The 144,179-nt window shown below is 34.9% G+C and overlaps 10 protein-coding genes, 1 long non-coding RNA gene and 2 pseudogenes across 15 annotated transcripts in view; 9 read left to right on the forward strand and 4 right to left on the reverse strand.

Moving 5' to 3' along the window:
- The window catches only part of LOC105959687 (WRKY transcription factor 72B), a 3,741-nt gene extending 934 nt beyond the window's left edge, over positions 1 to 2,807 (forward strand). Inside the window, exons 3-6 of the mRNA XM_088823532.1 lie at positions 276 to 362; positions 505 to 1,086; positions 1,265 to 1,378; positions 1,498 to 2,807. Of these exons, the coding sequence (XP_088679658.1) occupies positions 276 to 362; positions 505 to 1,086; positions 1,265 to 1,378; positions 1,498 to 2,496 (1,782 nt within the window). The 3' untranslated portion in view covers positions 2,497 to 2,807. The remainder of the gene's footprint in view (positions 1 to 275; positions 363 to 504; positions 1,087 to 1,264; positions 1,379 to 1,497) is intronic.
- Positions 2,808 to 5,667: 2,860 nt separating this feature from the next.
- On the forward strand, positions 5,668 to 8,445 carry LOC105959790 (ubiquitin-conjugating enzyme E2 2). 3 transcript variants are annotated; one of them, XM_012983942.2, is made up of 6 exons: positions 5,668 to 5,745; positions 6,673 to 6,806; positions 6,963 to 6,988; positions 7,188 to 7,277; positions 7,375 to 7,463; positions 8,064 to 8,445. In XM_012983942.2, the coding sequence occupies exons 2-6, from the start codon at positions 6,682 to 6,684 to the stop codon at positions 8,190 to 8,192; spliced, it is 459 nt and encodes a 152-aa protein (XP_012839396.1). In that variant the 5' UTR covers positions 5,668 to 5,745; positions 6,673 to 6,681; the 3' UTR covers positions 8,193 to 8,445. The 3 variants fall into 3 exon arrangements, with proteins under 3 accessions (XP_012839396.1, XP_088679660.1, XP_088679659.1); XM_088823534.1 differs by having other exon boundaries at positions 5,673 to 5,745; positions 6,910 to 6,988; XM_088823533.1 differs by having other exon boundaries at positions 5,674 to 5,732; positions 6,671 to 6,806.
- A 2,113-nt stretch (positions 8,446 to 10,558) lies between these two features.
- LOC105959789 (ubiquitin-conjugating enzyme E2 2) lies at positions 10,559 to 13,281 on the forward strand. The gene is made up of 6 exons (XM_012983941.2): positions 10,559 to 10,819; positions 11,155 to 11,288; positions 11,435 to 11,460; positions 11,813 to 11,902; positions 11,985 to 12,073; positions 12,962 to 13,281. The coding sequence occupies exons 2-6, from the start codon at positions 11,164 to 11,166 to the stop codon at positions 13,088 to 13,090; spliced, it is 459 nt and encodes a 152-aa protein (XP_012839395.1). The 5' UTR covers positions 10,559 to 10,819; positions 11,155 to 11,163; the 3' UTR covers positions 13,091 to 13,281.
- Positions 13,282 to 14,608: 1,327 nt separating this feature from the next.
- LOC105959788 (microtubule-associated futsch-like protein) lies at positions 14,609 to 17,402 on the reverse strand. The gene is made up of 6 exons (XM_012983940.2): positions 17,245 to 17,402; positions 17,061 to 17,163; positions 16,194 to 16,557; positions 15,075 to 15,540; positions 14,926 to 14,978; positions 14,609 to 14,826 (listed from the first exon to the last, which is right to left on the reverse strand). The coding sequence occupies exons 1-6, from the start codon at positions 17,294 to 17,296 to the stop codon at positions 14,785 to 14,787; spliced, it is 1,080 nt and encodes a 359-aa protein (XP_012839394.2). The 5' UTR covers positions 17,297 to 17,402; the 3' UTR covers positions 14,609 to 14,784.
- Positions 17,403 to 24,111: 6,709 nt separating this feature from the next.
- LOC105959787 (ABC transporter A family member 2) lies at positions 24,112 to 30,461 on the reverse strand. Its single transcript, XM_012983939.2, has 16 exons — positions 29,850 to 30,461; positions 28,694 to 28,925; positions 28,421 to 28,590; positions 28,154 to 28,339; positions 27,974 to 28,069; positions 27,680 to 27,880; positions 27,429 to 27,588; positions 27,109 to 27,335; positions 26,886 to 27,003; positions 26,710 to 26,786; positions 26,514 to 26,603; positions 26,260 to 26,403; positions 25,841 to 26,149; positions 25,679 to 25,759; positions 25,177 to 25,353; positions 24,112 to 24,574 (listed from the first exon to the last, which is right to left on the reverse strand). The coding sequence occupies exons 1-16, from the start codon at positions 30,216 to 30,218 to the stop codon at positions 24,320 to 24,322; spliced, it is 2,892 nt and encodes a 963-aa protein (XP_012839393.2). The 5' UTR covers positions 30,219 to 30,461; the 3' UTR covers positions 24,112 to 24,319.
- A 2,452-nt stretch (positions 30,462 to 32,913) lies between these two features.
- LOC148767865 (uncharacterized) lies at positions 32,914 to 34,389 on the reverse strand (annotated as a pseudogene).
- A 5,503-nt stretch (positions 34,390 to 39,892) lies between these two features.
- On the forward strand, positions 39,893 to 46,141 carry LOC105959786 (ABC transporter A family member 7). 2 transcript variants are annotated; one of them, XM_012983938.2, is made up of 18 exons: positions 39,893 to 40,457; positions 41,156 to 41,534; positions 41,633 to 41,712; positions 41,872 to 42,016; positions 42,185 to 42,304; positions 42,389 to 42,513; positions 42,593 to 42,751; positions 42,929 to 43,091; positions 43,184 to 43,309; positions 43,403 to 43,486; positions 43,730 to 44,085; positions 44,197 to 44,397; positions 44,502 to 44,611; positions 44,719 to 44,803; positions 45,019 to 45,147; positions 45,246 to 45,351; positions 45,478 to 45,566; positions 45,655 to 46,141. In XM_012983938.2, the coding sequence occupies exons 1-18, from the start codon at positions 40,380 to 40,382 to the stop codon at positions 45,952 to 45,954; spliced, it is 2,835 nt and encodes a 944-aa protein (XP_012839392.2). In that variant the 5' UTR covers positions 39,893 to 40,379; the 3' UTR covers positions 45,955 to 46,141. The 2 variants fall into 2 exon arrangements, with proteins under 2 accessions (XP_012839392.2, XP_088679661.1); XM_088823535.1 differs by having other exon boundaries at positions 40,042 to 40,457; positions 42,185 to 42,513.
- Positions 46,142 to 46,526: 385 nt separating this feature from the next.
- Positions 46,527 to 53,516, forward strand: LOC105959783 (ABC transporter A family member 7). Its single transcript, XM_088823536.1, has 19 exons — positions 46,527 to 46,788; positions 48,052 to 48,430; positions 48,524 to 48,603; positions 48,701 to 48,845; positions 48,950 to 49,069; positions 49,154 to 49,278; positions 49,370 to 49,528; positions 49,623 to 49,785; positions 49,866 to 49,991; positions 50,086 to 50,169; positions 50,448 to 50,806; positions 50,918 to 51,118; positions 51,195 to 51,304; positions 51,390 to 51,474; positions 52,137 to 52,265; positions 52,380 to 52,485; positions 52,626 to 52,714; positions 52,938 to 53,280; positions 53,311 to 53,516. Exons 1-18 carry the CDS (start codon positions 46,711 to 46,713, stop codon positions 53,235 to 53,237), a joined length of 2,838 nt encoding a protein of 945 aa, XP_088679662.1. The 5' UTR covers positions 46,527 to 46,710; the 3' UTR covers positions 53,238 to 53,280; positions 53,311 to 53,516.
- A 26,927-nt stretch (positions 53,517 to 80,443) lies between these two features.
- LOC105967365 (uncharacterized) lies at positions 80,444 to 82,346 on the forward strand. Its single transcript, XM_088823397.1, has 3 exons — positions 80,444 to 81,643; positions 82,121 to 82,207; positions 82,323 to 82,346. The coding sequence occupies exons 1-3, from the start codon at positions 80,444 to 80,446 to the stop codon at positions 82,344 to 82,346; spliced, it is 1,311 nt and encodes a 436-aa protein (XP_088679523.1).
- A 3,100-nt stretch (positions 82,347 to 85,446) lies between these two features.
- LOC105959685 (ABC transporter A family member 7) lies at positions 85,447 to 99,283 on the forward strand. The gene is made up of 18 exons (XM_088823540.1): positions 85,447 to 85,621; positions 91,503 to 91,890; positions 92,436 to 92,518; positions 92,638 to 92,782; positions 92,890 to 93,009; positions 93,097 to 93,221; positions 93,384 to 93,542; positions 94,307 to 94,469; positions 94,551 to 94,676; positions 95,562 to 95,645; positions 96,163 to 96,518; positions 96,665 to 96,865; positions 96,973 to 97,082; positions 97,158 to 97,242; positions 97,806 to 97,934; positions 98,041 to 98,146; positions 98,277 to 98,365; positions 98,451 to 99,283. Exons 1-18 carry the CDS (start codon positions 85,541 to 85,543, stop codon positions 98,748 to 98,750), a joined length of 2,850 nt encoding a protein of 949 aa, XP_088679666.1. The 5' UTR covers positions 85,447 to 85,540; the 3' UTR covers positions 98,751 to 99,283.
- Positions 99,284 to 104,328: 5,045 nt separating this feature from the next.
- Positions 104,329 to 110,506, forward strand: LOC105959781 (ABC transporter A family member 7). Its single transcript, XM_012983931.2, has 18 exons — positions 104,329 to 104,570; positions 105,056 to 105,407; positions 105,504 to 105,583; positions 105,674 to 105,818; positions 106,014 to 106,133; positions 106,208 to 106,332; positions 107,017 to 107,175; positions 107,298 to 107,460; positions 107,537 to 107,662; positions 107,757 to 107,840; positions 107,945 to 108,300; positions 108,425 to 108,625; positions 108,723 to 108,832; positions 108,915 to 108,999; positions 109,317 to 109,445; positions 109,542 to 109,647; positions 109,764 to 109,852; positions 110,046 to 110,506. The coding sequence occupies exons 2-18, from the start codon at positions 105,065 to 105,067 to the stop codon at positions 110,343 to 110,345; spliced, it is 2,721 nt and encodes a 906-aa protein (XP_012839385.2). The 5' UTR covers positions 104,329 to 104,570; positions 105,056 to 105,064; the 3' UTR covers positions 110,346 to 110,506.
- A 23,966-nt stretch (positions 110,507 to 134,472) lies between these two features.
- On the forward strand, positions 134,473 to 135,421 carry LOC148767866 (ATP synthase subunit alpha, chloroplastic pseudogene; annotated as a pseudogene). The gene is made up of 2 exons (XR_016033583.1): positions 134,473 to 134,677; positions 134,871 to 135,421. The product of XR_016033583.1 is annotated as an ATP synthase subunit alpha, chloroplastic pseudogene (transcript).
- A 7,231-nt stretch (positions 135,422 to 142,652) lies between these two features.
- Positions 142,653 to 144,179, reverse strand: part of LOC148767867 (uncharacterized) — a 1,969-nt gene continuing 442 nt past the window's right edge. Inside the window, exons 2-4 of the long non-coding RNA XR_016033637.1 lie at positions 143,583 to 143,984; positions 143,234 to 143,327; positions 142,653 to 143,030 (exon numbers count right to left, since the gene is read on the reverse strand). This is a non-coding gene — a long non-coding RNA (uncharacterized LOC148767867). The remainder of the gene's footprint in view (positions 143,031 to 143,233; positions 143,328 to 143,582; positions 143,985 to 144,179) is intronic.

Genomic DNA, 144,179 nt, shown 5'->3' on the forward strand with positions numbered 1-144,179 from the left:
GACCAAGGAAATTTTCTATAGTAAAACAACGATTGGTTCAATTTGGTTCTTTCATGTAGACCACGTCAGCAATTATTAATTAGAATATCTATATAAATCAATGTTATTATTATTACTATTATTAATTTTATTTTAATTATTTTGTGGTTTTGATTTTATTGAATTCTTGAGTAGTAGTCAGTAGCTAGTTCAATAGATTTCTTACAATCTAATTAGTAGAATAAAATCTTAATTTCTGCAAAGTCAAACATAATTGATTTTGACTATAATTACAGGTTATGCCCTCAACAAAGAAAGAAAGATCCTCACCTGATAATCAATCTGAATCAAGATCTTCATCTTCAACTGCCAAAAGGGAACAGGTATTATTTTACAACTTCTATCTCTATTTCTAGAGAGAGAGAGAGAGAGAGAGAGAGAGAGAGAGAGAGAGAGAGAGAGAGAGAGAGAGAACTTACATGCATGCAATTTTATTTATATTTTATGGGATAATTAATTGTGCAGCTGGATCATCAACTTGGATCAACAAAAGCAGAAATGGAAGAAGTAATGGAAGAAAACCAAAGGCTGAAGATGTACTTGGACCAAATTCTCAAGGACTATAGAACCCTACAGATGCAATATCGAGACGTAATTCAACACGAGTCTAAACAAGAACACGAACAAGAACAAGAGCCGACCGATGACCTAATTTCCCTAACCCTAGGAAGAACGACTTCGGGTACAATTACCGAAAGAACAAAACCCGAGCGTCTTAAAACGCCAACTTTTAATAATAATAGTAATTTTGGAGGAGGAGTAGAGAGTCAAAGGTTGACACTAGGGCTTGATTCTAGATTCAACCAAGTGCCGCCTAACAAGTCGTCACCACCTCCGCCGCCTGAAACAGCTTCCCCTCCGGCAAACCCTAGCCCGGAAAATAGCTTGGAAGAAATCCGTCAAGAAGCCGGAGATGCATGGCCTCCTAAAAACACGAAACACGCGAGATCGGATAATATTAGTGGTGGAGATCATGAAGAGATCTCACAACAAAACCCTACCAAACGAGCTAGGGTTTCTGTGCGAGTCCGATGCGATACACCTACGGTAATTAATTACATCTTATATTTAATTTTAATTTGTTTCCATATCAATATATCTAGGTAACATTTTATAATATCTAATTGAATTGAATTTAATTTGTATTACGTGTAGCTATTAAATGTGTGTAGATATATATCTAAATGAACTTTATTTTTTTAATCTTAATTTCATATCAATGTAGATGAATGATGGATGCCAATGGAGGAAATATGGGCAAAAGATTGCCAAAGGGAATCCATGCCCTCGAGCTTACTATCGTTGCACCGTCGCACCTTCTTGCCCCGTCAGGAAACAGGTAATTAAAAAACAAATTACAATAATCTCTCGTTTTTTTTAGTACTATCGATTGCTTCGATTTTTATTTAAACTTAGAGACTTACAAAAATAATAATAATGTAATTTTCAACTTTGAAGGTGCAAAGATGCGCGGAGGACATGTCGATACTGATCACAACGTACGAAGGGACCCACAACCACCCGCTCCCAATGTCGGCCACGGCCATGGCTTCCACCACCTCAGCTGCCGCCTCCATGCTGCTCTCCGGCTCATCAACCTCCGGAACCGCCGCCACCACATCCACCACCTCCTCCTCCACAACCCTAAACGGGCTAAACTTCTATCTCTCCTCCGACAACTCGAGATCGAAACCCTACTACCTACCGAATCCATCAATCTCATCCACCCCTTCGTTTCCCACGATCACGCTCGACCTCACTTCCACCACCAACTCCTCCTCCACCTCCTCCTCCTCCCACCTAAGCCGACTGGCCGGCAATTTCCCGCCAAGATATTCCACCACAAACCTCAACTTCAGCTCATTGGAATCGAACCCTCTCCCGCTTTCTTGGAACAACGGTATGCTTAGCTACGGAACATCTCAGCCGTTGATCAACAAGAACCACCAAAACACACCGAATAACAATTCCCTAAGCTTCGGACAACAACAACAACAACAACAACAACAACAACAGCATCAACAACCGTACGAAACCCTATATCAATCCTACATGCAAAAGAATATACCAAACCCTAGCCAACAAACCCTACTACCACAAGACACTTTAGCAGCAGCAACTAAGGCAATTACATCGGATCCGAGTTTCCAATCTGCGTTAGCAGCTGCTCTTACATCAATCATTGGCTCAGGCGGTCCTAATAACAATATTTCGACCTCGTTAGCCAATCAAAACTTAGGCGCAAAATCGGCTCAAATTAGTGACCAGCCTTTTCCTATTCTGTCTAGCTTTCCATCAACTTCGAATGCGAATAAATGTGCGCCACCGCATTTAATGAACAAGTCGTCGTCGAGTACTAGCGCACAAACGCGCGATTTGATGTTGCTCTCGCCTCCGTTTTCGAACTCGAAGAGTAAGTCCAACTCACCAGGTGACAGTAGTAAAGATCAAGTATAGTTTTGATTCGTTTTCATTTGCCCGAATTCTTGTTCGATCGATAGATATACCATCATTTTTTTTTTTTCAATGTGTTTAATTAGCTGGTGGGACGACGACTTTTTTATCCCTTGCATGGATCGAACAATTTTTTAATTTTTTTTATTTTTATTTTTTGTGAGTGATGTAAGATGAAGAAAAATTGTGCATATAGATGGTGACATGGTGATGCTGGTGATCACCAGTTTTTTTTTTTTTTTTTTTTTTTTTTGTGTATTATTCTTTAATGTATTTTCAAGAAAACACATAAATGTGAATAAATTTGTGTATTCTTTTTGACAATGCCGTAAACAATTTGTTGACTCATCCAGTTCTTTTTTAATTTGTTTTTTTTCTTTCTTCTAAAATTGTAATTAATGAATGAAGTCTTTGACAGGGATACTTCTACTGTCGAAGCATGCACAAAATCGATAAATATCGATCATAATTTAATTATCTCTAATTAATGGTGATGGAGATTGGAGACTTTACGTACAAGTAGACTGTAGATATAACTGTTTAAAAAAACAAATTACAGGCCTTTTTTATGTCGATTTTTTTTTTTTTTTGTTATAATTTATAGTAATAAAATTGTAATAATATTATACAAAAAAAAAAAATGGGTTCAAGCTAGAGGTCGAGGTCGAGCCCAAAGAAAAAAACTCGAAAAGCTCGAGCTCGTCAAAATGAATTCGAGCTCGCCAAAACAGTCAAGCTCGGCTCGAGTTCAGCTCGTTTACACCCCTAACTAAAAATATAAATTACCTTCATTAACTTTAAAAATTCATTCGAGGTACATTATGCATGATTTATTGGTTTCGAGAATACAAATTAATTACTGTTTTTTTAGGGTACAAAGTGTCAAAAAACTATATTTCAAGGATGCAAAGTGCACTAAACCTAATAAACCTAATAGTAGTGATATTGATTAATAAAAGACTTCTACCTTAACAAAAGTAGATAAAAATTAAATTACTGCATGATGAATAGATAGGTTGAGCAAACAATAAATACCTTAATTTTTCAAAATATTTTTAATTCTCTAATATACGGTGGATATATTTGCAATAAATAGGTGAGGGCATCTTTATAAGTTATTATAACACATCACTCCTTATATAATAATGAAAAACAATTAATTGTTCATACTTGGGGTGCAAGTCGGAATGGAATTTTCAATTTCCGCTGATTACGATTCGAATATTTTCAATTTTCGAACAATATACTTTTTCTTATTTCGATTTCCAAATTTTCCAAATATATTTGGATTATAATTGAAAATACATGTTGACTTTTTGGAATTTTCAATTTTTCGATTCGATTTTAATTTCCAAAAAGCTAGCATTCCAAAATACATGCGATCCTCACAATCTCATTGTTTCATTTCGAAAATATGTTGTCGTGAATGTTGCGGTCAAGGCTACAATACTATATGGCCGAATTTATAGCTAGTTGGATAGAATAATGTAAGGTATCGTAGAAATATTGAATCAACGAATAAAGCTCGATTGTTCGACTGATAAAACGATCTCCTATTTTGGCTGTTTAGTGGACGTGGTGGTATTATCTATTAAAAAAAATTGATAGTTCGTACATTTTTGTTCTTACTTTATTTCGTGTTTCGTCTTTATATTTCGGAACCCAAATTTATTTAAACTAAGATTCTTTTAAATTTTCCGAAAAAAGAAAAGAAATTGGAAAATATGGATTCGAGTTACGGAACTCGAATCAACCCGGAGTGAAAGTCTGAGTTAGCGAGTTAGGCCAACTCGAACGCAAGACTCTTGAGATATTTGGCAAGGCCCACATAAAAAATATCGTGCCCACTTGCCAACTGGTAAACCAACGCCATTTGACCACTTTACCCCTTAAAACTGTGAATCGGTGATTATTTAACAATATTAATTCTTAAAAACAATATTTAATTTGACCAACTATATCATATACTAGTGTGGGGCAAGGTTGACTATGCATTTCAATGTAATATCCGAGTTAGATTAATTGAATCACACTTAATGATTCGAGTTTGACTCTCTCTATTATATTTTCTAAGTTGACCTTGTGCACATGGTTTTTCTAGTACAATTTAGATTCTTCAGTGTAATTTACGAGCCATTGGACAAGAATAATCGCAATAACGAAATTTATTCAATGCACATATATAATAATGGCAGTTATTTGTATTTGTTCGCGAACAACTCAACAAGGACACTTTTGTAAAAACTTCTCTTATCTTTATGAAGGACTAAAAGTTGTTAGAGAAATTCACGCACCTCAAATCGAAGATTTTGTAGATCCTACACTTAGTGGTGCATTTTGGACTCGTTCATTTACTTATGTCGCAATAGTTTGAATTAGATGAGATTAGATTATTTTTTACCGAAATTCGATTCACTGATTAGATTTTTTATTAAATATATTAAATTCTTATATTATATGAAATTTATTTATAAAGTCTCTTATTTAATAAAATTAGCATGTAGTTTGGATGATAAAATAGTCACTCATTTATTTAGCCACCCCCTATTAAATTTATGTCATGAGATGTATGGTTTTAATATAATAAAAACAATACTCCATCTATCCCTTATTATATGTCTTTTTTGGTATGTTTTTGTCCTAATTATTTGTCATTTAGAGTTTCAATAAAGTATTAATTGTATTTTTATCAATTTTGTCTCATCTAACTCTTAATTAGTTAATTAAAAAATAATTAATGACAAGGGTATTTTAGCATTTATTGTGTTAAATTTGGTATAATTTATGCATATTTATTGAATATCTTAATATACGCCTAACTACCTAAAACGACATATAATATGAGACGGAGTGAGTAACGTTTAATAGCAAACTTTAATTTTTGTGGCAGGTTTGAGTACACATAAATTTTGTCAGCCGAATATGTTACTGGTCCCTACTATTTATTTAGTCAGTAAAACCTTATAATTGTAACCGTAATTAAAAATTAATTTATTTATATACAATTATACACACACACGCACACAATAGAGTAATTGACAATATATCTACACATGTAAGAATGGAAGTGGTAATTACTAATTACTAATTAATTACCACATAGCGACAAGTTGGAGGGTTGAAAAATGGAATTTACCGTTATATATAAAAATATATTAAAAGAAATTATAGTTTTATTTGTTCATTCTGGTCCTCTTCTTCTTCTTCTTCTTCTCTTCAGCTCCATCCCTTCACGCAACGTCCTCTCAACAGGTAATTTGCGTATTCAACTTTCTATAATTTGATTTTTATTCGCATCTGGATTATTTATTTCTGAATTAATTTTGCTGATTAATTAGTTTCAATTCAATTGAGTTGAGTTTAGTCTTCATATGGAAAGAAATGATTAATCCGATTCAGAGTAATTATATATTGGTTTTGTTTTGGAGTAATTTGCTAATTAATTTAGCTGAATCTTTTCATTTTTCCTCAATGAAAAGCGATTCTTTCGAAACTCGACTGGGTAACCTAGAAATTGGGTGTATTAGTTTATACGGACGGATTAAGTTCAAGCTGCTTTGTGCTTGAGCTAGATTTGATTTAATTTGTATATTTGTTTTATTTTATTTTTCTAATTGAGCTCAAGCTCGATCCGAACTTTATGTACTGCCGAACGGAAATTTATATATGTTTGTGTTTGGTTCGGTATACTAACAAAACAATCTCAAAACATGGTTTTAACTATCGATCCTTATATTCAGTGGCGAGTCCACGAATTTTGTACAGTGTGGGCTTAAAATTTTGGGGGTCTGGGGGCAGTTCCCCCAAAAACAAAATCGAACCTTTTTTTGGGATAAATTAAGAAGAGAAAAAACTTGAGGTTTTTTTTTTTTTTTTTTTTTTGCATAATTTGAGTTTTGGGTGGGCTATATATATATATATATATATATATATATATATATATATATATATATATATATATATATATATATATATATATATATATATATATATATATATATAATATAATGTAAGAATTTGTAATATAGGGGGTGCTTGAGTATTAGGTATTCTAGTATTGAGTATTGGAAATGTTAATTTACCTTCGGGGAGTTGGTTTCGGGGACCGGAAATTCTTGTTACTATTGGTGCGAATTAATCGTTTTTTTTTTTTTTTTTTTTTTTGGTAATGATGATTAGGCAGTTGAGATGTCGACTTCAGCTAGGAAGAGGCTGATGAGGGACTTCAAGAGGTTGCAGCAGGATCCACCTGCCGGTATTAGCGGCGCTCCGCAAGACAATAACATTATGCTGTGGAATGCCGTTATTTTCGGGTGCGTAAATTAATTTTTTGATCAATTAAAAATTGAGCATGCTTTTTTTTTTTTAGTTCAATTCAATAATATCTCCGTTAATTTTCTTGTAAATTGTATATAGAGTTGCATAAGAAATTTTATGGTTTCCTTTCTCATGTGGTGTGGGGATTGCAGTCCAGACGAGACGCCTTGGGATGGAGGTGAGTCAGTCGTGAATCTAATTTTTTTTTTTTTTTTTGTTTATCATATTTGTATGCTTCGGTTTTGTTGGCAATAACTTCGTTATTTGCCACTTTATATAAACGAGGAATATTGTACTTCAATATTATCGACTTTTACCTTATTTGTTCTTAATATTTGGCAACTTCAACTTTATGGGATGTGCTTTGAGTGTAATAGGTACGTTTAAGTTGACTCTTCAGTTCAACGAAGATTATCCAAACAAGCCACCGACTGTTCGATTTGTTTCTCGAATGTTCCATCCAAATAGTAAGATGAAAAGTTCAATGTATATATATTTAATTTGATTTATAAGCTTAATTAGTATGAGTTCGGACTTTGAAATTTGAACCGTGTTTTTAATCAGTTTACGCGGATGGAAGTATATGTTTGGATATTCTGCAAAATCAGTGGAGTCCTATATACGACGTTGCTGCTATACTTACATCTGTCCAGGTAAAATTGCAATTTCAAGAATTGTAGATCAAAGTTGAGAAGCATGTTGCTAATTAAAAGGGAATAACTATGAGACCCTAAAAAATTGTTTTATAGCGTAAATTACGGCCACACCCCTGAGGTAAGGTGAAATTACGAAAAACCCCTCATGTTTGGGGTAATTACAACCACCCCTCAACTATGAGTCTTCTTACATGTCCACCCTTATGGTGTAAAATTCAACATAATCTTCTAGATTCCGTGTAATGTTCTTTTGTTTGTACTCGTTTTGTGTAAAAATGCAGTTCTAGATACACCACAATCTGATATTTACAAGCCAACAGATACATCTTATGATCATCTTGTTTCAAAAATATGGGCTCGAATGAGATAGAACGGGTACTAACATGAGGGTTTTTTTCGTAATTTGACATTACCTCAAGGGTGTGGCCGTAATTTATCCTTGTTTTATAATTGGTGGGGATATGTTTTTCTTGGTTAATAATTATTTAAAAAAAAAAAAAGCAACAGCTGTATTTATGAATGTGGTCCTCTCTCTATTGTTAAATTACGAAGTTGTCATAAACTATTATTTATTGCATTTTCGTTTACGTTACGCAGTCGTTGTTGTGCGATCCAAATCCGAATTCTCCAGCAAATTCGGAAGCTGCTAGAATGTACAACGAGAATAAGCGAGAGTACAATCGCAGAGTTAGGGAAGTTGTGGAGCAAAGCTGGACTGCCGATTAAACCGTGTTGGACGGATTATAAGTTGGTAAGTAAATGAATGCAGCTCATTTACAAGCTTAAAAAACATCGCCCCCCATCGGGAATTAAATTTTTGTGCCTTTCGAATGGATATTTGGCACTCTTATTGCGGTCCGATTTAAGATGTTAACGGGGTTTTGTAATATTGTTACACTGAAGACTTCTTTTATTGCTTTGTGTATTGTAAATAAGGATCTTACGCGTTGATTTGTATTGCGATTTCTAAACGAACTTATCTCTGGGTGCACTCGAGCTCGTTGAAAGACTGGGAATGTGTTTGTATTATTATTATGATTCAGTTGTTCCTGCTATAGTTCTTCATATAATTTAAGCACTCCTATAAATGTATTTAGCTCACCTCATTTTTATTAATTAGTCCACCCAAATTTCAAATCTATGAAAAAAAAAAGGTCTTAAAACCAATTCTCCTTTTTTTCTTTTCTTTACCTATTTCCTCATTTTGTCTATTTTATACAAAAAAAAAAAAAGGCAACTTTTTTTTCGGGGCAAAAAAATTAAGCTCATCCAGTAACAAATTCTTGAAATAGGGGCCTATGTTCTATCTACGAGTGAAAGTCGGATGGATCGGATTGGAATTAGTCTTTTCGGAAAATTTTCAAATATATTCGGAAGTATAAAATCAGTTCCAATTACAAAATCCTTTTCGGAATTTCGGAAAAAAATCGCAATCATATAAGTTCCAAAATTTCAAAATTTAGCGAAAATTTTCTGAAAAATTCATAATTTTTCAAAAATAAGAACATTTATGTCGATAAAAGTAAGACTAATAACTACTAAATTTCAGTTTTAAAGGAAATAAATAATAAATAACAACATTATACTATTCAATAAAACTTCTAACAACAATTCAACATGTCAATATTCTAAAATAAAACTTAAATCAAATCCATGTTTCAGAAAACAAAATAAAAACTTAAAATAAGTATTATATATTATATCATATTTATAGGTGTATTTTTCGGATTTTTTTGGATTTAATTTCGGAAATTAAATCGGATCAGAAATCGGAGATTCCAACTTTTTTATATAATTTCAATTTCAATCCAAAAAATTTGGAAAATTTTGGAAATTGAATTTTTGAAAGTCGGAACTTTTCATACCAAAACGACGGAAATTGAAATTTCCGTTCCAACTTGCAACCCTAGTTCTATCATTCTTACAACATTCTCTACCTACTTGAGTTTGAGAATATTTGAACTACCCAACCTACTTTTAGCATCATGAAATAAGAACTTTCCTAATAAGGTTGTATTTCCGTCCTAACTACATCATAGTTATTATAATAGTTATTAAACACATTAGTATTTTGCCTTGTGCGTTGAGCGGACGGATATTGAAAAGAATATAATGTAAGCAAAATTAGAAATTAGTAAACATATATGATATGTACAATAGCAAAACAATGGAAAACCGAAAATGTAAAAATTTTACTAATTGCAATCTTAATCTGTATATCTATTTTAACAATTAAATACACATACATGTGCTATAAAAAAGGAGAGAAAAGTTAGTGCTGGAAGGGTAAAAAAAGAAGAAAAAAGAAAAAGAAACAAACGTGAAAAAATATTCAAAGTTGATCGTGTTTAGTGGGGAAGGGAAAAATGAAGAAAAAACGAAAAAACAAAATAAAAAAATGTGTCCTATAAAAAATGAGAGAAAATTTAGTGCTTGAAGAGAAGAAAAAAAAGAAGAAAAAAAGAAAAAGAAAATATTTGAAAATAAAAAATGTGAAAAAAAATTGACCGTGTTTAGTTGGGAAGGGAAAAAAGGAAGAAGAAAAAAAGAAAACAATGAAAAAGGGGAAAAAAATATTTTGAATGTGCTATAAAAAAAGAGAAAATAAAGAAAATAAATATTTCACAAAAGTATTTATAAGAAAAACTGCTTTTAAGATTTAGGAGCAAACTTTTCTTTTATATAAGCATAACATTGGAAAATAAGGCAATGTTTGGGAGCGTTTTGGATCTTATTTTGATTTCATTTTGAGGAAATATGTTTTGGGGGAATAATTTGAGAATGAAAGTAATGTTTGTTTGTATTTTGGAAGGAGACAAAATACACTGTTGCAGTCAAATCATGTTTAAAGGTGTTAGAAAAAAGTATTTTTGAGGAAAAAAATTGAAAGATGAAGTGATGTTTATTTGTTTTTTAGTGAAGACATTTTTTACTGTAGCAGTCAAATCATTTTACTGTAGCAGTCACATCATGTCTGAAGGAGAGAGAAACTTTTGAAATTGTTTTGAGAAAATGATTTGAAAAGTGTAATAAATCCCATTTTGTTTTGGGGAAACAATGAAAACAAAATAAAAATGCTTCCAAACATAGCCTAAAAAATTGAAAATCAAATTTTTGGAATTGGGGATAAAATCGAAAATTCGAAACCGACAGCGAAAATTGATAAAATCCTATTCCGATTTTCAATCCAATGTGGGCCCATATGAGTGTGGGCATCCATATAATAAATTCATAATCATATAAAAGAAACTTTCTTTCTCCTTCATTTCATTTCACAAGGGCTCCACCACCACCGCACCACCACCCATTCTCCGGCGAGGAGGAGGACTTCACACACAAAAGCTCCGTTACAGGTAAAATTGATTACTAATCTTACTGTATTGTTTCAATTACCGATAAATTATATTAGGGTTTTTAATTGAATGTATAAATTTGGGTAGATCTTGACAGGGAAAAGAAATTGTTTATTCTCTTTAGATTAGGGTTTCAAGTAATTGAATTTTATTGAGCTTTTCTTGTTTGAATTATTGGATTGTAGATCAAGCGTCGGACTGTAGGAAGAAAATCAAAATCATTTTTTAATTATTATTATTATTTTTTCTACTTGGTGAATTCAGTAATGTTATTTCCTAATTTTGATAATTAATTTTGTAAAAAAAAAAATTTAATTATGGGCATATATATATAGGCATCTACAATGTCAACTCCAGCTAGGAAAAGATTGATGAGAGATTTCAAGAGGTTGCAGCAGGACCCGCCTGCCGGTATAAGCGGTGCACCGCAAGACAATAATATTACGCTATGGAATGCTGTTATATTCGGGTGAGTGGATTTTCGTTTCGTCGAAATGAATTAAGCGTCTCGTTTTCAATTTCATTTTTTTAATCATTTCTTTTTCATTCGATAATAATGTTTACATAGAGCTAGATTAGATATTTTTCTGATATATTTTCTTCTGTTGATTGCAGTCCCGATGATACACCTTGGGATGGAGGTGAGAAAAATCGGTGCTTATTCCCGATTGATTAGTTTCTTGAATTTATTCTGATTTTTTTCATACTTTCACGGGCGATGTGCGACATGATTTAGACATTAAGTTCCTAAATAAATTTTTTGATAATTTCATAAACAACTGTTTCTAAAAGTATAAGGTTATTTCTTTGCTTAATACATGATTTGTTTTTCCCTCGTATCGTTGATTTCTTTCATGCAATATTTGGCTTATTAAAACGAGAGGTATGACCGATGAAGTATTCATTCATCTTTATGTGTATACAAATTAATAATTTCTCATGTGGTACAATAACGGCATCTTATGCATTACTAATCGGTTATGAGTGTGATAGGTACGTTCAAACTGTCACTTCAGTTCACGGAAGATTATCCAAACAAGCCACCAACTGTTCGGTTTGTTTCTCGAATGTTCCATCCAAATAGTAAGTCGGTGAAAAAAATATATGTAGTTATTGTATTTGTTATCTTAATCGGAGAATGAAATTTAACCGTGTCACTAATCAGTTTACGCGGATGGAAGTATATGTTTGGATATCCTTCAAAATCAATGGAGTCCTATATATGATGTTGCTGCTATACTTACATCTATCCAGGTACACTATTTTCTTTTCTTTTTTTACTTAAGAATGCAACTTTACCGTTTTTTATGCTGTGCTATTTAAAGTCAAAACGGCGGACGACTATTTAAGCAAAATCTAACGAGTCTGAGTTAAAGTTGAAAAGACCCGATTATTCATTCACTTTAGAAAAATCAAAGTTTCTTCATTTATATAGTCTTCTTGAAACCATAGTGAACATATACTTGTTGGGTAAAGGGTATTTAAGGAATTTACTGACAGCTTTTAACATAAAAGAATACGTCTTTCTTGGTTTTTGAATTCTTCTGGCGGTGTGAAATATACGTCTGTGTAATTTCATATTAGTGGGCGTTCTGTATCTTACCCTATCATTTATAATTTCGTATTCATAAAAATGATTTTGTTCAATGGAAAATGCATGCATATATATCTTCCAAGAATAATCTCATTTAATTATTCGACGAGTTCCAACTAAGTTATTGACATATAAATTATAATAAATTTACGAGCTACCAGTTAGTAGGTACCGTCTTTTAATGTAGTAAACACGTGTTCCGTACTATGTTGTGAAGAGTGTCAGTTCATCTGTTACAGAAATCTCCCACACCAAATTCAGTAGTGGCATGTTTTGATTAGGCTGCAACTACTGTGAAAATGCTTTTGTTTCTCGAATTGCACTAGATTTCGAGCTTGCTTAATTTTAATGGTCATTTAATTAGTTTATTTCTGTCACGAGAAAGTGTAAAGTATGTTCTGAAGAAAAAATAATGTATTTTGATTCAAAGGGGATAGAATACGAGACCCATTAAACGTGATTGTTCACTACGTGGGCTATCTCTATTTTCGACTAATAAATTGTTATTAAAAAACGGAATCATAGTTACATTCATGTCATTGCTACAGTCATTGCTTTGCGACCCAAATCCGAACTCTCCGGCAAATTCAGAAGCTGCTAGAATGTTCAGTGAGAATAAGCGAGAATACAATCGCAGAGTTAGGGAAGTTGTCGAGCAAAGCTGGACTGCCGATTAACCATGTCACCTCTTAGGCTAGAAGGCCTAAATATTATGCTGCAAGATTCTTGTTTTTTTTTTTTTTGAATATTGTAAAATAGAATTCTATGCACTGATTTGTGTTTGGGATTGTAATGAAATTAATATTGCTGAAAACTGTGATGGTTGGTTATGAGATATTTTTCAATGTTATATGTATTAGTGTCAAAATCTCATCTTGTTCTTGATTGAGGCTTTGATATCTTCTTGTAGGGATTGAAAAAGTCAAATGTTTGACCACCTTTTTTTCTTCATGGGATTTATGATATACTAAAGATGAGATAGTACATTGATGCTCAGTTTGATGATGTTCAAATGGTTTCACTAGTTTTTCATGTAAAACTAAGGTGGAAAATTGGAACGGAATTTTTCGATTTCCGCCGATTCGGGTTTGGAAATTTTCTAGTTTTGGAACAATAGTTTTTCAATCCGAATTCCGAAATTTTGAGTTCTGATTTTTGCCGAAATTATTTGGTGGAATTGAAATATATATGGGATTCTGATTTTTGATCCTATTTTAAGTTCTGATAATAATCCAGAAATTCGGATTTTTTTTTCCAAATATTACACTACCAATATTATTATGTATTCTATATTTTAGGTGACAGAAAATTGGAAATTTCAAATTCCACCGATTTTGATCTGAAATTTTTCGATTTTGGAACCTTACCCTACGCCCAAGCTCCGCCGCCGACCGCCACTCTTGATGCGACGTTCTTGATTTTTTGTACATATTTTTGAAACCTTGGATGAATTTGGTCAATAAACTGCGTCTTAGTATTCGCCTTTTGGTATAAAAATAAATGAATATTGAAATAAAAAGTAATTGGAAAATAGAAAGTTAAAAAAAAATATGTAACAACTAAATTTCGACATTAAGGTGTCGAATATATGTCCATAAATTCGACACCTTAATGTCGAAATTTAGTATATTTGGACTAATTTGCTAACAGTTAAATTTCGACACCAAGGTGTCGACAATGTCGATTTTTACCTATAAAATTCGACATGTACATGTCGACCGCGTCTGCTCGGAATTGTTTTTTTGAGAAAACGATATTCTAGCTAAAAAACACATAAATGGATACTTTATTGGGTTCTTCCTCCGTAGATACTTCTATTTTGATGTTTTCTGACTCCATACTTGTTATCTTTGTAAGATTTGTTGAGTTTTGATGATATTGAATGTTTAGGTTTTGTGGGTTTATGGAGGAGGAAGGAGAAAGGTTTTGTGGGTTTTGTAAGATGGAGAAGATGAGAGTTTGTCTTGTAGTTTTGTGATAGGGTCTTTTTTGTTTTTAAGTTTTTGGTATTGCACATTTAGAATTTTCTATTTCTTTAACAAGTAAAGATATTATAACATTTATACATTAAAAATTTTAATTTAGTCTTGAATATAGTAGCAGGCTTCAAAATATCATTGACCACTTCCCATTCTTTCTTTTAAGTAGAATTTAAAAATAAATTGATTCAAAATAATAAAAAATACATAAGTGTGTAAAATGTAAAAATAGGCTCATAGTAAAGAAAAGACAATCAAGAACAGGAGACCAAACAATTACAAACTTCACACACAAAACCAGACTCAAAAAAGGAAGTCCCACCTTAGTATTCAGTATCATATACAATTGGAAAGAAACCCAACCAAAAACTCATTATTAATAAGATATTCGTTTAAACTTCAGACTCGATGATCTCTTCTGTTTGCTGCGCAACCTAAAACATAAAGGCAAAAACCATCAAAACCGGTAACAATTAAAAGTTTGGGATAAGCATAAACATAACGAAAAATTGCATTGAATCACAATCACTTACCATATTTTCTTTGTTTTCCTGCAGATTTCCCTCCGCTGGAGGGTCGAGCGGACCTGCAATAGTAAACATGAGAACGTATAAATGTATACAAATCAGCAATTTCGGAAAAAAAATAATATTATATTCTGTAAAGGAATCGCTGACGTCACCTTCCTCGGGAGCAGATTTACTTCCCTGCTTCTTCTTCACCTTGTCCTTATCTTGCTTCATCGATTTTTGAGGTTTCTTTTGGATACTGCGGCCCTTAACTTCAGGAGCAGCCTTCGAGATTGCAGCATTCTTGCGTACTGGTCTTGTGGTTTTCTTCACTGGACCATCATTCTGAGTGGTTTCATTGTTTGCTTGGCGAATTTCACCGGCATTTATGTCCAACGACTTTGGCTTCAGCTTCTCAGCATCAGTTATAGAAGACGAAGAGCTATTAACATCGTCATCGTTGTCAGATAACTGATTACCCTCAGCAGGCACTTGTGGACAGGTTTCAGAGCCCTGTGATGGTTCAATGTTTTCAGATATCTTATAGCTGTCGAACACTTCTTTCACCGTTTCTCCAAGTTCCGAAAGGTTGTGATTGCGCGCGTACATTTTTAGTTCGTCGCTCATCCTCTGTATAGGCTGCACTCACAGTTCATATCATTAGTGAACAGATCAATGTGACCGTTACAAGAGTCTACAATTAGGGAACCCCCATCACAAAATTCGAGAATTTGGTTACTAATTCGAAAACACAGTCCGTTCCCAGTTAACAACTTTAGCCCATTTGACCCGAAAGAAAAGAAGAAAGAAACAAGAAATTCACTAGCTTGCCTTAAAAGTTCGGAACACATCCATAAACTAATTAGTGCTAGCATGTATTGTGCCATTCAAATTTTCAAATTAGAGTGCATATATATCAGTATATCACCATCAATAAGTGAAAGCATTAAAGAAATTGAAGGTCATAAGAGTCCACAATTAGGGAACCCCCGTCACCGAAACACAAATTTGGGAGGTAATTCAGAAACACGGTACCTTCACAAGTGACAAAACTAGCCCATTTGGCAAGATTATGATATGCACAAAACCAATCTAAGCATTTAACAACTGCAGTAGATGTGTAGAAAGAAAAGAAATTCACTAGCTTGCCAAACACATCCACAAAGTAACCAATGCTAGAATGTATCATACCATGCTTCATCAAATGAAATATTCAAATTTTCAAATTAGAGTGCATATATATAATCATTATAAACCTTGACTAGTGAGTAGATTATATAATTTTCTTATACCTCACATCCAGCCTCCAAAGCAAGCTTGAAGAAACCAAGAGAGATTGAGTGCTTAGCAGCAGATTCAGAGAGCTTAATCTGAGAGAGCCAATAAGAGGCTGACGATAGAACGCTGAACTTTTTCCGATTGCTAGATGACCTCGAAACATCAGATAGAGGTGTGTCACTGCTTTTTCCATGGTTGACACCATTCCTCTTTGCCCTAGCCTCGGAAATCGGAGTGATCGTTCCAAAAGATTTTGCAGCAGGGCTTGCATTTGACTTCGAAGGAACCGAGAGACGTCTAGGAGGTTTTGCAGACTTCTCCTTGACAGAGAGATCAAGAACATTCACACTCTTACTTACAGATGATGCAGCTCTTCCCCTACAAAAAACATACGTCATCGAAATAAGTAATTATACTATTTTAAAAGCATCGTAAAATGGGTAATATATATACTGCAGAAAGAATATAATATCATTTCGATACTTTTACGGATTGAATTCGTGAATTGAGGGCATTATAGATAAATGATTTCCATTTTTTTCATCTTTCCCCCTACACTCTAGTTCATACATCGATTTTTCGAATCTGACACTTCGATTTTTTTTCTATTTGTTCTCAAAATTTCATGTAGTTACCCCAATCGGAAACATATTTTACAATTAAATCCTTAATGTTCAGAACTGAAACCCTAAATTTTATTTTTCACAGATGAAACTGTCATATTAACCCCCGATCCAAAAACCCCCATCGAAGAAACTTATGAGTTCATAATTCAATTAAATTCACAAAAACAATTAAGGATAACACATAACTAACAAGTGATTAAATCACGATATTTAATTAAGAAGACAAAATTGATACAAATACAAACACCGACGGACCTTTTAGCGGCGGAGTTGGTGGAGTCGGCGAGCGGCGGCTTCTCCTCCTTGGCTCTAGTCGCAGATCGGAGCGGGTATCTGAGAAGCTTCGAGGTCGATCTTCCTACTCCCAAATTCAAACGGAAAATTAGGGAAATTAAAAAAAAAAATCCATAAAAATTGATGATTCTCAACAAAAAATTACCAGAGGCAGACGATTGCTCTTTGGCGGAAGGATCCTCCATAGAGAGAGACATTTCTTCTGCACGAAAACAGAGGAGAGAGAATATTGCTGAATTGCGGTGATGGGAGATTGAGAAATGTATACAGAGGAGCGTTCTACTTTGTATCTATATATATATAGTGGTAATGGGCGGGAAAAAGAAAGGGGCTTTAAGGAAAGAGAAGAAGAAACCTCTGTCAAAGAACGGCTCTTGCGGGACCCGCTATTTTTTGAAATTTCGAATTTCAAATTACTTTGGTAAAAAATAAGTAAATTAATAAAGGAAATAAATGTATATTTGTCCGGCTTAATCCCACTTTGCACCCTTGAAATATGGTATTTTGGCACTTCGCACCCTTGAAACAAATTAATAGCATTTTACTCCTTTGAAATACAATAAATCATTACAATGAACCCTGAATTGAATATTTAAAACTTAATGAGGGTAATTTAATTTTTTATTGGGTTTTTTTTTTTTTTTTTTCAAGATGCAAATAACAAATTAAATTATTATTTTCTTCCATCCCCAACATAATTTCGAGCGTACGAAATACGGAAAAACAAAAATGACAAAGAATAACTGAAAAAACTATATTTTCTTACAAAAAAAAAAAAACAAAATTCACCAAATTATTCGATTGGTGGATTTTTATGTTGTAATTAGTGAAAATATTTAGTAGAATATTTGGAAGAAAATATAATGTTCAAATAATTTGATACATAAATAGATGAAGGATATTTTTTTTTTTTAATATTTCTTTGTGAAAAAAATAATAATTTAATATGTTGATTAAATGTGTTTTTTTTATTTTTTTCACTTTGTAGTTTAGAAATGATTGATTTGACATTTGACATCCTAAAAAAACCACTAAAAATATTAAATTACATTCATTAGCTTTAAAAATTTATCCGGGGTGCATTATGCATGATTTATTGTGTTTTGAAGGACAAAGTGCTATAAAAAAAAATTCTAGGGTGCAAAGTGCCAAAGGCTATATTTCAAGGGAGCAAAGTGGAATTAAGCCATATTTGCCCCAAACTGATTTTCGTTTCATTTGGACTTATCCAAAATGAAGCATAAAAATAAGGGTTAATTGTGTTTTGCACCTTGAAATAATATGGATTGGCGAACTGCACCCTTAAAATCTAGAATTGAAAAGTTCACCCGTCAATTATATATCTCACGGAAAAATAAGCCAATTATTATAATATATGTTTGCTTAAGGACTAAGGAATTGAAGCTGACATGGTGAAACGTGTCACTTATTTGTAATAGCTATCCTACATTCAAGCATGACAATGCTTGTATCTACTCATGTATATATATATGTACTACGCAATGGATATTCACAATTCTCTCAAGTCAGAATAAACTTGCAGAAGCTTTCTTATGCTTACAAATAATATGCGTATATATACTTGATACTTAAATAGCTAGTGGGTTATTCTATAACACGTTATCAGCACGAGATTTTGTTTGATAGGGATTTGTTATTTTCGTATTCTTTTTTCTATTTATTTTTACGAAAATCCAGATCCTCGATTATGTTGTCGTAAAGACAAACGAGAATGATTAGCGAATACTTCGGTATTTTATACGCTATCATTTCTCAAAGGATATGATGGATTCGTGTATATTAATCTATTGCTTATTTATTTGTTGAATTGCTGCTGAAATTTATATTTGCAAGCTTGTGGATCCCAAGCAGTGTTATAAGCACGTGCTATATATCAACAGATCTGTGGGCCGACTTAGAGGCCAAGATATAAACTCCGAGCCTGATGCTCGTGGAGTTGGAGAAATAATAATCTCCGTTTAAAGCCGATTTAGAGGCTATCGTTTTAACTCCGGGCATAGTACCCGTAGAGCTTAACAGAGACCGTATAGAGGTCATACTATATCTCCGAGCCTGAAGCTCGTTGAGTCAAGACGTGATAATATCCGTCAAAAGCCGATTTAAAGGCCATATATCTGAATATATCTCCGAGCATGAAGCTCGTTGAGTCAAGACGTGATAATATCCGTCAAAAGCCGATTTAAAGGCCACATATCAGAATATATCTCCGAGCCTGAAGCTCGTTGAGTCAAGACGTGATAATCCGTCAAAAGCCGATTTAAATGCCAAATATCTGAAAACAACTCCGAGCCTGAAGCTCGTAGAGTCATTAGACGAGGTAAAACCCGTCAAGAGCCAACTTAGAGGCTATTGATCACAAGTCCAAATTGAAAGGGTTTTGGGTTATTTTGTACCCACTGTATATAAATCTCTCTTGGAAGGTGTGATTCCCAAGATTGAGTTGTTTTGAATAAACCCACATGTACATATCTCCCTTGGAGGATAAATACCCGAGGTCGAGCTGATTTTGATACACGTACATGAAAAATATGGACAAATATGATTATTGCCTACTCGATAGTGCAACTACACACTCAATATTCAATAATAAAATATATTTCTCGAGTGTGACTTTGTGCAAGGCACAAGTTAAAACCATTGCAGGTTCCGCGGAAATAATAGATGGCTCCGGGAACGCAACAATTGTGTTGCCTAATGGTACCACTTTGCATATTGAAAATGCACTGATATCCGGTAGATCGAACAAGAATCTACTGAGTTTTAAAGATGTGAGACGCAATGGGTATCATTTAGAGACACTGGTTGAAAATACCGTGGAGTGTCTATGCGTCACATCATATGTCATGGACAAAAGAATTGTTCATGAGAAGTTCGAAGCGACAGCTTCTGGACTGTATTGTGTCCAAATTCGAGCTTTCGAATCCTACGCCACTATGCCATGGAAACTTGTTAATCCCGATATACACGGGTTATGGCATGATCGACTGGGTCACCCAGGAACGACTATGATGCGTAGGATTGCACAACATACTAAAGGACATCCATTAAAAGATACAAAAATCTTGATGTCCAATGAATATTTCTGTGAATCATGTTCACAAGGAAAGCTCATTATAAAACCTTCCATTGAAAAGGTCGGTTATGAATCACCATCGTTTTTACAACGTATTCATGGTGATATTTGTGGACCAATACACCCTGCAAGTGGGCCATTTAGATATTTTATGGTTTTGGTGGACGCATCTTGTAGATGGTCCCACGTATGCTTATTATCTACGCGAAATGTTGCATTTGCGCGTTTGCTAGCACAAATTATTAAACTCCGAGCACATTTCCCTGATTATCCCATTAAAAACATAAGAATGGATAATGCCGGAGAATTTACATCAAAAACTTTTGATGAGTATTGTGCAGCACTGGGAATAAATGTCGAGCACCCAGTAGCATACGTTCACACTCAAAATGGACTGGCGGAATCTCTGATTAAACGCGTCCAAATAATTGCTCGTACTTTGCTGATGAGATCTAAACTCACTAGTGCAGCATGGGGCCATGCAGTATTGCATGCATCAGCACTGATTAAATTACGCCCAACTGCTTATCATATGCATTCCCCAATGCAATTGGCATTAGGCTTTGAGCCCGATATTTCGCACCTTCGCACATTTGGTTGCGCTGTGCATGTGCCAATTCCTCCTTCTCAGAGGACTAAAATGGGTCCCCAACGCCGACTTGGCATATACGTTGGGTTTGATTCACCGTCGATTATTAGGTTCTTGGAACCAATGACGGGTGATTTATTTACCGCTAGATTTGCGGATTGTCATTTTAATGAGACATTATTTATACCGATTGGTAAGGATATTCAGAATATCCGTGATAATGATAAACAAAAACCAATCGAGAATCTCACTTGGTGTGAGCAACATTTATCTCATCTCGACCCACGTACCTCTGAATGTGAAAATGAGATCCATAGAATCATTCATTTACAAAATATTGCCAATAGACTTCCTGATGCATTTAATGATGCCAATAAAGTTACGAAGTCTTATATTCCAGCTGTGAATGTTCCAGCTAGGATCGCTGTTCCTGAAGAACATGTGAAAATGAATGATGATCCCCCACGACAAAAACGGGGTAGACCAATTGGATCAAAGGACGTTGTTCCTAGAAAAAGAAAGGGGAAAATTGATGAACCTTCGAACCAAGTGGTTCCTAGTGAGAATGCTCCAGATGAATCTGTTGAGCCTGATATCGAAAAAGCGATATCAAATCCCGGGAATACCGAGAATCCCATAAGTTTTTGCAATGAAATATGGGATAGAAATGAGATAATCATCGATAACATTTTTGCATTCTCGGTTGCACAAGAAATAATGTACGATGATTATGATAGTGAACCGCGTTCCATAATGGAATGCCGCCAAAGAAATGATTGGCCTAAATGGGAGGAAGCAATAAAATCTGAATTGGCTTCCCTAGAAAAACGGAAAGTATTTGGGCAAATCGTTCAAACTCCGGATAATGTAAAGCCCGTTGGGTATAAATGGGTATTTGTCCGTAAGAGGAACGAGAACAATGAAATTGTAAGATATAAAGCCCGCCTTGTAGCTCAAGGTTTCTCCCAGCGGCCTGGGATTGATTATGATGAGACGTATTCACCAGTGATGGATACGATCACTTTCCGTTTTCTTATCAATATGGTCGTCCAAGAGGGACTGGACTTGCGTCTAATGGACGTTGTAACGGCCTATCTATATGGTTCACTAGATTCTGATATTTATATGAAAATTCCCGATGGATTTAAAATGCCAAACTCTGGCGCTCCTCGTGAGCTGCACTCAATCAAATTACAAAGATCATTGTATGGTCTAAAGCAATCCGGTCGCATGTGGTATCATAGATTGAGTGAATACCTTATCAGGGAAGGTTATAAAAATGATCCTATTTGCCCATGCGTTTTTATTAAAAGATCAGAAACCGGATTTGCTATTATTGCCGTTTATGTAGATGACATGAACCTCATTGGCACTCCTGAAGAGTTGGCCAATGCTGCTGAATATTTAAAGAAAGAGTTTGAGGTCAAGGACCTTGGAAAAACCAAACTCTGTCTTGGTATTGAGCTTGAGCATAAAAATAACGGCATACTTATACACCAATCTGCATATACTAAACGAGTGCTCAGAAAGTTTAATATGGAAAATTCCAATTCATTGAGCACCCCTATGGTTGTGCGCAATTTAGATCCTGAAAAGGATCCGTTCCGACCTAAGGAATTTAATGAAGAGATACTTGGCCCTGAAGTGCCGTATCTAAATGCTATCGGAGCGTTAATGTATTTAGCACAATGCACTCGACCTGATATCGCTTTTGCGGTAAATGTGCTTGCGCGATACAGTTCTGAGCCTACCCGGAGACACTGGAATGGTGTTAAACATATTTTTAGATATCTCCGTGGTACTGCAGATTTGGGATTATTTTATTCAAAGAATGCAACTAACCAAGGGTTAGTTGGTTATGCCGATGCGGGATATAGATCTGATCCCCATAAAGCTCGCTCACAAACTGGATATTTGTTTTGTTATAATGGTGCAGGTATATCTTGGCGATCTACCAAACAGACATTGGTGGCCACCTCCTCAAATCATTCTGAAATAATAGCTCTTTATGAGGCAGGGAGAGAATGTGTTTGGCTACGATCCGTTATTTCGCATGTACGAAATTCCTGCCAATTACATCCAGTTACAGACACGCCCACAGTCATTTACGAAGATAATGCTGCTTGTATAGCGCAAACAAGGGGCGGATACATAAAAGGTGATAGGACCAAACATATATCACCAAAGTTCTTCCATACACATGAGCTTCAGAAGAATGGAGAGATCGATGTTCGACAAGTTCGCTCATGCGACAATCTTGCTGATTTATTTACAAAGTCCTTACCGACTTCTACTTTTGAGAAGTTGGTATACGCCATTGGAATGAGAAGAGCCAATATGAAGCAAGATTGACGCCCCATTCCGGAACCTATATTGCTCATTTCAGGGGGAGCAATAGTGCGCTGCACTCTTTTTCCCTTTTGACTGGTTTTGGTCCCATTGGGTTTTCCAGCAAAGGTTTTTAACGAGGCAGCTTATGCACGCGGCTTGGATTGAGTTATGCACTCTTTTTCCCTTATGTTCGGTTTTGTCCCACTGGGTTTTCCGACTTGAGGTTTTTAACGAGGCATATATTTTCACTCGTCCAATTTGCAACCGTTACCAATAATTCTTAGTCCAGGGGGAGTATTATAATATATGTTTGCTTAAGGACTAAGGAATTGAAGCTGACATGGTGAAACGTGTCACTTATTTGTAATAGCTATCCTACATTCAAGCATGACAATGCTTGTATCTACTCATGTATATATATATGTACTAGGCAATGGATATTCACAATTCTCTCAAGTCAGAATAAACTTGCAGAAGCTTTCTTATGCTTACAAATAATATGCGTATATATACTTGATACTTAAATAGCTAGTGGGTTATTCTATAACACCAATTATTTCTTAGTGATATTTTAAGTTTTTAACTAAATGATCAGTATACGAGGATTTAGATCGTAAGTCCATTTTGACACATAGAGTCGAGTACTATACGTGGGACACTGCATTTTATTTTTTTAAGTTTGCTTATAATTATCTCTCTATCTGCTCTAAAATGTCTGGAATATTCCTCACTTTCTATTAGAATTACAACTACACTTCATTTCCACTTAAACAAACGTTACTTCTCATAAAAATGTGTTTTGAACAAAATCATTTTTAATACATACTTATTTTTTGATTTTTTAAGATCTTTACTTTCATTTAAACCAAACATTATAGAAGAACTTATAAGTTCTTAAACACCTTATAAGCTCATCTTAACAACTCATAAGCTTATACAAACACTCTCTTAATCAAAATAATACACAATGATTTCTTGAGAATGCAGTAAGAACAAGGTAAGCAAAATACATTCACTTTTATTCTCTGAACCCAAAATTCACAGCTATAGAACAAAAAAATAAAAATGTACACAAATCCATTTCTTTCTACACAAGACACAAAAAATGATTTGTAAACCCAAGAATTCTTCAATTGACAAAAAAATCACAGCAATATTAAATTTAACAAATTTACACAATTTTTGTAGTAGCTTCCAAGAATCGAATCATCGCAAATCGGAATCAAGAATCTGCGAAGGATCAATCACGATTCCACGAAGCTGTCGATTTCTTCCATGAGGAGTGGAAGATGTAGGTGGTGGCAGGTCAACATGTGGTGGTATAGGAATCGACTCTGAATAACCGGAGATGCAAAGCGAACCGGAATCATCTTGCTGCCAATATACTTCCACCATTATGCCTCTACCATTTTCTGACGATTCTGTCCCTGGTATTCCAACATACCTTGCTCCAATAGGTATCTGCACATTTGGTTTTTAGAGGAATATCACCACTTGTTGACCGACAAATCCATTGAAGTTTGTTCGACTGGATTTTTGAGTTATCGTGGTGGATTTAAAATTCTCTAAATCAATTAATTTTAAATATCGGAACCTTCTAGAAGATCGAAGAGTTGATAGGGTTAGTTAATTAGCCGTTAGTTGAACTAACTATCGGTTTATGTTTAGGGTTTATTGCATCCAACACCCCTGTGTTAAGTCTAATTGCTAAAAAAACTCGCCGTGCTATAAATATTAGCAAAAACCCCTATAATGTAATTTTTATAGCAAACTACCCCTAAAAGCTCACGATTCAAGGGGTTATGAGCTAAAAAAAGGCATCATAGGGGGGTTTTAGCTAAAAAAATTATAACACGGGGAGTTTTTGAGCAATTCGATATAACACAGGGGTAGTAAATGCAATGCATCTATTGATCTCTTTCCTATATAAAGAGGATCAAGCTCTCACTGTAAACCACTTTTCAGTTTCTACAAGTTCAATATCGGATATCAGTTTATGCATTTCAATATTAAATATTGCAATCCAAACGAAGCCCAAGAGTTTAGCGTAGAAAAGCACTTACTTCAACTGAAGCTCCAGAGTTGAGAACAAGGGTTGCAAAAACTCCCTCAGCCGCTGCACTTTCCAACTCTGCCTTTTTCGCTATATTCAGAAAAACTTCTTCTAAAGTTGTTAGGCCAAGTTGGATATCTGCTATACCAAATTCCTTCTCTCTCTCTTGAAGCTCGGCAAAGAAGTTCTGAATACAGAAGAGCAATTTAACATTAATAAAATGATAATTATCTTGTGCTATAAAACTATCAATTTACATTAATGCCTCGTTCGGTTGTTAAGATTAGCCATGATTAACTTAATAATTGGACTTTGTTTGATGTTTGGTAGACCCAATAGTTTTCCGGGTCGGCATGCAAATATTATTTTATCACGGCCAATCTTGCCTTTTGGGGAGATTATTCATTGGACCTCCTATGGTCCAATTATACGATTGGGCTTTTCATTAGATTATCTAATCTTATCTTAGGAACCAAACGAGGACTAAGAAAATGATAATAGCTTGTGTTTACCTTCAATAGCTTCTCCTTTTCATGGGGGATAACAAAGGTGAGGAACGACTTGCTCTCTTCTTTAGGTACAACATCCAAATGCTGCAACAATCGAATTAGAAAAAAATAAATATTCCGATTTCAAATCTTTTTATTTATAATGTCGGTGACAATTTTACTTACCGATTTAAAGAAATCTTTGACAACTACGTGTTGAGCTGTAGTCGAGGAAGTATTATCTCCTCTTTCGGGGGTACCATTAACATCTCCAGCAAAGCTTATATTAGCGATAAAACCTGTTCCGAATCTTGATTTCAGCCTTATTGAAGTTCCAATACAGCGAAGCCTGCCTTTTGCCATGATTGCGATTCTGTCACTTAAGATGTCGGCCTCTTCCATAGAATGAGTTGTTAGAATAATTGCACGCCCCTTTTTAGCACCTTCGATAACATCCCATACATGTCTTCGAGTTATTGGATCCATACCTGTGGTCTGTCAGTTCAAAATGAACTTGCTGTCAATTTGTTACCAGAGAATCTAAATTCTAATGGAGCATATAAAGAATATATTATTTAAAAAAATTAAAAAAATTGTCGACTAACCGGCTCATCCAAAATAACTAATTTCGGTTCACCAATTAAGGCAATAGCAACACTGAGGCGACGTTTCATTCCCCCACTATAGCTACACGATCTCACTCTGGCTGCCTCGGTGAGTTTTACTTCTGTTAATAATTTCTCTACAACCTATTTTTCAGAAAGAAACAATTATTTGGGATTACTTTCGATAGTTAAACGATGTCATTGCTTTGTTTTTTATATACCGAAAAAAAGGTTTAGGATTGTAGAGTACATACTGAATTAACCGAAGCAGGGTTTAGGCCCTTAATGCTGGCGAACAGGTAGAGGTGCTCTTGACCAGATAATGCATCCCACAGGACATCAAACTGTCATATCAACATTAAAATTATTAAAAGCCATATTAAAATAGTAAATCAAAATCTACATATAACTTCGAAAGATAGTGAAGAAAAGCTAAGACGGAAGAATTACCTGAGGACAAACACCTATCATTTTGCGAATGTTCGACATTCCAGTAGAGCTTCGGATGGAATATCCATGAATTAAAGCTGTCAACATACAATCAATAGCAGAGTTAGGAATTATGAGTCTTCATAACACTAAAAAAAATTGTGAAAACTTGATAGTCGAAATAAAAACTCTCTCACCATCTCCACCAGTTACGGGTGTAATCCCAGTCAAACAACTAATAGCAGTAGTTTTCCCAGCTCCGTTGGGTCCAAGAAGGCAAAAGAGCTGATCCTTTGGAAAGTTCAGCCATATGCCCTGCATGTACAATATCCCTCATGCGCATCAAACATGTGTTGCATCTATCTTAACTATTGCTCAATAATAGGAAAAGAAGAAAAAATTAAATATATATATATATACCTTGAGAGCATGGTAAGGTGGGGTCCGCTTGCATTTGCAGCAACCAATATTTGTTGCACCAGCATAGGTTTTAACAAGACCACGTATTTGAACTGCAATATTTGAATCGACAGTGCCTTCTGTGGCTTGCTGTTTCACTTTGCTTTCCTCTTCTTGTACGTCCTCATCATCGGGAACTATACTTTCCAGAGTTGGAATTGAACTCAAACAACTGCAAATGCTTCCCTCTGAAACCCGGAAAAAAAAAATAACATTTTCGTAAAGTCTCAATAACCACCAAAATTTAAGCAACTGAAAAAATCATAGAACATCGTTTATACCTTTCAACTTGTTTCCACCTTTGCCAGTCCAGTAGCCAGGATTCAAAAAGTAGAACACCGATTTTCTCACACCAGATGTATTCGCCAAAATATTGTCAAAGTAGATGGCCAAAATAAACCACACAATGGCTGTCGAGATAAGCCATATGTAAATATCATTCTGGCAATTATGAAAAACAAGAAAAATCAGTGGCAGCAGAAGAATCATTTCATATTTTTGAACGATGAATAAATTGAAAAAATTGACATACAATTTTTATGACGCACTCTACATCATTTGGCGCACATTTCATTCTTCCGCTCCAACTAATACCAGGATCTTGAGGAGTTGAAGTTGCATCGGAAAGCAAGTTCAAACCTGCAGCAAGAAGATTAGGCGGAAAGAGCGACCACACACTTCGGTACGTCTTTGAGAAGCTCTGACTGTAAGGAAATCCAAATAATGTAACAAGCTGGAAAAAGAACGAACAAAGATCTGTTATTAGCAGTGGTGGGAGTGTGTTTAGTAATTATTGAGTGAAGACATTTGATCACAAGACACAAACCTGAGTAATGAAACCAATGATAAAGATCGAGTATCCCACAGTGGTGGACGAGGAAGACTTGTTAATGAAGGCAGACAGCATAAACGCGAACCCAGTCTGGAAAAATGAAGGAGTCATCATATAAATAAATCATAAACTAAGATGTTAATAAGGTGATAATGGGGTGAACAAAAATCGTACCATATTCAATTGGAAAAGGAAAAACAAGAGGAAGACAACTGCAAAATTGTTGTGCAGAAAGAAATCGAATTGGAACATCATTCCGAAAAGTACTGTGAGAAGCGATGAAAGAAACGTCATTATTCCCTCCCAAGTGAACCATGATAGCCAATATGCTGTGTCGTAAAGACCCATCATCGTCATAGCCTGTTCATGAAAAAAAATTGTTGATTTTAATCTCCAACAGATTTAATTTAATTTAATTCTAAAATGCAAATTAGTTAATACCTGTCGAAGTTTAAGTTCTTTCTCTGTTATCAAAGCACTGATTTGGAAGACAAAAGAAAACATGGCAATAGCCAGGAAAAATGTCGGTCCTGCTGTTTGTACAGCAGAAAAGATTTCAAGTGCAGGGTGGGCAAATTCCTTTAGACTTACAACCCAACTAAAGCTGGGATCTGAAATATACACAGACACAAAAACGAATATTAGAGAGAAAAAAAAATGACGTACTTTGTCCAATAAGTTCGAAGATTTGTATTGAATATTTAAATGATATACCGCCAATTAAAGTTCTTGCAATTTCACGCTCTGCAGCAAGTTGAAGAGGAATTTGAAATGTTAAAGTTGGATCTTGAAAATTTCCTCGCTTAGCAACTGGAGTAGAATTAGTCTGTACCCCATAGCTTATTACGGTAGCGTTTCTGTCTATGAAATGGAGAGCACCAGGACAATACATAGGATTGCTTGCAAGCCAATCGTCTGTTTCATTTCTTGTTTTGAACGATATAACCTGCCCAAGCATGATACAGCAGCACATTCATGATACCGGCTAAATTTCTAAAAAAAAAACGGCAGAATTGAATCTTATCTTTTACGAGATTAAATAATAAAATTATTACCAAGGTTATCGCAAAAGATTTTTGACTACTTATTTGCCACTCTCTCTCGAGGACAACATCAGTTAAGGAAGTTGTAGTTTTGGAAGTACTCAATGAATAAAAGACACAATTTAGAGTCTCGAAAAGATATTGCACGCGCACTGAAAATTATGGAGATTATTTCCACACGTTTAACAAAACTACCAATTGAACAACAGTGATACTGTACTATAGGCAGTTTCTATAGTTCAATATCTATTATCCTAAAATCTATTCCGATAAGATTTACTTAATCAGAACTGGGCAGACGAGTATGATTCACTTAATATTTTACTGTACATTGTCAAATATTCTAATATATTTGAAGGCTATTATTTTAAGAGTATTGTAAATAAGCATCTCGAGCACAAAACTCAATTCAGATAAGCAAAAAAAAAAAAAAAACATCTGAATGAAGGAACAACATCTGCTTTCCTATTTCTAGCATTGAGCTTCGAAAATCGAATAAATTAAAAGCAAGAATAGTTTACTCTAGTGATGAACAAATAAAATAAAATAAAATAAGTTAAATTACACCTTTATTTAACAACTAAATCATACACAAATACCCAAATTCACCAAGATTGCAGCATATTTAATATCCGAAACGCATAAATACAAGACAAAAATCAAATAAACATAAACGATCTACACGAAAATTATAACTCGAAAACCAATGCAAAAAAAAAAACCCCAGCAAAGATTCCAACAATTAATCAAACAGTATAACTGCATAAAAATAGAGGCCTGAAAATAAATCAGAGAAAATTCAAACAAAAAAAAAAAAAAGTAATTACCCTGTCAACAGGAATGGGCCTGCCGGGATTGTTAACCCTAATCCTCCGCACAATTTCCTCAATTCTCGCATTGCCACTCCCGCTCCACACAAAGTCAAAGCACGGCAATTTGGTGTAGTACTTATCCTCGCACGGCGGAATCGGCGGCGCCACCAGCGGCGACGGGTCGGCGTCGTTCTGGAAGGAAGAAGACGATCCGTAGCGAGACTCGACCGCTTTCTGGATGAAGAAGAGGAGCAGGATGAAGAAGATCGAGGAGAAGAGCTGGAGGAACGTGGACCGCTTGTTCCGCCATGAGAGCAGCAGATTCTTAAAAAACAGAGCTTTGTACTGTTGCGCCAAGAGAGGAAATCCTCTCTGCAACTCCATTTTCAGGGACAATTGTGCAAAAAAAAAGAAAATTCTCTGTGATTTGGGGAAGATATTTTTATGTATACTTGGAATCGTTGGAGACTTTTTTTTGCAGTTAAAAAGGCGCGGGGATTTATGAAATTATATTTACGATTTTACCCCTTGTGTTTGGTCAACGGAGAAGGAGAAGGAAAAGGGGGGGTTTTTGAGTTTTTTAATTTGATTGGTTAAATTACAGGGAAATTTCATTTGCAGATTTGTAGACTCTGGTTCATTGAAGTATGATCTTATACCAGATTTTATTATTTTTTATTTTTTTATTTTTCCTTTTCGTAAAATAAGATTTAGGGATTTGTGTGTATTAAAAGTTATGTACACTGTATTAAAGTAGATGATCTAGTTAATAGAGTAAGAGAGCGGATAGTCAAATAACTTGAGTCCTTATACGCCTGATGTAACTATTGAGGGGGAGGGGGCAGCCGCCCCCAAAAAAGAAAAGTCCAATTCTTTTTTTAAAAAATTTAACATAATATTTTGAGAATGAGTGATTTCGACCCGAAATTTTGTTTTTTCCCTATTCTCTTTTGTGTGTTTTTGATATTTTTTCTTTCTATTTATTTACAATATAAATTAATACTAGTAAAATTTGTGAATAACAATAAAAAAATGTGGGTTGTTCTGTCTCCGAATATAAAATAATACTAGTAAAAATTGTGAATAACAATAAAAAATTTTGGGTGATTCTGTCTCCGAACCCTCGAAAATTTTAACCGTCCTCCCCCATATATTGTTTGGAACCTCTCCTACCAATACACATATTTTGCTGGATGCAATTTCCTTCATTCGAAAAGTGAAAAACAGAAAACCATGCACAATATTAAAAAATATGTAAAAACTTGATCGAGCTCGAGTCATTAACATAACTAATCAAGTTTGAAGATATATTTTTGTACGAAACACTACGAAACTTGTCTAAAGTTCGATTGAAATTTATTAGAAACAATTCAAATAAACTTGAACAATCGGACATGTGACTTGAATCAGTTCGTCTACGCTCCTAATTGTAATAGACAAAAATTGGAAGTGCACAAGTACATACGTGAATATCACTATCCGGTCAACAAACGTGAATCAACACACATTTAGAACCACAAATATTATTCTACTAAAATATAAAAAGAAATATTCTGAGATTGAGTGAACAAACAGCAAAGATCGTTCCTTTTTTCTTTTTCTTCTTTCCTTTTTTTTATAATAAATATTTAAGTTACATTCAAATGGCAATTTGGTCAATTTAGTTGGAATTTGATGAAGGGCATTTTGGAGATGGGCTAAATGTGGGGCCCCACTAGTTAATTTAATTTAGTGACGTCGTGCTTGGCTCAAAATATATATAGTCAACGCCAAATATTCAAATTAATGGTGAAATAATGCTAATTGGTTATTTTTTAATTCATGTAATGGTACATGTACTTGCTAAACACTCAAAAAGTTTGGGGATATTTTTCAACCACGTAACGAACTTTGAAATTTTATTTGGGACCTTGTCATTTTTTGGTCGGAAACTTCTTCATCTAAATTTATTTGGGCAAGTGGAAACATCAAACATGAATCAATTATATAATGATGTTATTTTAATCAATATGTGTGTCGAGTTTGGGTATACTCAAACTCAGATATGGTCGGAGTTTAAGATTAGAAGGTCAAACTCATATATTACCAGATTTTGTAATTATAGACTCAAACTCCGCTCATGTAAAATTTCGGGCTTCCATCTTAAATATAACTCTAACTGAACTTATAAATATCATGTTTAAAATTTCATGCATATAGTCATGTACTACAAATATTCTTAAACTAAATAAAAATGAGTTTTTTTTTATGGTTTTTATTTTATTTTATTTTATAATCATTTGCAAATAAGAGAGATTTTAAATAATCCAGATCAATGAAAAACCTAAATACTTTTGAATTCGGTGAATTATTTTTTATATAAGTTTGAAAACAACTATAATGAGCGAATGTAAGTTTAAATATTCATTTATCAACCAAGTATTTTCGTTAATTAGTGTTAATTGTATACAATAAATGCCAATAAATATGCATGTCAAATAGTAAATTTAATAAATATTAAAATTTATTATCTGATCAGCTACATAAACTTTTCGAATTTAATAAAATGACCCAAACTCGTCCCTATTCATAATTAGCTAAGTTCAACTCAAATAAAATCGCGCCGAATAATCGAGCTTCGGGTAGACACGACGCAATTGTGGATCCTACTTATTGGAAGGAATAAATTGAGCCTATATGTGGATTCTTATAACAAATTAGTTACATTGTACGCTTTTAAGTTGTTAAAACTAGTAACTTGACCCGTGCGATGCACGGGATTGAACAAACAAACATAACAATCATTAAAAAAAACAGAAATAAAAATGTATTGAATATTTAACTCAGAAATCTAATAAAAACTATATATTGAATATTTTACTGGAAAATCTAATAAAACTCTATCCACCAAAGAATTAATCCGGCCACCAACAGAGTAGTTGTTTTCAACTCTTGAGCCTATGTCACCTGCACCGTAGGACAAAATGAAAGAAAAAAGAACTTTTTTATAAATTGAAAATAAATGTTACAAAGCTCATTTATAAAACTTTGAAGACAAAAAATCCATAAATTAATTTAACCAAATATATAAATAACTTACTTAGTTCAGATTTTGGAAAACTTCTTTATAAACGACGTTTGTAGTAGAGGTGTTCCCGTCGTTGTTACAAATAAGTATCTTCAAGCCTCTTCGACTCGTAACTCTTGAGATAGCAACATATAATTGTCCATGTGCAAACACCGGTTTCTGAAGATATATACCCACGTGTTGAAGAGATTGGCCTTGACTTTTATTTACCGTCATTGCAAACGAAAGAGTGATAGGAAATTGTCGACGCTGGAATTTAAAAGGTATCCTGTTATCGGATGGCGTTAGAGTCAATCGTGGAATAAACACCTTATGACCAATGTTGGTTTCTGATATAATTTTCGCTTCCACGACTCGATTTCCTAATCTTGTAATTGACAGTCGGGTGCCATTGCACAAACCTGAAGATTGGTCTATATTTCTCAACAACATTACCGGAACACCTTCTTTTAGTTTTAATTCGTGATTTGGAAGACCAGAAGAATTAACGGTATTCAAAAACTCGGGCGTATAAATATCATCAGGTCTGTCAATGCTTCCGTTTGCTGAACATGTACTATCAAAACTGAGATATGTCTTCATTTCCTTAGGAACCAACGATAGCATGTAATCGTTTACCACGTCAACAATCTCATTAGTCGGAGCCAGTATGGCAGTATGGCCCTGTGTTGCGAATAACTGATATCATCCATATTCTCTAAAAATGATGGGTATGTCTCATTTACAATTGAAGCAAGTGGATCAGCTGACTCTTTTATGAGTAAGTCATCAGGGATTTCAATGCTGACCACCCCGTCATTGGGATCACCTATGGTGCCATCCCCAATACTTAATATTTCGGGAACTGATTTCTATTTGGAATAGAATTTCCTTATCAATCAAAGCATTAATTTCCGCAGGACATCCGTAATTATGGTTTCCCTACAAAAAAATAAAATGGTTATTAGCCTAATGTGGATTTAAATTAAACGTACATAACTTATTACATCAACAATACCTTGTTTGATGCACCACCTAGGAGTTCTGAAGCACTTTTTCCAATTAATTGCATGACAATACGATCAAACATTACGAATGAATTCGATCCAGTACTATCAATGGCACTCACTTGAACTCTGAACCTGTACAAAAATATATATTTTATATACAAATTTCAAATACCAAGAGGAATGATGGTTTTCGTAAAATATTACCAAATCAAAGTATAATTACCTTGGTACAGCAGAAACAAACCCGTCACACTCTTCGCACCAATATTTCTTTGAGACAGGTTCGACCTTCCTCACACAATTTTTACATGAAGCATACCACCAATTAGCTGCCGACTCGATTCCCAGAATTTTCGCCAGTACGGATCCAACACATACCTACACTATATATACAACAATCGATTCTTAAGCATTATATTTGTTTAATTAAAAATATATCAGATATATGTTCGACAAATAAATGTACCTTTGTACTCTCAACGCACTCATCTATGGTCATTCTATCTGCCTAGAGTGGATCGTACGATCGAGGCAAAGAAAGTTGAGACGATAATTGACTAACTGATGGGACATAGACTTCTTCGCTCAATATAAGCCTGTAAAATTTACAGGTATTAAAATATATAACGAATGATTATACTCAAGGTTATATATATATATTAAAAGTTGAATGATGAAATGGTAGTACATATACCTGTAGTCTAAAACTTCTTTCAAATTCGGTTCGATCAGTAGTTGATCCATGTCGAACATTTGACAAAGTCGTGCTTCCTAAGTATGATTTTAGGTGAAATAATATACAAAAATATGCATCAATATTTTAAAAAATTCCTAAATATGCATCAATATTAGGGTATGTAAATATTAACACGCACCACAATAAGTTTTAGCACTGAAACACTGAAGTATGACCACAGTAGGTCCATTTTGGTCAGCATTCGTTACATATGCATCAATTTGTTCAGCAAATGCTTCCCATAAAGTACATTTAATTGTATTTTTCCTGTAATGTAAAATAAATTACTAAAAATTTTATAAGAATAAATCCATATAAAAATTGTAAAAAACAAAATATAATATTTAAATTACTCTAAATCTTGGAGAATAACATCCAAAAGTTTGCTTTTCTCTCCTTTTGTAGTGATCTCCTTTATATGCCCCTTCTCTACCACATGGCCAATTACATCTGTACAAATAAATAAATTAAATCAAATGTACCAGAGTTATATACTGAATCAAATTGCAACATTATTTTGATTACTGAGGATTTCTACATAACCCTTGTGATACAGACGACACAAATATATTAGTGATTAACGGTAAGACAGAACAAACATTTACCATACTAAGTTATATGAAACAATTGCGTACCAAATAGTAAATATTCATCCACATTCTTCTTTATTGTGTCGAAAGAAACGAACTTGAAGTTGGTTGTCGGAATATATTCGGCTACTAAATTAGTAACTACACTCATTCCGACAAAATTGAGCTTAAATTTGTACGTAGATACTCTAAATGGTAAATTTGAATCACCCACCAAGAAATTTTGAAACATATAAGTTTCGCCTTCTTTCACCAATTCCTTAAATTTCATAATGAGATTTTTTTTTATGGTAGCATGAATACGCATACCCTGTTACAAAATCAATAAAATAGTAAGCTCCTAAATATTGGGAATATAAAACAAAAATAAAAATAAATAAATAGAAAAGAATCCGAAAAAATAAAAACATCACCTTCTCATCCAAAAAAACCATTTGAATGCTACCCGTTTCTGTTTTTCTCCACCTATCTGGCGCTAACCATAGACGAATTACCCGTACAATTATCTTCCAATTAATAGTGCTTGTATCAATTTCATGAAGCAATGAAACCTGTGTAGTTGAATTTCGTGGAGCCATAACTGCTTCAATGAATAAAAATCCTTCAATCCTTCAATCCTTCAATGAAACAAAAATCAGTATATTTAAGATTTGGGTGAAATTGGGCAGACGAACTGAGACCGAAGCAAGTGAAAACAGATTAAATAACAGGGACCAAAGCAAGGGAACGTTAAAAAGAACATGGCTTTTTTTACCTGAGGTGTTGGAGCAGCAAATACATGGAGAGATGGAGAGAGATACAGAGAGAAATATACTTATAAAGAGTGCTTATAAAGAGTTTGTTGGGAAAACCTAAAAGATATCCACGGATCTATTAAGATATACATATATATTATATTATTGTTCCCGATAAGTCTTTGGGGAAACGTGTGATAAAAAAATAGAGGAATCGTGTCATTGAAAAGGTGTGGATTTATGCCAATATTTAGGAGATTAGTTGAAGGAATAGTAGAAATTAATATTTAATTACGTGTTTAAATATCAAATTATATGAAATTTAATAAAATCGCGCCGAATAATCGAGCTTCGGGTAGACACGACGCAATTGCGGATCCTACTTATTGGAAGGAATAAATTGAGCCTATATGTGGATTCTTATAACAAATTAGTTACATTGTACGCTTTTAAGTTGTTAAGATGTCCATGTATTTTCACTTAATTTTATTAGGTGGAGTTTTTTAAAATAAATTATAATTGTTCTTTTTTACATTTCTTTCTTTATTTTTCCTTTAGGTGGTGTTTGTCGTTGCAACTTTTACTTTTATCTTATATCTTATATATAAAAGAAAGAAACGTTGGGCAACCCTAATGGTATTTATGTAATTAATTATTTTTAATATTTTTTTTTCTCTACTAATTTCTAACTGTAATTTTTAACAATTATCAAAATTGAAACTAAACCGTGAAGAATCCTACATATTTGGATTATAAATCTTAATATGTAAGATTTTAAAAAACTAATGTTATATAAAATATGAATAATATTACATTGTTAAATTTTACTATATTAGTGTACTATATTTTATTATTATGTATTAAATTGATTATTTTTTTCACTTTTGAAATAATATCCCGTGCATCGCACGGGGAAAAAATGCTAGTTTATTTTAAAATAAATTCATTTAGATGGTGTTAGCAAAAACTTATTTAATAGCAAAAGTTGGTAATTGTAGGTTAAGTTGGAATTAAGTGTTTATTTTTAAAAGTTGAGGGTGTTTGCAAATTAGCTGAAAAATCAACCGAAATAGAAAAAACATGTAAATCGATGCTTTTAAAAGTATAACTTAAATCAATTTATTTTAAGAGAAGCAAAAGCAAAAGCTTGTTTTGCAAACAAATAAAAATGGATTATGTCCAGAAAAAATCCTAAATGATGGACTCAAGTTTCCACTATATTATACTCCCTCCGTTCCTAAATAAGTGTCTCTTTTCACTTTTCACAAAGATTAAAAAACTCAATAAATATATCTTGATTTTAGAAAAATCATATAGAAATGACTAAAATAACCTTTATTATTTAATAATTTATAAGAGAAAAATAATAATTAGAGTTTTATTAATAAGGTTAAAACAGGAAAAATGCATTTAATGCAGTATTGTAAATCTAAAGTGATAGATAATATGGAACAAAAATATTTTTAAAAAGAGACAGTTATTATGGAACAGAGAGAGTACCTATTTATGAGGCTCCACCCAAATTTTATTATTTAATGCACCCAAACTTCAAATTAATGAAAAAAAGAGAAGTTTTTCTTTTCATATCTTCTGATTTTGTCAAAGATAACAAATCCTATAAAAAAAATTATCTACACTCATCAATATTGAAACAATCATTATTACCATTAATTTCTTTACAATGTTTTTTAATGCATATTCGGTCACCTAGTGAAGAAGAAATCACTGGTACAAACATCAACATTGTTGACGAAAACCAATTCATATTTTCATAGTTTTAAAATTTCATATTCAATGTTTTAAGAAGTTTAAAACTACAAAGTCAAGAATTTATAAAATTTAGAATTAACACATTCAAAGTTGTTTGACATATAAATTATTACACACGATTTTATGAATTTTATAGTACACGTTCAAAATTATGAGATCACATTGAAGGCTATTTAAAGCAAAACAAGAGATTAAAATAGTAATTTCATTAATATATGAATTATAAGATCTCTTAGCGCTCAAGGAACATATATTAAGAACAATAAACATTTTTTTAATAGATGCCCCTAAAGTACCAATAAATAATATTTTTTATTAATGGTTTTATTTCACTTTGCACCCTTGAAATATAGGTTTTTGGCATTTTGCCCCATTGACAAAAAATAATAGTATTTTGCACCATAAAAGACAATAAATCATTCGCAATGCACAATGAACTGAATAATTAAAAAATAATTAGGGAATTTTCAATTTTTTATTGGTTTTATTTATTTATTTATTTATATGGTGCAAAATAATAACTGAAATTGTTATTTTCTTCTACTTTCAATCTAATTTCGAGCGTGAAAATTGCGTAAAAACAAAATCACACTGAATTGTATATATCTCATTCAATTATGCGATTGATGAATCTTTTTATTGTATTTGGTGAAAATATTTGGTAGAAATAGTTATAAGAAAATATAATTTTCAAATAATTTGATAAGAAAATAGCTGAATTTTTGGTTTTTTTGTTTTCTTTTCGTAAATTACTTTTGTGTGATAAAAATAATAATTTAAATATGTTGATGAATGATGATATATATGTTTTCTCTTTTTTTTTTCACTCTGTAGTTTTGAAATAATTAGATGAATATAAAATTTTTAATTTGACATTTGGCATCCTAAAAACATACCATTAGAAAGATGAAATTATCTTCATTAACTTTAAAAATTCATTTATGTTGCATTATGCATGATTTATTTTGTTTCAATGGTGCAAAATGATATTAATTTTTTTTTCAAAGGTGTAAAGTGCCAAAACATTTTATTTGAATGGTGTAGAGTGGAATTAAGCCCCCTATTAATCGTTATACTTATGACATTTAGCTAATTATAATACTATTCAAATATGCCGGGTCGAGACCTGCATTATCGGGAAATTCATGTGACATTGACTAAATTAAATAATTAAATTAAATTAAGAACCAATACTGCAACACAAGTTTCTATGAAAGTTCATAGAATCTGATTTATGAATAAAAATATTTAGTACAAGTTCTAACTTCTTTCAATTTATTTATAGTTTGTAGTAGTTGGTCAGTTGATTGTATCATTAAGTTATCCATAGGGAATGGTGTAATTACATGACATGTTCATGTGTTGAATGTGTATTTAAATTACTAAGTGATTTGATTTCCATTTTTTTGTTTGGTAGCAACTATAAGAAATTGTGATTTTATATGTTATATTTGTTAACCACAAATTACTGAGTCTGCAAAATATAAATACGAGACAAGAAAAACAAGAACAAATATAATTTATTAATCAAACAAAAGTGTGGATTACAATTTTTGGGAATTCATCAAATTCTTCTCTCCTAAATCGATTTAAGGGCTCATAAGCTTTTTCTTGAATCGAATAAATATAAAAGCATTGAATTCAAATATGTTATGAATTCGCGGCGGATACTCGAGACTTAAGTTTGAGAGTCCGTTATGTGTCTCTGAAGTTCCTTTTTATAGATACGAGTTAAATTTTTGACTTGTAGCATGGGTCGGTGGACTTGGACATCTGCCATTTGATTTGTCGGATTCGATTTGTGTACAATTAGATAATCTATAAAATAAGAATTTATTATTTAATTAAATCCATTTGTAAAACACAAATAAGTCGTGAACTTCGGTTCGAGACCCAAATTAATAACCGACTAAATTGGCTATTAATCACTGATTTATTCTGAAATTCAAGTGTCAACAATATTAAATAAACTAGTATTATTCCGACCGTATTATTTTCATATGTGATGCACACGATAATATTTCAAAAACATAAACATTATTAGTTTTAAAACATGAAATAAAATAAATTTTATTAGTAATATTTACAAAACATAAATGTTCATACAAATATGATATATAATACAAAGGAGTTCGTCAAAAGATTATATAACATGAATAAAGTTCAATGTCTACCACTAGTGTGTGATGCATTGTCTAAGCCGTGATGCCATCATACTTTCGTTGACTTTTTTAATTTTATTTTTTGGAGAAATAAATTTTCGTTGACTGTTATTTAATTCTTATCAAGATTATTAAGGCAATTAAGATATGCATTATTGTAATCTTTGTCCCAATTACTCACCTTTGAAAAAAAAAAACAAAAGAAAGTAAAGAATAACTAAAAACGCGTGAGGGGCAATTTAGTCATTTAAGCACGACAAATTCCGCGAAATTCGATAGCAGTGAAGGGTAGTAACGTCAATTTACAATCTTACTTTCAAATCGAGAATTGATATATAACGGTGTAAAAAGAGTGCGCAAATTGAAACACACTGAAACCAACAACACATCTTCTAAAATGGAACGAAGTGCAAAATCTGTATAATAATTCGTACCAAAAGGGGGAAAAAAAGTGAGCTATTGCAATTTGCAACGGTCGAATTTTGGAAGAAAAAAAAATGGCGGATTCGACCAATGAGCAGTCGAGTTTTTGGACTCAGGCCAACGCTTTGCTGAGGAAGAATCTGATTTTTCAGGCGAGTACATTTGAGTTCGTTTTTGACTCAGTTTTTTTGGATTGTTTGTTTGTTTATTTTCCCTTTTGGTGTATTTCCGTCGAAAAATTATGAATTATTTGAGGATTGAAGGTTTGATTTACCGTGGGAATGGCATTTGTAAATGATTTCTGGGATGCACTTAATTAAATTCTATGTAATTTGAACTTTTGTTGATTTTTTGATTAGGTTATTTATAATTTCATTTTTAAATCTGGTGAAAGTCAATTAACTCTCTCTTTTCTTGGGTCAAACTGTGTAAACGCACAATTTCATGATCACTGTAAATGCATGATGGATTGGATATTTTGTGCATCTGCTGCGTCAATGCGCGATGCCTCAATCTGTATTTTAGGCTATTTTTCGGGATAATTTATGGGATTTTCAGTGATTTTTTTGGAAAATGTGTGTTTTTTTTTTCCTTTCAAAATGGATGATATGATCTATGGAATCGAAAGTGTTCCGTTAACAGAAAATATATTTCAAAATTTAGATGTCATTTCATCGAAGCTGTTATGAATTAGATACATGTTAGTATTGGAGTGGGGTAATAACGATTGTAAAATGCTGTTTTATATATAGGAATGAATAATTGGATGATGTAAATATTTATTGTATTTAGTCTATAATAATGTCGTTCTAAATTGGGTTTTTGTTTTCATGCTTTTCTTTTGATGCAGAAACGTAATATGAAGACAAATGTTCGACTCGTTCTATTCCCACTTGTCCTCTGTTTGTTGCTTGTTCTTATCCAAGTATTGGTGAACACTCAATTGGATAAGCCCTCAAACAGGTGTGGCTGCATTTGTGTTGATACAGGGAAAGGCCCGTGTGAAAAAAAGTGTGGGATCGAATACTCAACTTTGGACCAAGCGTTTAGCTGTCCCATTCCTCATCCTCCGGAGTGGCTTCCGTTATTACAAGTACCAGCACCGCAATTTCGTGCAGTTAGAACTGATTTTACATCATATGGAGATCTGCCTGGAGATTCATGTAGGAAAACAGGTTCCTGTCCTGTAACTACACTTGTTACAGGGAATAATCAAACATTTGGTCAAAGTACGTACTTCATCTTTTTTTTTTTTTTTTTTTTTTAACTATCTCGTTTATATGGAGAGCATGGGGCGGTGTTTAATGCTTCTCTTTTGACTTTATAGCTGTGGCTGGAAACATGTTCTCGAGGCCAGTAAATATAGATTCCTCAGATCTTCTTTACAGCTTAGCAGATAATGCTTTGGTTAGTAGTATCTTTTTTTACATATCTTATTGCCGTGGTAAATTTTTATTATGTTTTTTCAATTCTGTAATGATGATGCTACACACTTCATAGCTTAAACTATGTATGTTTTTAGTAATTTATTTTATGGTAATGACTTACGGAGTTCTGGTTTTTCAGGGTTCGGAAACAGATACTCGGTTTACTAATTTTCTGGATACTGCTTTTCTTTCAAATGTTCCGATTGATATTCTTCAGCCTCAATGCTCATCAAATTCTCAAATTTCTGTTACTATCCAATTAGGTGCTACTGCATTAGAAAAAGGTAACTTTCATTGAATTATTTCTCTTTCCAAAGTGTCATTAACTTTGGGAAACAGCAGCATTACATGGATTATTTGATCTTCATTTGGGATTTCAAATTCAAATTCGCATACTGGTTCACAAAATAAGTCCATTTAACTTTTCTGAGAACCTATTGTATAAATTCCAGATATACGTTGTGCTCAAGCCTTACAGTTGTGGCGCAATAGTTCTTCTGAGATCAACAGTGAGTTATACAAGGGTTACCTTAAGGGGAATCCGGAGTCAAAGATCAACGAGATTTTAGCAGGTTTGAGAATAAGAATGCATTGTGCAAAAAATGTTTACCTGTTTTATGTGAATGATCTAATTTTTTGTTTCTTTTGTTTCACAGCTTACGATTTTGTGAACTCAAAAGACAATCTGTTCAATGTTACTATATGGTACAATTCCACATATAGGAGTGACACAGGCAATCAGCCTCTAAACTTGATACGGGTGGCTCGTTCAATAAACTTGGTATCTAAATCCTTACCTTCTCTTACTGTATGCATATACAGGCTTCAAATTTAGTGTCTAATTTAGTGTATATGTACAGGCTTCAAATGCCTATCTCCAATCTCTGCTTGGACCAACTGCGGAAATGCTTTTCGAGTTTGTGAAAGAAATGCCAAAGCCCGAAACGAAACTTAGGCTGGATTTTTCTTCTCTCCTTGGGCCACTCTTCTTCACATGGGTCATTGTACAACTGTTTCCTGTACGTTCAATTAATATTTTCCATTGTGAAGAGATATACTTTAAGTTAATGTTTTCCTGTACGTGCATGTATTTCATTTGAACTTTCAACATTTTATTCTATCTGTTTTCCTCAGCATTCCCTATTTATCTCGATATTTATGTAGGATTAATACGAATCCTTATTATTTTCTTGCAGGTTGTTCTGATATCTTTGGTTTACGAGAAAGAGCACAAACTAAGAATTATGATGAAAATGCACGGGCTTGGAGATGGTCCTTATTGGATGATATCTTATGCTTATTTTTTAGCAATATCTTCAATCTACATGCTATGCTTCGTGCTATTTGGCTCAGCCGTTGGTAAAAATTACATCTACTGAATTAATCATAATTATTTAATCTTTTTCGGGTTCCGTACAAGTTGCTTAATCACTGATATCATTGGCTTTCAGGGTTGAACTTCTTCAGACTAAATGATTACAGCATCCAGTTTGTGTTTTACTTCCTCTATATAAACTTGCAAATCTGTTTGGCCTTTCTTGTTGCTGATTGGTTTTCTTCCGTGAAGACTGCTACAGGTGTGTCCTCAACATAACAATTTATTAACTTCCATGTTCATTTTTTTTTCAACAGTATCTCTTGATCTCTAACTAAAACCCTAAAATTCTCAGTCGTGGGATATATGATGGTATTTGGAACTGGTCTCTTGGGTGGATTCCTCTTTCAATTCTTTCTCGAAGATTCTTCATTCTCAAGTAAGTAAAAATAATTATCAGGAACTAGTTTGAGAGTAGGAAGTAGCAATTTCACATCCTTTTAATTTATATTATCAAACCTGAAATGTTCACCATTCTTCTTGCAAAATAACAGAAAATAAGATTACATGATAGTAACACGAAGAATAGTTTCATTTTATTCAACAGTGTTAGACCAGATATGAGGTCATTCTGTTTGTAGATATAGATAAAGGTTAACACTTGGTTCTCTTGACAATGCAGAAGCAGGTGTAATCGCTATGGAGTTATTTCCAGGGTTTTCCCTATACCGTGGTTTATACGAGTTTTCACAATACGCGTTCAATGGAAATTATATGGGTACTGGTGGAATGGAATGGAAAGATTTAAATGACAGCAATAACGGAATGAGAGAGGTCTTGATCATTCTTGCAGTGGAATGGCTGGTTGTTTTCGGTGTTGCATATTATGCAGATCAAGTCGTGTCGTCTGGAAAAAATCCCCTATCTTTCTTGCGGAAGAAGCAAAAGAATCTTCAATCATCTTTCCGTAAACCTAGCTTGCGAAGACAGGGCTCTAAAGTTTTTGTTCAGATGGAGAAGATTGATGTTGACCAAGAGGTAACTTATTGTTTATTGTCATTTTTCTTCATGATTTTCAATTTGATTAATGAGATCGTGCATATTCCTCGTCGTATTATCTCAATTTCTCTTTTTTTGTATTTAATTTAGAGGGAGAAAGTTGAGCAGTTACTACTAGAATCAAGTACAAGTCATTCAATCATATGCAATAGTCTCAAAAAGATATATCCAAGTAGGGACGGAAATCCCGAGAAATTTGCAGTAAGAGAGCTCTCACTTGCTTTGCCGCAAGGAGAATGCTTTGGCATGCTTGGTCCTAACGGTGCTGGCAAAACTTCATTCATCAACATGGTTAGTTCACGGCCTTGGTTCTTTTATTGGATAATATTCTCCCATTATCTGTTCTAGTTCGTTTTTATTATCCATATGATTTAATCGTATTTTTGTTTTGTCAGATGATTGGGCTCATAAAGCCGAGCTCTGGAACTGCATATGTTCAAGGACTAGATATACGCACCGATATGGATAGAATATATACCAGCATGGGTGTGTGTCCGCAACACGAGTAAGCATCAATTTGAAGTATATGGTTATAGCCGATTTGGAGTTTTAAAGTCATGATTTTAGGAGTACATTTGTGTTAATTTTTATCCAATTTAAAACAATTTGCAGCTTACTGTGGGAAACTTTAACGGGACGAGAGCATCTACTTTTCTATGGAAGGCTTAAAAATCTCAAAGGTGCTGCCCTAACACAAGTAAGTCTACTTTTCGGGTGGGGCCAATGGCTGGTGCGAAAAGTTATTGGACTAACCAAATATCAAACAAAGCTCCCATTTATTTAATTAACCATGGATTATTTTGCCAACCTAACGAGACTGTATTATGTATTTACGATCATGCAAGTTGGCATGTGAGTGATGCAGGTTTTGTAGATTTATAATTTCATCTACATTTCTACATATTTACGCAGGCAGTAGAAGAATCTCTTAAGAGTGTGAACTTATTCCATGGTGGCGTGGCGGACAGAAAAGCGGGGAAATATAGCGGAGGCATGAAGAGAAGACTTAGTGTCGCCATTTCACTTATCGGAGATCCAAAAGTACGTACATCCATATCCTTATCTTGATTTCAACTCAAGTTTAGTTATACGTTTCGTTAATGTTAACTTTTTATACTCATAAAATTGGTTATTCGAAGGTGGTGTATATGGATGAGCCGAGTACTGGATTAGATCCTGCTTCAAGAAACATGTTGTGGAACGTAGTGAAACGTGCCAAGCAAAACAGAGCTATAATTCTCACCAGTAAGACTTTCATTTTCTTTCGGTTTTCCACACTCATGCGCAGACGCTAAATTATGTGTACGTGCATGCATGGAAAATTTTCGATTTACTATGGTAGTAATTCCAGCAACTTATTTGATAATTCAGCGCATTCAATGGAAGAGGCAGAACATCTATGCGACCGTCTCGGAATTTTTGTGGACGGAAGCTTGCAATGTGTCGGAAACCCGAAAGAGGTAATTTTCAAAATGTCTTCCATCAATTCACATTTTATATTTCCCGAGTTATCCTAGAACTTAGGCATTCACGGTTCGAAAATGACAGCTCAAGGGTAGATACGGAGGATCGTACGTATTCACGATGACTACATCACCGACTCACGAGGAAGAAGTAGAGAACTTGGTACAACAACTCTCACCAAATGCAACAAAGGTATACCAAATCTCGGGTACACAAAAGTTCGAGTTGCCGAAAAACGAGATAAGAATAGCAGATGTGTTTGAAGCAGTTGGCAATGCAAAGAGTAGATTCACTGTTCAGGCGTGGGGTTTGGCAGACACTACATTAGAGGATGTCTTTATTAAGGTTGCAAAAGGGGCTCAAGCAGACAGTACTCTCTCGTGAGTCGATTTCGTATAGCTTCGTATATTGTTGTGTATTATGGCTTGAGAGATGATTCTGCGTAAATTATTATTACAGTTTTGTTTGTACATTTTGATGTATTAATTAGTTGAACTGATGCTTGTGTTGATGTAAAGGTTTTCTTGAAGTGCAAATATGAAAATAGTCAAATACATTTATTGTAACAAAACCCCAATATTTCTCTTTTTATCCTCCAAATTACCTCCAATATTTATCTTTTTATTTAACAAAACCCCCCCTCGACTTTTTATCCTCCAAATTTCCCCCAATATTTCTCTTTTTATTCGACAAAACCCCCACCCCCTCCTTCAAATTTTTATTCTCCAATTACCTCCAATTTTTCTACTTGGACTACGATAAATTAATACAGTTTTGGACTAACAAAATTCTATAAATTATCGAAATATTAAATTATTGAAAAAATAATTAAGTACATTTTTACCGAGTATGAATTGGAAAAACAATATTATTTAAACGAGGTTACTAATTTATCGAACTACCTTTTTGAAGGAAACCTAGTTCAGACCAGGAGCGATATGCGCGTGAGGGGCATTATAGTCATTTAAACTCGATAAATTCCGCGAAATTCCCCAGCAAACGTCATTATAGTCTTACTTTGAATCGTAGATTAGTCTAACAGTGTTAATGGGAACACTGAAACCCAAAATATCTTCTATGGAACGAAATTCAAACTCTGCAGAATAAAAAGAGAGAAAAATTCTGCTGATATCGAAAAGCATGGCGGATTCTTCAAACGCGCCGTCGAGTTTCTGGACTCAAGCCAACGCTTTGCTGAGGAAGAACCTGATTTTTCAGGCGAGTTCATTATCGAGTTCCTTTTTCCCTCGAATTTCGGATTTTTTTTTTAGGTTTATTTGATGGTATTTGATTTCAGTTCAAATTCATTTCATTGCTTTTGCTGATATTTTCTACTGTGTTAGTTTTATTTACCTCGCATGCATATTTCAGAATTTTATTTATCGGTGTACTAGTGGGGATGTAGATGGCTTTAATGATCGAAGAATTATGAATTTTTGTGGAGAAATCACTGTTGAAGGCTGTTGTTGTGGTTGTTCCACGGATTTTTTTTCGTCCTTCTAATTTTTTTTTGGGTAAATTACGGCCTTCCAGGTCAAATTACAAAAAACCCCCTCTTGTTTGGATAATTACAACCACCCGTTCACCCTTGCAGTGTCAAATTTAGTGGAATCTTCTAAATTATGTGGAGTATTCTCCGATTTGTACCCGTTTTATCACATTCGAGCTCCATATTTTGAAACAAGATGATCATAAGACGTGTCTATTGGGCCATTGGCTTGTAAATATTAGATTGTGGTGCATCTGAAAACTGCCTTTTTGCACAGAACGAGTACAAATTAGTGAACAGTCCATGGAATCTAAGGAGATTTTTTTGAATTTGACACCATAAAAGTGGACGTGTAAAAAGATTCATAGTTGAGTTGTAGTTTCCCAAACATGAGGGATTTATCCGTAATTTGACCTTACCTCTGGGGGGTCCCCGTAATTTACCCATTTTTTTTCTTTCTATGGTGCACTTAGATTCTATTTAATTTGAATTTATGTTGAATCTTGTGATTATAGTTTTATATTGCGACCACGTAGTAGTCAATTCAACTCTGCTGTAACTTTATATGCCTCAGTCTGAAAGTTTATGCTATGTTTGGAATCAGTTTGGGGAGTTTCAGTGAAATGTTTTTGGAAAATGCGTGTTGGGATTGTACTTGTACCGCGTATTTCCGGGAGAATGAATATGTGTTGTTTTTGTTTTTCAAAATGGATAATGTCATCTATGAATAAAATTGTGTTTCGTTTCAATGAACAGATAATATATTCCTCAGCGTAGAGGTCATTTTATCTAAGCTTTTGTCTGTTAGTGTTACATCAAGCTTTTATATATGCATTTTTGTATTGGATTAATATTATGATTGCAAAATGTTTATTAATATCAATGCGGAAGGGAAAAGAAAGCATTTGGTATTATAAACTTCACTAGCATTTAATCTATGATAATGTTATTCTAAACTGGTTTCATGTTCATTTTTTTCCCTTTTCATGCAGAAACGTAATATCAAGACAAATATTCGACTCGTTCTATTCCCACTTTTCCTCTGTTTGTTGCTTGTTCTCATCCAAATGTTGGTGAACAGTGAATTAGATAAGCCCTCAAGAAGGTGTGGCTGCACTTGTGTTGATACAGGGAATGGCCAATGCGAAACAAGGTGTGGGATCGAATACTCGACTTTGGACCAAGCGTTCAGCTGTCCCATTCCCCATCCTCCGGAATGGCCTCCGTTATTACAAGTGCCAGCTCAGCAATATCGTGCTGTTAGAACTGATGTTACATCATATGGAGACCTGCCTGGAGATTCATGCAAGCAAACAGGTTCCTGTCCCGTAACTACGCTTATTACAGGGAATAACCAAACATTTGGTCAAAGTATGTCCATTTCATCTTTTATTTTATTTTATTAATATCTTGTTTTTAAGGAGAGCATGAGGTGATGCTTAACCTCTTCCTTTGACTTTATAGCGGTGGCTGGAAACATGTTATCGAGGCCATTAAATATAAATTTCTCAGATATTCTGCACAGCTTAGCAGATTATGCCTTGGTCAGTGGTATTTCTTTTTATACTCCTATTCTTTGGTAATTGTTTCTTTTTTCCTTCATATCTTAAACTGAGTGTTTTAATAATTCTGGTTTTTCAGGGTTCGGAATCAAAAACCCGGGTTGTCAGTTTTATTGATTCTGCTTTTCTTTCAAGTTTTCCCGTTGACCTTCTTCAACCTCAATGCCTATCAACATCTCGATTTTCTGTTGCTATCAAATTAGGTTCTGCTACATTACAACAAGGTAGGATTAATATTGTTTTCAAAATGTTGTTAGAAAAAAGGTAGTCTAGTAACTATTAAGATCTTCAGTTTAACATTTCCTTGAACTTACTGTATAAAATCCAGATGTACGTTGCGCACAAGGCTTACAATTGTGGCGCAATAGTTCTACCGAGATCAATGATGAGCTGTACAAGGGTTACCGTAAGGGGAATCCGGAGAGAAAGATTAATGAGATATTAGCAGGTTTGCGAATAAGACGGCATTGTGATAAAAATTAACCAGTTTAATGTGAAAATGACATAATTAATTGTCTCCTTCGTTTCGCAGCTTATGATTTCGAGAATTCAAACGAGAATCTATTCAATGTTACCGTATGGTACAATTCTACGTATAAGAACGACACAGGCAATCAGCCTCTTTCCTTGATACGGGTGCCTCGTTCAATAAATTTGGTTAGTAAAATCATTACCTTCTCTTATTGAATTCAATTTTCTCACTTTATTTTCTTTACATGGTACACTTGATTTTTAAAACAATACACAGGCGTCAAATGCCTATCTTCAATTTCTGCTTGGACCAACCACAAAAATGCTTTTCGAGTTTGTGAAAGAAATGCCAAAGTCTGGAACAAAACTCAGGCTAGATTTCTCATCTCTCCTCGGGCCACTCTTCTTTACATGGGTTATTGTACAGCTGTTTCCTGTGAGTTCCAATTAATATTTTCCTTCGTAAAATTATTGATACAGTACATTAGCATTAGTGTCATTAATGCTATTATCTTCGTATTTTGTTGCAGGTTGTACTAACATCTTTGGTTTACGAGAAAGAGCACAGACTAAGAATTATGATGAAAATGCACGGGCTTGGAGATGGACCTTATTGGATGATATCTTACGCTTATTTTCTAGCAATATCTTCAATCTACATGCTATGCTTTGTCATATTTGGCTCTGCCATCGGTAAAATAAATTATATATTAAATCCTTTTCGGGTTCCGTAGAAGTTGCTTAACTTAATCCCTGATATATTTGGTTTTCAGGATTAAACTTCTTCAGACTAAACGATTATAGCATCCAGTTTGTGTTTTATTTCCTCTTCATAAATTTGCAAATTTGTTTGGCTTTTCTTGTTGCTGATTGGTTTTCTACCGTGAAGACTGCTACAGGTACGACCTCAGTGTTTATTATATAGTTAATTCATGACATGTTTATTATATAATTTTTTAATGACATTTCGTCGAAAACCGTAAAAAATCTCAGTTGTGGGGTATATGATGGTATTTGGAACTGGGCTCTTGGGTGGCTTCCTTTTTCAGTTCTTTCTCCAAGATTCGTCGTTCCCAAGTACGTCACTTCTTATTTTTCTTTTTATATAATGCTATACGTTATCAAATTCTTTGTTTAACTGTTCACTGTTATGAACAAGGCGAAAGTTCTTTTTTTTTTTCTTTAATTGATTAATATAGACTGAAAAGTAATGGCAAATAGATCTGCTTAGTTTATTAATTATGAATCTTTTGTCAACCTTCTCATTTACAATAACACTGTTCTTTCTTGTACTACATTACTTGTGTGTATAATTTTTATCTAGCCCCGTAACTATTCTTTTAATCAATCTGCAGAAGCAGGGATAATCGCTATGGAGTTATTTCCAGGATTTTCCCTTTATCGTGGGTTATATGAGTTTTCACAATACGCGTTCAATGGAAATTATATGGGAACTGGTGGAATGCAATGGAAAGATTTAAATGATAGCAATAACGGAATGAGAGATGTCTTGATCATCATTGCAGTCGAATGGTTAGTCGTTCTTTGTACTGCTTATTATGCAGATCAAGTTGTGTCATCTGGAAAAAATCCTCTATTTTTCTTGCGGAAGAAGCAAAAAAACCTCTCGTCATCCTCCTTCCGTAAACCGAGCTTGCAAAGGCAGGGCTCTAAAGTTTTTGTTCAGATGGAGAAGCTTGATGTTGACCAAGAGGTAACCTATATCGGAAATTATTTTTCTTCTCGATTTATTGTTTTAATTCAATAGTTGCATCATATTTGTTTATCTATTTTTTATTATTTTTTTTTGGTGTATTTAATTTAGAGGGAGAAGGTTGAACAGTTACTACTGGAATCAAGTACAAGTCATTCAATCATATGCAATAATCTCAAAAAGATATATCCAAGTAGGGACGGAAACCCCGAGAAATTTGCAGTAAGAGAGCTCTCACTTGCTTTGGCAGAGGGAGAATGCTTTGGTATGCTTGGTCCTAATGGGGCTGGTAAAACTTCATTCATCAACATGGTTAGTTCTCGGCCTTGGTTCTTTTATTGATTTTTATTTTATGACATTTAATTTAATCATATTTTTGTTTTTTCAGATGATTGGGCTCATAAAGCCAAGCTCTGGAACTGCATACGTTCAAGGACTAGATATACGCACTGATATGGATAGAATTTATACCAGCATGGGTGTGTGTCCGCAACACGAGTAAGCATCAACTTGAACCATATGGAGTTTTAAATTCACGATTTCAGAAGGGCATTCGTGTAAACTTTTTAAAAACAATTTGCAGCTTACTGTGGGAAACTTTAACGGGAAGAGAGCACCTATTTTTCTATGGAAGGCTTAAAAATCTCCAAGGTGCTGCCCTAACACAAGTAAGTCTATATAGTGAGAAACTTCAAGAAATTGAAAGTACATGCACAAACGCAGGTTGAAAGCATTAATAATACTCTGTAACTATCATATGTATAAACTGTGTACGTCGCTGCTATTTACAGTACATATTAGGAAACAAATTTTCCTAAATCTAAAAGCAGATTCGAAGGGATAATAAATTCAGGATTTCAGCACTTCCCCTCAAGTGGGATCATAGATGTTAATCATGTCCAACTCGTTTAAGAAATTATCGATATTCAGTTTGATATTGAGTAGGAACATATGTACAAACTGTGTGCATGTCTGCTATTTATAACACAATTAGGAAAATCAAATCTCTTAAAACAAAACAAATTAGAAAACAAATTATCCTAATCTAAAAGCAGATTCGAAGGAAAAAAATAGGGATTTCTACACATATGTACAATTTCCGTCAACTAAAGACTACAAATATGAATATCTCAGTTCTACCGTCATTAGTTCATCACCATATACGAGAAAAGATTGCTCCATTAGATTGTAGTTAGTTATTACTTTTTTATCTGGCTAAATGTGTCACAACGAGATGAGTTATGAATGGAATGGCCATACAATTTGCCATGTGATTAATGCAGGTTTTGTAGATTTATAATTTCATCTACATTTCTATATATTTACGCAGGCAGTGGAAGAATCTCTTAAGAGTGTAAACTTATTTCATGGTGGCGTGGCAGACAAAAAAGCGGGGAAATATAGTGGAGGCATGAAGAGGAGACTTAGTGTCGCCATTTCACTTATCGGAGATCCAAAAGTACGTACATCCATATCCTTAATATTTAGTTTCGATTCGTGTTTAGTTCGACATTAAGTTATTAGTTTTGTTAAAGTTGTTACCTTATTCTACTAAAAAATTGGTTATTCGAAGGTGGTGTATATGGATGAGCCAAGTACTGGATTAGATCCTGCTTCAAGAAACATGTTGTGGAACGTAGTGAAACGTGCTAAGCAAAACAGAGCTATAATTCTCACCAGTAATACTTTCCTTCTCTTTTGCTTTTCCACGCCAATTCACACACTAAATTATCTAAGAGTGCATGCATGGAATATTTTAGATTTACAAGCGTTGCACGTAAAAAAACATCTTAGTGAGACATCTTATTTGATAATTCAGCGCATTCAATGGAAGAGGCAGAACATTTATGTGACCGTCTTGGAATTTTTGTCGATGGAAGCTTGCAATGTGTCGGAAACCCTAAAGAGGTAACGTTACTACAGTGTTGGTCGTCAATGCACGTTTTATTTTTCACGAGTTATCATCTTTACATTGTATATATTGAAACTCATATTTGTACCTTCTTCCAATCTTGTTACCTTATCATATAACTTTTGTATTTACGGTTCTATAGTTTGTACGTGTTGCGTTACATGAACTATTTTGCATTGCATCTTAGCCGTTTATTTACAATATTTTCCAAAATGACAGCTCAAGGGTAGATACGGGGGATCGTATGTATTCACGATGACAACATCTCCGACTCACGAGGAAGAAGTAGAGAAGTTAGTACAACAACTCTCACCAAATGCAACAAAGGTATACCAAATCTCAGGTACACAAAAATTCGAGTTGCCAAAAAACGAGATAAGAATAGCAGATGTGTTTGAAGCAGTAGAGAATGCAAAGAGTAGATTCACCGTTCAGGCGTGGGGTCTGGCAGACACAACATTAGAGGACGTCTTTATTAAGGTTGCAAGAGGGGCTCAAGAAATCAGCACTCTTTCGTAATAACACGATTGAAAGGATGTGAGTTGGTCGATTCTATAGCTTCATATATATATATATATATATATATATATATATATATATATATTATTGCTTGAGAGATGCTTCTGCATAATTTTACGGTTTTGTGTTTTGTACATTTGAAGTATATGATTACTTGAACTAATACTTGTGTAGATGTGAATTCTTAGAGTCGAGATATGGTAAATTTGTTGTAAGTAGAAGCATATGTTCACTATGAATTTGAATATAGCCAACAAGAAATTGGGTACGATCTAAGCATCTCATTTTGTGCAGTTAGCTGCGAGGTATTTGGTTTCTGATTTTGAACTGATAGTCCGTTTAATGTGTTTCAAGTTGGTGTGGTTCGGGAGTGTGTATCAACAGTTCATTGATGTGAAAATTATAAGTCAAGAGTCCAATTTGCCTTGGTCCTTTTGTTGTTTGTTTGTTCCCGGCCCCAAATTTTCTGTTTTTGGATGTCAAAGTTTCATTCCGATTTCAGAAATTTCGATTTTTGATTTTTTTTCCCCAATTTTTTAGATCTATAGGAAAGATGATGAGCGAAACTCGATAACACCCCCTGTATTATGATTCGTATTATGATTCGTATATGGGTTATGAAGACCCATTTTACAGTTTCACTTGGGCTCCTCATGACATCACATCATGTCACCATCACCACTTGCGATCTTCATTTTACACTTGTTTCCTCTACTAACATACCTCAATCCATAGATTCACCGAGTAATAACGGGGCAGATGAGGGTGAACAAGTTGGTCGCTCTTCTGGGTCTCTGTTTTAATATACATTTTCCATTCGTTTAATTCATCTTCTCCGGCGACAAGACGGTCATTAGGTGGGCTTTTCGGCGGCTACGGGAGTAGGGTTTGGAAGGAGGTCTTGAAGTATAGATCTTACATCATCAAAGAATATCTATGTTTCAATAATATTTTTGGTCGAATACATGATGACATAATGAAAAAGGACTCCCGGTGCCATCTAGATCATTACATTTGCTTATATATGGAGCTTTTCAAATGGATATTTCCTATTTTAGAATCCTTAATTTGTTCGAGATTCATAACATGATTTCCGCGTTAGGTTCTCTGATTTCCTTATTTATTTACGGAAAAAATCCACGAATCAAGCCTTCCAACAGTCAGGAGATCAGCTCGCCATATACCGCACCTTCTCCTCATCCATTGTACGGCACGCTGGAAGTGGAGCAAAGCTCTTTAGCTCAACCATGCGAAGCCTAGGTCAGCGAATCCTTCTCTGGGCGAACTGTTGATCTACTAAGCGAACTGACGGCCCATTTCGGTTCTTATAATTCGTTGGGCTTTTGGCCCAATAGTCTTGAATATGGGGAGTTCGGCCCAATGGTACCAAACTAACCCCCATCATTTATCAACCACTATTCTCTAATGAACCTTATGAAGTGGTTCGATAGGAAATAAAAGGACGAAGTAAAGATATTCGTTCATTTTTTCTCGAAACCAAGCAAATTTATTACACGCCATAATGGTTGCAATCTCCGCTTCGACTGTCGTGCATGTCGTATGTGCCGTCGAACTTTATTTCTATCCCTTTGATCCTGTTTTAGAACCAACGGCCCAAATTCCAACCCTCCCCAAGTGGCCACCTGACCCTAAATTTGAATGTTCCGGATGATCAGGGTGGAAGAGGCACGCATGCCTTGATGCGGTATTTCTTTGCCTTTCAAGCGACCGCCTACAATGCTCGGCTTTTTTGTCTTCCCCGCCCATCCGCTACTATATATACTGTCTCCCTTCTTTCTCATTCACTTTTCCGATTCCCCTCTTTTCGTAATTATTTACGACGCCGCATACCTATTTTACACCTTCGTCTTGCTGCCGCAATTGGGCCCCACTCAATCGTAATGACGATCATCCTTCTTGGAGTTTCTTAGAAAACAATTCTAGGTACTACCCTTTTCTCCTCCTGTGCTCTTGAGTCTTACCCACTTAACTTATTTGAGTATGTCGGATATAAAATCCATTCGATCGAGTTTTTGACATAAACAAAACTCATAAGCTACTAAGGGCTCGTTTGGTTTGAGTGATAAGGGGTTATTGACTAATTAATCCAACTGAATCAGACGTTTGGTTAGAGTGATTAAAGCCCATGATTGATGGCTGGCCTGGTTTTTAATCCCCTACTTGAGTGATAACTTGTCCACCCAATATTGGGTGGATTACACAATCCCAAACAAATGAATACAGCTGGCATAGGGTAGTTTACAGTAATACCCTCATCAATAAATTCAATTAAGCAAAATATCTGCTTTTCCCACCCACTTCACACACAATCTTACCAATAACAGCAGATCCCCATTCGAACCAATTTTCTTTTTTCCATTTTTTGCTTCACAGGTGTTCTTCAACAGAGAAAGAACAATCACTGGGTAAATTAAATCGTATACATATTTTTTCGTGGATTCATTACATCTTCATCCCGCATTCTCTATTTTTTTGAATTCGTTGAAGAATCGAACACAAGAAGGTGTTCGTTCCGGCGTCGGTGCTCCTACTAACTCATACGCAGGATCGGTGAGCTAAATCTTCCTTTTTAATTAACATTTTTTCTACATTTTTTTTACTTATTATTATGATATTGTGGTTCTAATGTGTTGGGTATGGTATTTTAAATTATATTATATGTGTAAACTTGTTATTAATTTTGTTATTGCAGTTTCGTACAATTTTTGTTTGAAATGGATATTAGAGAGGAGCATGAAGAGATCTTGTTGGTTTTGGAAGAAATAATTAACATTTCCAAGTTATTCCTTATGGCATGTTATGGGGCTTATCGTAAGTTAAAAGAACGTCGTGCAATTCGTAATCGTTTAGTGCGTTCTTATATGTCTTATAGTTTGAATGCTCGAGTGCCCGACCAATTAGAAAAAAATAATAGATTGATACACGGTACTGATGTACATTGTTTTGATAATTTGCGTATGTCTAAAAATGCATTTGTCCGGCTGTGTTTTCTAATTCAGAATTTTGGTGGCTTAGTTGATACACGAAATGTAAAAGTGAATGAACAATTGGCCATTTTCTTGCATATATTGGGACATCATACAAAAAATAGAATTGTAGGGTATAATTTCAATAGATCGGGGTATACGGTTAGTAAGCACTTCAATATTGTTCTAAATGCTGTAATTAAGCTATACCCGTTGTTGATTGTGAAGCCAACACCTATTGATGAGGGGTGTACAGACGTTCGGTGGAAACCGTTTAAGGTAATAAAGACATGTAGTTTACCTATATATATGTTTAGTAATCTGCAAACGAAGTGTTGTGAAACTTGTTGGTTTCAATGTGTAGGGATGTTTAGGAGCATTAGATGGTACTTATATAAAAGTTAGGGTTGCTTAACTAGAAAATGCGCGCTATAGAAATCGCAAAGGAGATATCTCAGTCAATGTGCTAGGTGTATGTGATGCAACCTTGTGTTATAGTTATATTTTGACTGGATGGGAGGGTTCCGCTGCTGATAGTAGAGTCCTTCGAGATGTCGTTTGTAGACCTCATGGTTTGAGAATTCCCGATGGTACTGATCCTTTCCAAACCTCTTTCAATATTTTTTAACATATCTGTGATTTAAAAATATTTTTCATTTTGTGGATTTCAGGAAATTACCCTTTGCGATAATGGCTACACAAATGGAGAGGGGTTTTTAGCCCCGTATAGAGGTGTTAGGTATCACTTGGATGCATGGGATGGTAATAATGCTCCTAAAGATTATAAGGAATATTTTAATATGAAGCATGCCAAGGCTCGAAATGTAATAGAAAGATCGTTTGGGTTATTGAAGTCACGTAGGGGCATATTGCGTACTAGTTCCCATTACCCTATCAAAGTCCACAACCGTATTATTATAGCTTGTTGCTTGTTACAAAATTTCATTCGTAAAGAGATGCCCGTAGACCCATTGGAAGCAAGTCTCCGGCCAATCCATAACCCCAGCAACGATCCCGCACTTAGGTTTATTGAAAGTGTGGAAACCTCACAACAATGGGTGTCGTGGAGGGACGATATAGCTAGAGCTATGTACGATGAGTGGAGGGCCAGACGATAATTTTAGTTACTGTGTTATTTGCATCACTATGTATTTGTTGGGGATCGTGCATGTATACGCAGCGGAATTTAAAAATTTTATATCGAACTAGTTTCGATTACATGCAATACTAATCACATAGTCAACGTACCTTAACGCTTCCGCCATACATATGGTAATTTTCGATTTAATTGAAAAATACATAAAACCGAAAAATCACGAAACATGCTTATTCATCATTCAATAAGATCGAAACATGTAATCACGTATTACTCATGCTTGCAAATTAATAATCATACAAACATGTTCGAATCGAATTACGAAAGTTCCGATTTGATTACCTCTTGTAGCGTGAGATTTCGACGAATCGAAATCCTAGAACGAGTCACGTACAAGCTGCTAATTACCAATCCACGGGGCTGCACCTCACGGCTGGACCGAGCTGATCCAGCAAGCAACGAGCGGCGACGAACGGCAGCAGCAGCGGCGGCGCGTGGCAGCGGCAGCGGCGGCGCGTGAGCGGCGGTGCGGCGCGTGCGGTGGTGCACGGATTCGTCGGGGCAGCAGCTCCTCTCCAATTAGGTTTCACCTCGTATTTTCGACCCACTCGAACTATAGCACTAGATATAAACGAGTTAGATAACAACACGAATAAAATGAAGGAGAAAGAGGAGAAAACCGGCGGTGTTTCCGGCGGTGGTCGGCGGTGGCGCGGCGGAGATGCAACGGCCGAGAGGTGTTGAGCGGCTAGGGTTTTTGTGCTGAAAAATCTGATCTCAAAACTCCTTTTGAGGTCTATTTATACCTAGGGTTTTCAACCCTAGCGGGCTTAAGTCATTGGGCTTGACCCACTGATGCATTAAGCCCATCCCCTTGTCGGCCTCGTTTCTAACAAACGATCGTCCACAAAATTATAACAAAATTATATTTGTGACGAGCTCAAAGTCCTCGTCGATACGAGTGCCTCTTCGAAATTTCCAATTTCCAAAATTGGAAACTTCCACTTCAGTGGACTTGCTAAATCGGGAAGCTTCCCAATTTAGAAAGTTCACTAAATTCCGCATGTCTCTCTTTCTCTACGTTTATTCCAATTCGCAATTCACAATTGCGAATCTTGGATTCAATCATATCGACATCCAATCGTTCAAAGATTAACACATTAATCTATGCTTGTTGTTATCAAGGATCTATATTACACGAGAAGTGTGACCCTCAATGGTTCAGGTGTATGCTAGCCGTGGGCTCACAACTCTTTGTGATTCGAACAACACATTGTTCTTATACGAACTCCTCCCAAGAGTCCCGATTAGAGTAAAACTCATTTTACCTAATCCCGATCAAATCGGTGCCCAACGAATCAAGATTGGCGTCTAGCAACTACGCATCATGATTCCCTAGATACAAATGAAGTGCCTGCAAGAACCTTATGATATAGTTAGCGTACAGTACGATCCCTTCGTAGCACATGTCCCGATTGAACTAGAGGCATTGGTTCACCGAGACCTCTTATAAAGTTCAATAACCGTGCGCACGTTCTAGGTATTATAAATCCGTTCGTGTGCGACTTAGGGAAACACATTTCCCTAATCACCCCACTATCAACTCTGGCCAGAGATTCCATGGATTATAAACCGTCAGAACACACAGGACATCCATGACTACTCAAGCGCTCGAATCCCCTACTACAATGCACAGACTTCACACTAGATTTCGGATTGCACGAACGTTGGCCCTTGGAGCGGTCCGCGGTGGGACTCAGGGACAGGTCACGATACAATCGGTCCTCTAGTGAAGTCACGGTGATGTCTGGGTCTTAAGGACTAATGGTGTACAACTATATCTTAGAAACCTATTACTCGATGAATGAGAACCACTTATAGATTTCTAGGGCGAGGGAGTTCAGTGAACTCATCTAATATGAGCACCCACTCAAGTATGCCGATGTCACAACACCGATGACTGATGAGACGCAGTACACATACACTAAGTGCTAGTCTCAAAAGGGAAAGGCCGGTATCCTCATTATTGGCGTAACCCATCGACTAGGAACAAGGTTTAACAGTTACATTACATTGCTGAGTTATCTCACGATTCTACTAGATCAACTCACAGTAATAGAGTAACTCGTTAGGACTATATCTATGCTGCTTGCATGGGATAACATATATAGAATGCCAAATAAGATATTTTATTATTACGAACGAAAAACGATTGTTTTATTACAAAGAAAAGAGAAAGACCACAGCCACAAGTTGGCTTGCCGGTCACCTACTCTAACAATCTCCCACTTGACCTAAAGCCAACTACTCATAAATCTAAGTCCCATCGACTCTCGATGTTTCTCGTGGACTGATCCTGACAATGGCTTGGTGAAGGGATCTGCAATATTGTCCTCCGAGGTGACTCTGTCTAGCTTGACTTCACCTCTCTCTATGATCTCTCGGATCACATGGTATTTTCTCAACACGTGCTTCGACTTCTGATGAGCTCTTGGTTCCTTAGCTTGCGCTACGGCTCCGTTGTTATCGCAGTACAGCCGTACTGGATCGCTAGCGTTCGGAAATACACCCAACTCTTGGATGAATTTCCTAATCCATGACCCTTCCTTTGAAGCATCTGATGCTGCAATATATTCAGCCTCGGTGGTGGAATCAGCCGTCGTGCCTTGTTTGGAACTCTTCCAACACACGGCACCTCCGTTGACTTTGAATATATACCCCGAGTTTGACTTTGAGTCATCCACGTCCGATTGAAAACTAGAATCCGTGAAGCCTTCTAATTTCAACTCGGTATCCCCATAGACCAAAAAAAAATCTCGAGTTCTTCGCAAGTACTTGAGAATGTCCTTCACAGCCTTCCAATGGGCTGGGCCGGGGTCGGACTGATATCTGCTTGTGACGCTCACAGCATACGCAATATCAGGTCGTGTACATAGCATGCCATACATTATGCTTCCTATAGCGGATGCATAAGGTGTCCTTTTCATCTCCTCGATTTCCATTTGCGTTTGAGGACGCATGGATTTCGAGAGACGAACCCCATGGGACATTGGCAAGAATCCCTTCTTGGATTCTTCCATGCTAAACCGTTTGAGAACGGTGTCTATGTACATGGATTGGGACAAGCCAAGCAATCTCCTCGATCTATCTCTATAGATCCGTATTCCCAATACGTAGGATGCTTCTCCCAAATCCTTCATCGAGAAACGTGTGGATAACCATACTTTAGTCGACTGCAACATCCCTACATCATTCCCAATGAGTAGTATGTCATCAACATAAAGTACAAGAAAAGTCACTGCACTCCCACTAACCTTCTTGTAGACACAAGGTTCCTCCGGGTTTTTCACAAATTCAAACTCTTTGATAGTTGTGTCGAACCTTTTGTTCCAACTACGGGATGCTTGTTTCAATCCATAAATGGATCGCTGGAGTTTGCAAACCTTTTGCTCATCTCCAGAAGATATGAAGCCTTCCGGCTGCGCCATGTAAATTTCTTCCTCAATGTCCCCATTAAGGAAAGCGGTCTTCACATCCATTTGCCATATCTCGTAGTCATACCACGCAGAGATGGCCAGCAAAATCCTAATGGACTTAAGCATAGCAACTGGAGAGAAGGTTTCCTCATAGTCAACTCCTTGCTTTTGAGTATAACCCTTCGCTACCAATCTAGCCTTGTAGGTCGATACCTTTCCATCTACTCCAATTTTCTTCTTATAGATCCACTTGCAGCCTATGGGAACAATTCCCTCGGGTGGATCTACCAAGGTCCATACCTTGTTGGAGTACATAGAGTCCATTTCGGATTTCATGGCATTAAGCCAATGTCCCTTGTCTGTATCCGATACAGCTTCGTTGAAAGTTCTAGGATCACATCCTTGGTCAACTTCATCAACGAGGAATAACCTATCGGGCGCTCTCCGAACTCTTTCGGATCTACGCAGCGACGGTTCAGGAGGTATGTTAGTGGTTTGTTGAATTGGTTCATTATCTGATTGTTGTGCTTGAACTTCAGATTGTGGTTCTCGAACTTCTTCGAGATCAACTACACTGCCCTTTCTATCCGATAGAAATTCCTTCTCAAGGAACACGGCATTTCTCGAGACGAACACCTTTGCCTCGGAAACATAGTAGAATTCGTACCCCATGGAATCCTCGGGATACCCCACAAAATAGCATAGGTCGGATTTTCCATCCAACTTATCTCCCACTAGCCGCTTCACGTAAGCGGGACAACCCCATATCCTAATATGTTTAAACGTGGGTTTCTTGGAGTGCCAAAGTTCATAAGGTGTGGAGTTAACTGCTTTGGTATTAACCCTATTCAGCAAATACACGGCAGTTAGGAGTGCATGACCCCACAGGTATGCCGGTAGCTCGGTGAACCCCATCATAGATCGAACCATGTCTAACAGTGTTCGATTCCGACGTTCGGAAACTCCATTAAGTTGAGGAGTTCCAGGAGGAGTCCATTGAGACAGAATCCCATTCTCTTTAAGATAGTCTATAAACTCAGTACTTAAGTATTCGCCACCACGATCGGATCGCAGTTTCTTAATACGTCTACCGAGTTGGTTTTCTACTTGGTGTCTAAAATCTTTGAACTTTTCAAAAGTTTCAGACTTATACTTCATTAAGTACACGAAACCATACCTAGAATAATCATCGGTAAAGGTAACGAAGTAGTTAAAACCACCCCTAGCACTAACGCTTAGTGGACCACACACGTCTGAATGGATCAAATCCAAAAGACCCTCGGCCCGTTCCATCTTCCCTTTGAAGGGAGTCTTGGTCATCTTTCCTTTAAGGCAGGATTCACAAGTTTGAAGTGATTTAACGTCCTCCAAGGAGAACATTCCTTCACTAACAAACTTGTTCATCCTTCTCAAGGAAATGTGACCAAGTCGAGCGTGCCAAAGTTGTGCGGGGTTAAGACTTATATCTTTTCGTTTTGCTGATATAATGTTAATAGGTATTTCACTTGGATTCAGTTCATATAAGTTGTTTATAAGTTGTCCCTTACAAATCATATTTTGTTCCTTTTGTATAATGCAAATCGAATTTCCAAAAACAAAAGTAAAACCTTCATTATCCAAAACAGGAATTGAAATAAGGTTTCGAATAAGTGACGGAACAAATAAACAATTGTTCAAAACAATGGAAAAACTAGAATCCAAAACAGAAAGATAAATTGTCCCAATGGCTTCAGCAGCAACCCTTGCTCCGTTGCCCATTCTTAGGTAGGTCTCACCCACATTAAGCTTCCTACTTCTTGTCATGAGCTGCAAATCATTACAAAGATGTGAGCCACAACCAGTATCCAATACCCAAGCAGAAGATTTAACGGACAAGTTAACTTCAACTAAATACGTACCCTTTTCAGAACGTTTCTGATCGAGGTAAGCCTTGCAGTTGCGTCGCCAATGGCCCTTCTTTCCACAATGATGGCAAGCGTCATCAACTTGCTTGGTGACCTTGTCATTCTTCACTCCGCTCGACTCGCCCTTCTCAAATTTCTTGCTCGGGCCGAAACTTCTTTCTTTCCTTTTCTTCTGCAAAGAACCTTTCTTCACAGAAGGAGCAACTAGGAGAACAGATTTCTCCTTCTTGATTGTGGACTCATAGCTGACCAACATGTTCAACAACTCATCCAATGGTGGATCGAGCTTGTTCATGTTGAAGTTCACTATGAACGATTCATAAGAACTAGGAAGGGACAGTAGGATCAAATCCACCGAGAGCTCGGCCGGGAGGGTGACATCAAGGCTCACCAGCTTCTCAAGGAGAGTGATCATCTTGAGACCGTGCTCGTGGACCGAAGCCCCTTCACGCAGCCTCATGGTGATCAACTCCTTGGTAGCTGAGTACCTCGATGCCCTAGTATTCTCACTGTACATGCTTTCAAGATGATGCTTGATATCATAAGCATGCACGTGAGACTCATACTTCCTCGCGAGCTCTGGCACCATGGATGCTAGCATGTAGCACCTCGCATGGAGGTCGTCCTTCTTCCATGCCTCGAAAGTGGCAGTCTCGTCAGCAGTAGCAGTCGCAGGAAGAGCAGCGGGGGGACGTTCATTGAGCACATAGAGACGCTCCTCGACTTGGAGCACAAGTTTCAGATTGCGAAGCCAATCCAAATAGTTTGGACCGGTGAGTTTGTTTTGGTCGAGGATTGAGGAAAGGGGATGTTTGGACATTGTTGCTGAGAAAATTTTAAGAAGACAATAATTAGAGTTTAGTTCGTAATAATCGTTACAATTAAAATTTTGGACTTGTATGTTTTAATTGTTCTCCCACTAATTTTATCGAATTCCACCACCCTCTAGCAGACAATCGAGAAAACTTGTTTTTCTTTAATGGGCTTTAGGTCCAATAGCGCTAATGTAACCCGTAGTTAATCTATCCCGATTACATAAGCCTAAAGGTAGAGTACTATCAATCACATCACTATGTGACCCTAAAGATCGATTTACCTCACACTTGATAATGACCTAAGTTAATCTAGCGAATATCAAAATCTTCGTGTGTCAAGTCTAGCCTACCAATATGAGATGTCATAGATCCAACTATATCAAACTAATGCAATCCCTAGTTAATCTAGCCGACCACATTAATCCAACATAATTTTATCTATGACCGTATCTCCATCTAATGTCAATTAAATTACAGCTTATCCCACAATAGCACTCCCCGCTAACACGGCTTACTGCACTATTATGAGAGGCTACACATAATTTAATTGTTGGTAGAAGGAAAGAAAAATTCAACAATTTGGTTTTCCTTTATAGCTTGATAATTATTCTTGATTAAGAATGAGGGATTTTATTTTTAAATCTTATTAGCTCATCGGAAGTTTTAGGTTATGATCGTTTGTGATTCCTACAACTATGTTCTCTAGGTATGTGGAAACGCATATTGATCCTAAGAGAGACATACGATCATCATCGTACTTAATCACAATTATTCATCTCATGAATTAATTAATAAATACGATTAATTGCAAATATAATTAACGGGCTTCTTTCATTCATAAATCATTCAAATAAGAATGAAGTCCATTAATTATTTGCCATCTAATTTGTGTTCCATTAATTAAACTAATTTAACAATTAAATTAAATAATTAATCCAACACTATCCTTTGAATTCAAATTAAATTAATGGATCAATTATCTGATTGGGTTTAATTGATAAATAATTTCAAAAATTAAAAATCAATTAATTTTAATATTAATTCTCAGAAAATCAAATAATTTTTTTTTTTTTTTTTTTTTTTGTTTGAGCTGACCGGACCGGTCGGACCGGTCCGACCGGACCGGTTCGGTCAGCTGGAAAAACAGCAGAAAAACGAATTTTAAAAATTTTATATTTTCTGAAATATTCAAAATATTAATTAATATTAAACCACCCAATTTGATAACACCAAAAATTCAACAATTCAACAAATCGAAGCATGCTTTCGAAAACGATAAACACGTTGACAAATAAACGATTAACCCGTGGCTCTGATACCACTGTTGGGGATCGTGCATGTATACGCAGCGGAATTTAAAAATTTTATATCGAACTAGTTTCGATTACATGCAATACTAATCACATAGTCAACGTACCTTAACGCTTCCGCCATACATATGGTAATTTTCGATTTAATTGAAAAATACATAAAACCGAAAAATCACGAAACATGCTTATTCATCATTCAATAAGATCGAAACATGTAATCACGTATTACTCATGCTTGCAAATTAATAATCATACAAACATGTTCGAATCGAATTACGAAAGTTCCGATTTGATTACCTCTTGTAGCGTGAGATTTCGACGAATCGAAATCCTAGAACGAGTCACGTACAAGCTGCTAATTACCAATCCACGGGGCTGCACCTCACGGCTGGACCGAGCTGATCCAGCAAGCAACGAGCGGCGACGAACGGCAGCAGCAGCGGCGGCGCGTGGCAGCGGCAGCGGCGGCGCGTGAGCGGCGGTGCGGCGCGTGCGGTGGTGCACGGATTCGTCGGGGCAGCAGCTCCTCTCCAATTAGGTTTCACCTCGTATTTTCGACCCACTCGAACTATAGCACTAGATATAAACGAGTTAGATAACAACACGAATAAAATGAAGGAGAAAGAGGAGAAAACCGGCGGTGTTTCCGGCGGTGGTCGGCGGTGGCGCGGCGGAGATGCAACGGCCGAGAGGTGTTGAGCGGCTAGGGTTTTTGTGCTGAAAAATCTGATCTCAAAACTCCTTTTGAGGTCTATTTATACCTAGGGTTTTCAACCCTAGCGGGCTTAAGTCATTGGGCTTGACCCACTGATGCATTAAGCCCATCCCCTTGTCGGCCTCGTTTCTAACAAACGATCGTCCACAAAATTATAACAAAATTATATTTGTGACGAGCTCAAAGTCCTCGTCGATACGAGTGCCTCTTCGAAATTTCCAATTTCCAAAATTGGAAACTTCCACTTCAGTGGACTTGCTAAATCGGGAAGCTTCCCAATTTAGAAAGTTCACTAAATTCCGCATGTCTCTCTTTCTCTACGTTTATTCCAATTCGCAATTCACAATTGCGAATCTTGGATTCAATCATATCGACATCCAATCGTTCAAAGATTAACACATTAATCTATGCTTGTTGTTATCAAGGATCTATATTACACGAGAAGTGTGACCCTCAATGGTTCAGGTGTATGCTAGCCGTGGGCTCACAACTCTTTGTGATTCGAACAACACATTGTTCTTATACGAACTCCTCCCAAGAGTCCCGATTAGAGTAAAACTCATTTTACCTAATCCCGATCAAATCGGTGCCCAACGAATCAAGATTGGCGTCTAGCAACTACGCATCATGATTCCCTAGATACAAATGAAGTGCCTGCAAGAACCTTATGATATAGTTAGCGTACAGTACGATCCCTTCGTAGCACATGTCCCGATTGAACTAGAGGCATTGGTTCACCGAGACCTCTTATAAAGTTCAATAACCGTGCGCACGTTCTAGGTATTATAAATCCGTTCGTGTGCGACTTAGGGAAACACATTTCCCTAATCACCCCACTATCAACTCTGGCCAGAGATTCCATGGATTATAAACCGTCAGAACACACAGGACATCCATGACTACTCAAGCGCTCGAATCCCCTACTACAATGCACAGACTTCACACTAGATTTCGGATTGCACGAACGTTGGCCCTTGGAGCGGTCCGCGGTGGGACTCAGGGACAGGTCACGATACAATCGGTCCTCTAGTGAAGTCACGGTGATGTCTGGGTCTTAAGGACTAATGGTGTACAACTATATCTTAGAAACCTATTACTCGATGAATGAGAACCACTTATAGATTTCTAGGGCGAGGGAGTTCAGTGAACTCATCTAATATGAGCACCCACTCAAGTATGCCGATGTCACAACACCGATGACTGATGAGACGCAGTACACATACACTAAGTGCTAGTCTCAAAAGGGAAAGGCCGGTATCCTCATTATTGGCGTAACCCATCGACTAGGAACAAGGTTTAACAGTTACATTACATTGCTGAGTTATCTCACGATTCTACTAGATCAACTCACAGTAATAGAGTAACTCGTTAGGACTATATCTATGCTGCTTGCATGGGATAACAGATATAGAATGCCAAATAAGATATTTTATTATTACGAACGAAAAACGATTGTTTTATTACAAAGAAAAGAGAAAGACCACAGCCACAAGTTGGCTTGCCGGTCACCTACTCTAACAATCTCCCACTTGACCTAAAGCCAACTACTCATAAATCTAAGTCCCATCGACTCTCGATGTTTCTCGTGGACTGATCCTGACAATGGCTTGGTGAAGGGATCTGCAATATTGTCCTCCGAGGTGACTCTGTCTAGCTTGACTTCACCTCTCTCTATGATCTCTCGGATCACATGGTATTTTCTCAACACGTGCTTCGACTTCTGATGAGCTCTTGGTTCCTTAGCTTGCGCTACGGCTCCGTTGTTATCGCAGTACAGCCGTACTGGATCGCTAGCGTTCGGAAATACACCCAACTCTTGGATGAATTTCCTAATCCATGACCCTTCCTTTGAAGCATCTGATGCTGCAATATATTCAGCCTCGGTGGTGGAATCAGCCGTCGTGCCTTGTTTGGAACTCTTCCAACACACGGCACCTCCGTTGACTTTGAATATATACCCCGAGTTTGACTTTGAGTCATCCACGTCCGATTGAAAACTAGAATCCGTGAAGCCTTCTAATTTCAACTCGGTATCCCCATAGACCAAAAACAAATCTCGAGTTCTTCGCAAGTACTTGAGAATGTCCTTCACAGCCTTCCAATGGGCTGGGCCGGGGTCGGACTGATATCTGCTTGTGACGCTCACAGCATACGCAATATCAGGTCGTGTACATAGCATGCCATACATTATGCTTCCTATAGCGGATGCATAAGGTGTCCTTTTCATCTCCTCGATTTCCATTTGCGTTTGAGGACGCATGGATTTCGAGAGACGAACCCCATGGGACATTGGCAAGAATCCCTTCTTGGATTCTTCCATGCTAAACCGTTTGAGAACGGTGTCTATGTACATGGATTGGGACAAGCCAAGCAATCTCCTCGATCTATCTCTATAGATCCGTATTCCCAATACGTAGGATGCTTCTCCCAAATCCTTCATCGAGAAACGTGTGGATAACCATACTTTAGTCGACTGCAACATCCCTACATCATTCCCAATGAGTAGTATGTCATCAACATAAAGTACAAGAAAAGTCACTGCACTCCCACTAACCTTCTTGTAGACACAAGGTTCCTCCGGGTTTTTCACAAATTCAAACTCTTTGATAGTTGTGTCGAACCTTTTGTTCCAACTACGGGATGCTTGTTTCAATCCATAAATGGATCGCTGGAGTTTGCAAACCTTTTGCTCATCTCCAGAAGATATGAAGCCTTCCGGCTGCGCCATGTAAATTTCTTCCTCAATGTCCCCATTAAGGAAAGCGGTCTTCACATCCATTTGCCATATCTCGTAGTCATACCACGCAGAGATGGCCAGCAAAATCCTAATGGACTTAAGCATAGCAACTGGAGAGAAGGTTTCCTCATAGTCAACTCCTTGCTTTTGAGTATAACCCTTCGCTACCAATCTAGCCTTGTAGGTCGATACCTTTCCATCTACTCCAATTTTCTTCTTATAGATCCACTTGCAGCCTATGGGAACAATTCCCTCGGGTGGATCTACCAAGGTCCATACCTTGTTGGAGTACATAGAGTCCATTTCGGATTTCATGGCATTAAGCCAATGTCCCTTGTCTGTATCCGATACAGCTTCGTTGAAAGTTCTAGGATCACATCCTTGGTCAACTTCATCAACGAGGAATAACCTATCGGGCGCTCTCCGAACTCTTTCGGATCTACGCAGCGACGGTTCAGGAGGTATGTTAGTGGTTTGTTGAATTGGTTCATTATCTGATTGTTGTGCTTGAACTTCAGATTGTGGTTCTCGAACTTCTTCGAGATCAACTACACTGCCCTTTCTATCCGATAGAAATTCCTTCTCAAGGAACACGGCATTTCTCGAGACGAACACCTTTGCCTCGGAAACATAGTAGAATTCGTACCCCATGGAATCCTCGGGATACCCCACAAAATAGCATAGGTCGGATTTTCCATCCAACTTATCTCCCACTAGCCGCTTCACGTAAGCGGGACAACCCCATATCCTAATATGTTTAAACGTGGGTTTCTTGGAGTGCCAAAGTTCATAAGGTGTGGAGTTAACTGCTTTGGTATTAACCCTATTCAGCAAATACACGGCAGTTAGGAGTGCATGACCCCACAGGTATGCCGGTAGCTCGGTGAACCCCATCATAGATCGAACCATGTCTAACAGTGTTCGATTCCGACGTTCGGAAACTCCATTAAGTTGAGGAGTTCCAGGAGGAGTCCATTGAGACAGAATCCCATTCTCTTTAAGATAGTCTATAAACTCAGTACTTAAGTATTCGCCACCACGATCGGATCGCAGTTTCTTAATACGTCTACCGAGTTGGTTTTCTACTTGGTGTCTAAAATCTTTGAACTTTTCAAAAGTTTCAGACTTATACTTCATTAAGTACACGAAACCATACCTAGAATAATCATCGGTAAAGGTAACGAAGTAGTTAAAACCACCCCTAGCACTAACGCTTAGTGGACCACACACGTCTGAATGGATCAAATCCAAAAGACCCTCGGCCCGTTCCATCTTCCCTTTGAAGGGAGTCTTGGTCATCTTTCCTTTAAGGCAGGATTCACAAGTTTGAAGTGATTTAACGTCCTCCAAGGAGAACATTCCTTCACTAACAAACTTGTTCATCCTTCTCAAGGAAATGTGACCAAGTCGAGCGTGCCAAAGTTGTGCGGGGTTAAGACTTATATCTTTTCGTTTTGCTGATATAATGTTAATAGGTATTTCACTTGGATTCAGTTCATATAAGTTGTTTATAAGTTGTCCCTTACAAATCATATTTTGTTCCTTTTGTATAATGCAAATCGAATTTCCAAAAACAAAAGTAAAACCTTCATTATCCAAAACAGGAATTGAAATAAGGTTTCGAATAAGTGACGGAACAAATAAACAATTGTTCAAAACAATGGAAAAACTAGAATCCAAAACAGAAAGATAAATTGTCCCAATGGCTTCAGCAGCAACCCTTGCTCCGTTGCCCATTCTTAGGTAGGTCTCACCCACATTAAGCTTCCTACTTCTTGTCATGAGCTGCAAATCATTACAAAGATGTGAGCCACAACCAGTATCCAATACCCAAGCAGAAGATTTAACGGACAAGTTAACTTCAACTAAATACGTACCCTTTTCAGAACGTTTCTGATCGAGGTAAGCCTTGCAGTTGCGTCGCCAATGGCCCTTCTTTCCACAATGATGGCAAGCGTCATCAACTTGCTTGGTGACCTTGTCATTCTTCACTCCGCTCGACTCGCCCTTCTCAAATTTCTTGCTCGGGCCGAAACTTCTTTCTTTCCTTTTCTTCTGCAAAGAACCTTTCTTCACAGAAGGAGCAACTAGGAGAACAGATTTCTCCTTCTTGATTGTGGACTCATAGCTGACCAACATGTTCAACAACTCATCCAATGGTGGATCGAGCTTGTTCATGTTGAAGTTCACTATGAACGATTCATAAGAACTAGGAAGGGACAGTAGGATCAAATCCACCGAGAGCTCGGCCGGGAGGGTGACATCAAGGCTCACCAGCTTCTCAAGGAGAGTGATCATCTTGAGACCGTGCTCGTGGACCGAAGCCCCTTCACGCAGCCTCATGGTGATCAACTCCTTGGTAGCTGAGTACCTCGATGCCCTAGTATTCTCACTGTACATGCTTTCAAGATGATGCTTGATATCATAAGCATGCACGTGAGACTCATACTTCCTCGCGAGCTCTGGCACCATGGATGCTAGCATGTAGCACCTCGCATGGAGGTCGTCCTTCTTCCATGCCTCGAAAGTGGCAGTCTCGTCAGCAGTAGCAGTCGCAGGAAGAGCAGCGGGGGGACGTTCATTGAGCACATAGAGACGCTCCTCGACTTGGAGCACAAGTTTCAGATTGCGAAGCCAATCCAAATAGTTTGGACCGGTGAGTTTGTTTTGGTCGAGGATTGAGGAAAGGGGATGTTTGGACATTGTTGCTGAGAAAATTTTAAGAAGACAATAATTAGAGTTTAGTTCGTAATAATCGTTACAATTAAAATTTTGGACTTGTATGTTTTAATTGTTCTCCCACTAATTTTATCGAATTCCACCACCCTCTAGCAGACAATCGAGAAAACTTGTTTTTCTTTAATGGGCTTTAGGTCCAATAGCGCTAATGTAACCCGTAGTTAATCTATCCCGATTACATAAGCCTAAAGGTAGAGTACTATCAATCACATCACTATGTGACCCTAAAGATCGATTTACCTCACACTTGATAATGACCTAAGTTAATCTAGCGAATATCAAAATCTTCGTGTGTCAAGTCTAGCCTACCAATATGAGATGTCATAGATCCAACTATATCAAACTAATGCAATCCCTAGTTAATCTAGCCGACCACATTAATCCAACATAATTTTATCTATGACCGTATCTCCATCTAATGTCAATTAAATTACAGCTTATCCCACAATAGCACTCCCCGCTAACACGGCTTACTGCACTATTATGAGAGGCTACACATAATTTAATTGTTGGTAGAAGGAAAGAAAAATTCAACAATTTGGTTTTCCTTTATAGCTTGATAATTATTCTTGATTAAGAATGAGGGATTTTATTTTTAAATCTTATTAGCTCATCGGAAGTTTTAGGTTATGATCGTTTGTGATTCCTACAACTATGTTCTCTAGGTATGTGGAAACGCATATTGATCCTAAGAGAGACATACGATCATCATCGTACTTAATCACAATTATTCATCTCATGAATTAATTAATAAATACGATTAATTGCAAATATAATTAACGGGCTTCTTTCATTCATAAATCATTCAAATAAGAATGAAGTCCATTAATTATTTGCCATCTAATTTGTGTTCCATTAATTAAACTAATTTAACGATTAAATTAAATAATTAATCCAACACTATCCTTTGAATTCAAATTAAATTAATGGATCAATTATCTGATTGGGTTTAATTGATAAATAATTTCAAAAATTAAAAATCAATTAATTTTAATATTAATTCTCAGAAAATCAAATAAATTTTTTTTTTTTTTTTTTTTTTTTTTGTTTGCGCTGACCGGACCGGTCGGACCGGTCCGACCGGACCGGTTCGGTCAGCTGGAAAAACAGCAGAAAAACGAATTTTAAAAATTTTATATTTTCTGAAATATTCAAAATATTAATTAATATTAAACCACCCAATTTGATAACACCAAAAATTCAACAATTCAACAAATCGAAGCATGCTTTCGAAAACGATAAACACGTTGACAAATAAACGATTAACCCGTGGCTCTGATACCACTGTTGGGGATCGTGCATGTATACGCAGCGGAATTTAAAAATTTTATATCGAACTAGTTTCGATTACATGCAATACTAATCACATAGTCAACGTACCTTAACGCTTCCGCCATACATATGGTAATTTTCGATTTAATTGAAAAATACATAAAACCGAAAAATCACGAAACATGCTTATTCATCATTCAATAAGATCGAAACATGTAATCACGTATTACTCATGCTTGCAAATTAATAATCATACAAACATGTTCGAATCGAATTACGAAAGTTCCGATTTGATTACCTCTTGTAGCGTGAGATTTCGACGAATCGAAATCCTAGAACGAGTCACGTACAAGCTGCTAATTACCAATCCACGGGGCTGCACCTCACGGCTGGACCGAGCTGATCCAGCAAGCAACGAGCGGCGACGAACGGCAGCAGCAGCGGCGGCGCGTGGCAGCGGCAGCGGCGGCGCGTGAGCGGCGGTGCGGCGCGTGCGGTGGTGCACGGATTCGTCGGGGCAGCAGCTCCTCTCCAATTAGGTTTCACCTCGTATTTTCGACCCACTCGAACTATAGCACTAGATATAAACGAGTTAGATAACAACACGAATAAAATGAAGGAGAAAGAGGAGAAAACCGGCGGTGTTTCCGGCGGTGGTCGGCGGTGGCGCGGCGGAGATGCAACGGCCGAGAGGTGTTGAGCGGCTAGGGTTTTTGTGCTGAAAAATCTGATCTCAAAACTCCTTTTGAGGTCTATTTATACCTAGGGTTTTCAACCCTAGCGGGCTTAAGTCATTGGGCTTGACCCACTGATGCATTAAGCCCATCCCCTTGTCGGCCTCGTTTCTAACAAACGATCGTCCACAAAATTATAACAAAATTATATTTGTGATGAGCTCAAAGTCCTCGTCGATACGAGTGCCTCTTCGAAATTTCCAATTTCCAAAATTGGAAACTTCCACTTCAGTGGACTTGCTAAATCGGGAAGCTTCCCAATTTAGAAAGTTCACTAAATTCCGCATGTCTCTCTTTCTCTACGTTTATTCCAATTCGCAATTCACAATTGCGAATCTTGGATTCAATCATATCGACATCCAATCGTTCAAAGATTAACACATTAATCTATGCTTGTTGTTATCAAGGATCTATATTACACGAGAAGTGTGACCCTCAATGGTTCAGGTGTATGCTAGCCGTGGGCTCACAACTCTTTGTGATTCGAACAACACATTGTTCTTATACGAACTCCTCCCAAGAGTCCCGATTAGAGTAAAACTCATTTTACCTAATCCCGATCAAATCGGTGCCCAACGAATCAAGATTGGCGTCTAGCAACTACGCATCATGATTCCCTAGATACAAATGAAGTGCCTGCAAGAACCTTATGATATAGTTAGCGTACAGTACGATCCCTTCGTAGCACATGTCCCGATTGAACTAGAGGCATTGGTTCACCGAGACCTCTTATAAAGTTCAATAACCGTGCGCACGTTCTAGGTATTATAAATCCGTTCGTGTGCGACTTAGGGAAACACATTTCCCTAATCACCCCACTATCAACTCTGGCCAGAGATTCCATGGATTATAAACCGTCAGAACACACAGGACATCCATGACTACTCAAGCGCTCGAATCCCCTACTACAATGCACAGACTTCACACTAGATTTCGGATTGCACGAACGTTGGCCCTTGGAGCGGTCCGCGGTGGGACTCAGGGACAGGTCACGATACAATCGGTCCTCTAGTGAAGTCACGGTGATGTCTGGGTCTTAAGGACTAATGGTGTACAACTATATCTTAGAAACCTATTACTCGATGAATGAGAACCACTTATAGATTTCTAGGGCGAGGGAGTTCAGTGAACTCATCTAATATGAGCACCCACTCAAGTATGCCGATGTCACAACACCGATGACTGATGAGACGCAGTACACATACACTAAGTGCTAGTCTCAAAAGGGAAAGGCCGGTATCCTCATTATTGGCGTAACCCATCGACTAGGAACAAGGTTTAACAGTTACATTACATTGCTGAGTTATCTCACGATTCTACTAGATCAACTCACAGTAATAGAGTAACTCGTTAGGACTATATCTATGCTGCTTGCATGGGATAACAGATATAGAATGCCAAATAAGATATTTTATTATTACGAACGAAAAACGATTGTTTTATTACAAAGAAAAGAGAAAGACCACAGCCACAAGTTGGCTTGCCGGTCACCTACTCTAACAGTATTCAATTATTATTGAACTTAATTTATAGGTTAATGTTATTTGTGACCTGTTATAATTTAGTGACCTGTTTAGTGACCTGTTTAGTGACCTGTTTATTATAATTTAGTGACCTATTTGGGCCATGATTATTATAATTTAGTGACCTGTTTTTTACCTCATTGGATTTATTTAATATAATATAATATTTGGGGTTCTAGTATAGGTTAAGATGAATTCAAGTGGGAACAAAAAAACTTTGGGTGTTCGGAAGACCGACAAAACTAGAAGATCATGGTCCGTTGCCGAGGAACAAGCTTTGATTAACGGTTTGAAGGACCTCGTTCTCACGGGTTGGAAGTGCGACAATGGATTTAAGTCGGGGTTTCTTGGGATCCTACAACATCATATGTTGAGCGCATTTTCGGGCACTGATATTAGAGCGGATCCTCATATTAACTCCAAGATACACGTTTGGAAGAAGACCTATGGCTCTTTGTTAACTATGATGACCCGTAGTGGTTTTGGATGGTGGGATGCTACTAATACCATCGACGTTGAGAGTGATGATGTTTGGGATACCTATGTGAAGGTAAATTCGAACTGTTTTGTCATGTTGTTGCATATAATTTAGTGAGTTGGGATCAATAATATTGGATTAATATGTATTCTTAATTATTACAGACATACACAAATGCTCGTACCATGCGTCATAAGTCGTTTCCTTTTTATAAGGATTGGCTGGAGATCTTTGGTAAGGACAGAGCAACTGGAGAAAACGCGGAAGATTTTGTTGATATGGTACAAACCATGGGAGATAAAGTGGGCATAGATAACGAGGGTGGTGGTGATTATGTGCCAGAGATGCCATTCAATTTACAAGAAGAAGCTACCGAGTTTCATCCAACAACTTGGGTCAAAGTTCCACTGGCACTAAAACGAAGTCCTCGAACAAGCGCAAATTTGAAGATGACAACTTTGATGAAAAATTCTTCGCAGTAATGTCTAATTTCTCCGAACAAACCGAAGGGCGTTTGGGGGAAATTGCGAAGAGGATAGGTTTCGAGCAGGACCGTACGGCAAAAGCTCGCAAAGAAGTTTACGATTCAGTGAAAAACATGAATTTTCTTGGGGTTGAGGAAAAAATACGTGTTGCGAAATTGCTTGTGAAGAACACGGAAGAGCTAGACTTGTTCTTTAGTTTACGTGATGCAGAAAGAAGCATATATGCTCGCATGATTGCTGACCAGGAAATTTAAAATTTGTTGTTTATCATACTGTTCCAGTGACTCGGTCTCACTAACTTCCAGTGGCTCCTCATACTGTTCACCGTCATTGTCCTCTAGCTCCTCGTCTATCTGCATCACGGCAGGCTGGTACCCTTCAAGCAGATAGGTCCACATCTCACTGTCAATAGAATCATCACGGTCGCTTGAGATGTTGATGTAATCGGGAGGCACTAGTGGTGGCGCATTATCGGGCTTAACAGATGGCTTTTCTTCAAATATGTCCTGGGATGCGGAGTCAATGTCAATGACCTCGTTATTCTTCCAACCGAAAGTGTGTTTGTCGCTGAAGATGAATGATAATTTTTTCCATTCTGGATCACCCCACGGGTTGTAGGCACGGCCTAGTTTGAAACGCTATGACAAAAAAAAAACAGCAAGTTAACTTAACAATTACAAAACAAGTTATAAAAATAATAAATAAAATAGTGGACTTACATAGAAGATGGCATCCCATGTGGTCTCGTGTGCATGCACGAAATTAGTTTCTTCATCATACTGAACACCCGTAGATGAAATAATGGCTTTGAACGTGTAATACCTCATTTCCATTAACTTCAGCTTGTTTTGACACTGCTCGTAGGTAAATGAAGTTCCAAACTCTTTGTTGACGGTTCCAAGTCCGCGAAGAATCGTAGTACTGTTGTTTGAACCCCACCAAAAGTTACCTTTCTTTGCATCATCCACCACAACTTCAATGAAACGCCGATCAACACGCCAAGTCCATTCTCCATTATAGAAGAAGGCATCTTGTTTGATTCTTGGGACAGGGGCCATTTTTTAGGTTTTTATTTGAATAGAGAAAATTTAAATGTAACTGGTGTTCTTTGAAGAATAAACGGGGGTCAATTTATAGAACAGATGGGAGGGGTGGTAGGTTATTTTTCACTTTAATGCTTGCATAAGTGAAATGATTAGTATTCTTCTTGGAAAAGCAAGAAAATTAATACACAACAAAAGTTCATACGCATAAGTTCTGCAAAACGTCTACTTGCCAACTACATTACATTAATTACCTATTAATGTGTTTATAAAAACATTAATTACTTATGAGTGCATTTAAAAATTCGCCCTTTGACATGACAAGTCAGAATAAAGTTATTTACCACAATGAATAATTATGGAGATCTTGCAAAGAACAATACTACTGAAAATCAAATATCATACAATTAATTTCAGAACCTAAATTAATAGTTAAAGGCTACACAACAACATTTGAAAAAAAATCTTCTGATTCAGACATACACCATGTAACACATAATGAACAACATACCAATTATAGCAGACCAACAAAGTACCTTCATCGTTTGGAATTTACGTTTATACAATAATACTTGGGCTTTTAAGTTAGAATTCTCTTGTTCGTAAAGATTAAGCTTGGTCAATAGCCCAGATATAACCTCAACCGACGGTTCGCGAGTTGACTCGTCACACCATCTAAAGAAATTACAACGATGTTCCTACAAATATTTTTTTAAATAAAAAATAATTAGATAATTTCATTAGCAATAATATCTTCTTCGTGGATTTTTTTCCGAAAGAACAACTCAAAATCAGTAAAATAGTTAACGAAATAATTAGATAATTTAAAATATAAATTACTTACCTCTTTCAATGAACAACAATAAAATCGTCTTCCTGGATTTCTTTCCGTTCTCGAGGTTTTAATTTTCGTTTCCAAACCGCGATGACAATGAAAACGTAACCCAGAACAATATGAATTAGACTCACCACTGTCATTGGAACGACAATTTGCCCTATTTCGCATATAGTTCGAATTCGAACTCATACTGGAAAACTAATATATAAAAAACTCATGAGCAATGTGCGAAGTATATGAATCAAAAGTATAATTGAATGGGTGATTCTAAAGTAATTTTACTTTACCTTCGGAACTTCAAATTCGTGCAGCTCTGTTGTAGAAGTTGAAGAGTCCGAACCCTAGACGAAATTGGGAGAGAGAGAGAGAGAGTCAATTTTGAAATGTTTGGGTTTAATTTTTTAAATGTTTAATATCCCTTTTTTTTAAAGTTAGGTGTATTTTCGAATTTTTCATATAAATTTCATCCACAAGAAAAAAAAATGAACAGTACAATCCTTGGATTAATTATCAATCCATGTAATCCCATCACCCAAACCAAACGAGCCCTAAAGGGTTATTAATCAATTTCATATTTCAAAGATGCGGATTCCTTTCGATAATTAATTTCTACCTATTAATTCTTAGCGTCTATACTCAACACAATAGATTCATTTGACTCAATATATGAATCTCTCCCATTGTGAATCAAATTAAGAGATTAATTAATATGTTGTAAACTAGAAAAATATAGTTTAATATTTAATCAGTGATGAAACAATTTATTTCACTTTGTCTTGTTCAATACATGTCGGATGTGCTAGCACGATAAGTCAGAACAATGACTACGAAAGTTATTCTCCGTCTACCGTTATCAAGATCAATCACTTAAAAATCATGGTACAACATTTTACCATTGGCTAGTCCAATCAATCCAGATTGTGAACGTTGAACTTCATATTCCAAATGAACTTTCGAAATGATCTTCTGTGTGTTGTAGGACATCATTTCGAATACTATTTAGAATATTGGACCTGTGCATTTAATTATTGACAATAATCAACATCTAATTAAAAACACTTGAAACACACATATACAGATTCTCATAAATGACTAAATAAATAAACTTTATTAAAACTTAGATCGCTTGCATGGACAAAACGAGTCATTTAGTCTACTATCCTAACACTTCTTTCGACATAGCCTCTTCCAAATTCGTGTTGACAACCTCCTTTGGTCTTTCAGAGGTGTTTTTGTCCCTAGTTGCGGTTCCAAGTTCTTATTAATTCCTTCGATTCCCATCATTTGTTCTTTCCTAACAACGGAGTAACAAAATCACTCTTTTAAACATGCGTCTTTATTTATTATTATTATTATTATCCTATTTTTTTTTTTAAAGATTGATATATAAAATATGATAAATTTGTACTATTTTAAAGGAAAAAAGAGAGAAGGTTAAGAAACTTCCCTTGACAATATTAGGAGATTTGAGCTCTTTTACATCTAGGAACTCAACTTCTTACCTCCGTTTATTTTCCCACAGATGGTGCCACTTGATGATGTAAGATCTACACTTCAAGACCACCTTTCAAACCCTATTCCCTTAGCTGTCGGGAAGCCCACCTAACACCAGTCTTGTCTCCGAAGAAGAGGAATTAAACATTACATTTGCTTATATAGGGAGCTTTTCAAATGGACATTTCCTATTTTAGAATCCTTAGTTTGTTTGAGATTCGATTCTCATTACATTATTTCCACGTGAGATTCTCTGATTTCCTTATTTATTTACGGAAAAGATTCACGGATCAAGCCTTCTAACGGTCTGGAGATCAGCTTGCCATCTATCGTATACCTCCTCCTCATCCATTGTACGGCATGTTGAGCGAGCTCTTTAGCTCAACGATGTGAAGCCTAGGTCAGCGAATCCTTCTCTGGGCGAACTGTCGATCTACTAAGCGAACGCACAACCCATTTCGGTTCTTATGTTTCGTTGGGCTTCTGGCCCAATAGTCTCGAGTATGGGAAGTCCGGGGCAATGGTTCCTAGCTGACCCCCATCATTCTTATTATTGGGTTTATTTATAATTGTTGGCGCCAGATTTCCGAGTATTGAAGATCGAGGAAATCCGCGGAGTTTTGGAATTAAAAGATTGGCAAAGATTTGTTTTCCATGTTTATTTTGGAATTTATTAGAGTCCTATTTTATAATACTTCTATTAGGACTTATATTTATTTCCATGTATTTTATTCTAGTTAGGTATCTTTTGTACTTATCTAGAATAGAAGTAGAGATCAACTAGGATTCTATTACCTAGTTAAATAGATTTCTTGGGGTTCAAGTTAGGTCTTAGGGCTTATTTTCGTGGCTATATAAGCCTCCAAGACATACAAGAACCGTGCGCATTATTTGGAAGAAAAACCACTTCATAGCGTCGAAGGTTTGCTAAGGCGTTCTGCGGAGCAGGACTGTGCCATCGTTGCACTGTGCCATCGTTGTGTGTGCCAATATATACAGATCTGCTGTATAGATCTCAAGGGAGATCAGCCGCGTTTCTGAAGGGAGTTCAGGCCTGAAGGGAGTTCGAGGCACGCGGTGTGGAGCTGCTGCTGGAAGAGACACGGAGTTCAAGTTGTGTACAAGAACGGCATATTACATAAAGAGGGAGTCTTTAGTGTTTTTAATAAGTCCTATTAATGTACACTGTAAATCTGAACTAGTGAAATCGTGTTTGCAGGTCCACGTGGATGTAGGGCACATTTGTGTCTGAACCACATTAAATTCTTGTGTTTGTTTACTCGCTTTCAGTAGTTTATAACTGTGTTAACACAAGAATTGTAGTTGTAACTGCATACTGTTCCCACAACAACTGTTACAACTTCGGTTAACAGATTTTCATAGGCATTTAAAATCAACAATTGGCATCAAGAGCCGGTCACTAGATATACTTAGTGTCTGATTTTGGGAATTTGATTTATTTGCTTTACTTTTTGTAGGATGAGTATTCACAAGGAAGGCAGTTCAACTACACGACCCCCGTTGCTAGATGGAACGAACTATACGTATTGGAAAACCAAGATGAAGATGTTCATCAAATCAATGGATGAAGATTCATGGCGTACAGTTCTAACAGGGTGGACGAGACCAGTGGCCAAAACCAGAGAAGGTGTTGAGTATGAAAAACACGAAGAAAACTGGAGCAAGAAAGAACAGGCAGTGGCAAATACCAATTCAAAGGCTTTAAATGCTATATTTAATGCGGTTGACACCAACCAATTTAAATTGATATCTGGTTGTGAATGTGCCAAAAGGGCATGGGATATTCTTCAAACTGCGTATGAAGGAACAACCTCAGTAAGACTGTCAAAACTCCAGATGCTTGCCACTCGCTTCGAAGATCTTAGAATGAAAGAAGATGAGACTGTAGCTGACTTCAATTCGAAGTTGTGCGACATTGCTAATGAAGCTCATGGCCTTGGAGAAACATATTCTGAAGAGAAACTTGTGCGCAAAGTTCTAAGATCTCTTCCGGATCGATTTGCATACAAGATAACTGCAATTGAAGAGGCTAATAATGTTGATGAACTCCATCTTGACGAGCTCATAGGAAACTTGCAAACATTTGAGAACAAGCTGAGTATGAGTAGAATGGACAAAGAAAGAAATTTAGCTCTGCAGTCAACCGATGTTCCAACTTCTGTTGTACCGACTACTGTTGTTTCCACTCCTGATGTACCAACAGTGTCTGCTGTTGAAGCAGAACTTATCAAATTAATGGCACGTATTGCTGAAAATTTTGATAAGATGGTCAAAGTAAATGAGAATCCCTCAAAGGCTGACACACGCCTCAAGAAAAGAAGAATTCAGTGTAAAGAATGTCAAGGATTTGGTCATACTCATTACGAGTGTACCAATAGACTAAAGAAGCGGGGAAAATCTGTTACTACTGCCAAGAGTGATGACATGAAGGACTCCAATGAGGAGGAAGACAAAAAGGATGCAAACCTTTTCTGTGGAACTAGCACGATTATTCAGCCAATAGCTGAGGCCACAGTGCCTGTGCAGACATCCATCAGGTATGAACATTCTTTGTCTGATCACCTTGTTAGTCTAAACTCTTCTTTTAATACAGGTGAAACCAGCTCAGATGATGAAGAGGAGATTACTGCAGAAATGATTCAACAACAACAAGATGAATTGCTCAAAACATGTCTTGCTGTAGATGAAATGAATAAGGCCTTGAAGACACAAGTTGCTGAGCTCGAGAAAGATAAAGAGGTACTTTTGTTCAAATTGAATGTTGCTACAAAAGATGTTGAGAAACTAAAACAACAGTTAAATTTAAAAAAATATCAACCTCCTGCGAGTAAGAAAAAGCATGTGTGTAAGTTTGACAAAAAGGTTGATCCTAAAAACACTTTTGTGAAGAAAACTGATTGTCCTAACAATTCGCATGTCTTAACAAACCAAAAGTTTTCTTGTAAAACTAATGGAAAAAAGTTTGTTCCAACTTGTCACTTCTGTCATAAATTGGGTCACATCAGACCAAAATGTTTCTTAAGATGGAAGTTGATAAATAAGAGTTTGTCACAACATTTACCCAATTCCGCTGCGTTGCAACATGCTCCTAAGATGGGACACTCTGATATAAAACAAAAATGGGTGAAAAAAGATGATATTAATTGTTTTTCTGCTGCAACTACTCTTAATGCTTGTGCTAGTAACTTGTGGTACTGTGATAGTGGTTGTTCTAAGTATATAACAGGTAATCCGAAGCACTTGAAGGACTATCAGAAATGTGCAAGTGGACATGCAACTCTTGGTGATGGAACTAAGAAACAGGTAAGAGGTAAAAGAACTGTTAATCTTGGTAGAGATCTAGTTGAACAAAAGGTTGTGTCAATAGACTGTGTGTCAACAGATAATCAGTTTGCTGATTCTTTTACAATACCTTTAGATTCCCCTCGATTTGATTCCTTGAGTAAATCGCTTGGAACTTGCTGTGTTCATAAATGAACAATGAAATGATAGTGTAACCATCCTTCTGTTATGTCCGTGTTACACTTGAAAGTTTGATAGGACATACTGAGTTACCACACATATCTTGTGGTAACATGTTTCAGCCTTTGTTGATCCTTGTTTTACTTTGAAAGGTTTGATTGTTTATTCTTGTTATCTGAATTTGGGTCGATAATTTTTGTGGATTAATTTTTTTGTTCCTGCGAGGACTCTAGATAGAAGAGAGCTGCCACCCTCTATCGGGAGTGATCAATGCCTATAACCTCATTCATCTCAAAGATCATACTTCTATAGGAAGAATTATGCCATTTGCATATGCATTCCCGACTTCTAATTAAAAGCTATGTGAATTCTTAAGAAGGTTGCCCTCCTAATATTTGGTTGAACTACATATCAGGAATCACAAAAAAAAAAAAAAAAAAAAAAAAAAAAGAAAAAAAAGAGGGCAGACTAAAACAAGGGTGTGATTTCTTGGGATGTTGTTCAGGTATTTATTAGTGAAATTCTTCTTGAAGTTCATGATCGAATTGCTGTGCTAATTGCATATGCATTCATAAACCCATTAAAATACCTAATTTATGATTTCTTGAGTATGGTCATGAGGCTATAGGTATATCGTGCATCCAAGAGCTTGTTGATAGCATTTTATCTAGTTTCTTTCAATGTTCTTTTAATTAATCCTTGAAAAGAATCAACCTATTTGGCTAACTTGGTCTACTTGATTTCCTTCATTTTTCAAACTTGGTTCATGCTTGGGCTGATGTTCTTTAGTTTTTCGAAAATATTTTAAATTCCAGATTTATAAGGATTTTTGAATTAAGGGGATCTAGATATTTTGTATTTTTTTGCGGCTTACCTTATTTGCCGCAGTCTTCACAGACCTTTGTTCTAACTAGGACTCTAAGTCTATCTTTAGCACAGACTGATCAGAAAGGGGGAGTAGTAACAACCTCTGCCGTTACAACTTGCGTTGTGATTTCCTGCGCTTTGAATATTTTTGTTTGATATGTCATGCGTTTAAGTTTATATACTGATATTGCAGGAACATTTAGTTGGTTACGACATTTTTATGTCGAAACATTTAGTGTCCTAACAGTCTGTGTTACAGGGGGAGTATATCTCTTCTGCAGGGGGAGTAGTTCTATTTTGCAGGGAGAGTTCTTGTTAAACATGGATTCTGACCAATCTATGCCAAAGGGGGAGATTGTTGGCGCCAGATTTCCGAGTATTGAAGATCGAGGAAATCCGCGGAGTTTTGGAATTAAAAGATTGGCAAAGATTTGTTTTCCATGTTTATTTTAGAATTTATTAGAGTCCTATTTTATAATACTTCTATTAGGACTTATATTTATTTCCATGTATTTTATTCTAGTTAGGTATCTTTTGTACTTATCTAGAATAGAAGTAGAGATCAACTAGGATTCTATTACCTAGTTAAATAGATTTCTTGGGGTTCAAGTTAGGTCTTAGGGCTTATTTTCGTGGCTATATAAGCCTCCAAGACATACAAGAACCGTGCGCATTATTTGGAAGAAAAACCACTTCATAGCGTCGAAGGTTTGCTAAGGCGTTCTGCGGAGCAGGACTGTGCCATCGTTGCACTGTGCCATCGTTGTGTGTGCCTATATATACAGATCTGCTGTATAGATCTCAAGGGAGATCAGCCGCGTTTCTGAAGGGAATTCAGGCCTGAAGGGAGTTCGAGGCACGCGGTGTGGAGCTGCTGTTGGAAGAGACACGGAGTTCAAGTTGTGTACAAGAACGGCATATTACATAAAGAGGGAGTCTTTAGTGTTTTTAATAAGTCCTATTAATGTACACTGTAAATCTGAACTAGTGAAATCGTGTTTGCAGGTCCACGTGGATGTAGGGCACATTTGTGTCTGAACCACATTAAATTCTTGTGTTTGTTTACTCGCTTTCAGTAGTTTATAACTGTGTTAACACAAGAATTGTAGTTGTAACTGCATACTGTTCCCACAACAACTATTACAACTTCGGTTAACAGATTTTCATAGGCATTTAAAATCAACAATAATGTTGTTTAATTGTAATCATGAAATGAGTTATAGATATTGAATTATGAAACTATGGGGTTCTAGGTAACCAATTTTTTTAATCCTTCACTTGATTCCATTATAACTCATTGTATTATAATCCCTAAAAATCATGAGTATCTTATTTTACATTGGTTTTAAGATCAAAAGGAATTTCTCAAAAAGTCCCCCATATGTTTAAATGCTATAGGCACTCGTAGAATAACGATCTTGGTTTGATACGTCAGCTGCTAAATCACATTTATGCCTAGCGATTGAAGCAAGAGAGTATGTCAAACAATCCAAGTTCTAATCTCATCTTCAACGATAGTTATGTCGAATTTGTCATACATAGTTAGCCTAGTATGGTTTACGTTTCTCGACAGTTTGTAACCTATTACACGAGAGTGTAGGTTTACCCACTGCACCTAAATGGTTAGCTGCGCATTCCTTCATTACATAAAAACATTTAATAATGAAATTACTAAGGTGGTGTTTGAAAAAACTTATAGAAATATAGATTGAGTTTTTTTTTTTTTTTTTTTTTTTTTTTTTTTGCGTATAATCTGTTTTAGTTGTTTGCAAAATAAACTTTTGCTTTTGTTTCTCTTAAAATAAGCTGCTATAAGCTGTAATTTTAAAAACAATCATGTACATATTTTTTCTATTTTAGTTGATTTTCCAACTAATTTGCGAACACGCCCAACTTTTAGAAATAAGCACTTAAATGCAACATAAATCACAATCACGAATTTCTGCTTTTACATAAGCTTTTGCAAACACCAGCTAAGTAAGAGATATTTCGAGATCTAACCAAATAGATTATTAGGGTCAATTAACCATTTCTTATTGACTAAAAGAAAAAAAACGTGCAGGGGGCATTTTAGTTATTAAATGAAGGTTGATAAATTCCACCAAGTTTCTAACTTCCATTAAAACAGAGAATTCATATATATATATATATATATATATATATATATATATATATATATATATATATATAACGGTATATAACAGATCGACAGCTAATGGAAACACACAGCATCCAGAATCTTCTAAACTGAACCAACAAGAAAAATACGAAGTTCGAAAAATTTCGGAGAAAAACAAACAAACAAACATGGCGGCAGATTCATCAAACGGGCCATCGAGTTTTTGGACTCAGGCAAATGCTTTGGTGAGGAAGAATCTCATTTTTCAGGTGTGTTTGGTTCTTTCTGCCTCAACTTCTGGAATCTTTTCTTATTTTGTTTGATGAAATGATGGCCACTCCGAGGTAAGATCAAATTACGAAAACACTTCTCTTGTTTGGGTAATTACAGTCATCCCCTCCTTTTAAATATTTGCAATAAAATTTACGTAATTCTGTTATTTACCGTATCAAATCGTATATTTAGTTTGGTAAATGGTATAAAATGTAGCTTACCGAAATTTCAGTTCGATTTCTTTACCGAATTAACATCCTTAAATTTACCCTGAAGGAGTTTTTTCATACAATAATACATAGTTGAGATGAATGACTGTAATTACCCAAACAGGAGGGAGGTTTTCGTAATTTAACTTTAACTGAGGGGGTGGTCGTAATTTGCCCATGCTTGGTTTAAGTTCTAATTTTCTTCAAACAACACTTATTTTTTTTCTTTCTTTCTTTTTTCTCCAAACTTAATGCTTCTATTAGTACTTCCGGGCCATGTCTCGTTTGGTTAGAGAGATTAGCTATATTATTAACTAAATAATTGTACTTTGTTTGATGTTTGATATCTCTAATAATTTACTGGTTGATCCACAAATATTATATTATCATGATTTATCTTGTCTTGTCATACTGTTAAATGAATTTTTTTGTTGGATATCTTATGGTCGGACAAAATAATTGAGTTGTCTTTAGATTATTTAATCTTATTTTTACTAATCTTATCTTAACAACTAAACGAGGCATGTTTTAGTTTTCTTTACCTCACATCTCATGTATTTATTATATGTAGTGGGCGTGTAGTTGGCCACTTGGCCTGTCTTTTCTGATCGAAGAACTATGAATTACTAGAAACAAATCATTTTCGGCATACCTAGATCTTCTATGTTTCTTTTTTAGATGAATAGATCTTCTATGTTATGTTTATGCAAATGGCACTAAGTATAAATTTTGGTGTACAAATTTTTATAGCGGGAATATTGTTCGAATGTCGAACCACTAGCAAAGCATGGATTTTGGGTCCCGGGGCTGAATGCATTAAACAAATCTTATATATAAAAGAAAAAAACGCTAGGCAACCCTAAGAAACCCTGATGACATTTTTTTAATTATTTATTTTTAATATTTTTTTGTACTAATTTTATAACTATATTTTTCAACAATTATCAAAATTAAAACTGCACCGTGAAGAATCCTTACAACTCCGATCTCCTATTTTTCAACAATTACATTCTTAAATTTTACTATGTTAGTGTATTATATTTTTTTAATTATGTATTAAATTTATCATTTTTTCACTTTTAAACTACGATCCCGTGCATTGCACGGGGAAATATCACTAGTATAAAATAATAGGGATTTGAAAAATGTTAGGGTGACTTTTTCCTTTCTAAATTTTGTTATAGTTGCACTTCTCTAGGCTGAAATCGCATGACTTTCCCCCTTCAAAATTTTGTTATAATTACACTTTGCCTCAAAATGGGACTTTCCAGCATACTTTTCAGTGGTTTTTTCATATCTCCGTCAACTTGAATTTCACCAATCCCACCCAAATATAATAGATGTCATTGGTAGCGGCACAATTCCGGCCAAATTCTCCTCCCTAAACCTCTCTATCAAAGCAGCGACTCAACTCTGTCGGCCCCACCATCGAAATTCGCGCCTCATTCCGTCCACAGCGCACTAGTGGTTGAGGTGCAAACAATGTCCCACATCGGTTTAATATGGGAAAGATCACTCCTTTATAAGGAGGGGATAGCAACTCCATTGGTATGAGGCCTTTTGGGGAAACCCAAGAGCAAAACCAGTTGGGTTCGACCCAATTTGGACAATATCATACCAATGTGGAGTTTGTGATATCCCGTCGGGGCTCAACAGTGGTATCAGAGCCATGGCCCAGTCTTAACCATGTGGTGGAAATTGCCGGAATCTGTGTGAAATTTCCGGTGGTCCTCGATGCCGAACAAAAATGGTGAGCTCCCGGTGCGCAAATGGCAGGCGGCTCGACGAGCTCCATGTATGGGAGGCTCGGTATTCCTTTGTTCGAGGCTCGGTGCGCTCTGAAACAAAGATGGTGTGAGTAGGGGAGGCTCGGTGGTCCTTTGTGGTCCGACCTATGTGGTCCTTTTATAAGTAATTTACAAGAAAAAAAGAAAGACAAGTGAAACTTTTTTGTTATTAAATTTTAAATATATTTATTATCTTAATATTTAAAATTTAAATACAAATAGAAAAGCTCTCCAACACGACAAAAAAATGAACGCGCCCTCGTGAAAATGAAGTCGAGCTTTTGTATTAATGTTCACGCATAAATATGAAATTAAGTTCTAATGTGGAAAGCACGGCCGCCGCTCTCTAAACACTTTTCCCTGTCATCTCGCCGTCGTCAATCAATACCCATAGGAGATATTAATATTAAATGATACATTTCACTAATAGCTTAAGCTTTTGGTTGAAGTGGTCATTCAATATGGTATCAGAGCCAGACCATGAAAGGTTTTGAGTTCGAACAACTATTTCGGAATTTCTTTATTTCGAGCACTAAATCAAGTATTCAATTTTCTAAAGCTTTGTTTGGGGAATTTCAGATTTTTTTCTTTGGGCAAATTACCAAAACCCCCCTAAGGTAAGTCTGAATAACGGAAATTCCCCCCACGTTCTCGTAATTACGAAAACCCCCCTGAGGTATGCAGACATCTTACAAATCGCTCTAACGGTGTTAAACTCGATAGAATCTTTTTTATTCTCCCGAATATTCCTCCGATAATACCAATTTTGCCCTTTTACACGAAATTACCCTTAGGGGGGTAATTGTAAGCATTTTATTTACCCTTAGGGGGGTAATTCTGAGTCATAACTCGTTTTCCGGCCAACTTCCCGCCGGTGTTTTCAACCTCACTAACCTGGAATCGTTGGACATCAGTAGGAACAATTTCTCCGGGGGTTTTCCGAGTGGGATTCCGCGGCTCCAGAGTTTGGTCGTTCTCGACGCGTTCAGCAACAGCTTCGCTGGAAACCTACCGGCCGACGTCTCTCAGGTGGAGTCTCTCAAAGTGCTGAATTTCGCCGGAAGCTACTTCAGCGGTCCAATCCTGCCGGAGTACGGCTCGTTCAAATCGCTCGAGTTCATCCACCTCGCCGGAAATTTCCTCGGCGGTGCAATACCGCCGGAGCTGGGGAATCTGAGATTTCTCTCACACATGGAGATCGGCTACAACTCCTACGAGGGCGAAATCCCTTGGTAATTCGGTAATATGAGCGACCTTCAGTACCTCGATATCGCCGACGCAAATATCTCCAGCCAAATCCCTAAACAACTCAGCAACCTCACGAAACTCGAATCGCTCTTCCTCTTCAAGAACCAACTCACCGGAAAACTCCCGGCGGAGCTCAGCAAAATCTCCACCCTCAAAAGCTTAGATTTCTCACTATATTTAACGGGCGTAAATTTTTGGGCATTGATGTCAGATCAAAGTCCATAACACTAATAATTTCTTTTTCAGCTTTTTTCTTTTATTTTCACATATTTAACAGAAGGATATAATAGACATTTCACGTTTTCGGTTAAAAAAATTCGGTCAACCGTTAGTCAAGGGGGGTTTTCGTAATTACGAGAACGTGGGGGGATTTTCGTTATTTAGGCTTACCTCAGGGGGGTTTTGGTAATTTGCCCTTTTTCTTTTCTTTTCAATTTCAGCCTAAATTCAAAGTTTTGGCAAAACACGGATATGATAAACGTAAGGGAAAATTATGAGAAACCCCCTAAGATAAGGTCTAACTACAAAAATCCCCTTTCTATTTGTGTAATTATAAAAAAAAAAAAGAAAACCCTGAAGTATGTTGCTGCTTTACACAGTTCCCTACGGTGTTATGCAAACATGAGGGAGAACTTCGTAAATAGGCCTTACCTCTTGGGGCTTTTCGTAATTTGCCCTTAACTTAATTCAATTGGCTTTAGACTCATCACTTTTTGGGCAAATTACAACCCATGAGTTATGGTCAAATTATGAAAAATTCCCTTCTGTTTGGGTAATTACAACCACCCCTCAACTATGTATTAACTTACGAAAAAACCCCTCTAGAGATAAATTTATAAGGGATGTTAAATCGGTAAACCGAACCAAGATTTCGGTACGCCAACATTTCATACCGTTTACCGAACTGAATATACGATTTGATTCTGTAAATAACCGAATTACATAAATTTTATGTAAAAATATTTAAAAGGAGGAGGTGACTGTAATTACTCAAACAAGAAGAGTTTTTTTTTATAAATTGGCCATACCTCAAGGGTTGCCCATAATTTTACGGCTTTACGCCCATACTATTTTTAGTTTTTTGTCTTCAAATCTAAATAAGGTTGAATTGTAACTTCCATTTTATCTTTTGTTGAAATTCATTAAACTGAATTTAAGTGCTGAATATAGTAAAGCAACCTTAGTGCAGAATACAGATTGGTAGCGCAAGAGCGCTGTGTTTTGGAGCCTTAGGCGTTGAACAACATCATATAATTTTCGAAGAGTTTTCTTTATATCTGTTGACTTATAATTCTTGATTTGTGTGCATCTATCTGAATCGACACTTAAAAAGAAACGTCACTTCAAAAGAAAATGAGGGTAGTATTTCAAAATATTTAGTAGAGAAGCGGTCGTCTTTTGGGGAAATGGAACCGCGAAAGAGTGAAGTCTTTTGCAATATAAGTTTCACTGAGTTAGACACGGCCACGGGTCGGTTCGGGCCGGTTCCGGGCCGGTTCGGACCGGTTTACGGTTCACATTTTCCGGAACCGGAACCGGCCTGTGGCGTGCACGGTTCACCGGGCCGGGTCGGCCCGCCGGTTCGGGCCGGTTCACGGGCCTATCCGGGCTGGTTCCGGGTCGGCCCGGAAATTTTGAATTTTTATTTATTTTTTTTTTTTTTGAAATATTTAATGAATAAGTAAATTAAAAGAAATACTTTTAAATAGATAAAGGAAAATGAAATAAATGAAAAGTCAATTTAGAAGCACAAGTTTAAAATATTTGATGAATAAATAAATTATAGGAAAAATTGGGGTGTGAGGGTATTTATAGGAAAAATTGGGGGGGTTTTGGGGCAAAAAAAATTCAAAAAAAAGTAAATAACAGCCGGTTCACCCGGGCCGGTTCGGGCCGGTTCACTAGCCGTTATTTGCTTTTTTTTTTTTGAATATTTTTGAATATATATATATATATATTTTTTTTAAATACGGGTGAACCGCCGGGCCGGCCCGGCGGTTCACGGTTCACCAAATCTAAGAACCGGGCCCGTCCCGGGTAGGACGGGCCGGTTCACGGTTCCGGGCCGGTTCACACGGTCAACGGGCCGGTTTGGGCCGGTTCCGGGCCCAAAACCGGCCCGTGGCCGTGTCTACACTGAGTGTTTATATAAGGGTAAATAGCACTTAAGCCCCATGTGATTACAAACTTTTGCAGATGACTCCATGTGCTCGTAATATCATCACATAACTTCCTTGTGGTTTATTGGGGTAACTTCCGTTAGTTTTTCCGTTAAACTTAACTGCGTGTATTAAACTTCAAGGGGGTCTTATGCAAAAAATGAAAGGGAACATGAAAGCACAAGGGGGTCATCTGCAAAAAAAAATTACTTTGACGTTTGATACTGGCGATTAAGTTTGACGGAAAAACTAACGGAAACTACACCATCAATCACGAGGGGGTTATACGCTGATATTAAAAGCATAAGGCGGTTATCTGCAAAAGCTGGTAACCACATAGCGCAGTCTGTTAAGTGCTACTTACCCTCTATATAATAAGCCTACGTGGTTGCTATTAATGTCATCAGTTCGATTTTAGTATATGAGGAATTTGTTTTTTTCTAAAATGGTTCAACGATTTCCTTTTCGATGCAGAAACGTAATATCAAGACGAATGTTCGACTCATTTTGTTCCCACTTTTCTTGTGTTTGTTACTACTTCTCATCCAAAAATGGGTGAACTATGAAATAGATAAGCCCTCAAGAAGGTGTGGATGCATTTGTGTCGATACCGGGAAGGGCCAATGTGAAACAAGGTGTGGGATCGAATACTCGACTCTGAAACAAGGCTTCTTTTGTTCCATTCCTCATCCTACGGAATGGCCTCTGTTATTACAAGTGCCAGCTCAGCAATTTCGTGCTGTAAGAACGTCCGATCATCTTGTATCATCGTACGGAGACCTACCTGGAGATTCATGCAAGAAAACGGGTTCCTGTCCCGTAACAATGCTTATCACAGGAAATAACCAAACATTTGGTCAATGTATGTCCTCTTTAGTTATGTTAAGGTATTGGGTAAATTACGATGCCCCTTGAGGTAAACTACGAAAAATAACTTGGGTAGTTATAACCGCACCCCTCAATTATGAATTTTCTTACACATCCACCCTTATGGTTTCAAATTCAACAGGAGCTTTCAAGTTCCGTGGAATATTCTCTAGTTTGTACTCGTTTTGTGCAAAAAGACAGTTTCTAATGCACCACAATCTGATATTTACAAGCCAAGAGCCACATCTTACGATCATCTCGTTTCAAAAGGTGGAGCTGGAATGGGGTAAAACGGGTACAAACTGGAAAATATTCCACATAACCTAAAAGATTCCACTAAATTTGACACCATAAGGGTGGACGTGTAAGAAGATTCATAGTTGATGCAGGTGGTTGTAATTACCCAAACAATAGGGTTTTCTTTCCTTCGTAATTTGACCGTATCTCAGAAGGTGGCCGTAATTTACCGTAAGGTATTTAATATCTCCTGTTTATTTAGAGCATGAGGTTGCGCTTAACGCTTCTCATTCGAATTTGTAGCTGTGGCTGGAAACATGTTCTCAAAACCATTCAACAACATAAATTCCTCAGATAGTTTGTACAACTTAGCAGATAATGCCTTGGTTAGTAGTATTTCCTTTTTTTTTTTTTTTTTTTATATATTTTCTTTTTCCTATAGTAATTTGTTTTATGGTAATGATAACTTATGGTATATGTATGTATGGTATTTCTTGTTATTCAGGGTTCGGAAACCGAGACTCGGTTCGATAACGTTCTCGATGCCGCATTTCTTTTAAATGCTCCCATCGATTTTCTTCAGCCTCAGTGTCCATCAAATTTTCGGTTTTCTCTTGCTTTCCGATTAGGTTCCGATACATTAGAGAAGGGTAGATCTTATGGAATTATTTTTCTTTCCATAATGTAATTAACTTTGCATACCGGTGCACGAAATAAGTCGCTCAACTTGTTCTTAGAGCTTACGTATAAAATGCAGATGTTCGTTGCTCTCAAGTCGTACAATTGTGGCGCAATAGTTCTTCCGAGATTAACGATGTGCTATACAGGGGTTACCGTAAGGGGAACTCTGAGAGAAAGATTAACGAGATTTTAGCAGGTTCGGGACTACGGAATCGTTGTGCACAACTGTCACCAACTTAATGTGAACGACGTAACTAATTGTCGATCTCCTTCGTTTTCGCAGCTTATGATTTTGTGAATTCAAACGATAATCTGTTCAACGTTACCGTATGGTACAATTCGACCTATAAGAATGACAAAGGCAATCAACCTATTTCCTTGACACGGGTGCCTCGTTCAATAAATTTGGTATCGTGATTTTGTCACTTTATGGTTCAACTACTAATTCGAACTTTCCGAAGGAGATACATTTTCACTATATATAGCCTTCGTATTTTTAACTCTAAAATAATTCATGCATCATATATTCATAACCTACTCTGTAGTTAATTCAGTTAATTTGCATACCAGGTTTCAAATGCCTATCTCCAACTTCTGCTTGGACCAACTGCGAGAATGGTTTTCGAGTTTGTGAAAGAAATGCCAAAGCCCGAAACGAAACTCAGGCTGGATTTCTCTTCTCTCCTCGGGCCACTCTTCTATACATGGGTTATTGTACAGCTCTTTCCTGTAAGTTCAATTAGTAGTTTTCCCTGGTTTTGTCTACGACTATTTGAAATGTTACATCAGATCATAAAGTTTGCTATTTTGGTTTGTGGTTTTTATTCTTGGGTAAATTACACCTACACCCACGAGGTATACTAAAGTAATTTTTAGATCCTTGTGTTATTGGCAATTACAGCAATATCCCCCTGAAACAATTACTGGAGCCAAGATTTCATGTCCTAGGGACCAATATGCATTATATTTATTTCTTGCGAGACAGTTAGTGCTACCATAGACGAAAATTTATAAATCTGTTTGGAAAGTGAGGGAAAAATCTGGGAATTGTATTGAGAATTTCGAAAATGAGTTTACAAATCTGATGTTAGCTGCTGCTAATTCAGTTATCCATAGCTAAGTGATCTGCCACATGTCAGTTGATCATTGGTTCGAATATTAAAATAACAAAACAGAATACAACTGAAGAAGCGTGTAATGGAAGACGCGCCTTTATAAGTCATGAGCTGCGCCTTCAAGCGAAACGCCGTCGTTTGATGGCTTAACTGCCAGCTGAGCCGACAGTTAGGGCTCGTTACAAAATCTTATATAAAACAATAAGGATTTAAGAAATGTTAGGAGAGGCATGTCAACCCTGAAATGTTAGGACAGTTAGAACCATAACGGAATTATAACTTATCCAGGGATTTCTAACAATGTTCCAGGGGTGATTGTTATTACCAATACTACAGTCTACAGGGGTGTAGGTGTAATTTACTATTCCTTCGTTGCAGGTTACACTAACATATTTGGTCTACGAGAAAGAGCACAGACTAAGAATTATGATGAAAATGCACGGGCTCGGAGACGGACCGTATTGGATGATATCTTACGCTTATTTTCTAGCAATATCTTCAGTCTACATGCTATGCTTTGTCATATTTGGCTCGGCCATCGGTAAAACAAATTATATATTAAATCGTTTTCGGGTTCCTTAGAAGTTGCTTAATCAAATCCCGTAATATGTTTGGCTCTCAGGATTAAACTTCTTCAGACTAAATGATTACAGCATCCAGTTTGTGTTTTATTTTCTCTACATAAACTTGCAAATCTGTTTGGCTTTTCTTGTTGCTGATTGGTTTTCTTCCGTGAAAACTGCTACAGGTATGAACCTCAACTTAACAATTTATTTAGTTTATTTTTATAATTTTTAGGGTAAATTACAAGTATACCCCTGAGGTATGTTAAAATAACTTTAATGTCCTTGTAGTATCAGTACATTGTTAGAAACTTTAAGGCCTCGTTTGCTTAGTGTTATTAACCTCTATTAACTAAATAGTAGGGGTTAGTAAGATGTTTGATTGATGAGATTCGTATTTAGTCAAACCCGCTACTACACTCAAAGCCCGCAATTAAATGTTATTATTTGGTTAAATTAGTAGCGATTAATTTTGTAGGGGTGATTAAAAGCGAAAAATACAATTTTATCCTTGAAACAATATCTTAATTTTGTTAATTAAAATATTTTTTAGACACTCACGTTTAATACCAGAATTTAAGAAATTTAGTACAAGATTTAACCTAACGAATCAAACATCTTACTGACTAAATAATTAATTAGTCAGTGGGATGTTAATCCAATCTCACCTAATCCAATATAATCCGATATATGTAAGCAAACGAGGCCTAACGGAATAGTGCATTGGATAAATTATTCCGTTATGATTCTAATGGATTATTAGTTTCAGACAGTGGTGGAGACACCATATAATTAGAGGGTGACATAGCTCTCATAACATTTTATATAAGATTTATAATTTTTCGCCTATGGTAGTATTAACGGCTCCGCGCAAAACAAATATAGTGCATATTGGTCCCCGGGACATAAAATATTGACTCTGATAATTGTTTTAGGGGTATGACTTTAATTATCAATACTACAAAGACCTTAAAGTTATTTAAGCATACCTGGAGGGTGAGGTGTAATTTACCCTCATTTTTAATGAAAATTCTTGGTTTCAAACTAATTAAAAACCTACAAATTCTCAGTTGTGGGGTATATGATGGTATTCGGAACTGGGCTATTGGGTGGCTTCCTTTTCCAGTTGTTTCTCCAAGACTCTTCATTCCCAAGTAAGTAAAACCTTTTTGTTCATTTTTCTTAGTATATTGGTAAATGTTTACTTAACTAACACAAAATAAGATTCCACGACACTAGCTAGGGGTGGTAAACGAGCTAAGCCGCTTGTGAGATGGCTCGAAAAAAGCTCGAACTCGAACTTGATTTTTTCGAGCTCGAGCTTTTTTTAGTCGTTCCTGAGCTCACATCCGGCTCGCGAGCCTTATTTTGTTTAAAACTTATTTTTTATTTATTTTTATATATTATTTTTTATTTTAATAATGTATATATAATTACAGTTTATTGTTGATTTTGAATTTATTTTATTAGAATCTAGTATTTTTTAATAATAAAATTAATAATTAAAAAAAAAAAAAAAAACCAAAATGAGTTTGGGCTCGAGCTCGAGCTCGAGCTCGGCTCGCTCACACCCGTAACAGTAGCATAAACAATACTTTCGTTAAAATAATATTGTTCTTTCTAACTACATTACTTCTGTATACAATTTTACCTATCATTTCATCAATGCAGAAGCATGGATAATCGCTATGGAGTTATTTCCAGGATTTTCCCTCTATCGCGGGTTATACGAGTTTTCACAATACGCCTTCAATGGAAACTATATGGGAAGTGATGGAATGCGATGGAATGATTTAAACAATAGCAATAACGGAATGAGGGAAGTCTTGATCATCATTGCAGTTGAATGGTTAGTCGTTCTTTGTGTTGCATATTATGCAGATCAAGTTGCGTCTTCTGGAAAAAATCCCCTATTTTTCTTGCGGAAAAAGCCAAAGAATCTCCAATCGTCTTTCCGTAAACCTAGCTTGCGAAGGCAGGGTTCTAAAGTTTTTGTTCAGATGGAGAAGATTGATGTTGACCAAGAGGTAACCTATTGTCTATTGTTATATTCATGAAGAGCCTTTTTCAATATCGGAAACTATTTTTCTTCTCGATTTTTCGTTTTAATTCAATAGTTGCATTTGCATCCTCGTTTTTTTTTTTTTTTTTTTTTTTGGTGTATTTGATTTAGAGGGAGAAGGTTGAACAGTTACTACTTGAATCGAGTACAAGTCATTCAATCATATGCAATAATCTCAAAAAGATATATCCAAGTAGGGATGGAAATCCCGAGAAATTTGCAGTAAGAGAGCTCTCACTTGCTTTGCCGGAGGGAGAATGCTTTGGCATGCTTGGTCCTAACGGTGCTGGCAAAACTTCATTCATCAACATGGTTAGTTCACAGGCTTGGTTCTTTTATTGGGAATCATTCTTCACATTATCCGCTCTAGAGTTCGTTTTGATTATCCATATGATTTAATCATATTTTTGTTTCGTCAGATGATTGGGCTCGTAAAACCAAGCTCTGGAACTGCATACGTTCAAGGACTAGATATACGCACTGATATGGATAGAATATATACCAGCATGGGTGTGTGTCCGCAACACGAGTAAGCATCAATTTAAATTTTATAACTTTAGGAATCCGTTCGTAAAATTTGATACTTTTTTCAAACAATTTGCAGCTTGTTGTGGGATATGTTAACGGGACGAGAGCATCTACTTTTCTATGGAAGGCTTAAAAATCTCAAAGGTGCTGCCCTAACACAAGTAAGTCTATGTTATTTTCCTTGAAACATTGTGCAGCATAGCATATATAGTGAAAAACTTCAAGAAATTGAGAGTTCATGCATAATGCATGTGTATGATTTCCGTCGAGTAAAGACTACGTACGACATATGAATATCTCACATATGCACGATTTGTATAAAATTATAATACAAGGCCTCGTTTCATTTGCTAATATACGATCAGCCAAGATAAGATTATGCAATCTTATATATTATGAGTGACCAATTGTGTATACTTACGTTATGGGGTTTCAATAATGCATATTTGCCTCGTATATAAACCTAAATGAGGGCAAATATTATATTATCATGGCATATCTTGCCTTCTGGGCATGTTTTTTTATTGGATCATCGAAGGTCCAATAATATAATTGAATTTCATTAGATTATTTAATCTTATCTTGGCTAATCTTATGGTGACAACCAAACGAGGCCTAACTGTATTATGTAGTTATCTGTTACGTTTTGATGAATGGCTAGATATGTTAGTCGGGGATGGAGAATCGTTTTTAGCTTTATAACTTGATATATATTGTGAAGCAGGCAGTGGAAGAATCTCTCAAGAGTGTGAACTTATTTCATGGCGGGGTGGCAGACAAACAATCGAGGAAATACAGTGGAGGCATGAAGAGGAGACTTAGTGTCGCCATTTCACTTATCGGAGATCCAAAAGTACGTACATCCATATCCTTAATATTTAGTTTCAACTCGTGTTTAGTTCGACGTTAAGTTATTGGTATCGTTAAATTAGTTACGTTATTACCTTATTCGAATTAAGGTGGTGTATATGGATGAGCCGAGTACTGGATTGGATCCTGCTTCAAGAAACATGTTGTGGGACGTAGTGAAACGCGCTAAGCAAAACAGAGCTATAATTCTCACCAGTAACGTATTTGTCTTTATTTTGCTTCTTCACATGCGCGCGCGCGCGCACACACACACAATTATCTACAGGTGCACGTGGAAACCTTTATTTTAAAAGCATTTAGCTCGGCATCTTATTTGATAATTCAGCGCATTCAATGGAAGAGGCAGAGCATTTATGTGATCGTCTCGGAATTTTTGTCGATGGAAGGTTGCAATGTGTCGGAAACCCGAATGAGGTAATGTCAAATGTTTTATTTTCAATATACATTTGCTTTGCAACTCAACCAATTTTTTACGCGTATTTACTAATTAAAATGACAGCTCAAGGCTAGATATGGAGGATCGTATGTATTCACGATGACAACATCACAGATTCACGAGGAAGAAGTAGAAAACTTGGTACGAAAACTCTCACCGAACGCAACAAAGGTATACCAAATCTCAGGTACACAAAAGTTCGAGTTGCCAAAGAACAAGATAAGAATAGCAGATGTGTTTGAAGCAGTCGAGAATGCAAAGAGTAAATTCAGTGTTCAGGCGTGGGGCCTAGCAGACACGACATTAGAGGATGTATTTATTAAGGTTGCAAGAGGGGCTCAAGCAGACAGTACTCTCTCGTGATAACACGATGGCGAAAGGATGTGATTCGGCCAAACTATTTTGCTTCCGAAATTTCAAAAAAAAATTGGCAGTAAACTGATGAATACTGAAAAACTAAGCAAAATCGATAGTAAAACCGATGAATACTAGCAGTAAACTAGTGACAAGTGTTTAAACTGTATATAATACTTATGTTTTACTTATCGACGACGAGATTTCCTGGAAGACGCGACTGCGTATAAATTATAGAGAGACAAAGTTTATGATCGAGAGAGGGCTACATTTTTCGGAGAAATCAGTTATTGTCATGAGCTTAGGATTCACTTCATTTTCAGCTTATATACTAGGGCATTACGGTTATAAAATTTTCATTGAGCGATGGGCTTATATGCAAAAATTGGAAAAAAAATCTCTAAAATGACAAATATTTTGCGACGGAGGGCATATTAATATTTTGATTTTGGGACTTTTGGAATGGTTTAATCCCATTTTGCGCTCTTGAAATGTAATTGAACAAAAATAATAGCACTTTGCACAATCGATAAATCATTTTCTAATGCACCATGAATTATATAATTAAAACTTGGGTAAATAGCATTTTTTTTTAGTGAAGGTAAATATCATTAAACCACCTAAACTTTGCCCAATTTTGCAGATTATCACCTCAAAAAAAAAGAAAAATAAAAAACAAATATATATATATGTATATATATATACTCCAATCCCACCCGAACTTAATAAGTTGTGGCACGTTGCCCCTTGTTTTAGATTTTGAGACAAAAATTGCCGGAATTTGAAGCATGTGCGTTACAAGTTTTTGCAGATGAACCCCTTGTGCTCGTAATATCAGCACATAACCCCCTTATTTATGCGGGATAACTTCCGTTAGTTTTTCCGTCAAACTGAACTGCGTGTGTCAAACTTTTATATGTTTATATAGCATATTTAGAAATGTACCTATATACTTTTAATATTTTCATGTTTCCCCCAAGTTCCCGTATCTCCATTTTTTGGATATGCCGTTTCCCCGTGTCCGTTTACCCATTTCTTCGTATGGCCATTTTTGTATCCGTACTACATAGGTTTTAGAGATATAAATAAGGGTAAATTACGAAACTCCCCCTGAACTAAGCTAAATAACGAAAAACACCTCAACCTATCCGTAATAACCAAAATCCCCCTCTGATTAACTATTGATCGATTTTTTTAACAGAAAATGTGTACAGTCTATTTTACCTTCTTTTAATAGGTGAAAAATAAAAGAAAATATCTGAAATTGTGTAAAGTTTGTTCGTGGAATCAAAACAAAATCCGTGAAAAACCACACTGTAAGGAGATTGGTGTAAGTTGGAAACAAACTTTAGGGATTTTTTATAATTACGAATACGTGGGGGTGTTTTTCGTTATAAAGCCTAAATTCAGGGGTTTCTTTCGTAATTTATCCATAAAATAAAGAAGAAGTCTTTTACAATAAAAATTAGGAATATTTAGCTAAATAATAATGATAAATTACAGTAATTAAGAGATATTTTAATATCTAACCAAATGCAATACCGGTACAGTACCCACCTACACCTCGTGAATCGTGATGCCATGATATTAGGGTCAACCAATAGATTTCCGTTGACTGACTTCCTTCTATTTATGGAGGATTATTATTATTATTATAAAATATTAAATACAATAAACGAGTGAGGGGGAAGGGCAATATAGTCATTCAACGTCGACGAACCAAGGATTCATATATAAAACGGTACACAACAGAAAATATAAGTTCAACCGCAAGTTGCAACGGTCAAATTCCGAAAGGAAAAAAAAAAACATGGTGGAAGATTCATCAAATGGGAAGTCGAGTTTCTGGACTCAGGCAAATGCTTTGGTGAGGAAGAATCTCATTTTTCAGGCGAGTATGCATTCACTTTCTTTCCACCTCTACTATCGAATTCTTCTTCTTCTTCTTTTTTTTTTCTTTTTCTTTTAATAGGTTCAAATTATTCGAACTTTTGTTAATACATAATTCTCTTCGGCTGCGATAACACACATTGCTCATAGAAATCAAACTTGTCGGGGATTGAATCCCATGACCGAGTGATGAGGCCATGATCTTTTGTGAGGGGTTTAACCACATCGGGTGTTCGAGGGCAGCATTTAGGTTAACAAAACATTGCAATTTTTTTAATTAAAATATCATATATATTATAATTATATCATATTTTAATCATCACAAAAATTTCTAAATTAATCCAGATTATTCTAATAATTTATTTTGCACTAAATATTTAGGGGATTCACGGCACAATCTCATACTATTTTTATAAAGGCATTAATAAAAAAATCAAAAATAAGTAAGATTCATAAATTTTATTTAAAATAATACAAGTTTTAACCATTTTATTTATATTTTATATTAAATATGATATATTATCTATAATTTATATAAGATTATGGAGAAAAAACTAAAAAAAAAGGGTTAAATCACATATTTACAAAAAAAATGGGGGGGGGGGGGGGGGGGGGGGGGAAGTAATATTCAAAAAATACAATGCCAATTACCCAAAAAAAATTAATCTTGGGGGTCAACAGCCCCGCCTCTCCACCCCTTAAGAGTACCGCAAGTGTATCAAAGAAATTTAATATGAAAATTTGATACGAATTTTTTTCCTCCACTTTCAGAAGATAATACCAAATCGAATTGCAAAAGCTAAATTACAATGAAAATATAAGAAATATGAATATCAAGTCGATTATCAAATTTACAACGACTTCATATTAATATTCATAAGATGAGAGAGAAGATGTCGCCACCGAGAGAACAGAGTTTTTTTTTTTCTTTTTAAAGGCATGAGAACGAAGTTGGGAAATAGACGTTGAGGGCAAGACAGACGTGAGGGGCTTTGAATAAGTGGGCTTAAATTAATATAATTGAGTAGGCTAGAAAAATAATAGTATTATATACTCCATCGCTTCCAAATTAACTGTCGCTTTGGGGAATTTTTCTTGTTCCAAATCATCTATTACTTTAGAATTTCAATGATGCATTAATTACTATTTTCTCCATTTTGCCCTTATTACTATTAATTAATTGAGAAATAATTAATGGAAACAACATTAATAACATGGCTATTTTAGTCATTTTATATATTTTTCTCTAAAATCAACGCACATTTATTAGTTTTCTTAATATGTGCGCAACAACCGAAAGTTTGGGAGGGGGCGAAAGTATACTAACTAATACATAAATAACAAATAAAAGAAAAATTGTTAAAAAAAAAAGTTTGGGGTGTTTTGGGGGGGGACCCCAAGCATACTCGTAAGTACGCCACGCCCCTGGTAATAGGTATGGATTTAGCGTGTCTCAATCCCGGAACCGACCCATTTGAGTTGTTCTGGGTGAGCTAAACGGTTCTGGGTTGGTTATGGATCTTGTTGCGACCGAGCCATTACCGATTCGTATAAATATATCGTGTTTAACAATTAGTATATATTATGTATATATATGAATGAATTTGCAATTAAATTTATCAAAGTTTCAATTTTCATCGTGTCTAGTCTGATCTATCCTTTTATTTTTTACTGTTTTATTTTTTCGAATTTCATTACTATGAGGTTATATCTATCACTCGTTGATTGCCACTACCGATCTTTCCTTTTCCTTTTTAATTTTATTTATTGTATAAGTTCAACATACTTAATTATATAATTTTATTATTTACTTTATAGCACTTGTAGATGTTTTTTAAAATATTGTAATTTAATTTGGAAATTCATTTGTTAAAATATAGAAGCAAAATAAATTTTATGAAAGTTGCAAAATATAAGCTTCTTATTAGATGTTAACGGGTCTGACGGACCAAAACAGTTCTATTCTAGCATGAGTCTGGGCATGTTTGTGAAAGTTTTAAATATTTTTCACAGATCGAATCTCGGGCTTGGACAAACCCACCCCAGAACCAACCCGTCGCCACGTTGGTAGATTCCTAGGCATATGCAAATGAACATGATATATGTATTATTCATTTGGACTCCTTATAATTAGTCTAACAATAGAGGTCCAATAATTTTATATTCTAAAGAATTTGATGTATAATTGAAATATATTGAAAATCCAATTTCTCTGTATTTTAATTATCAATTCTTTCAAGACGCACATGAATTTTGTTAAAATTATAGCACAACATGCACCTGCGTGCGGTTACAAAAATATTCTACAACTCGCTTACGATTTTTGTTAATACCATAACATAACATCTCGTGTAATATAAAATACAACGTGCTTCACAAAGTGCAATGGACATTGCTAAAATCTCTAGGCTTTAACAACATGTGCATCCAAGGCGGATTTAGGGACTTTATGGTGACGGATCTAAAATATAGGTATAATTTAAGAAAAGAAAAAACATAATTTTCATAGGCTAAAATGTCAAAATTGAAATCTCGGGAGAGGGCGGGGGCAAAGTACTATAAATGAAATAGATAAATACCAAAATAAAATAAACAAATTAACAGAAAATTGGTAAAAATATTAATTCTGCAAAATATGTGTATGTGCTTTGTCTATATATTTGAAGTATTTTTGACAAAATGCTTATATGATATAAGTACTGTGTTTATTTGATATACTTTTAATCATAAGTCCGTAGAACTCCCGTCGAAGCTCCAACAACCTCCAAAGTAAGCTATTAGCGCATCTGGAACCAATATGATATATCACATAGAATGCAGAACTGTATGAGTCGATTGCCCAATAAGTAAATATCATGTATGAGCGTGAATTCATGATGCGACTCATGTGCCGTGCTACGGTAATGACATCTTACAATCTTTTACTATGTTCTCTATACATCTCTTTGGACCCTTGGTCTACTGTTATGTATCGGCTCCACACAGGATACACATAAGTCCGCGCATGGACCGAAAATATAATACGAGGATCGATCGACTCCTCTTCAGTCCAATGAGAATTAATTTAAAATATGTCGAGTGCTTCATGAAAAATAATTATGATCAAATATTTTCTCTGGCATTATTAATTAAAAATGTGCAATATCTGTTAAAAATGTTTAAATATGACTTATTATTCTGATTCGTGTATTGTATTTTACGAAGGGTAAATTACGAAAACTCCCCTGAACTTGGGTTATTAAATAACGAAATACACTCTCACCTATTCGTAATTACCAAAACCCTCATGAGGATTGTTTCCGTCTTGCACGAATTCCCTACAGTGTGACTTTTCACGAATTTTTTTTCATTCCAGAGAATAGACTTTACACAATTTCAGATATTTTCTTTTATTTTTCACCTATTTAACAGAATGTATAATAAACTGTACACATCTTCTATTAAAAAACTCGATCAGCAGTTAATCAAGAGGGGGATTTTGGTTATTAAGGATAGGTAGGAATATTTTTCGTTATTTAGCCTAAGTTCAGGGAGGTTTTCGTAATTTCCCTATTTTATGAATGATTATTTAAAGGCATTAAAGTTGTGCATTACAATAATGTCCTCACCCCTACTCCTAGGGTTCACAATGAAAAGGGCAAAACAAAAAACGGATAGGGGCATTACAGTCATTCAAAGAACGAAGTAATCCGCGAAAAACTATTGCAACAATCAAAGGGTAGTAAAGTAGTTTCCACGTTAAATGGAAAATTCATATACAACGGTATAAAAAGAAATAGAAAAAAAAGGGGGTGCTACGTGAAACCAAGTAATCTTCTAAAATGGAACCAAGGGCAAAATCCGTACAATACTTGGTGGCGCCATGGCGGATTCATCAAATTCGCCGTCGATTTTCTGGATTCCGGTCACGCTTCGGTGGCGAAGAATCTGATTTTTCAGGCGAGTAGATTATTGAGTTCTCTCTGCCTCAACTAATTTTGGGTTTTGTTTAATTTTTTGCTGGTTTATTTGATGGGTATTGAATCTATTGATTATAATTCAAAATTATTCAAAATTTTCGATTCGAACTTGTTATAGTCTTCTTAGTTCTTATTATTATTAATAATTTTTTTACTACTTAATGTGCATTCAATATTTACATTTTGATGTATTGTAGTGGGAATGCAGTTGCCTTTTTCCTGATCGAAGAATTATGTAATTTCTGTTGGGTTTTAGGTTTTGAATTGTGCTGTTTGATGCAAAACAAACCAATAATTTGTCGTAGACCCACAAAAAAATTTATTTTTCGTTGGAATTCTTCAAACGGATATTCCTCGTCGTCGTTTGAAGATAATGCAACTGTATGCTATCAATTTTTGAACTTAACTTGCTTTTATTCGACGAGAATTTTGTTTTAACATCGGTTTCATATTCTTTTGATGCAGAAACGCAACATGAAGACGAATATCCGACTCATTCTATTCCCACTTGTCATATGTTTGTTGCTTGTTCTCATCCAAAAAACGGTGAATAGTCAATTAGATAAGCACTCATTAAGGTGTGGCTGCATTTGTGTTGATACAGGAAAGGGCCAATGTGAAAAAACGTGTGGGATCGAATACTCAAATTTGGACCAAGTATTCTTTTGTCCCATTCCTCATCCTACAGAATGGCCTCTGTTATTACAAGTGCCAGCTCAGCAGTTTCGTGCTGTTAGAACTGGAGATACATGCAAGAAAACGGGTTCCTGTCCTGTAACTATGCTTATTACTGGAAATAACCAAACATTCGGTCAATGTATGTCCCATTATTAGTTATGCTATATCGTATTTAGTATCTCGTGTTTATGGAGAGCTTAATGCTTAACTAATTGCTTCTCGTTTGACTTCATAGCTGTGGCTGGAAACATGTTCTCGAGGCCATTAAATATAAATTCCTCGGATATTCTGCACAGCTTAGCAGATAATGCCTTGGTTAGTGGCAATCTCTCTTTCTCTTTTTTTTTTTGATTGTTGTTTTTAATTTTTGCGAATGATTTAGGTATGCATTTCACAATATTTCAGGGTTCGGGAACAACGTCTCGGTATACTAATTTTCTTGATGCTGCTTTTCTTTCAAATGCTCCGATTGATCTTCTTCAACCTCAATGCTCATCAGATTCTCAATTTTCTGTTGCCATCCAGTTAGGTTCTGCTACATTGCAAAAAGGTAGTTAGTTTTTTTGAAATTAGTCTTCTTTCCAAAATGTCGTTAAATTTGAGAAACAATAACGTTACTTCTCCGATATGGTAGTGTAGTTATTTTTTATGATATTCAATTTGAGATTTCGAAATCAAATTTGCATACCGGAGGTGCAAGAAATAAGTGCCTTAAACTTATCTTGGATCTTATTATAAAATGCAGATGTACGTTGCACTCAAGGCTTACAATTGTGGCGCAATAGTTCTTCCGAGATCAATGATGAGATATACAAGGGTTACCGTAATGGGAATTCGGAAAGAAAGATTAATGAGATTTTAGCAGGTTTTGGTTTACGAGAAAAAAAAAGTTACTAGTTTTGTGAATGAACTAATTAATTGTTTCCTTTATTTTTGCAGCTTACGACTTTGCAAATTCAAATGAGAATCTATTCAATGTTACGGTATGGTATAATTCTACGTACAAGAACAACACGGGGGATCAACCTCCTGCCTTGACACGTGTGCCTCGTTCAATAAATTTGGTACTCAAAATCCCGACCTTCTCCTGTCGCACTCATATTTCTCACTCTATGGTTCAACACAAATGAAAAATGTTACGAGTATCGATTCCTAAAAACTAATATTTCTCATATTTCTAAATAATATTTCCTACAAAGATTCAATCGATTCCTAAAAACTAATAAATTTGTCAGTTTTCTTTCCTGAAAGGATGCAGTATTTCCGAAAAAGGTTGAACCGATTATAGCTCAAATGACCTCATTTGACTTATTACAGGAGAGATAACAAGATTTACTTTGCTACGTGTGAATTGTTGATCTTATTAATGTTAACTCAATTCCTAAAGGAAAGAATACAATATTTAAATGAAAAAGATCTGTCAACTTTGTACGCGGCATAAAATCTGCTAGACTTAAATGGCCAACTGATTGCATTCACAGTTAACTAATGTATTATCGGACTTATTTAGCTATCTAATCTAAGGTAAAAAGTCTGACTGAAAAAAATATGTATTTATGGTGTGCATAAAGAATGACACGGGCAATCAACCTCCTGCCTCGACACGTGTGCCTCGTTCAATAAATTTGGTACCTAAGTCCATAAACACGGGGATCTTCACTTATTCACATGATCATCGCCTATAATAGTTATTAATATTTGACTACTCATAATAAGCTTTTTACATAATTTAGTGTATGCATGTACAGGCTTCAAATGCCTATCTCCAATTTCTGCTCGGACCAACTGCGAAAATGCTGTTCGAGTTTGTGAAAGAAATGCCAAAGCCCGAAACGCAACTTAGGCTGGATTTCTCTTCTCTACTGGGGCCACTCTTCTTTACATGGGTTATTGTGCAGCTGTTTCCTGTAAGTTCAATAATATTTTCCTTTTGTGACGAGATATTGATAGATTGTCGTTAGTGGTAGTGTCGTTTTTCCTCGATATTTTTGTAGGCCTTCCAATAACAGTCCTTATTCTCTCCTTGCAGGTTGTTCTAATATCTTTGGTTTACGAGAAAGAGCACAAACTAAGAATTATGATGAAAATGCACGGGCTCGGAGATGGACCTTATTGGATGATATCTTACGCTTATTTTCTAGCAATATCTTCCATCTACATGCTATGTTTCGTGATATTTGGCTCAGCCATCGGTAAAAATATTATTATACAACTGTCACAACTATATATTAGTTAATCCTTAATCACTGATATATTTTTTTCTTTCAGGGTTAAACTTCTTCAGACTAAATGATTATAGCATCCATTTTGTGTTTTACTTCCTCTACATAAATTTGCAAATCTGTTTGGCTTTTCTTGTTGCTGATTGGTTTTCGTCGGTGAAGACTGCCACAGGTGTGTCCTCAGCGTAACACTTTTATCTAGTTAATTTGCATCTTTCTTTTATAATTTTGTATTGACGTTTCGTTTAAAACCGTAAAATTCTCAGTCGTGGGGTATATGATGGTATTTGGAACTGGGCTCTTGGGTGGCTTCCTTTTCCAGTTCTTTCTCCAAGATTCTTCGTTTCCAAGTAAGTAAAACCATATAATTAGCTAACACAAAATTAGATTCCATGGCAGTAGCATGCATTAATTGCTAACCTTTTTTCTGTGTAATTTTATCTCATCAATGCAGAAGCAGGTATAATTGCTATGGAGTTATTTCCAGGGTTTTCCCTTTATCGTGGGTTATACGAGTTCTCACAGTATGCCTTTACTGGAAATTTTATGGGAAGTGATGGAATGCGATGGAAAGATTTAAACGATAGCAATAACGGAATGAGAGAGGTCTTAATCATCATTGCAGTCGAATGGTTGGTTGTTCTTTGTGTTGCATATTATGCAGATCAAGTAGCGTCGTCTGGAAACAATCCCCTATTTTTCTTGCGGAAGAAGCAAAAGACTCTTCAATCGTCTTTCCGTAAACCTAGCTTGCGAAGGAAGGGTTCTAAAGTTTTTGTTCAGATGGAGAAGCTTGATGTTGACCAAGAGGTAACCTATTGTCTATTGTTATATTCAAGTGCTTTTTTTGAGTATCGGAAATTATTTTTCTTCTCAATTTATCGTTTTAATTCAATAGTTGCATCATACTTTTATTTTTTTGTGTTTGATTTAGAGGGAGAAAGTTGAGCAGTTACTACTGGAATCAAGTACAAGTCATTCAATCATATGCAGTAATCTGAAAAGGATATATCCAAGTAGGGACGGAAATCCCGAGAAATTTGCAGTAATAGAGCTCTCACTTGCTTTGGCAGAGGGGGAATGCTTTGGTATGCTTGGTCCTAATGGGGCTGGTAAAACTTCATTCATCAACATGGTTAGTATACGAGCTCTAGTTTGTTTTGATTAAATTCACCCATTGGATATTACGTGTATCAAAATTTGCCAACTCATATTTTTGTTAATTTTGTCAGATGATTGGGCTCATAAAGCCGAGCTCTGGAACTGCATATGTTCGAGGATTAGATATACGCACTGATATGGATAAAATATATACCAGCATGGGTGTTTGTCCCCAACATGAGTAAGCATCGATTTGAGCCATATGTATATAATTTGATGTTTTAATTTCATGATTTTAGGATCCTTTGTAAAACAATTTGCAGCTTGTTGTGGGAAACTTTAACAGGACGAGAGCACCTATTTTTCTATGGAAGGCTTAAAAATCTCAAAGGTGCTGCCCTCACACAAGTAAGTCTATGTTAGATTGTATACAAAGTCTCATTCAGTTGCTAAGATCATATTATGCAATCTTATGATTCGAAATTTTTCGGGTCTGCCTGAACCTTTGGACTGGTCCGAAAAGTTATTGGACTAACGAAACATCAAACAAAGCTCCCATTTAAATTACCATGGTTTATTTTGCCAACCTAACGAGGCCTAATACAACTGTATTATGTAGTTAACTGCCAGTTTAATGGTCATACAATTTGGCATGTAATTTGATGCAGGTTTTTTAGCTTCATAAATTCATCTACATATATATATATATATATATATTGACGCAGGCAGTGGACGAATCTCTTAAGAGTGTGAACTTATTTCACAGTGGTGTGGCAGACAAAAAAACAGGGAAATATAGTGGAGGCATGAAGAGAAGACTTAGTGTCGCCATTTCACTTATCGGAGATCCAAAAGTACGTAAATCCATATCCTTAATATTAGTTTCAACTCGTGTTTAGTTCGACATTAAGTTATTAGTTTCGCTAAAGTTGTTAATACCTTATTCGAAGGTGGTGTATATGGATGAGCCGAGTACTGGATTGGATCCTGCTTCTAGAAACATGTTGTGGGGCGTTGTTAAACGTGCTAAGCAAAACAGAGCTATAATTCTCACCAGTAAGGCTTTCATTTTCTTCCGATTTTCCACACCCATTAAATTATGTAAGCGTGCATGCATGGAAAATTTTCGATTTACCATGTTAGTAATTTTAGCATCTTATTTGATAATTCAGCGCATTCAATGGAAGAGGCAGAACATTTATGTGACCGTCTCGGAATTTTTATGGATGGAAGCTTGCAATGTGTCGGAAACCCTAAAGAGGTAATTTCAAAATGTTGGTCGCCAATGCACGTTTACGTCGTATATATCGAAACCCGTATTTTTACTATCTTTCAGTTTTTGTTGCCTTATCAAATAACTTATTTATTTACGATTCTATACTCTGCACCTCACCTTGTTGCCTTTTAACGAACTATTTTGTATTGCCTCTCAACCGTTTAATCCAAAATGACAGCTCAAGGCTAGATACGGAGGATCGTATGTATTCACGATGACAACATCCCCGGCTCACGAGGACGAGGTAGCAAATTTGGTACATCAACTCTCCCCAAATGCCACAAAGGTATATCAAATCTCAGGTACACAAAAGTTCGAGTTGCCAAAAAACGAGATAAGAATAGCAGATGTGTTTGAAGCAGTCGAGAACGCAAAGAGTAGATTCACTGTTCAGGCATGGGGCCTAGCAGACACAGCATTAGAGGATGTCTTTATTAAGGTTGCAAGAGGGGCTCAAGCAGTCAGCACTCTCTCGTGATAACACGATGAAGCCAATGTATGATTAGTTAAACTCATGCTTGATAGTTATGGAATATTCAAATCGATTGTGTAATTATGCACTGATATTCCATTCAATGTGTTTCAAGTAGGTCTGGTTTGTATCGAGAGTTTATAATGTGAAATTAATTTATAATCCAATCTGCCTCGTGTCTTTTTGTCTATTTGTTTGTTTTTCCGTTCGCTGACATTTGACTTACAATCAAGAATCACTGTAATCCTCCGCTTCGGAAAGCATTCGAAAATAAACAATGTGTTAAACATGCTTCGTTAAAGTTTTCGTATTCAAAAGAAATACTAGAAAGTTGATGAATTTGTTTTTAACTACAGACTTCTGAATGATGACAGTATTTTGGTACCTGAAACACGGCTAGGGCAACGAATCGCTCGAGAGCTGGTGCCATTTCTCTCAATTTGCTCCGAATTTCAAATTTCAATTAACAAAAATGAAAATCTTTCCTTATTTCTTGGTGATATACATACACACACACACACACATATATATATATATATATATATATATATATATATATATATATATATATATATATATATATATATATATATATATATATATATATACATAAGGACTTTCTAGATAGAGTTGTAAAAGTTTATATAATCGTGATGTGTTGGAAACCCTAAAAAGGTAACGTAAAATGTTGTCCATCGACACACATTTTATATTTCAGGAAAGGTTTACCAAATCTCAGGTACACAAAAATTCGAGTTCCATAATACGAGATAAGAATAGCAGATGTTTTTGAAGCAGTCAGAGAGAAAATACACTTTTTCCCCATTCAATTCTGAGCCGACTAAAAATATTATGGAAATGAATAAAATAAAATAAATTCAAATTATTAAATTAACCAATCATTCTTGATTTTATCAAACATTATGTTGTAGACATGTCCACCTTTAGCGAACTACATACATGTAAGTTAACATCAACATGAATGGTCCATTATGATCAGCTCGCACAATCCCTAGAAAATAATTAATACAAAAGTTTATGAAATCTCTCTTCAGTTTATTTTTCTCTTGACCGATCGATGTTTTGGTAGAAGGAGAATCTCGATCAATATTCTTGTCAGCGGCACTACAAGGGCAAAGCCAACTTCCTCGAGACACACTGGCAACGGGCGGACGCAAACAGTATGTGTGATACTCTGCATCACTTTTGTCGCAAGGTAGAACCTTCTTATTCCATGGTGCTTTGGGAATTGCAACATCATCAATATCCTTCTTAGAATTCCATGGTAGTGATTTTAGAATTTCTGCTGTAGACAATCAACCTAAATAATAAAAAATAAAAAGGGCTTTGTGAGTAAAGCAAGAGTAACCATACGAGGTTCAAAAAACACAGATATGCACAGATTCAAGTGATAGATACATAGAAAATGCGTACCTCTTTCAAATGTAAGGATTCAAATGTGTGGCGTTATTCCAAACATGCATGCGGATTTAAAGAAGGATCTCGAATATGTTTTTGTTCTCAAAAGTGTGCATAGATTTTGTGGTATTGACCAGGAAAGGAAAAATAAGAGTGTTCTCGCTTACGTAGAGTGTAACGATGCAGAGTATCACTCATACTGCTTGAGTCTGCCCCTTGCCACTGTGCCACATGGAAGTTGGTATTGTCATTGTTGTGCCGCTGGCAAGAATATTGCTCGAGACTCTCCTCTACCAAAACTTCATCGGTTGGTCAAGAATAAATTAAATTGAAGAGGGACTTTATAAACTTTGTTGCGATACCGTATGTCTGTCCAAGAAAGAAACAAATAGTGAGATTTCGTAAACTTCATTAATAAGAAAACATTCACATAATTAAAGACAAGAAAATCAGTAAATTTAGAAAAAAAATTAGTGCGATAAACGAGAAATCTATCTTCATTTAATGATAAAAAAAAAAAAAATCATGTTCGATGTTTATATGCATTCACTGGAAAATCCAAATAAGCATATTCAAAAGGGATGCCGGGCTTAAAAATTTATTGTTGTTCTTACATTCTTTCCTTCCCTGTAATGATCTCGTAATTCGGCTCCGGAAAAAATGCATCAAATCAAAAAGAAAAAAATCTTTTAGGGTTTCATAAGTTTCTTAAAGGGCACATTCATTTGATAGTTAGATACGGTATATAATTCACATTCAGTAAATACAAATCCGAAAGTACTTACCAAATTCAGTTATTAGGATATGAAAATCTAAGTACGCGTAAAAACACGAAAATCATCATTTTAATAGTTTCAGAAAACCCCAACTTTCATCGGTAAATAACAATAAATAATTTAGATCGACAACGCACGAACCAAACATGCAAGTCATAAAACATCTTAAATCCATTGGCATTTATATATGGAATTAAAAATCAGACAAATTAATTAGATTTGATATAGCAGCAAACAAACAAATTAAAGAGATGAGAGATGAAAAAAGAAAACTACCGTAGACCATCTTCCATTTCTTTAAGATAGACGAAAATGGTGGCGGCGGAGGTTCGGGAGGAGGCGGTGGGCGACGAGGATCTTCAAAGGATGAAGATGGATACATCAGCAGAGACAAATCTTTCATTTGATGTCTGAATTCGGACACGGCTGCACTCCTTTTTATAGTAAATTTATCTGAAAACTAAACCTAGGAAAGTGAGGCCGATATAATATCTAGGGTTTCAGTTAGGGTAGCCACTTGAATACAATAAGCCCATTGGGTTGGGATCTTTGTGTCAGATGAATTTACTTCGTCCACTCATTTTATTCTATAAATAGTATTTAAGTGAGAGATGCGACAATGTCCTATATATATATCCGTCATTTCTATTTAATTCAATTTTCCTTTTTTTTTCCTTTTCTTTTGTCCTGAATTTTGTTGGATAGGGTTCCTATATATATTCGTCATTTCTATTTAATTCAATTTTCCTTTTTTTTTCCCCGTTTCCTTTTGTGCTGAATTTTGTTGGATAGGGTTGTTATTCATTTAGCTAAAATGAGATAATCAAAAGTGAAACTTCTACAAACATCCCTATACCGAATACAATGTTACTTTACGTGTTTGAAGACAAGATTTATATATCGTAAAAAAACAAAGGCAAAAAAAATTATGATGTTTTGAATGTAAGATTAGCATCAAAATTTAGTTGCAGTTGCCGACGAGCTAGAGAAATGTTTGTGCGTCCCCAAAATTAATTGGGCAACTTTTCTACATCTAAGTTATATAAATGAAATTACGCATAAGATTTTTGAAAGATAAGATTGTACATGTGTTTAAACACGTGAAACTTTCGTATTTTAAAAATATATATAATTTATAGTTTGCTCATACTTTAACATGAATGCGTACATTTTTATAGGAACGATGTTGATATGCCGATAAACTCATAGCTAAAATTGTAAGAGGAATATTTTTCTAGATCAGTAAATTTATGAGTTACGTGAATAATAACGTATGCCAAACTAGCTAGATTATTATCAGACAATCTATGGCAATTTTATCGAGTTCTCATCGTTCGATTCTACGACAACAAGAGTCGGAAAATAATTAGAACAACTGGAAATGGATTTTTTCTTAAGATTGAGTGTTTTTCAAGAAATTCGAGTAGGAAAATGAGATGAAACTAAAAAACCAAAACCCTGATATGATATTGTACGTAGTGCATACATTCATAATGCACAATTTTTTTTTTTTTTTTTTTTTATTATTATTATTATTATTATTATTATTATTATTATTATTATTATTATTATTATTATTATTATTATTATTATTATTATTATTATTATTATTATTATTATTATTATTATTATTATTATTATTATTATTATTATTATTATTATTATTATTATTATTATTATTATTATTATTATTATTATTATTATTATTATTATTATTATTATTATTATTATTATTATTATTATTATTATTATTATTATTATTATTATTATTATTATTATTATTATTATTATTATTATTATTATTATTATTATTATTATTATTATTATTATTATTATTATTATTATTATTATTATTATTATTATTATTATTATTATTATTATTATTATTATTATTATTATTATTATTATTATTATTATTATTATTATTATTATTATTATTATTATTATTATTATTATTATTATTATTATTATTATTATATGATGATAAAACCTCTTTTTTTCCCCCATAATTATGAGCCAAGTTAAAATAATATTGAACTATTTAAAATAAAAGAAATACAAATAATTAAATTAATCAATCATGCTTGAAATTATCAAAAATTATGTACATGTAGTTATGTCCACCTCTAGTGAACTACATACATGTAAGAGATGAAATCTCTCTTCCGTTTCTTCAATTTGCTTTTGACCAATCAGTGTTTTGGTAGAAGGAGAATCTCGAGCAATATTTTTGTCAGCGGCACAACAAAGGCAAAGCCAACTTCCTTGAGGTACACTGGCAACGGGCGGCGGACACAACCAGTATGTGTGATACTCTGCATCACTTTTATCGCAAAGTACAAACCTTCTTATTTTGTCCGTCAACGTAACCCTTCATCCCACCGTGCTTTGGGAATTGCAGCATCAACAATGTGTGAAAACTACCTAAATAATAAAAAAAAACACGAACAAAAGGGTTACGTCAAAGCAAGTATAACCATACTAGGTTAAAAAAACTCAGATATGCACATATTCAAGTGATAGATATATAAAAAATATGTACCTCTTTCAAATGTAAGGATTCAAACATGTGACATTATTCCAAAACATGCGGATTCAAAGAAGAATCTCGAATATGTTTATGTTCTGAAATGTGTGCAGAGTTGTTAAATAAGAGGGTAATCCTTTACACCGAGTGTAGGATGCAGAATATCACTCATAGTACTTGAGTCTGCCCCTTACCACTGTGCCAGATGGAAGTTGGTATTGCCATTGTTGTGCCGCTGTCAAGAATATTGCTTGAGACTATCCTCTACCAAAACTTCGTCGGTTCGTCAAGAATAAATTAAATAGAAGAGATACTTTATTAACTTTGTCGCAATACCGTATGTCTGTCCAAAAAAGAAACAAAGACTGAGATTTCGTAAACTTCATTCATAAGAAAGCGTTCATGTAATTAAAGACAAGGAAATCGAATTAAAGAAAAAAACATGTACGTGGATAGTTACATTTGTGATTGTAAGTGCAATAAAACGACAAAAATGTATCTACATTTAATGATAATGATAAATATAAATGTTCGGTGTTTACATGCATTCACCGGAAAATCCAAATAAGTATATTCAAACAAGATCTCGGGCTTAAAAATAAATTCTTATTCTTTCATTCTTTCCTTCCCAATAATGATCTCATAATCGGCTCCCTAAGAGATGCATCAAATCAATTTTTTTTAGGATTTCGTAAGTTCGTAAAAACACCCCACACACATCTATCATAAAAAAACTATAGCACTTGATCGTTATATACGATATATAATTCACATTCAGTAAATACAAATCCGAAAGTACTTACCAAATTCAGTTACTAAGATCTTAAAATTAAGTACATACGCATAAAAACACGGAAATCATCATTTTAATAGTTTCAGAAAACCCTAAATTTGATCGATAAATAACAACAAATAATTTAAATCGACGACGCCACGAACTAAACATGCAAATCATAAAACATCTTAAATCGAGTGAGCTTTTCTAAAATGGTGCAAACTAGTTTAAACCTATTCATAATAAAAGAAGTACTCGGGGTTATATCAAATAACCCCTTTTATTTAACCATTTGTTTGATATTTCATTTATTGCTTAAAGCTGGTATTGATCAAGAAAAGGAAAAAAAAGAGGGTTCTCATTTGCGTAGAGTGTACGATGAGAGTATCACTCAATATAATGCTTGAGTCTGCCCCTTGACAGTGCGCCTCATGGAAGCTGGTATTGCCATTGTTGTGCTGCTGTCAAGAATATTGCTCGAGACTCTCCTCTACCAAAACTTCATCGGTTGGTCAAGAGAAAATTAAATACAAGAGAGAGTTTATAAACTTTGTCGCCATACCGCATATCTGTCCAAAAAAGAAACAAAGAGTCAGATTTCGTAAACTTCATTCATAAGATAATGTTCATGTAATTAAGGACAAGGAAATCCATAAATTTAGAAAAACAATTGTAGGTGCATAATTATAAATTTGTGGTTGTAAGTGCGATAAAACGACAAAACTCTATCTACATTTAATGATAATGATTGAAATAAATGTTCGGTATTTACATGCATTCACTGGAAAATCCAAATAAGTATATTCAAACAAGATCCCGGGCTTAAAAATAAATTATTATTCTTTCGTTATTTCCTTCCCAATAATGATCTCATATCGGCTCCCGTAAAGATGCATCAAATCAAAAAGAATTGTCCTTTAGGGTTTCATAAGTTCCTAAAAGGGCAAATTACACATCTATCATCCAAAACTATAACACTTGATCCTTAGATATGATATAGAATTCACATTCCGTAAATACAAATCCGAAAGTACTTAACTACCATCAGTTACTGATATCTTAAAATTCAAGTACGAATAAAAACACGAAAATCATCATTTTAATAGTTTCAGAAAACGCTAAATTTGTTATGTAAATAACAGCAAATAATTTAGATCGATGACGCCACGAACCAAACATGCATATCATAGAACATCTTAAATCCATTGACCACATCGCGCGCGCGTGTGTGTGTGTGTGTCTATATATATATATATATATATATATCAAATCTGGAATTAAAAATCAAACAAATAAAATAGGATTTTGCAGCAAACAAATTAACTAATCAAGAAATGAGAGATGAAAAGGAAAACTACCTGTAGAACAGAAATGGTGGCGGAGGATGTTCGGGAGGAGGCGGTGGGCGGTGGAGATCTTCAAAGAACGACGACGGTGGAGAGAATTCCATTTCCATGGATATATGTTATATATATTCGGACACAGCTACGCTAAGACAGATGTATTCCTTTGTATAGACCATTTCTCGGACAAATAAACCTAGGAAAGTGAGGCAGCACATATTTTAGGGTTTCAGTTAGGGCAGCCAATAGCCACCTGAAGAAATTTAAGCCCACTGGGCTTTGATATTTGTGTCAGTCTAATTTACTCTTCTAGATTTTTGTCGTTTTATCGCACTTACAGCCACAAATTTGTAACTATGCATCTACATTTTCTTTTTTAAATTTACCGATTTCCTTGTCTTTAATTACCTGAACGCTTTCTTATGAATGAAGTTTACGAAATCTCAGTCTTTGTTTCTTTTTTGGACAGACATACGGTATTGCGACAAAGTTAATAAAGTCTCTCTTATATTTAATTTATTCTTGACGAACCGATGAAGTTTTGGTAGAGTAGAGTCTCAAGCAATATTCTTGACAGCGGCACAACAATGGCAATACCGATTTCCATCTGGCACAGTGGCAAGGGGCAGGCTCAAGCACTATGAGTGATACTCTGCATCCTACACTCGGCGTAAAGGATTACCCTCTTATTTAACAACTCTACACACATTTCAGAACATAAACATATTCGAGATTCTTCTTTGAATCCGCATGTTTTGTAATAATGTCACATGTTTGTATCCTTACATTTGAAAGAGGTACATATTTTTTATATATCTATCACTTGAATATGTGCATATCTGAGTTTTTTTAACCTAGTATGGTTATTCTTGCTTTCACATAACCCTTATTTGTTTGTTTGTTTGTTTTTTTGTTTTAATTATTTAGGTAGTTTGTCTTCCACATATTGCTGATGCTGCAATTCCCCAATCACGATGGGATGAAGGGTTACGTTGATGGATAAAATAAGAAGGTTTGTACTTTGCGACAAAAGTGATGTAGAGTATCACACATACTGGTTGTGTCCGCCGCCCGTTGTCAATGTACCTCAAGGAAGTTGGTTTTGCCTTTGTTGTGCCGCTGACAAGAATATTGATCGAGATTCTCCTTCTACCAAGACACTGGTTGGTCAAAAACAAATTGAAGAAACGAAAGAGAGATTTCATCTCTTACATGTATGTAGTTCAGTAAAGGTGGACATGTCTACATGTACATAATGTTTGATAATTTCAAGCATGATTGATTAATTTAATTATTTGTATTTCTTTTATTTTAATTAATTCAATATTATTTTAACTCGACTCATAATTATGGGGGAAAAAAGAGAGGTTTTATCATCATATAATAATAATAATAATAATAATAATAATAATAATAATAATAATAATAATAATAATAATAATAATAATAATAATAATAAGGGTAAATTACAAACACCCCCCTGAGGTATGGTCAAATTACAAAAACACCCCTCTTGTTTGGATAATTACAACCACCCCCTCAACTCCTCAAATTTAGTGGAATCTTCGAGATTATATGGAATATTATCACTTTTGTACCCGTTTTATCCCATTCAAACTCGACATTATGAAGCAAGATGATCATAATATGTGATTTTTAGCTGGTATATATCGGTTTGTGGTGCATCGGAAACTGTATTTTTACACAAAACGAGTACAAACTAGAGCACATTTTACGGAATCTAGATGATTATGTTGAATTTGGCACCATAAGGGTGGAGGTGTAAGTAAAAATCATAGTTGAGGGGGGTAGATGTAATTATCCAAACAAGAGGGGGGTCTTTGTAATTTACCCTAATAATAATAATAATAATAATAATAATAATAATAATAATAATAATAATAATAATAATAATAATAATAATAATAATAATAATAATAATAATAATAATAATAATAATAATAATAATAATAATAATAATAATAATAATAATAATAATAATAATAATAATAATAATAATAATAATAATAATAATAATAATAATAATAATAATAATAATAATAATAATAATAATAATAATAATAATAATAATAATAATAATAATAATAATAATAATAATAATAATAATAATAATAATAATAATAATAATAATAATAATAATAATAATAATAATAATAATAATAATAATAATAATAATAATAATAATAATAATAATAATAATAATAATAATAATAATAATAATAATAATAATAATAATAATAATAATAATAATAATAATAATAATAATAATAATAATAATAATAAAAAAATTGTGTATTATGAATTTTTGATACCTTCTTTTATGTGTGTGGTTAAGCATTACTTTGTTTATATGTATCTTATAAGTGAAGTACGTACTACGTACAATATCATATCGGGTTTTGATTTTTTATTTTAATCTCATTTTCATAGTCGAATTTCTTGAAAAACACTTAACCTTAAGAAAAAATCCATTTCCAGCTGTTCTAATTAATTTCCAACTCTTGTTGTCGTAGAATCGAATGATGAGAACACGATAAAATTGTCATAGATTGTCTGATAATAATCTAGTTTGGCATACGTTATTATCCACGTAACTCATAAATTTACTGATATAGAAAAATTATTCCTCTTACAATTTTAGCTATATGAGTTTATCTGCATATCAACATCGTTACTATAAAAATTTACGCATTCATGTTAAAGTATGAGCAAACTATAAATTATATATATTTGTAAAATACGAAATTTCACGTATTTAAACACATGTACAATCTTATCTTTCAAAAATTTTACGTGTAATTTCATTTATATAACTTAGATGTAGAAAAGTTGCCCAATTAATTTTGGGGATGCACAAACATTTCTCTAGCTCGTCTGCAACTGCAACTAAATTTTGGTGCAAATCTTACATTCAAAACATCATAATTTTTTTTTGCCTTTGTTTCTTTACGATAAATCTTGTCTTCTAACACGTAAAGTAACCGTGTCTTCGGTATAGGGATGTTTGTAAAAGTTTCACTTTTTGATTATCTCATTTTAGCTAAATGAATAACAACCCTATCCAACAAATTTTAGCACAAAAGAAAAGGGAAAAAAAAGGAAAATTGAATTAAATAGAAATGACGAATATAATAGGAACCCTATCCAACAAAATTCAGCACAAAAGAAAAGGAAAAAAAAAAGGAAAATTGAATTAAATAAAAATGACGAATATATTTAGGACATTGTCGCATCTCTTATTTCAATACTATTTATAGAATAAAATGAGTGGACGAAGTAAATTCATCTGACACAAAGATCCGAGTCCAATGGGCTTATTGTATTCAGGTGGCAACCCGTAACTGAAACCCTAGATATTATATCCGCCTCACTTTCCTAGGTTTAGTTGTTAGATAAATTTACTATAAAAAGGAGTGCAGCAGTATCCGAATTCAGACATCAAATGAATGATTTGTCTCTGCTGATGTATCCATCTTCGTTCTTTGAAGATCCTCGCCGCCCACCGCCTCCTCCCGAACCTCCGCCGCCACCATTTTCGTCTATCTTAAAGAAATGGAAGATGGTCTACAGGTGCTTTTCTTTTTTCATCTCTCATCTCTTTGATTTGTTTGTTTGCTGCTAAATCAAATCTAATTTGTTTGATTTTTAATTCCGTATATAAATTCCAATGGATTAATTAAGATGTTTTATGATTTGCATGTTTGGTTCGTCGCGTTGTCGATCTAAATTATTTATTGTTATTTACCGATGAAAGTTAGGGTTTTCTGAAACTATTAAAAATATGATTTTTCGTGTTTTTACGCGTACTTAGATTTTCAGATCTTAATAACTTAATTTGGTAAGTACTTTCTGATTTGTATTTACTGAATGTGAATTATATATCGTATCTAACGATCAAGTGAATGTGCCCTTTAAGAAACTTATGAAACCCTAAAAGATTTTTTTCTTTTTGATTTGATGCATTTTTTTCGGAGCCGATTTACGAGATCATTACAAGGAAGGAAAGAATGAAAGAACAACAATAAATTTTTAAGCCTGGGATCCCTTTTGAATATGTTATTTGGATTTTCTAGTGAATGCATATAAACATCGAACATGTTTTTTTTATCATTAAATGAAGATAGATTTGTCGTTTTATCGCACTACATTGTTTTTTTAAATTTACTGATTTTCCTGTCTTTAATTACGTGAACGTTTTCTTACGAGTAAAGTTTACAAAATCTCACTCTTTGTTTCTTTTTTGGACAGACATACGGTATTGCGACAAAGTTAATAAAGTCTCTCTTCTATTTAATTTATTCTTGACCAACCGATGAAGTTTTGGTAGAGGAGAGTCTCAAGCAATATTCTTGACAGCGGCACAACAATGGCAATACCAACTTCCATGTGGCACAGTGGCAAGGGGCAGACTCAAGCACTATGAGTGATACTCTGCATCGTTACACTCTACGTAAATGAGAACCCTCTTATTTTTCATTTCCTGAATACCACAACAAATTCGCATACTTTTTAGAACAAAAACATATTTGAGATCCTTCTTTAAATCCGCATATCGGGAGTAATAACGCACATTTGAATCCTTACATTTGAAAGAGGTGCACATTTCTATGTATCTATTACTTGAATATGTGCATATCTGAGTTTTTTTGAAACAATTATGGTCTTTCTTGCTTTACTCACATTGCCATTGTTTGTTCGTTTTTTTATTTTTTTTATTTTTTATTATTTAGGTTGATTGTCTACAGCAGAAGTTATAAAATGACTACCAATCAGAGTCATTAGATGCGAATTCTAAGAAGGATATTGATGATATTGTTGATGTCGCAATTCCCAAAGCACCGTGGGATGAAGGGTTACGCAAAGTTTGTAGTATTGATGGCGGGAATAAGAAGGTTCTACTATGGGACAAAAGTGATGCAGAGTATCACACATACTGTTTGCGTCCGCCCGTTGCCAGTGTACCTCAAGGAAGTTGGCTTTGCCCTAGTTGTGCCGCTGACAAGAATATTGTTTGAGATTCTCCTTCTAGCAAAACACCGATTGGTCAAAAGCAAAATAAATTGAAGAGAGATTTCATAAAATTTTGTATTTATTTTCTATGGATTTTGCGAGCTGAAAATTGCATCTGAGTTAGAGCTTGTGAAAGGGAAAAGACAAAACATCCCTTCAAAAGCAATTAAGTAAAGAAGTAATTAATTATGGTGTAATTAGGTAAAGGGGTTGTTTGCCTTGTGGGATTCTTGGTTTTGAGCAAGAAAGTTAAATAATATAATGAAGTGAAAGACAAAGTTAGTCACCTGAACAGAGAAGACCAGCAGCCAGATGAATTAGTGTAAGCAAATTGATAGTTTAGGTTGTTTAATGCTATTTATCCTATTTTCAATTAGAAATACCACGGGGTGTAATAGCAATTATATGATATATATATATATATATATATATATATATATATATATATATATATATATATATATATATATATATATATATATATATATATATATATATATATATAGAGAGAGAGAGAGAGAGAGAGAGAGAGAGAGAGAGAGAAAACATATATTTTGTAACATTTGAAGTTTTCTATATATGTTTTGTATTTTTTTTTCATTTACATTTTTTAGTTTTTATATTTTAATTTTAAACACACAAAATGCAAAAACTATGCATTAAATATAAGTAAATTAATTAAAAAGGAGGGGTGGGGTGGGGGGGGGGGGGGGAATAAGATGAATTGGAGTACGTTCCTTCTTCGTCGTCAAATTCATGCCGCCCTCAGTAAAACATCTTCATCATCTTCCCTAATTCAGATATTCTCCCATGCCGCCGTCAATTTGTGGTCCAGCGATCTCCGCTTCACTGATTCTCCGACGAAGAGCAAAACCCTCAAAAAATTGTCATCTTCACCCGCAATTTGGCCCGCCAAAGCTCGTCGAAAACCACTAGTCCCTCCTCCTCCGCCATAGTGCATCACCATTCTTCAATAACTCGGACGCCTTCTCGGCTTACAAGATTAGAAGAATTGATTAGAAGCTGGGTTGGAGGATGATGGTGAGTGATTAGGTTTTTCTTTTTTTAAATTATAGATATTGCATTTGGATCCCTAGATATTATGCATGAATAGAAGAGGGTATTATTGTAATTTATGTAAAGAAAATCCCATCATCAGTCGCATAATCTAAGTTCGCAACACAAACTCAAGCTAGGGGTGAAAGTACATTTGAAACTCATATGGGGTTTGAGTGATCGACATATTTTATCACAAGTACTTTTCCTGCAGTTCAAGGTTACACATGGGTACTATTTGCAAATTCTATTAATAGTAGAAGTTGTAGAAAGCAAAAAAAACCCCATTTTTAGCCGTTCTAATTATTTTCCGACTCTTGTTGTTAAAGAACCAAACTATGATAACATGATAAAACTACAATAGATCGTCTAATCTAGTTTGGCATATATTGGCTCTGTTTGGTAAGCTTTTGGGCTTCCATTTCCATTTTATTTTGGGGGAAGATGTTTTGGGAGAAGAATTTGAAAATTAAATAAAGTTTGTTTGTGTTTTGGGAGGAGACAATTTGTACTGTAGCAAGTCAAATCATGTCTGAAAGGTGTTGGGAAAATGTATTTTGGAAGAATAATTTAAAAGATAAAGTGATTTAATTTTGTATTTTACTGAAGACAATTTTCACTGTAGCGGTCAAATCATGTTTGTTAGAGAGAGAAATATTTGAATTTGTTTTGGGGAAAGTTTTTGAAAATAGTGTAGAAAGATAATTTTCATTTTGGGGAAAGTGTGAAAAGAATTTGGAAAGCTTAACAAACATAACCATTATTATTCACGCAACTCATAATTTTACCAATATCGGAAAATATTCATGTCACAATACTAATTATGAGTTTATCTGCATATCAACATTATTACTATTACTACAAGAAAATGCAAAATAGGCAATGATTTCTTTATCGACGAAATTAATTTCGTTCTCATTTCTTTCTAAAAATAATGTTTAAATAATACTATGTTCGTAATTTTCTTGTTTAATAATTTTCTTTCTTTTTTTGTTCTGAATTTAATTGGATACGATTGTTATTCATAATTATAAATGAGATAAATCCAAGAGTTAAATTTCTGCAAACATCCTTCTCTCCAAGTACACGATTACTTTACGTCTTCGAATGCAAGATTTGTCGTTAGAGAAAAAAAAAAAGATTAATGTTTGGAATGTAAGATATATGTTGAAAAATAAAGACCGGGACTGCATCCAATTTTACTTATAGACGACCCCAAAATTAATTGGACAACGTTTTTCCATCTCAGTTGTTTAAATGAAATTAAAAGTAAGATGTTTAAACGATAAGATTGTACATGTGTTCTTTTTTGAGTAAATTCTAGTCCATTACAAGGGGGAGTAGGAGAGGGAGAGACTCGAACCCTAGACCTTTACCCTAATAGTAAAGGCTAGGTACCAACTCTCCTAATGAGGGTTGGTGTACATGTGTTCAAGTACGTTAAACTTTCATTTTTTACAAATGTAATTTATAGTTTGCTCATACTTTAACGTGTATGCATACAATTTTACATATAATACTCTTCACAACAATATTTTTCGTTCCCTATAAGATTCAAAGGCAACAAAAATATCTTGTTACAAAAATGTTATCTTTATATAATTCGGTGCTAAAATATAACTATCTACATTTAATGACAATGATAAAAAATAAATGTTCGGTGTTTGCATGCATTCACTGAAAAATCCAAATAAGTATATTCAAACAAGATCCCGGGTTTAAAAATAAATAATTATTCTTTCATTTTTTCCTTCCCAATAATGATCTCATATCAGCTCCCGAAAAGATGCATCAAATCAAAAGGAATTTTTTTAGGGTTTCATAAGTTCCTAAAAGGGCAAATTACACATCTATCATCCAAAACTATAGCACTTGATCCTTAGATACGATATATATTTCATATTCCGTAAATACAAATCCGAAAGTACTTACCAAATTCAGCTACTGAGATCTTAAAATTCAAGGACGCATAAAAACACGAAAATCATCATTTTAATAATTTTAACAAACCCTAAATTTGATTGGTAAATAACAATAAATGATTTGGATCGACGAACCAAACGTGCAAATCATAAAACATCTTAAATCCATTTGCATATATATATATATATATATATATATATATATATATATATATATATATATATATATATATATATATATATATATATATATATATATTTGGAATTAAAAATCAAACAAATGAAATTCGATTTAGCAGCAAACAAACAAATCAAAGAGATTAGAGATGAAAAAAGAAATACATGTAGATCATCATCCATTTATTTGGACAAAAATGGTGGCGGCGGAGGTTCAGGAGGTGGCGGTGGGCAGTGGAGATCTTCAAAGGACGACGACGATGGATACATCAGGAGAGAGAATTCCATTTGATGTCTGAATTTGGACACACACACACAGCTGTGCAGAGACAGAGATAGATACACTGCTTTGTATATTAATTTTATCTGCCGACTAAACCTAGGAAAGAGGCACATATTAGTTTCAGTTAGGGCAGCCACCTGAAGACTAGAAGCCCAATGGGCTCGGATCTTTGTGTCAGTGAGATTTACTTTGTCCACTCATTTTATTCTATAAGTAGTATTTAAATGAGAGATGCGACAATGTCATATATATTTTCGTCATTTCTAATTAATTCAGATTTCCTTTTTTTTTTTTCTTTTTCTTTTGTGCTAAATTTAGTTGGATAGGGTTGTTATTCATTTAGCTAAAATTAGATAATTAAAAAGTGAAACTTCTACAAACATCCCTATACCGAAGGCACAGTTACTTTACGTTTTAGAAGACAAAATTTATCGTAAAGAAACAAAGGCAAAAAAAAATTATGATGTTTTGAATGTAAGATTTGCATCAAAAGTTAGTTGCATTTGCAGACACTGGCGGAACTTTGAAAGGGCATGGGGGGGGGGCCGTTGACCCCCCAAGAATTTTTTTTTTATTTGGTACTAAATTTTTTGAATATTACTTTTGGCCCCCCAAAGTTTTTGTAATATTTATCTTGACCCATTATTTTTTTAGTATTTTCAACAAAATTTTATATAAATTATAGATAAATATATCATATTTAATATAAAATATAAAATAAGATGGTTAAAACTTGTATTATTTTAAATAAAATTTATGAATATTACTTATTTTTGAATTTTTTTTTATCTAACGCCTTAAAAAAAAGATGAGATCGTGCCATGAATCTCCGAAATATTAAGTTCAGTATATTATTAGAATAATTTGAATTAATTTAGAATTTTTTGTGATGATTAATATATATATATATATATATATATATATATATATATATATATATATATATATATATATATATATATATATATATATATATATATATATATATATATATATATATATATATATATATATATATATATATATATATATAAATTAAAAATTAGTTATATAAACTTATTTTTTGCAATGTTTTGTGCACCTAAATTTTTTTTCGAGGTGCTGCCCCGAACCCCAAAATTTTAGTTAGCCCCCCCCTACATTTTGATCCTGGTTCCGCCCCTGTTTGCAGACGAGCTAGAGAAATGTTTGTGCGTCCTCAAAATTTTCATTGGGCAACTTTTCTACATCTAAGTTATACTTGCAGATAAACTCATATATGACTAAAATTGTAAGACATCGGTAAATTTATTAGTTACGTGAATAATATCATATGCCAAACTAGATTATCAGACGATCTATGGCAATTTTATCGTGTTCTCATCGTTCCATTCTAGGACAACGAGAGTTGGAAAATAATTAGAACAACTGGAAATGGGGTTTTCTTAAGATTAAGTGTTTTTCATGAAATTCGATTATAAAAATGAGATGAAAATAAAAAAAACAAGCCAAAAAAACACTTCCAAACACTACCAGCTGTGACACCGCCATTGGACAGGGGCTGTTTTCCAATTTGCCTTGTCTATTTTAATTTGTTTTTTGTTTGCTCCTATAATAACGGTAGTCTACTTATTCACCATTCAAATTCTAACCACACCACACTACTTTTTTTACAAAACATAATTTATGTTACGTTACATAAAGAAGGTGTATCATAGTACACAATTTTTTTTATTTATAAAGGATGATAAAACCTCATATTTTTTTTGCCCATAATTATGAGCCGACTTAAAATATTATTGAAATAAATATAATAAAATAAATTCAACATATTAAATTAATAAATCATGCTTGAGTTTATCAAACATTATGTACTGTAGACATGTCCACCTTTAGTGAACTACATATATGTAAGTGATGAAATCTCTCTTCCGTTTCTTCAATTTGCTTTTGACCAACCAGTGTTTTAGTAGAAGGAGAATCTCGAGCAATATTCTTGTCAGCGGCACAACAAGGGCAAGACCAATTTTCTTGAGGCACACTGGCTACGGGCGAACGCAAACAGTATGCGTGATACTCTGTAACATTTTTGTCGCAAGGTAGAACCTTCTTATTTCTCTCCATCATCGTAACCCTTCATCCCATTATGATTCTGGAATTGCAGCATCAACAATATGTAGACTAGCTAAATAATATTAAAAAAAGAAAAAAAGAAAAAAAGAAAAAAAGAAAAACAAGGGCTATGTGAGTAAAGCAAGAATAACCATACTAGGTTCAAAAAATTCAGATATGCACAGATTCTCAAAAGTGTTTAGAGTTGTTATGGTATTAGGAACGGGAAAAAATGAGAGGGTACTCCTTTACGTAGAGTGTACGATGCAGAGTATCACTCATACTGCTTGAGTCTGCTGTTGGGGCTAAATACTTAACACGCAAGTGCACGTATCGCAAACAAGTAGTAAAAGTGGACTCGTGAGAGTCGGATGTCGATCCCACAGGGAATACTCAAATTATCTAATCCTAAGTACCAAATCCTAACAATTATGATTTTTATCCAGCCTACTCAAAGTTGTCAAATTTAATCAACTAAATAATTAAACTAATTATGAAAGCAATTAAACACGAGAAAATATCAATAAAAACGGACCTAGGATTTTATCTTCCCCCTATGCAAGAATTGCTCACCCAAAACCCCTCAATTATGAAATATATGATTCATGATTATTAAACCGAGACACTAATTTACTCATAACCCCCTGTCGCGTGTATTATGAGTCTATTATTCATAAACGGTTCACTATATGTCTATGCAAACAAATTATGAATAAAGCATTAACTAACAAGTCTCGTAAATGGCTACCTAAGGTGATATCTGTATGTCTACGACACCACATGCAATTGACACACTCATCCGGTGAAAACTAATAGTAAGGTTCTTATACTTACCGTCTAATTATCAAAATAGCTCTGTCGAGTCAATCCCAATAATCACAGATAAAGCACATAAATTGATCAAGTTCATGCACTAACAATCATAACAAGTATAAGAAATAATCATAAAATCATAATTGCATAATCTCAAGAAAACGGGTTCACCATCCCCACATAGGGTTCCAACAAAATCCTAGATTAAAAACTTAGCTACTCATGTTCTCTACGAAAAACATAATAAAAATATAAAAAGACATAGATTAAGAAAAGATAGATAAAGGAAGAATTGTGATGAAGATTTGTCAATTCTCCATCTTCGATTCTTCGTTCTCTCGCTCCTCTCGCTCCAAGGTTGTGTAAAAAGTCCTCTAATTCGTGCTTGGTTTGCCCTTAAATAAATGTCCCAACTTGGTAGATGATTTTAGGTTTCCTTGTGTGATTAAAAGTCCAAATTATCTCCAGCGTGTTTTGGCGCGGCCGCGCGAAAATCAGTGTAATTCCCACACGGCCGGGTGAGAATCGCCGAAACCTTCTGCCCAACTTCTGCAGTTGGCATGGCCATGCCAAAAATAGGCTAAATTTGGCACGGCCGCGCGGGCCAATTTTCAGCCAATTTTCAGCATATTTTGTTTTCTTCCGTTTTTGCCCGTTTTTGACCTTTTTTGGCTTGTTTCGTCCTTGGAGCTTCCAAATCGTCAAGCTGTACCTAAAATACAATAAACCACTCATTAAGCATCATTAAATCAATAAAAGTATACAAAAATCCTCATAATAAAGTATACATTGAGTGTAAAAATATACACTCAACATCTGCCCCTTGACAGTGTGCCTCATGGAAGTTGGTATGGCCATTGTTGTGCCACTGTCAAGAGTATTGCTCGAGACTTTCCTCTACCAAAACTTCATCGGTTGATCAAAAGCAAATTATATACAAGAGAGACTTTATAAACTTTGTCGCGATACCGTATGTCAGTCCAAAAAAGAAACAAAAAGTGAGATTCCGTAAACTTCATTCATAAGAATATGTGCACGTAATCAAAGACAAGTAAATCGGTAAATTTAAAAAAACAATTGTGGTTGCAAGTGTGATAAAACCACAAAAATCTATATACATTTAATAATTAATGATAAAAAAATATTCGGTGTTTATATGCATTCACTGGAAAATTCAAATAAGTATATTCAAACAGGATCCGAGGCTTAAAATTATATTATTGTTCTTTCATTCTTTCCTTCCCAATAATGATCTCATAAATCTGCTCCCAAAAAAATGCATCAAATCAAAAAGAAAAAAAAATATATTAGGGTTTCATAAAAGGGCAACACACTACACATCTATCATCCAAAACTATAGCACTTGAACCTTAGATACGATATATAATTCACATTCAGTAAATACTAATCCGAAAGTGCTTACTGAATTCAGTTACTAAGATCTTCAAATCTAAGTACGCATAAAAACATGAAAATCATCATTTTAGTAGTTTCAGAAAACCTTAAATTTGATCTGTAAATAACAACAAATGATTTGGATCGACGCGAGGAACCAAGCATGCATTGGCCACATCACACGCGCGTGCGCGCGCACACACACACACACACACACACACACACACACACACATATATATATATATATATATATATATATATATATATATATATATATATATATATATATATATATATATATATATATATATATATATATATTTATATAATCTGGAATTAAAAAAAAACAAATTAAATTGGATTTAGCAGCAAACAAACTAATCAAAGAGATGAGAGATGAAAAAGAAAACTACCTATAAACCATCATCCATTTCTTTGAGGTAGAAATAGATAAACGTCCAGACAAAAAAGGTGGCGGCGGTTCAAGAGGAGGCGGTGGGCGGTGGAGATCTTGAAAGAACTATTGATAAATCAGGAGAGAGAATTCCATTTTCTGTCAGAATTCGGACACAGCTGCGCAACTGATATATTCCTTTTTATAGACCTTTTCTCTGAAGAAAAAAACCTAGGAAAGTGAGTCAGCAGATATATTAGGGTTTCAGTTAATTAGGGTTCCCACCTGAAGATATGAAGCGCTCTGGGTTTCTTGTATTTACTTCTTCTCTTACTATTCAGTTTATTCTAAAAAATAATATTTAAATGAGATATGCAAAATGTACATCCTATGTATATGTTTTTCTTGTTTAATAATTTTCTTTCATTTTTTTTTTTTTTTTTGCTGAATTTAATTGGATAGGATTGTTATTCATAAATGAGATAAATCCAAGAGTTAAATTTCTGCAAACACCCCTCTCGCCAAGTACACGTCTTCGAATACAAGATTTATCGTTAGCAAAAAAAGAGATTTATGTTTTGAACGTACGATATATGTTGAAAAATAAAGACCGCGACTGCATCCAAATTTACTTATAGACGACCCCAAAATTAATTGGACAACGTTTTTCCATCTCAGTTGTATAAATGAAATTAAATGTAAGATGTATGTGTTCAAGTACGTGAAACTTTCGTTTTTTTACAAATATAATTTATAGTCCCCTCATACTTCAACGTGTATATATGCATACATTTTTAATAGTAATAATATAATGTTGATATGCAGATAAACTCATAATTAGTATTGTGACATCGAATATTTTCCAAGATCGGTAAAATTAAAAGTAGCGTCAATAATAACATATGCCGAACTAGATTAGACGATCTATGGCAGTTTTATCATGTTATCATAGTTCGGTTTTTTGACACATGAATCGGAAAATAATTAGAACGGCTGGAATTAGGTTTTTTTGCTTTTTACAACTTCTACTATTAAGAGAATTTGCAAATAGTACCCATGTCTAACCTTGAACTGCACGAAAAGTAATTGTGATAAAAGATGTCGATCGATCACTCAAAACCCCCCTCTGGGTTTCAAATGCACTTTCCCTCCTAGCTTAAGTTTGTGTTGCGAACTTAGATTATGCGACTGATGATGGGATTTTTTTACATAAAATTACAGTAATACCCTTCTATTCATTTCATTAAATGTAAATAATATAATATCTAGGGACCCAATTGCAATATCTAGAATTTTAAAAAAGAAAAACCTGATCACTTACCATCTTCCTCCAACTCAACTTATTATCAACCCTCCTAATCTTTTAAACCGAGAAGGCGTCCGAGTTACTGAAGAATGGTGATGCACTATCTCGGAGGAGGAGGGGTGGTGATTTCCGACGAGCCTTGGTGGCTAACTTGCGGGTGAAAATGACAATTTTGGCGTCGGCATTGGAGAAGATCTGAATTAGGGAAGAAGATGAAGATGTTTTATTGGGGGCGGGCTGCATGAATTTGATGAGGAAGAAGGAACTCCAATTCATCTTATTTTTTCTTTTTCTTTTTTTCCTTTTTTGTTCCTTTTTAATTAATTTATTTATATTTAATACATTTTTCTTATTTTGTGTGTTTAAAATTAGAATATAAAAACTATTAAACGTAAATGAAAAAAATACAAAACATATATAGAAAACTTCAAAATGAAAAAAATACGAAACATATATAGAAAACTTCAAATGTTACAATATATCGTTTTATATATATTTTTTATTTTTAATAATTGAAAAATAAGGAAATACATAATATTAATAAAATGAAAAACAATTATGTTATAATGCTAAAACACACTGGGTTATTTCTAATTGAAAATAGGGTAAATACTAAATAGCATTAAACAACCTAAACTTTGGCGCTTTTCGAATTAACCCCTTTTTTCTCATTTTCAAGCCAAAATGGCCGGAATTGGTCACACGCGGATTATACATGTGATTTTGAAGGGCTTTTTTGTCTTTTTTCCTTTCACAAGCCCTAACTCAGTTGCAATTTTCAGCTCGGACAATCCATAGAAAATAAATACAAAATTTTAGGAAATCTCTCTTCTGTTTATTTTGCTTTTGACCAACCGGTATTTTGCTAGAAGGAGAATCTCAAAGAATATTCTTGTCAGCGGCACAACAAGGGCAAAGCCAGCTTCCTTGAGGCACACTGGCAACGGGCGGACTCAAACAGTATGTGTGATACTCTGCATCACTTTTGTCGCGGAGTAGAACCTTCTTATACTCTCCATCATCGCCACAAACTTTGCGTTACCCTTCATCCCACGGTGCTTTGGGAATTGCGGCATCAACAATATCATCAATATCCTGCTTAGAATCTGCATCTGATAACTCTGATTGGTAGTGATTTTATAACTTATATATGCTGTAGACAATCAACCTATATAATTAAATAAAAAAATGAGAAAACCAAATATGGGCTAAGTGAGTAAATCAAGAACAATACAAGGTTAAACAAAACTCAGATATGCACAGATTCAAGTGATAGATACATACAAATGTGTACCTCTTTCAAATGTAAGGATTCAAATGCGTGGTATTACTCCCAATATACGGATTCAAAGAAGGATCTCGATTATGTTTTTGTTCTCAAAAGTGTGCAGAATTATTGTGGTATTCGTGAAAGGCAAAAATAAGAGGATAATGCTTTACATCAAGTGTACGATGCAGAGTATCACTCATACTGCTTGAGTCAGCCCCTTGCCACTGTGCCACAGAAAGTTGGTATTGCCATTGTTACGCCGCTGTCAAGAATATTGCTTGAGACTCTCCTCTACCAAAACTTCATCGATTGGTCAAGAATAAATTAAATTGAAGAGAGACTTTATAAAATTTGTCGCAATACCGTATGTGTGTCCAAAAAAAGAAACAAAGAGTGAGATTTCGTAAACTTCATTCATAAGAAAACGTTCACGTAATTAAAGACAAGGAAATCGTTAAATTTATAAAGCCTAGTTCTTCGATCTCCCCTTATCTTTCATTATAATAGTGATTTAATTTTTTCATAAATTAACTCCAGAAAAATGTCAAAGGGAAAGAACCCTCTAGGGTTTCATAAGTTTTCATCAGTAAAGATAAAGTAACAAATCCACATTCGATAAAAACAAATCCGAAACTACTAAAATCTTACAATTTAAATACACACAAACAACCACCTAAATCAACATTTCAATATTTTCGGAAAACCAAACATGCAGATCATATCTAGAAAATCTTAAATACATCAGCCACATCATATATATGAAATCTGGAATCGAAAAAATCGAACAAATGTAATTTGATTTCGCATCAAGATGGCAAAAAAAAAAAAGCTACTTGTAAACCCTAATCATCCATTTCTTTGGAACACAAACGATAGATAAACGTCAAGGCAAAAGTTTGCTCATATTTGAAAGTATGCATACATTTTTATAGTAACAATATTCAACGTGACATGATTACTTTCCTATATCAGTAAATTTATGAATTACGTGAATAATAACACATGCCAAACAAGATAAGACGATCTATGGCATTTTTATCGTGTTATCATAGTGCGATTCTTTGAATGGAAAAAATGTTACAAGAAGAGTCGGAAAATAATTAGATAGGCTGGAAATGGATTTTTTTTCTTTTTTAATTCTTACACGCGTTCTACGATCAAGATTAAGTGAAATTGAGATTCGAGTATAAAATGAAATGAAATTAAAACAAGCCAAAAAAAACTTCCAAATATTGTTTTCTGAGTAGGATTCTTAAACCGACAAAATGGGAAATAATAATTTAAAATATCATTTAAAAAATATCAAACTTTTTTGTACCGGTAAAAACCGTATATGCTTAAGGGCTCCCTACTGCTATTAGTACCCCTGTGTTATATTATATATATTGAAATGCTAAATATATACCCCATATTATTTTATTTGCAAAAAACGCCTTCCTTTTTAGCAATTAGTACCCATGTGTACCCATGTGTCATTAAAAAAAAATGAATCAAAGGGAGGTTTTTGCCAATAAAGTAACTTGAGGTACTTTTTTAACAATTCGACATAACACATGGGAAACAATTTCAGAATCTCCCTGACGAATGGCCTGTTCTCCCCGGTCGGAATAGGTGGATTAATTCCTTCCCTTAGAACCGTACTTGAGAGTTTCCTACCTCATACGGCTCATCAATTCCTTTGGTATCCCGTTACCATACCTAAATCTAAGGAATGGGATTTTTCATGGATCTATCCCATTTTTCGGGTTAACCAAAGAGGTTCATTAAGTAAGTTTTAAACTGAAATTTGGATTGAATTTGGATTAATAATCCATTTTTTATTTCGTTTTATCTTTTTTCCCACCTTCAGCAGAAAAAATTCCCCCTCTCGTCAGAATTTTCTGAAAGGTAACTATCTCGGTTTCGTATAGAAATTTATATAGAATCTTGGAAAAAGACTTTCCTTCCTAAGAAAAGACTTACTATCTTTGGGATCTGATCCTAAGAGCCGCTAAATCAAGTTCTAGTTTAGGTGAAGGAAGTACGACCGCCTTACCTATAGTGGAAACTCAATCGGGAGATGTTTCGGCTTATATTCCTACAAATGTAATTTCCATTACCGATGGACAAATATTTTTATCTGCCGATTTATTCAATTCTGGAATCAGACCTGCTATTAATGTGGGGATCTCCGTTTCCAGAGTGGGGTCTGCAGCTCAAATTAAAGCTATGAAACAAGTAGCTGGTAAATTAAAATTGGAACTGGCACAATTTGCAGAATTAGAAGCTTTTGCACAATTTGCTTCAGATCTTGATAAAGCTACTCAGAATCAATTGGCAAGAGGTCAACGATTACGTGAATTGCTTAAACAATCCCAAGCAGCTCCGCTTACAGTAGAAGAACAGATAATGACTATTTATACCGGAACAAACGGTTATCTTGATTCATTAGAAATTGGACAGGTAAGGAAATTTCTTCTTGAATTACGTACTTACTTAAAAACTAATAACAAAGTGGAATAAACTCATACAAAACCATGGGTGGAATACATAATTCATTAATTAGTACAATATTTCATATTATTTCAATATGAACCCAAAATCCCTTGAAAAACGTGACAACATTAAATGGCACTACTGATTTCTGATTTCTGATTTCTAAATACATATATTAAATAACAACATTTTATAAAATCTCTCATTGTGATTCTTTCGCTTTTGACCAACCATTATTTTTGCTAGAATGAGAATCTCGAACAATATTTTTGTCGGTGACACAACAAGGGTAAAACCATCTTCCTTGAGGCACACTGGCAACGGGCTGACGCAAACACTATGTGTGATACTCTGCATCACATTTGTCGCAGAGTAGAATCTTCTTATTCTCTCCATCAACGCCACCAACTTTGCGTACCCCTTCACCCCAAGGTGCTTTCGGAATTACCACATCAGCATTATCATCAATATCCTTCTGGCCGGAATCCGCATCTAATGACTCTAATTTGTAGTGATTTTCTAGTTTATGGTGTATAGGAACAACCTTAATAAGAAAAATAAAAAACAAACAAAATATGAATAACCATTAGTGATCGATTGAAACTAGCTAGGTCAAAAAAACTCGGATATGCATATTCGCATTTACATAAAGATGCAAGTACATGTCTATGAATTTTCAAAGCGAGCTTTCTGAAAATAATTCTCCATAGATTAGGGTTTTCGAACCTATCACAAAAACGTTTACCTCTTCTAAACTCGGGTCGATTTTAAAATATTATCACCATATTGTATGTGACCACCATAAATAAATCTCCTACTAATTTGTTGTTTTTTTTTTTTTCCAAAAATAACACGTGCAACTGAATTATAGCTACCGTTAAAGATTTTAAGCCAGTTTTATTTAGAAGAAGACTGGCCATGGCTCTTCAGAAAAATTCATTCTTGTCATTAAACGATAAATAGATTAAAAGTGAATAAGCACGGCGTGTATACATAACAAAATACTCTATCACAATATGAAAAAAATTATCCGAAAATAAACAAGAGAAAGATCGATAAACCTTGATAAGCCAAATCCTTGCCTTTCTTTCAACATTTAGGTTGAAAGGGTTTACGATGCAGAGTATCACTCATACTGCTTGAGTCTGTCCCTTGACAGTGTGCCTCGGGGAAATTGGTCTTACCCTCTGGGAAAACTTAATCCGACGGTCAAGAACAAAAATAAATAGAAGAGATAATAGAAAAAAGTTCACATTGTCCGCTTTCGCTAAGAGAATTGGTTTTGCGCACGTGCCCTGAATAACATTGTTCAAGATACTCCACTAGCGCAACACCGTCTGTCTGTCCTAAAAAAAAAAAAAAAAGAGAGAATAACAAAAAGAGAGAGTTACAAAAATTTGACACGATAAATTATTAAAGACAAGGAAATCGGTAAACTAGGAATAATGTTATATGTTTAAATTAAGTTACAAATTTATGGCCGCAGGTGTGATGAAACAACAAAATTATTTCAACATTTAATGATAAAAGAAAAATGTTCGGTGTTTACATGCATTCACTAGAAAATCAAAATAAGTATATTCAAACGAGATCCCGGACTTAAAAAAGGATATTCTTTGTTCTCATTCATAATTAACTCCGAAAAACTGCGTCATGTCAAAAAGAAAAGAACCCTCTAGGGTTTCATAGATTTTCGTCAGTACATCGCAAAAATCTATCATATCCAAAACCATATATAGAGTGTACAAAACTTATATTCGATAAAGGCAAATCCAAAACCACCAAATTCAGTTACGAAAATCTCAATTAAGATTTAAAAACACACAAAAGAACCACCAAAAAATCCACATTTTAATAGTTTCAGAAAACATCAAGTTAATATCATCGGCCACATCATATATATCAAATTTGGAATGTAAAAAAAAAAAAAAATTGATCTCCCATGCAAACAAAGAGAAGAAACATGCCACCCAAAAAAAAAAAAAAAAAAAAAAAAAAAAAAAAAAAAAAAAAAAAAAACTACCTGTGAACAATCAAGCCAAAACTCGTGGCGGCGGTTCAAGAGGAGGCGGTGGGCGGTGGAGATCTTCAAAGAACAATTGATAAATCAGGAGAGAGAATTCCATTTATGTCAGAATTCGGACACAGCTGCGGAAAGACACATATTCCTTTTTATAGCAACTTTATGTGACGAAGAAACCTAGGAAAGTGAGGCAGCAGGTATATTAAGGTTTCAATTATTAGGGTTGCCACCTGATCAAGAAATGAAGCCCACTGGGCTTGTTGTATATTTTCAGTCAGTGTAGTTTACTTCTTCTATTCATTTTATTTTAAAAAATAATATTTAAATTGGGAGGTGCAAAAACTATCCTACATATCATATATTTTCGTCATATATTTTCGTCATTTTCTAGTTTATTAATTTCCTATCTTTTTTTCTTTTTTTGGCTGAATTTTATTGGATAGGGTTTTTATTCATGTGCTAATAAAATGAGATAATCCATGTGAAACTTATGCAAAAATCAATATCCCAAACAACACGATTACTTTACGTCTTCGAAGAGTACAAGATTTATAGTGACAAAAAAAAAATAAAAAAAAATTATGTTTTGAATGTAAGATATATGTTGATAAACAACGACTGCGACTCAATCCAAATTTACTTGTGGACGAGCTACAGAAATGTTTGTGCTTCCCCAAAATCTATCAAACAACTTTTCTACATCTATGGTATATATATAAATAAAATTAAAAGTAAGATGTTGGAAAAATAAGATTCTATATGTGTTCAATTACGTGACACTTTCGTTTTTTTCACAAATATAATTTATATAGTTTGCTACGTACTTTAACGTACGTATGCATACATTTTTATAGTAATAATGTTGATATGTAGATAACCTCATAGTTAATATTGTGACATGAATTTTTTTCAGTATCAGTAATTTTATGAGCGTGAATAATAACATATGCCAAACTAATTCGAATGGCTGGAAATGTGTTTATTTTTTATAACTTCTACGATTAAGAAAGTTTGTAAATGTGTAACCTTGAACAGCAGGAAAAATAATTGTGATAAAAAATGTCGATCCCTCAAACCCCCCTATGAGTTTTAGCCAGAGGCACCTTCCCCCCTAGCTCGAGTTTGTGTTACAAACTCGTAGATTATGCGACAGATGATGGGTTTTTTGACGTAAAATGACAATAATACCCTTCTATCCATTTCATTAAATATAAATAATCTAATATATAGGGACTCAATTCCAATATCTATAAATTTAAAAAAAATCTAATCACGCACCATCTTCCTCCAACCCAAATTCTAACCAATCCTCATAATCTTGTAAACTAAGAAGGCATCCGAGTTATTGAAGAATGGCGATGCACTATCGGGGAGGTTTTTGACGAGCCTTGGAAACTAGGAAGGCGTCCAAATTGTGGTGAAAATTACAATTTTGAGTGGGATTTTGATCTTCGTCGGAGAATTTGGTGAAGCGGAGGTCGCCGGACAATAAATTGGCGACACAATTGGAGAAGATCTGAACTAGGACGGCAACGAAGATGTTTTGTCAGGGGCGCGCAACATGGATTTGACGATGAAGAAGCAACTCCGATTCATCTTTTTTTTTCTTTCTTTTTTGTTCCTTTTTTTAATTTATTTATTTTTAATACATATTTTTGCCATATTGTGTATTTAAAATTCAAATATAAAAACTATGAAATGTAAATGAAAAGATTACAAAACATAATAGAAAAATTAAAATCTTACAATATATATTTAATAAAGTTAAAAACAATTATGTTATAATTACTAACACCAATCCTATAATTGCTTGAGTATGTTATTTAAAAAATATTGTATGGCAGTTTAAGAACAATTTTAATCACATAGATTTTTCTTGCAGTTCTTGACAATTTTGAATACATAAGGACTTAGGTGGTGTGTTTGCAAATGCTTTTTCGAAGTCATTATGAGTTTTTTAATGTTTTAAAAAATCTGATTTTGAACCAAAAAAAGAAACTCATAATTACTTTGGAAAAAAGTTTGCAAACACCACCTTAGAGCGACTGTGTGAATGCCATAAATGTTTTTTTTGGCCAATATTTCTTGCTTGTGCATGCCGCGCGGTTTAATTCAATATGTAACATATTATTGGGTAATTATGCACTGATAACTACCGTATAATGTGTATTCCAAGTAGTAATTGTGTGAAAGCTTGTGCCAAGAATTTATAATGTGAAATTAATTTTGAATCAAATTTGCCTCGTGCATTTTTGTTTGGTTTTTGTTCGCTAACGTTGTACAAAAGCTCATATAATAATAAATGGATATTTGTACAACAAATAATTTAACCGTATTTTAATTGGCCAAAAAAATGTATAATACATAAATTTTCAATAAAATGAAGATAAAACCTCAATTTTTTTCCAACAAATTTATGTGGCGACGTTATTGAACTAATATACAAAAGTTTATGGAATCTCTCTTCAGTTTCTTTTGCTCTTGACCCACCGGTGTTTTGCTAGAAGAAGAATCTCAAACAATATTCTTGTCAGCGGCACAACAAGGGCAAAACCAACTTCCTTGAGGCACACTGACAACGGGCGGACGCAAACAGTATGTGTGATACTCTGCATCACTTTTGTCACAAGGTAGAACCTTCTTATCCCATGGTGCTGTAGGAATTGCAACATCATCAATATCCTTCTTAGAATTCGCATCTTGTGACTCTGATTGGTAGTGATTTTATAATTTTTGCTGTAGACAATCAACCTAAACAAACATTTTTTTTAAACAAAAAATCCAAACACCAAACAAAGGCTATGTGAGTAAAGGAAGAATAAACATACTAGGTTCAAAAAACTCATGTATGCACAGATTCAAGTGATAGATACATAGAAAATGTGTACATCTTTCAAATGTAAGGATATAAATGTGTGACCTTATTCAAAACATGCGGATTCAAAGAAGGATCTCGAATATGTTTTTGTTCTCAAATGCGTGCATAGATTGACCAGGAAAATAAAAATAAGAGAGTTCTCATTTACGTATAGTATACGATGCAGAGTATCACTCATACTGCTTGAGTCTGCCCCTTGCCACTGTGCCACATGGAAGTTGGTATTGCCATTTTTGTGCCGCTGTCAAGAATATTGTTTGAGACTCTCCTCTACCAAAACTTCATCGGTTGGTCAAGAACAAATTAAATAGAAGAGAGATTTTATAAAATTTGTTGCAACACCGTATGTCTGTCCAAAAAATAAACAAAGAGTGAGATTTTGTAAATTCCATTCATAAGAAAAGGTTCACGTAATTAAAGACAAGGAAATTGGTGTTTACATGCATTCACTGAAAAATCCAAATAAGTATATTCAAACGAGATCTCATTTTCCTTTTTGATTTGATGCATTTTTTCGGACCCGATTTATGAGATCATGACTTGAGAAGGAAAGAATGAAAGAACAAGAAAACACACACACACACACACACATGTATATATATATATATATATATATATATATATATATATATATATATATATATATATATATATATATATATATATATACATAAATCGGGTCCGAAAAAATGCATCAAATCAAAAAGGAAAATGAGATCTATCATTAGTACTTGATCCATAGATACGATATAGAATTTATATTCAGTAAATAGAAATCCGAAAGTAGTTACAAAATTTAGTTACTAAGATATTAAAATCTAAGTGGGCATAAAAACAAGGAAATCATCATTTTTGAATAGTTTCAAAAACCCTAAATTTGATAGGTAAATTACAATAAATGATTTGGATCGACGACAATGCCACGAACCAAACATATCAAATCAGGAATAAAAAATGAAACAAATTAAATTCGATATAGCAGCAAACAAACTAATCAAAGAGATGAAAGATTAAAAAAAATACCTGTAAACCGTCATCGGATAAACGTCTAGACAAAAATGAAGGCGGTGGAGGTTCGGGAGGCGGCGGTGGGTGGCGGAGTTCTTCAAAGAACGATGATGGATACATCAGGAGAGAGAATTCCACTTGATGTCTGAATTCAGACACAGATACGCTCCTTTTTATAGTAATTTTATCTAATAACTAAACCTAGAAAAGTGAGGCGGATATAATATCTAGGGTTTCAATTAGGGTTGCCACCTGAAGACAATAAGCCCATTGGGCTTTGATATTTGTTTCACTCCGGTTTACTATACGTTCTATTCATTTCATTCCAACAATAATATTTAGATAATATTTAATTATTTTCTATCTTTGGTTTCTTTTTTATTCCTGAATTTTATTGGATAGAGTTGTTATTCATAAATGAGAGAATCCAACAATTAAATTTCTGCAAACATCTCTATCCCAACTCCCAATGACACAATTACTTTATGTCTTCGAATACAAGATTTATCGTTAAAAAAAAAAAAAAAATTTATGTTTTGAATGTAAGATATATGTTGAAAAATAAAGACTGCGACTTCATCCAAATTTACTTATAGACGAGCTACATAAACGTTTGTGCGTCCCAAAAATTAATCGGACAATGTTTTTGCATCACAATAATTGTATAAATGAAATTAAAAAGTAAGATGTTCTAAAGTAAAGATTCTACATGTGTTCAAGTACGTGAAACTTTCGATTCTTACATAGTTATTATAATTTGTAGTTTTCTCATGTTCGAACGTATGTATACATTTTTATAGTAATAATGTTGATATGCAAATAAATTGATCATAATTAGTACTGTGGCATGAATATTTTTCGATATGATCAGTAAATTTACGAGTTACGTGAATAATAACATATGCCAAACTAGACCAGGTGACTTATGGCAATTTTATCGTGTTATCATAGTTCGACTCTGTGGATGGAATAAGTGACAACAAGAGTCGAAAAGTAATTCGAACAGCTCGAACTTCTTTTTTTTTAGATTTTTATATTTTTTTATTCTTAGGACCTTCTACGATTAAGATTAAAGTGAAATTGAAATTTGAGTATAAAAATGAAATAGAATTAAAAACAAGCCTAAAAACACTTACAGACATTGCGTAAGGGCAATATTTTTAAAATATCATTTTTTTTGTGTATCGGTAAAATCCCTATATGCGTAAGGGTTCTCGATTGCGACTCCAATAATTCGATCAATAATGAACACAATACCGAGTTTATTGCAATTAATACCCCATATTACTTTATACGCAATTAGCAATGAATAGAGTTGTTGCCCTAGAAATATTTTGGCTACAAGCAAAAAAATGAAACTACTGATTTTTGATTTCTTAATTGTAACAATATCAAAAATTATAGCTAAATACATATAATAAATGACAACATTTTATAAAATCCCTCTTCGGTTTCTTTTGCTCTTGACCAACCGATGTTTTGGTAGAAGGAGAACCTCGAACTACATTCTCGTCAGCGACACAACAAAAGCAAAACCTACTTCCTTGAAGCACACTACGCAAACAATATGTGTGATACTCTGCTTCACATTTGTCGCAAAGTATGGAACTTTCTTACTCCACGGTGCTCTTGGGAATTGCAGCATCAACAATATCTCCTTCTTAGAATCCGTATCTAATGACTCTAAATTTTACTGATTTTCCAATTTCTGATCGTCAACGAACAATCTAAATAAATTTAAAAAAAACCAAGGGTAAATGTGACTAAAGCAACAATAGCTCTCAAGACCTAAGATTACGTAAAGAATGACCACATATTCGAGTTATATATATATATATATATATATATATATATATTATATATATATATATATATATATATATATATATATATATATATATATATATATATATATATATATAATGTGTACCTCTCTCAAATATGAGGATTCAAATGCGTGACATATTTCTCAACGAACCAAAGTGTGACATATTCCTCGCTCAAATCTGCACATTTCACAAAAACTACAAGTCGAGAACAAAGCTATGTTTAGAAAGAGAACAATAGAAAATAATTTAAATGGCTAATAATAAACCATATAATTAAACAAATGCAACATTATTGTAAAAGATACGATAACTTAACACGGAAATGTCCGAAATTTAAATTCATATACAAGTCCATGGAAAAATAATACGTGTCTAAAGCATCACCACGGAACGAATTAAATTATTACGCGGTCGATACATTCATGTGCATCAAAACATAGAAAAAAATACCTCTTGTAAATCTTCGACAAACGCTTTATTTGCACCGTACCCATGGATGAAGGCGTGTGCAGAGTTGTGGAATATAATTGACGAGGAAAGGAAAAATAAGAGGGTTCTCATTTACGCCGAGTGTACGATGCAGAGTATCACTCATACTGTTTGAGTCTGCCCCTTGACAGTGTGCCTCATGGAAGTTGGCATTGCCTTTATTGGGTCGCTGACGAGAATATAGTTCGAGATTCTCCTCTACCAAAACCTTCATCGGTTGGTCAAGAATAAATTAAATAGAAGAGAGACTTTATAAACTTTTTTACGCTTCCCCTAAGAAAATTGGTTTGCCGAAAATTGGTTTTGCACACGCGTGGCTTATAAATATTGTTCAAGATACTCCACCAACGCAACACCGTCTATCTGTCCACAAAAAAAGAGAGAGTTAAATAAAAAATGACACTGACAAAATATTAAAGACAAGGAAATCGGTAAAACGGGATCCTTGTTGTTCTCCCATTATCTCTCGTTCTTTTAGTTATTTAATTTTTCTCATAAATTAACTCCGAAAAAATGCATCAAATCTAAAAGAAAAGAACCTTCTAGGGTTTCATAAGT

The sequence above is a fragment of the Erythranthe guttata genome, chromosome 9, assembly GCF_056151865.1.
Source record: "Erythranthe guttata isolate IM_541 chromosome 9, IM_541, whole genome shotgun sequence".
Taxonomy (NCBI): domain Eukaryota; kingdom Viridiplantae; phylum Streptophyta; class Magnoliopsida; order Lamiales; family Phrymaceae; genus Erythranthe; species Erythranthe guttata.

Coding starts and splice junctions, on each gene's coding strand:
- LOC105959790 (XM_012983942.2), top strand. CDS start 6,682: ATGTCGACTTCAGCTAGGAAGAGGCTGATGAGGGACTTCAAGAGGTTG. Junction 6,989..7,187: donor CGAGACGCCTTGGGATGGAG/GTGAGTCAGTCG, acceptor TGAGTGTAATAG/GTACGTTTAAGTTGACTCTT. Junction 7,278..7,374: donor TCGAATGTTCCATCCAAATA/GTAAGATGAAAA, acceptor GTTTTTAATCAG/TTTACGCGGATGGAAGTATA.
- LOC105959789 (XM_012983941.2), top strand. CDS start 11,164: ATGTCAACTCCAGCTAGGAAAAGATTGATGAGAGATTTCAAGAGGTTG. Junction 11,289..11,434: donor TGGAATGCTGTTATATTCGG/GTGAGTGGATTT, acceptor TGTTGATTGCAG/TCCCGATGATACACCTTGGG. Junction 12,074..12,961: donor CTATACTTACATCTATCCAG/GTACACTATTTT, acceptor TCATTGCTACAG/TCATTGCTTTGCGACCCAAA.
- LOC105959788 (XM_012983940.2), bottom strand. CDS start 17,296: ATGTCTCTCTCTATGGAGGATCCTTCCGCCAAAGAGCAATCGTCTGCC. Junction 15,541..16,193: donor CTTTGGAGGCTGGATGTGAG/GTATAAGAAAAT, acceptor CTGTGAGTGCAG/CCTATACAGAGGATGAGCGA. Junction 14,979..15,074: donor TAAATCTGCTCCCGAGGAAG/GTGACGTCAGCG, acceptor TTACTATTGCAG/GTCCGCTCGACCCTCCAGCG.
- LOC105959787 (XM_012983939.2), bottom strand. CDS start 30,218: ATGGAGTTGCAGAGAGGATTTCCTCTCTTGGCGCAACAGTACAAAGCT. Junction 27,881..27,973: donor TCATTGGTTTCATTACTCAG/GTTTGTGTCTTG, acceptor TTCTTTTTCCAG/CTTGTTACATTATTTGGATT. Junction 26,787..26,885: donor ACCCGTAACTGGTGGAGATG/GTGAGAGAGTTT, acceptor GTATGTTGACAG/CTTTAATTCATGGATATTCC.
- LOC105959786 (XM_088823535.1), top strand. CDS start 40,380: ATGGCGGATTCGACCAATGAGCAGTCGAGTTTTTGGACTCAGGCCAAC. Junction 41,713..41,871: donor GCTTAGCAGATAATGCTTTG/GTTAGTAGTATC, acceptor CTGGTTTTTCAG/GGTTCGGAAACAGATACTCG. Junction 44,086..44,196: donor AGATTGATGTTGACCAAGAG/GTAACTTATTGT, acceptor TATTTAATTTAG/AGGGAGAAAGTTGAGCAGTT.
- LOC105959783 (XM_088823536.1), top strand. CDS start 46,711: ATGGCGGATTCTTCAAACGCGCCGTCGAGTTTCTGGACTCAAGCCAAC. Junction 49,992..50,085: donor TACCGTGAAGACTGCTACAG/GTACGACCTCAG, acceptor AAAAAATCTCAG/TTGTGGGGTATATGATGGTA. Junction 50,170..50,447: donor CCAAGATTCGTCGTTCCCAA/GTACGTCACTTC, acceptor ATCAATCTGCAG/AAGCAGGGATAATCGCTATG.
- LOC105967365 (XM_088823397.1), top strand. CDS start 80,444: ATGAAGATGTTCATCAAATCAATGGATGAAGATTCATGGCGTACAGTT. Junction 81,644..82,120: donor AGCTCGAGAAAGATAAAGAG/GTACTTTTGTTC, acceptor GGTTGTTCTAAG/TATATAACAGGTAATCCGAA. Junction 82,208..82,322: donor GTGATGGAACTAAGAAACAG/GTAAGAGGTAAA, acceptor CAATACCTTTAG/ATTCCCCTCGATTTGATTCC.
- LOC105959685 (XM_088823540.1), top strand. CDS start 85,541: ATGGCGGCAGATTCATCAAACGGGCCATCGAGTTTTTGGACTCAGGCA. Junction 93,222..93,383: donor TGCCTCGTTCAATAAATTTG/GTATCGTGATTT, acceptor TTTGCATACCAG/GTTTCAAATGCCTATCTCCA. Junction 96,519..96,664: donor AGATTGATGTTGACCAAGAG/GTAACCTATTGT, acceptor TATTTGATTTAG/AGGGAGAAGGTTGAACAGTT.
- LOC105959781 (XM_012983931.2), top strand. CDS start 105,065: ATGAAGACGAATATCCGACTCATTCTATTCCCACTTGTCATATGTTTG. Junction 105,584..105,673: donor GCTTAGCAGATAATGCCTTG/GTTAGTGGCAAT, acceptor ACAATATTTCAG/GGTTCGGGAACAACGTCTCG. Junction 108,626..108,722: donor AAACTTCATTCATCAACATG/GTTAGTATACGA, acceptor TAATTTTGTCAG/ATGATTGGGCTCATAAAGCC.